We start from the raw sequence: 144179 nt of genomic DNA on the forward strand, positions 1-144179 counted from the left end.
GAATATACAATGGAGAAAACTCAGTCTCTTCAATAAATGGTACTAGGAAAACTGGACAGCTCATCAGCTGGACTTATCCCTCACATCATGCACAAAAATACACAGCTCGAAGCTGATTAAAGACTTAAATATAAGATAGGAAACCATGGAAGAAAATATGGGCAATATGCTCTTTGACATCAGCTAAGCAATATTTTGTAGGATCTATCTCCTTGGGCAAGAGTATCAAAAGCAAAGCAAACAAATAGTACTACTTCAAACTAAAAAGCTTTTGCACAGCAAAATAAACCATCAACAAAATGAAAAGGCAACCTACTGTAAGGGTGAAAGTATTTCCAAATGATATATCTGATGAGAGGGGTAATATCCTCAAAATTTATAAAGAACTTATACAACTAAATATTTAAAAAATCAGATTTTAAAATGATTAGACATTTAGAGGACCTGTTTAGCCATTTTTTCAAAGATGATATATAGATAATCAACAGGCACAAGAAAAGATGCACGTCACTCATCAGGGATATGCAAATCAAAACCATAATGAGCTATCACCTTGCACATGTTAGAAAGGCAAGTATCAAAAAGATGAGAAATGACAAGTATTGGTGAGGATGAGGAATAAAGGGAACTCTTGTGTTCTGTTGGTTGGAATATAAATTGGTGCAGCTGATAAAGAAAACAGTATGGAAGTTTCTCAAAAAACAGAACAATGATTCAACATTCCCACTTCTGGATATTTATGAAAAGAAAATAAAGATATTAATTCAAGAAAATATGTGCACCTCAATGTTCTTTGCAGCCTTATTTACAATAGATAAGAATATGAAACCAAAGTAAGTGGCAATCGATAGATACAGAAAATGTGGGAAAATACATTTATATATACACACTACATTTCATACTTATATTCACAATGGAATATCATTTAACTATAAAAATAATGATATTTTACCATCTGCAACATGGATAGACCTAGGGGTTACTATGCTAAGTGAAGTAAGTCAGAGAAACACAAATAACATATTATTTCAATTATGTGTAGAATCTAAAAAAACAAATGAACAAACATAGCAAAGCAAAAACAGACTCATAGATACAGAGAATGAACAGGTTGTTGCCAGAGGGGAGGAGACATGGGAAGAGGTACAAAATAGGGAAAGAGGATTAAGAAGTACAAACTTACAAAGATAAATAGGTCATGGAGATATAATGTACAGTATAGGAAATATAGTCAATAATACTGTAATAACTTTTTATGGTGACACATGATAATTAGACTTATACTGATCACAATGCCTAAAAGTATCAAATCATTATATGGTTGACCTGAAACTAATATTTTATTTAGTCACTCAGTCGTGTCCAACTCTTTTGCTACCCTATGGACTGTAATGACTGAGCATGAGAGTGGCCTGCAGCCTGCCAGGCTCCTCTGCCCATGGAATTTTCCAGGCAAGAATACTGGAGTGGGTTGCCATTCCCTCCTCCAGGCGATCTTCTTGACCCAGGGACTGAATCCACATCTCTTGTGTCTCCTGCATTGGCAGGCAGATTCTTTACTGCTGAGCCACCTGGAAACTATCTTGCTTTTTACCTGCTGCAGATATAAACAGCCAATAGAAGGAAGATTTCTACTGAAGAAAGTGTTACTGTGTTCCAAAAATATATATTGAACCCAATAATATTCTAATGTTTAAGATAGTCTTCCTAGAATAACTGTGAAGAAACTTCTGCTTATTTCTCCAACCATATGTGTTTCCCTATTTATTTAAAGAATATTTACTTCTCTTGAGCATAAATATTTGATGTTTTTCTGAGGAACAACTTTTTATTAGAGTTTTTGTCATAGGAAATACACAAATGTACATACATACAAGCAAAAAATTGTTTATAGTTTCAGCAGAGGAATTTTCCTGTGGTCCAGTGGACTTTGTGAAACTAATTGCCAACTGTTGGTAACATTGCCAACTGTTGGTAAAAATTTGCAGCCAACTGTTGGTAAAATTTGGAGTCACATGGAAACACAGACACTGGGGAAAGAGCATCATTTTCACAATCACATTGCAGAATGCTTTGGCTCTATCTCTAAAGTTGCCTTTTTCATACTGTTCATGGGGTTTTCATTGCAAGGAGATAAAAACACCTTCTCAAGTGAACAATGCAAAGAAATAGAGGAAAACAATAGAATGGGAAAGACTAGAGATCTCTTCAAGAAAATTAGAGATATCAAAGGGACATTTCATGCAAAGATGGGACAGAAATGATAAGGACCTAACAGAAGCAAAAGATATTAAGAAGAGGTGGCAACAATACACAGAAGAACTATTAAAAGGAAAAAAAAAAAGGTCTTAATGACCCAGATAACCACGGTGGTGTGGTCACTCTCCTAGAGCCAGACATCCTGGAATGTGAGTTAAGTGGTCCTTAGGAAGCATTACTACAGACAAAGCATAATGGACATAATGGAATTATAGCTGAGCTATTTATAATCCTAAAAGATGATGTTGTTAAAATGCTGCACTCAATATATCAGCAAATTTGGAAAACTCAGCAGTGGCCACAGGACTTGAAAAGGTCAGTTTTCATTCCAATACCAAGGAAAAACAATGCCAAAGAATGTTCAAACTACTGGACAGTTGCACTCATTTCACATGCTAGCAAGGTAATGTTGAAAAGCCTCTAAGCTAGGCTTCAACAGCATCTGAACTGAGAACATCCAGACGCACAAGCTGGTTTTAGAAAAGGCAGAGGAAGCGAAGCAAGCTCACTCAGTTGCGTCCGACTCTTTGCGACCCTATGGACTGTAGCCCACCAGGCTCCTCCATGCATGGGATTCTCCAGGCAAGAATACTGGAGTGGGTTGCCATTTCCTTTTCCAGAGGAACTTCCCAACCCAGGGATCAAACCCGGGTCTCCCGCATTGCAACCAGGCACTTTACCCTCTGAGCCACAGGGGGAGCACAAGGTAGAGGAACCAGAGATCAAATTGCCAACATTTGTTGGATCACAGAAAAATCAAGGGAATTTCAGAAAAACATCTACTTCTGCTATGACAAACCTAGAAAAGCTATGACAAACCTAGACAGCATATTAGAAAGCAGAGACATTTTACTGACAAAGCTCCATGTCATCAAAGCTATGGTTTTTCCAGTACTCATGTATGGATGTGAGAGTTGGACCATAAATAAGGCTGAGCACTGATCAGTTAGTTCTGTTCTTGCCAGCATTCCATAATTATTAAAATACCCACTTGAATAAGCAAAAATTAAGTGGACTTCACAAATTATCTTTCAGAATGAATCCACTGGAGCTGGTCTCAATAAATTAGCAAAGGTCCTTTGGGCTCTTATGATGCTCTAGTATAACAAGTCACTGTTTAAGAGATATTTTTGTGCCCTTGGTTCCACAGATTGAAAGCTAACAGTTGTCATTGCGTGGCCCTGGTACATACCATGAGCTGGAGGTCTCCATCTGGGACATTGAGCATGCTTTGCAAACCTCTCAACTACCTGCACAGAAAGGTGACATTATGAAATACAGTTTTATGGTGTAATCACCCAGAAACTCATCAATGCCCACAGGCACCTAGAGAATTTATTGCTGTGGAATTTATAATCTCCCACCTTAAAATATGTCATTTGTTGGATCCAAATTCAGTAGTTCTGTCGTTCATTCCCTAGATGCTATTTTAAAAGGCTATCGATGCCTCTCTGTGAAACAGTGTGGTAAATATAAATTAAAAGCTTTCAAATTGCTACTTTATCACTCAGTTGTTATTGTTTTTCATAACACATACCCTTGGGTTATTTAAATCATTGCACTGTCTTAAGCAAGGTGGCACTCCACTCCAGTACTCTTGCCTGGAAAATCCCATGGATGAAGTAGCCTGGTAGGCTGCAGTCCATGGGGTCGCTAAGAGTTGGACACAACTGAGCAACTTCACTTTCACTTTTCACTTTCATGCATTGGAGAAGGAAACGGCAACCCACTCCAGTGTTCTTGCCTGGAGAATCCCAGGGACGGGGGAGCCTAATGGGCTGCTGTCTATGGGGTTGCACAGAGTCGGACACTACTGAAGTGACTTAGCAGCAGCAACAAGCAAGGTACAAACAAACTTTGCCTTTTTAGATTGTAATATAAAAAGTAATCAAAAATCAAGACAGTTGGAGATCTTATTTTCAATGGATGAACCTCCAGTTCCCATGGACTGCTAAGTGAGACACTAGTCATCACTTGGCCTTTGTTATACCAACCTTCCCATTAGCCCTCCCTCACCATCCGACTGCTTTTGATCTATCACCTTGTCAGAATACTGATATTTCTCTCTTGTTTGGCATCCTGGATAATAGAAAAAGCAAGGGAAGTCAAGTCACTTAACCCTACCAATTTCTCTAGTGAATCTATAAGAGAAAGGATTGTGTCTTCTTCATCCTTGCAATTCCTATTGATGCCTAGAACAGTGCCTGTGGCACATATGAGGAAACAAGAAAGCCTTGTTGAATTGAAGTGCAAATACCCAGGAATGAAATTTCCAATTAAATCTTGTGACTTATGGATCATGATGAATGTTGAGTTAAGGAGCAAGATTGACAAGGTATACATGAGCGAATGAGCTAGATCACACCAATTAATGATTTAAAATAATACCCTATTTCTATAGAATGGACGTTTATGTCACCCTAAAATTCATATGTTGATATCTAATCCAATGGTGTTAGTACGAAAGGCCTTTCATAGGTGATTGGGCCCTTCTATATGAGATTAGTGCCCTTATAATGGAGGGGCCAGAGAGATCCCTCTCCCTTTCCACAATGTGAGGACACAGCAAGAATACAGCTGTCTATGAACCAAGAAGCCAGCGCTCACTGACACTGACTCTGCTATTGCCTTGATGTGAGACTTCTCAGCCTCCAGAACTATGAGAAACACATTTCTGTTGTTTAAGCCATATAGTCTATGGCACTTTTGTTATAGCAGCCCAAATGGACATCTACCACGTAAACTATGTGCTTCCCATTCAAAATAACATGCTAGGTTATTTCTAGATCTCAATTCAAAGGAATGTGAAACCTTCATTGAGAAAATATACCTCTCTTCTGAATCACCAATGGCAAAAAAGAGCACATTCTCAGGAGTGCATATTAGCTTGTCATAGTTACTGGTCCTGTCAACTTTAAAACAGAATGCAGCTTACCTGTAAATATAAACTCTAATTCACAGCCCTAACCTTCCTGAATTGTCACTGTTAAAATGGAAAGCACCCTGGGCCCCTCTGTCACCTTGGTTTAGTTGCCAACTGCAATCAACATTAGTAAATTCCTAGGAGAGGAATAACCAAAGCATTGGGTAGCATAAAAATCTTGGGGGTTTTGTCCACTCCTCTATCTATAGTGATTATTACTTACTTACTTACAATAGGAAAAAAATACCTGTTGAATGTCCTCATGCTAGTCACTCAGTTGTGTCTGACTACGACTGCTTGGACTAAAGCCCATGAAGCTCCTCTGTCCATGGAATTTCCAGGCAAGAATACTGGTGTGGGTTGCCGTTCCCTTCTCCAGGGGGTCTTCCCTACTAAGGGATTGAACCTGTGTCTCCTGAATTGCAGGCAGATTCTTTATCATCTGAGCCACCAGGGAAGTTCCTGAATGTCCTTCAGTTCAGTTCAGTCACTCAGTTGTGTCCCACTCTTTGCGACCCCATGAATCACAGCACACCAGGCCTCCCTGTCCATCACCGACTCCTGGAGTCCACTCAAACTCACATCCATCGAGTCGGTGATGCCATCCAGCCATCTCATCCTCTGTCGTCCCCTTTTCCTCCTGTCCCCAATCCCTCCCAGCATCAGAGTCTTTTCAAATGAGTCAACTCTTCGCATGAGGTGGCCAAAGTACTGGAGTTTCAGCTTTAGCATCATTCCCTCCAAAGAAATCCCAGGGTTGATCTCCTTCAGAATGGACTGGTTGGATCTCCTTGCAGTCCAAGGGACTCTCAAGAGTCTTCTCCAACACCACAGTTCAAAAGCATCAATTCTTCAGTGCTCAGCTTTCTTCACAATCCAACTCTCACATCCATACATGACTACTACCCCTCCTTTAATTCTTGGTGCAGAATGCAAGAGGCCAACAGAATCCAAAATTCTTTTGGGGGCATTGTTTGACCTTGGGTCAACTGTTTTAGTCATTAACAGTGATAACCATACTTACTGTGCAGTCCTATATGCAATAGCCACATGGAAAAGGGGCTTATGACAAAATTGCCCAAGGACCCAAAGAAATAATAGGAACACTAGACTATGGCAGTATCACAAATCTTCCAGTTAATTCTTCAATTTGTTTTCACAGCAAGTGAAAAATTATACCAATACAAATGTTTTGATGTCTTCATAAGACACCATAAGCCATGGGGACAGCAGTAAAAACGCTTTACACCTGCACCATACACACGCTAGATGCAATTTCTTTGCTACAGCTCAGTGCAAGTAATGAGATTTTTCATTAGGCAGAACATATGCTTTTATTAAAGTAGCTCATTTAAAGGGGAATTGATGCACTACCAAATATTTAGAATACATTTTGAGTTCTGCGCCCACATTATTATATAGGCTTCTGTGTCCTTGGAATGTTAATAGTGCCAATTAGGCTTACAAATAAGTGTGAGTCCAATGGCAGAGAACTAACAAACTGCTGGCATTGTTTATCATGGCAAAGATGAATACAATCTAATCAAAACTAAAGGTGGTGTGAATGTTAAAGTTAGGGGCGGATCATCCCTAGAAGCTGAAGAATCCCCTGGATGACAATGTCCCACTCTTTGGGCTTTAGTTGTTATCACAGTGCTGCTATTTGTGTAATCTCTCAGATCTCTGAGACTTCAGATCCTAGGTCAGGAGTCCCAAACCTCGGGGATCTAATGCCTGATGATCTAACGTAGTAATCTATGTATGAACTGTATAAGCAATCTATATATGAGGTGATATAGCAATAATAGAAAAAAAGTGCACGATAAATATAATGCATTTGAATCATCCCAAAACCACCTCCCCCCAACCAGTCCAAGAAAAATTTGTCTTCCCTGAAAACCAATCTCTGGTGCCAAAAAAGGTTGCGGACTGCCATCCTAGGTGATGTTGTTCATCACTGTTAGGAGGGATGCCTTAGGTTCACAGAGTGCTTAACAGTTTTCCAAAGTGCATGCATATCCAGTGAATTATTTCCTTTGAATCTTGAGACAGGGCAACAGTGAGGGTAGGCAATTCTTCTCATTTATAAAAGCCACTCAGTCCGAGGTCAGAGGGCTAGTAAAGCAATTGGAACTTGAGACTATTGCAGGTGAAGCAAATGTAAGGCATGTTCAGAAAAAATGAACATATAACAGGAAAGATTTGAATCATTATAAAAGCAATACATGCATACTGTGAAGGCATCCAAACAAACTATAAGTGTTTAAACTAGAAATCAAAAGCAGGCCCCCATTCTCCCTCCAAGTCTCTTTCCTGTGGGTAACTATTTTGAACAATTTGGTGCCTATTTGAAGTCTTTTTTCCTACACATGTAAAATATATATATGTGTGTGTGTGTGTGTGTGGCTATATGTGGCTGTATATAGAGGTATGTATAGAAAAATGAGATATAAATGAAAAATTGATATTATCTTAATGTGTGATGGACCTCTTTCCATGTCCCTTCCTATAGACCTGCCTAGTCCTTATTTACAGCTGCATCCCATAGAACAGAGGTACCATAAACCACTTCCCTGTAGCCTCACATGAAGTTTTTAGGTTTTGCTCTCATGAACAGTGCTGCAAAACATACCGTTGTTCACATATGTTGGCACATTTGAGTATTCTCATAGGATAGTTTCACAGAATAGGAACTGCTAGGTCAAACCATGTATGTATGTATTTTAGATTTTAATAGTCTCTCAATGCCTTCCAAAGAGGTTGTACCAATTTACAATGTATGAAAGGGCCTGAGGGTTATTTTGAAGAAATAACTGACAGGATGTGAGGACTGGCTGGATTAGGAAGGGAAAGCAGAGTCAAAGATAACTTCAAACTCTTCAGTCTGAGTGATTTAAAGCATGATGTCACCTTTGACAGACATAAAGAAGATTGAAGGGAGCATGGTTTAAGGGGGAAAACAAAAAAAGAAAGTAAAGATAAAAGAACAAAAGGCCAAAGATTGAGTCTCTAGGCTCCCTATGGTAAGAAGGCAGAAAGAAAAGCCATCAAAGGGAACAGAGGCTGTGCCATCAGAAATGTAGGAGGACAAATCTACAAGGAAAGAGTTCTGAGAAGAGGCTAATCCTTGTGACATGGTAGCCAGACGAGAAATAAAAGATAGCTTTGGATCTCGCGATCAGAAAATCACCAGCAACCTTTGAGAATATAGTTGAAGATGGGGCAACTGGGAGAGATGGGAAGTGATTAGAAAAAAAAGAAAAGCAAACCCAAAGATCAGTCATTCCAGAAAGTTGGTAATAAGAAGAAAAGTGGATGCTGCCTGTCTCAGAAACATCATTAGGGATTCCTATATTGGGGGCCTGCCACTCTTGCAGGCAACAAGGGGTCACTGATGACATACTGACAGCCCCAGTGGAGTATGTGCTGAAGCTTTCATTAGCTTACAGGGAGACCTCGACACTGCAGGAAGGAAAGAGGGAAACCACAAGAAAGGGAGCAAATATGAGAGAAGAGTGACACAGTAAAGACAGCCTGGCTCCTTCAAATGTTTGCGCCATTCAGTCTGCCAACAAAATTAAATGAAGGATGTTACTATACACAGTGTATTGCTACACATCCATAACAATGAATGCACAACTCTATATTGTCTGGGAAAGTTGGCTTTTATATCTTTAGGTGAAAAGACACATTATAAAGACGCATGCTTGTATAAACTTGTGCATGTAAAGTTGCATTCATTTCCATATCTAATATTAGCCTGAAAAATGTCCAACAAGCATTAACAGTGACTGTCCCTGGGTGGTAGGATTACAGGTGACTTGAATTTTCTTCCTTTTTCTCTTCTATATTATTTACATTGTAAATATTTAATTCTCATTTACTTCATGAATAAAGGTATTTTTAAGTGCCTTCAGGGACTCCCTGGTGGCCCAGATAGTAAAGACTGCCTGCAAGGCAGGAGACCCAGGTTCAATCCCTGGGTCGGGAAGACAGGGAATACCCACTACGGTATTCTTGCCTGGAGAATCCCATGGACAGAGGAGCTTGGCAGGCTACAGTCCATGGGGTCGCAAAGAGTTTAACATGATTGAATGACTAACACTTCCACTTTCTTTCTGGGCCTCAGGTTTTGGGAAAGAGCCAGCCCCACTGGACTGGACAAACACAGATGGTGGAGGAGAAGAGATGTGGGTATGACCCAACAGGACATTTTTCCAGAAAGATCATCAGGACAAATAAGGCACAGCTAGAAGCAAGATAACAGAACATCTTGACAAGGACAATTTATGAGGTAGAGATCAAGGATAGGATAAAGTGAAACATAGTAACAGGATGGAATGAGACAGGATGTTCTCCTAAAATGGGATGGAGGTCAGGCAGAAACTGAGGTACACTGTAATCAGTTGCTTAAAACAAAAACATGAAGATGTAATAGTTGGCTCTTATGTCAAAATATTATGTTCCTAATCCAAGAGACCCAACCCATATCCTACATTCAGATGTCATGGCTACTTTATACTAATTCTACTGGCAGATTTTCACAAAGTCACTAAACCAGAACCCCAGGTTCACATTTCAATAATTCAGCGATACCAGGCACCCTAAGAAATCCCTGATATGTGCATGTTTCCCAAAGTAGTATTCATTTTTTAGTCTTGTGTGATGAAATGAGCAGTACCTTACGAAAATTGATTCACAAGCTCTAGGAGTAACGCTTTGCAGGTATGGAATGCTGCCACATAAAGGGACTGTCTGGATGGAGAGACAAACAAAATCACCTTTCTCCCCCTACATTCCAGATAAAACTTGTTGAAAAGTGTTGAAAGATCTTGGCAGACCCTTTTGTCCATGTTTGAAAAGGGGACATGGGAGAAACAAGCCACTTGATAATTTGTTGAAGACATGAGGGGTTAAAAGGATTACTCCTTTCCATTAAAAAGGTTCCACTTAAGTATACAGATTTTCTTAATATGTTCCTTCACAAAGAAGCATTTTTTATCCTGCTTTCATCAATATTTAAAAGGTAGCAGTCCTGGAGACAGAATCTCAGCCAGCTGTCAGCACCTGATGCCTACAGTAGACTCGCAAATATGTCAAAAACTGTTAATCATGTGGGCCTTTGATTAACCCACTTTAATTATCTCCACGGTCTACATGGCAAACCCAAGTGGATTTTCATTATGAAGGAAGAATCATCATATAATTGCCAGTGATGCCAAATTAATGAGGATAACTCAAGTCTTACTTAGAAAGCAAAAGCTGTAACAGGTGTTTAGTCAAAGTAATTTCCCAACTTCAGGACTGATCTTCCTTTGGCTTTTGATAAAGCAGAACCGCAGCCCTGAAAATGTGAAGAAAAATATTTTCCACTGAATTGGATGCAGATCACATAATTGCCCCTGAAGTATATGTATCTCTGCTGAAAGGATATATACAAACACCTCCAAGCAAAGTGATGACTTTCAGTTTTGAAGTGCTCTGCCTTAGAAATGATTACTTATTCAACCAAAGGGGTGAGGGAGCAACTCATGAGAAACAGAATTTTTCTTGGGCCTCATTAACACTGAAAAAAATCAAAAGTGCACACATTTCCATCACATATGCCTCTTTTGGAGTTACCCTCCTTCATACATCCCTTCTTCCACTCAGCTTGCCTAGAGCTACAGCATAAAGGAAACTGCATCCAAATATATACTCGTTTCATCCAAGCAGTGATCACTCATCTTGGTTATACATAGAGTTACAGAAGTCAGAAATTTATGGATCATCCTTGACACTTCCCTCTCCTTCATTCCCAATATTTAATCTAATTAAGTGGTGTTAATTTTACTGTATAAGTATCTTTCAAATTCATGTCCACTTACTCTAGTTCCACTAGCAATATCCTAGTCAAAAGTTTAACATGTTTTATCCAGACTTAAATAAGCAACTGCCTACATGACATCTCTTGGATCTTTTAAAGGCAACATCTCTGAAAACTTAACTAATGGTAACAGTACCCAGCTGCACTCTTTCCTGGTCCGCTTGCAGTTTTCCCTCTTGGGAAATGGAACCAGTGACCAGGCAGTTACATAAGATACAAAGAAAATCAGACGTTATCCTTTAATCTCTCCTCTCCTCCCACATCCCACTGAAATTAAATTTACCTTCTCAATACACTTAAATCCTTCCACTTTGCTCCAGTTTCACCACCATCATTGCATCTAAATACTCTAAAAGGCTTAAACTTGTCTACTCACATCACTTCCCAATCTCCAAATAAGTTTTACAATCAACAAAGAAATCTTTTGAATCATGCCATCCCCACCCTCTTGTTTCAGCCTTCACTGGTTACCCTTGGCTCTTAGGAAAAAAAAAAAACAAATTCCTCCACAAAATCTATAAGGCCACACATGTTCTGGCTCCCCAGCTTCTCCAAGTTCATCATGTACATTCTCCTTCTCACTCTCCTTGCACTCAGGTCTAACCAGCTTCTTTATTAACCATAGTATCTTCTGCCACAAGAATTTCATAAATGATTTCCATTGAGAAAAACCCTCATGACATTAACTTTGGAGACACCAACTCATCTTTCTGATTCCAATTCAATCATCAGTTTCACTAGGACCATCACATCATGCAACTCCTGGGAGAGCTATTCATGGCACCATGAGAATGGTACCTCCTACAACTGGCAGGCACACCAGCCTCATAGAAGTCTTGACTTCATCTCTTCCTCATTTACTCAGGGAAAGCTTCCTTGACATCTGTAATGAAGCTGTAAAACCATGTAGCTTTACCACTCAACAGAGTTGCAGTTTTGAAATTCAGTGAATACTTGACTAGGCTTTTCTCTTCCACCCTAGACTATACAACCCATAAAGGCGAGGGTTTTATGTCTTGGTCATCATTCTATGCTCAGCATTTGCATGCCTAGCATACAGAAAGACACTCAAAATATTTGTGTTGATCGAAGATGTGAAGAGAGGTATAAGAGAAGCAAAAAAGAGTTGCCCTTACACATTAAAATTTTTGTCATGTCTTGTTGATTTTATTTTAACCATCTCCATCTGTGTACCCGGTTGGTATAACATTTGGTCTCTACACAGTTGGCCATTTCTCCACAGGCTCCTCAGTACAGGCAGGAGGTAAGCTGTAAGTTTCCAGGTCTCTCTGCAGTACATTACTTGGATGGGTAGAGTTCTCTGGGGTCTCTTAGTTCTACTCTAGCTAATTGTCCTCTTATTTTGATTCACTCTCTTCATCAGTTTGTGGTAACAGAACAACATTTTTAGTCTTGGTTGCACACACACATGCAAGGGCATTTCTACCTACTTGACTGTCTTCTTTACATTGGTACTGTCTCTGTACTTGAACACACAGGGGAGCACCCTCTCCTTCCTTTCTTCAGTGGTGTTGGATGGTTGTTCTGCACTTAGAATCAGTTTTTGCCCACCAGGGGCTGGTTGTTTTGTGTTTATGATTGGTTATTCCATATCTGTGCTAAGCTCCTATGGTGTGCTGGTAACCTCAGCCAAGTTGAAGCCTCCAAGTAGTCTGTCCCAGGGCTCCTGGACTCTCTGTATATCTACTTCCCTGAGGACAAGGAAGAGCCCCGCCCATACCCTTTGTTTGGTCATCAAGGCACTGCTCCAGCCAAGGGTAGCCCTAGGGTGGTTTAGACATCACAAAGTACCTCCCCTGACATCCTTCACTTCCAGGTCAGCATCAGTTTGATCACTGGCACGTTTCTGCTTCTTGTTCCTTCATATGAAACTAGATCAGCAGAGTATTATAAAAGGATATATAACTCAGGAACAGCCAGATTGGAGAAAGGTATGGGACAAGGTATGTGGGAATGAGTGTGGAGCTCGCAGGCCTTCTCAAAGGGTGCTGCTGTCTTCAAATTTCCACGTGTTCACCAACCCAGAAGCTCAACCCTTCTCTTTGCTTTAGAATTATATCTACTACTGTCAAAAAGAATCCCTTAGAAGGAATGGAGTAGCCCTCATAGTCAAGAAAAGAGTCCAAAATGCCGGACTTGGATGCAGTCTCAAAAATGACAATGATTTCAGTTTGTTTCCAAGGCACACCATTCAAAATCACAGTAATCCAAGTCTATGCCCCAACCACTAATGCTGAAGAAGCAGAAGTCTAATGGTTCTATGCAGATCTACAAGACAGTCTAGAACTAACACCAAAAAAAGAGGGGGGTGTCCTTATCATCAGAGGGGATTGGAATGCAAAGGAAGAAATCAAGAGATACCTGGAGTAACAGGCAAGTTTGGCCTTGGAGTACAAAAAGAAGCAGGGCAAAGGCTAACAGTTTGGCCAAGAAAATGCACTGGTCATAGCAAACGCCCTTTTCCAACAACACAAGAGACAGCTCCACACATGGACACCACTAGGTGCTCAATACCGACATCAAATTGATTATATTCTTTTCTGAAGCACCAATACTTTGACACCTGATACCAAGAGGTGAATCATTGGAAAAGACCCTGATTCTGGGAAAGATTGAAGGCAGGAGGAGAAGGGGACAACAGAGGATGAGATGGTTGGATGGCATCAATGACTCAATGAACATGAGTTTGAGCAAACTCCAGGAGATAGTGGAGGGCAGGGAAGCCTGGTGTGTTGTACTTCAAAGGGTCGCAAAGAGTCAGATATGACTTAGTGACTGAAAAGCAGTATTCTTTATACCTGAAGATGGAGAAGCTCTATACAGTCAGCATAAACAAGGCCTGGAGCTTACTGTTACTCAGATGATCAGCTCCTCATTGCAAAATTCAGACTTAAATAAAGTAGGGTAAACCACTAGCCTATTCAGGTATGACCTAAATCCAATCCTTTAATATAATACCTGGTGGCTCAGAGGTTAAAGCGTCTGCCTGGAATGCGGGAGACCCAGGTTTGATCCCTGGGTCGGGAGGATCCCCTGGAGAAGGAAATGGCAACCCACTCCAGTACTCTCGCCTGGAGAATCCCATGGAGGGAGGAGCCTGGTAGGCTACAGTCCATGGGGTCGCAAAGAGTCGGACACGACTGAGTGACTCAGGGAAGGGAATATAATAAAGTGGAAGTGAAAAATAGATTCAAGGAATTAGATCTGATAGACAAAGTGCCTGAAGAACTATGGATGGAGGTTAATAACAGTGTACTGGAAGGGGTGATCAAAACCATCCCAAAGAAAAAGAAGGCAAAATGGTTGTCTGAGGAGGCCTTACCAATGGATGAGAAAAGAAGAGAAGCTAATGGCAAGGGAGAAAGGGAAAGATATACACAACTGAACACAGAGTTCCAGAAAATAGCAAGGAGATAAGAAAATCTTAAGTGAGCAGTACAAAAATAGAAGAAAACAATAGAATGGAAAATACTAGAGATTTCTGCAAGAAAATCAGAGATACCAAGAGAACATTTTATGCAAAGTGAAAGTAAGGTTGCTCAATCGTGTCTGACTCTTTGCGACCCGGTGGACTGTAGCCCACCAGGCTCCTCTGTCCATGGGATTCTCCAGGCAAGAATACTGGAGTGGGTTGCCATTTCCTTCTCCAGGGGATCTTCCTGACCCAGGGATCGAACCCAGGTCTCCCGCATTGCAGGCAGACGCTTTAACCTCTGAGCCACCAGGGATGGGCACGATAAAGGACAGAAATGGTATGAATCTAACAGAAGCAGAAGATATTAAGAAGAGGTGGCAAGAATACACAGAAGAACTATACAAAAAAGGTCTTAATGACCCAGATAACCTAGAGCCAGACATGCTGGAGTGTAAAGTCAAGTGTGCCTTACGAAGCACCACTATGAACAAAGCTAGTAGAGGTGATGGAGTTCCAGCTATTTCAAATCCTAAAAGATGATGTGGTTAAAGTGCTGCACTCAATATGCCAGCAAATTTGGAAAACTCAGCGGTGGCCACAGGACTGGAAAAGGTCAGTTTTCATTCCAATCCCAAAGAAAGGCAATGCCAAAGAATGTCAAAATTACTGCACAGTTACATTCATTTCACATGCTGGCAAGTTAATGCTCAAAATCCTTCAAGCTAGGCTTCAACAGTATGTGAATCAAGAACTTCCCAATGTACAAGCTGGATTTAGAAAAGGTAGAAGAACCAGACATCAAATTGCCAACATCCCTTGGATCATAGAAAAACCAAGGTAATTCCAGAGAAACATCTACTTCTGCTTCATTGACTACACTAACACATTTGACTGTGTGGATCACAACAAACTGCGGAAAATTCTTATAAAGAGATGGGTATACTTGACCACCTTACCTGCCTCCTGAGAAACCTGTATGCAGGTCAAGAAGCAACAGTTAAAACCAGACAGGGAACAGTGGGACTGGTTCCAAATTGGGAAAAGAGTATGTCAAGGCTGTATATTGTCACTCCACTTATTTAACTTATATGCAGAGTACATCATGCAAAACGTCAAGCTGGAAGAAGGTCAAGCTGGAATCAAGATTGCCAGGAGAAATATAAATAACCTACCTCTAATCACTAGCTTCTAATGGATTCATATATTTCACCATGGCACATTCAATTTAACAAATCTATGATGAATCCTTATTCACTTCCCGTAGGCTTTCCTTCAGTTGCTATCCCTAAAGCTTTAGGAGGTTGCCTTCCAATGGAAGTATAAGTGAGTCAGGTATGGTAAGGAATCAACATGTCCCACCTGAAAAGCAGTGAGCATATGGTAAGCACACAATAAATGAAGTAATTATTATTGTCATTACTCTTACATACTGTCACAAATTCAATGGATTTGAAAATCATTGAAATATACCATATCAACAAATATAAGAGTTTTTATCAAAATTCAATAATCACTGATCGTAAACTCTCTCAACAAACTAGAAATAGAAGAGAAATTTCCCCAATCTGATAAATGGCATTTGTGGTGGTGGTGGTGGTGGTTTAGTCACTGAGTCATGCCTGACTCTTTGGTGAACCCATAGACTGTAGCCTGTCAGGCTCCTCTGTCAATGGGATTTCGCAGGCAAGAATACTGGAGTGGGTTACCATTTCCTTTTCCAGGGAAATCTTCCAGACTCAGGAATCAAACTCAGGTCTCCTGCATTGGCAGGAGACTTCTTAACCACTGAGACACCTGGGAAGCAAAACAAAACAAAACACTATACATAGCCTTATACATAATGGTGAAAATTTGCCTGTTATTCTCCTAAGGACCCTCCAAGGAAATCTAATTCTTACCACTCCAATTATACATCATCACAATGGAGATCTTGATCAGTGGGAAAAGTAAAAGAGAAGCAAAATACATTTAGATTGAAAAGTAAGAAATAATGTTGCCCCTATTCATTAATGTCATGATTTTCTATTTAGAAAACTCCAAGGAATCCACAAAAATAGCTTCTAGAATTAATGAGTTTAGATTTCACAAGATAACATGGTCAACATACAAAATTTATATTTGTAAGAAAGTAAAAATTAGACAATTAAAAGATTAAAATACCACATAATAACATAAGAGGAAAACATGAAATACTTAGGTATAAATCCACAAAACATATGGAGTATATACAGGCATATCATAGACCAATCAAGAAGACCTAATATACAAACATGTGAAATGTGTCCAATATTGGTAAAATGTCAGTTCTCCCCAAATTAGTCTATAATTACAATTCCAATCAAAATGTCATTAGGCTTTTATAAAACAGAAATCAAAAAATTGATTCTAAGATTCATATATAAATGAAAGACTTGAAAAACCAAAATAGTCTTAAAGAAGAACAAAGTTGGAAGACTCATGTCATGCTATGTGATTTGACGACTTACTATCAAGATATAGAAATTACTATAATGTTGTATATTGGTGAAAAGATAGACACATGGATGAACAGAACAGAGTTTAAAAGTAGACCCATAAATATATGGTCAGTTGATCTCTACAAATGTACCAAAGCAATCCAAGAGACAAAGGAGAATCTTTTCAAAAAATAGTGTTGGAACACTCACATGGGGGAAAAAAGGAACTTCGATCCATATCACATACTATATTAAAATTTTACTTAAAATAGATCATAGACCTACATATAAAACGTACTATGAAACTACTACCAGAAAACATAGGAAATCTCTGCGTGTTCAAAGATTGTTTAATAGGATCCCAAAAGCACAGACCATTAAAAAATTGATCAGTTAGATTTCATCAAAATTGAAAACCTCTCAGGGCTTCCTTGGTGGCTCAATGATAAAGAATCTGCCTACCAATACAGGAAACGGGAGTTTGATCCCTGGTCTGGGAAGATCCCACTTGCCATTGAGCAGCTACACTCAACTATTGAGCCTGTGCACTAGAGCCGGGGAGCCACAACTACTGAGCCCACACGCAATTACTGAAGCTCATGAGCCACAACTTCTGAAGCCCACGTGCCCTAGAGCCAGAGCTCAGCATCAAGAGAACTCGCTGCAATGAGAAGTCCCTCACCACAACTAGAGACAAGGCCCCAATCACCACAACTAGAGAAAGCCTGCAGCAAGAATGACCCAGCACAGCAAAAAATAAATAAATGAATGAATAAATAAAGTAAATTATTAGAAAAATTTTAAAACGTTTCCTCAAAAGGCATTATTAACAAAAGGAATTGATGCTTTTGAACTATGGTGTTGGAGAAGACTCTTGAAGACGCCCTTGGACTGCAAGGAGATCAAACCAGTCAATCCTAAAGGAAATCAGTCCTGAATACTCATTGGAAGAACTGATGCTGAAGCTCCAATACTTTGGCCACCTCATGCAAAGAACTGACTCATTTGAAAAGACCCTGATGCTGGGAAAGACTGAAGACAGGAGGAGAAGGGGACAACAGAGGATGAGATGGTTGGACGGCATCACCGACTCTATGGATGTGAGTTTGATGGACAATGATATGCTACTATACAATGCTAGAATTACTAAAATCTTAAAAATTGACAATATCAAGTGCTGGTGAGGATGCAGAGCAACTGGGATTGTTATTTGATGGTATGACTACTTTGGGAAACAATTTAGCAGTTTCTTACATAACTAAATACACAGTTACCATATGACTAAGCAATGCCACTCTTAGATATATGACTTAGAGAAATGAAAATTTATGTTGACACAAAAATCGATTCAGGAATGTTCATAGTAGCTTTACAAATAATCACTCTGAACCAGACACAGTCCAAATACTCATCACTTCTAAAATGGATAAATAATCTGTGTTGTATCCATATGGTGGAATCTTAGCAAAGAGAATGAAATTATTCACACATGCAGAAACATGAATGAATTTCAACCACATTATGCTGAAGACACCAAACTTGAAAAATTACAGTTGATGTGATTCCATTTATATGACATTGTGGAAAAGGCACAACTCTAGCTACAGAAAACAGATCAGTACTTCCCAGAGGCAGGAGTTTGCAGGGGATCGATTACAAACAGGCATGCATGAGGGAACCTTCTACATCTTGATTATGGTGGTTACCTGACTGCATATGCCAAAATTCATAGAACTGTACATTAACAAAAATGAATTTTTCTGGATATAAAACATACCTTAATAAACCTGACTATTAGCAAAAAGACAGTTCTGAGATCATCCAGTTTAAGAGTTCTGTCACTCTTAATATTAATGTTGTTTAAGACATTCTTCATGAAACAAGTACTCCAATTTATTTTCTTCTTGGGACCAACCAGAACTAGGTGATTAGCTGAGACCCTCTGGGCATGTATGATGGTTCTGTCTCTTCAGAGTTGCCTCAAGAAACAGCTGAAATGATTTAGGGCAACGAGCAGGGCCAAAGCTGGTCACTTGAATTGATTATTTTTCAATATAGAAATCTCTTTTTTTCTTTACAAAAGGAAATCTAACTTCACTATATGAGAAGGCAAATTTTACTCTGTCTCATGTCACAGACTAAATGACTATAACTGAGATGAAGCAAAAAATAGTGCAAGAGCACAGAACTTGGCATTATACAGGCCAAGGTTTGAATCTAGGTTTCTGTTTCTTATGTGGATTTGGATACAATATTTAATAGTTTACAGTCTCTAGTTGGCCTTCTACAAACTGATGATAGCACCTATCTTACAAGAAGGCTATTGTGAGATTATTGATGAGGAAATAAAGGTCCACTGGAAGTGACTCGCCCAAGATCACAAAACAAATGAGGGGTAAAGTCAGCAGATAATAATCTGTTCCCTTAGGCTTCAAGTTCCTCTTATTAATGTCTGCTCCACTGGGTAAAAGTTGTTCAACTCTGCCAAATGAATGGAAGTAAAAGTGGTGACCAGGTGAAAATAGGCCAAGTCCTGAGGTGTACCTATTTGTTACTTCTCACTTAGATGATGGATTTAAAATCTTTTTATTGTTGTTTTAGCATGTTTTTACAATCCTTGGTTTACTTCAAGTCCACTTTTCAGTGCTTTTTCTCTTTTATTTTGTAAATGAAAGACAAGTTCAATATAGCAAAATGCAGAGATCTTAAGTATATATCTGAAATTTGTAAAAATATATACATTCATGTATTTGTTAACCAAATGAAGATATGGAATGTGTTCATCACGAAAGAAGGTTCCCTTGTGCTTATTTGCAGTCAATCCACATCTTTTGCCCCACCAGAAGCAATCACTATCTTGATTTCTATCAAAATAAATTTTTTTCATTGTTTCCAGAATTCATCAATGAAATCATGCAGTATGTACTCTTTTGCAGCTGCTTCTGCTTGACATAATATTGAGATTCTTCAAGCTGCACTTGTATCAGTAGTTTATTTCTTTCATTTTCTCTATAATCTACTTTTGTGTTAATTTTACAATGACTACAGCGACTTCTCACACATATTACGACCACTTGTTTATGCTTTCTGCAGAAAAATAAAAGTGTTGTTTTCAGTTTGGGTTTATCATTTTAAGAAGGCTGCTGTGGAAATTTTTGCACATGTGTGCATTTTGTGTGTGTGTACATGCTAAGTCGCTTCTGTTGTGTCCTACTCTTTGTGACGTTATGGACTGCAGCCCTCCAGGCTCCTCTGTCCATGGGATTCTCCAGGCAACAATACTGGAGTGTGCTGTCATGCCCTTATCCAGGGAATCTTCCCGACCCAGGAATCGAATCTGTGGTCTCTTATGTCTCCCACATTGGCAGACAGGTTCTTTACCACCAGCACCACCTGCCATATACACTTGTTGATCTTGGGGGTACACCTAGGAGTGGAACTGCTGATTCATAAAGTAGGTGATGCTTAACATTCTTAGACACTGCCAGACAATTTTCAAAAGTGGTTGCACTTTTTTACACTCCCAACAAAAATATATAAGGACTTCAATTGCTCCACATTTTTGCCCCAACTTGATATTGATTAGGGATATTCTGGTTGATATGTATGTACTGAGATCTCATTGTGGTTTTGATCTGCATTTGCCTCAAGGCTAATGATGTTGGGCACCTTTTTTCATATGCTGAATAACCCATTCATTTTGGTTTTTCTGTGAATATCTGTTCAAACTTTTGCTCATCTCAAAAAATTGCGTTTATCTTGTCATTAATTTCTAAGAGTTCTTTGACAAATACACCTATTGTAAATATTTTCATCCCTGCCTAGCTTGCTATTTCATTTTATTAATGATAAATTTTGATGAGGAGTTTTGAAGCTTTAATGAAATTAAAATCTATCTTTTCAAAAAAATAGTGATTGTGAGATTAGAAGTGATGTATGGAAGGTACAAGAACAATACTTTTTTCTAGCTTAATTAAGATATAATTGACAAAGAATATTGTGTAAGTTAAAGGTGTAAAATGTGTTGACTTGATGACCACCATAGCCTTAGCTAACAGTTCCTTCACCTCACATAACTACTGTTTCTTATTCTAAGGTAAGAACATTTAAGATCTACTCAGACACTTTCAAGAATATAGTGTTTTAAACAATAATCACCATGCTGTACATTAGATACCTGTAACTTATTCACAATTGAAAGTTTTCACTGTTTGACCAACATCTCCCCATTATTTCCATTCACTTGCAACAACCATTCTGCTCTGAAACATCCATTTCTATCAGTTTGTTTTTTTTTAGATTCCATGGTAAGTGAGATATATAGTATTTCTCTTTTCTTATCTGACTTATTTCACTCAGCCTAATGCCATCAGGGTCCATCCATGTTACTGCAAATAACAGGGTTTCCCCCTTTCTTATGACTGAATGCTTCATTGTATATGTGTTTATCACCTTTTCATTATCCGTTTATCCACTGACAGATGCATGGGTTGTTTCCATATATATGTAGTTGTTATTTAGTCACTAAGTCATGTACAACTCTTTTTGACCCCCATGGACTGTAGCCCACCAGGCTCTTCAGTTCATGGGATTTCCCAGGCAAGAAAACTGGAGTGGGTTGCCATTTCCTTCTCCAGGGGATCTTCCTGACCCACGGATAGAACCTGCAACTCTCCTGTACTAGCAGGTGGATTCTTTACTGCTGAGCGACCAGGGAAGACCCTTCCACAAGGAACATGGAAATGCAGCTATTTCTTCCAGATCCTGTTTTAATTTGCTTTGATTATATACCAAAGGAGAATTGCTGGGTCATATGGCAGTTCTATTTCTAATTTTTTGAGTCACCTCCACACTGGCTTCCATACTGACTGAACTAATGTGCGTTCCCATCAATGGTACACAAGGGTTCCCTTCTGTTCACATCCTCACCAGCATTTGTTATCCCTCATATTTTTGATAACAGACATTCTAAGAAGTGCTACCAAGTAAAAGAATGCACATAGAAGCCCATGCTATAGCACTAGAATTTGAGAAAAGACTTCATAGTGACAGGAGGCAAGGCTCTCAAATCTGTCTCCCTGGTCAAAGCTTTGGTCACAGTTTTATGAGTTAGGGATGGAGGGTTAGTATGAGGGAGGGACTGGCAGAGCAGGTTTCCACTGGAGGACTTCTATGGTAAGGTATGGTAAAGAGGCTTCAGCACCAGATCTCTCACTAGTGGAACCTTCCAGTATTCAGCTTCTGGTCATGTCCTTTGTTTCCATACTGAGGGAGAAACCGATTCCACGTGTTATTAGAGATTGAAATTTTCTCCTCTGTGCAGGCTTGGGCTGCATGACATGAGATTTCATTCTGTTGTCTCAGAAAAATAACTTAGTATCTTGTTTGAAACAAGACAGGGTCAGTTTGGGATGGTTCTGCAGATATACATAGGTAAGGTGATGTTTATCCATTGCTTTCATTTGCATTTCCCCAATTATTATTGATGTTGAGCATCATTCCATGGAACTAATAGCTATCTTTATGTCTTCTTCAGAAAAATGTCTATTCAGATTTTCTATCTTTTAATCAAAGATATCTATCTTTAATCAAAGATAGATTACCTATCTTTAATTATTGGCTTCTATGTGCATGCTTATTTACTGTTGAGTTGAATGAGTGTTTTTCTATATTTTGGATACTATCAGATATATGTTATCAGATATATGATTTTCAAATATTTTCTCCCATTCCATGGATTGTCTTTTCATTTTGTTGACTTTCTTTTGATGCCAGCAGAATATTAAACACAGAAATGCTCTCCTTATCCTCTATGCCCTCCATCCCCTCCCCAACTTTAATCATTTGTTAATTAATGTCACTTAGAACCTGGGTTTATTCTCCAACAAGTTCAGTCCAACTTCAATCCAACAATAATCCCACTGGAATTAGTGGGTGTCTCTCTGTCCCAGAGTCAATGTGTTCTCTGACTGATCTATCATCTTCACAATTAAATTACCCTAAAAATTCCAACATGAAGAACTTCCAAGGTTCCTAATGTCCCATAGCTCTAGGGGGGACCATTAGGGCACCTAGTGACATCATACTAGTAATATCCAATCAATGAAGTGAGCACAAACTCATATACACAAATACATATACAGCAACAAAAACTCTATATTTGAATATTCAGGAATCAAAAACAACCATCACTGTTAAAGAAGGAGGGCTTGCCACTGTTCCATAGTAGGTGCCAAAACTAGACAACAAAACTCGTATCAGAGTAAGAACATTACTCACAGTACAGCAAACAGTAAGGGGGTCAGCCTAGTAATTCTGCTTCTCTTCCCTTCAATTTACATAGCAACCAATACGTATCACTACCCTTAAGTTAAAATCTAGTCCCAATTTAATCTGGTCTGTTATAGACAAACTTTGGCCCTACTATTCATATTTGTGGCTCTGGATCAGCTCAGTTTAGTTGCAGTCATGTCCGACTGCAGTGTACCAGGCCTCCCTGTCCAACACCAACTCCCGGAGATTACTCAAATCATGTCCATTGCATTGGTGATGCCATCCAACCATCTCATACTCTGTCGTCCCCTTCTCCTCTTGCCCTCAATCTTTCCCAGCATCAGGTCTTTGCCAATAAGTCATTTCATCACATCAGGTGGCCAAAGTATTGCAGTTTCAGCATCAACAACAGTCCTTCCAATAAATATTCAGGACTGATTTCCTTTAGGATGGACTGGTTAGATCTCTTTTCAGGCCAAGAGACTCTCAAGAGTCTTCTCCAACACCACAGTTCAAAAGCATCAGTTCTTCTGCATTCAGCTTTCTTTATAGTCCAACTCTCACATCCATACATTAACTACTGGAAAGACCATAGCCTTGACTAGACGGACCTTTGTTAACAAAGTAATGTCTCTGCTTTTTAATAAGCTGTCCAGGTTGGTCATAATTTCCTTCCAAGCAGTAAGCGTCTTTTAATTTCATGGCTGCAATCACCATCTGCAGTGATTCTGGAGCCCAAAAAAATAAAGTCTGCCACCATTTCCCCATCTATTTGCCATGAAGTGATGGGACTGGATGCAATGATCTTAGTTTTCTGAATGTTAAGCTTTAAGATGACTTTTTCACTCTCCTCTTTCACTTTCATCAAGAGGCTCTTTAGTGACTCTGGATACTTATGGTCAATAAGCCAGAACTGAAACAGGGAAATAGAGAAAAACAATAGAATAGGAAAGACTAGAGATCTCTTCAAGAAAATTAGAGATACCAAGGGAACATTTCATGCAAAGATGGGCTCAATAAAGGACAGAAATGGTATGGACCTAACAGAAGCAGAAGATATTAAGAAGAGGTGGCAAGAATACACACAAGAATTATACAAAAAAGATCTTCAAGACCCAGATAATCACAATGGAGTGATCACTCATCTAGAGCCAGACATCCTGGAATGTGAAGTCAAGTGGGCCTTAGGAAGTATCATTACAAACAAAGCTAGTAGAGGTGATGGAATTCCAGTCGAGCTATTTAAAATCCTAGAAGATGATACTGTGAAAGTGTTGTACTCAATATGTCAGCAAATTTGGAAAACTCAGCAGTGGCCACAGGACTGGAAAAGGTCAGTTTTCATTCCAATCCCAAAGAAAGGCAATGCCAAAAACTGCTCAAACTACCGCACAATTGCACTCATCTCACATGCTAGTAAAGTAATGCTCAAAATTCTCCAAGCCAAGCTTCAGCAATACGTGAACTGTGAACTTCCAGATGTTCAAGCTCGTTTTAGAAAAGGCAGAGGAACCAGAGATCAAATTGCCAACATCTGCTGGATCATCAAAAAAGCAAGAGAGTTCCAGAAAAATATCTATGTCTGCTTTATTGACTAAAGCAGAAAAGCCAAAGCCTTTGACTGTGTGGATCACAATAAACTGGAAAATTCTGAAAGAGATGGGAATACCAGAGCACCTGACCGGTCTCCTGAGAAATCTGTATGCAGGTCAGGAAGCAACAGTTAGAAGTGGACATGGAACAACAAACTAGTTCCAAATAGGGAAAGGAGTACATCAAGGCTGTATATTGTCACCCTGCTTATTTAACTTATATGCAGAGCACATCATTAGAAATGCTGGGCTGGAGGAAGCACAAGCTGGAATCAAGATTGCCAGGAGAAATATCAATAACCTCAGATATTCAGATGACACCACCCTTATGGCAGAAAGTGAAGAAGAACTAAAGAGCCTCTTGATGAAAGTGAAAGAGGAGAGTGAAAATGTTGACTTAAAGCTCAACATTCAGAAAATGAAGATCATGGGTTCTGGTCCCATCACTTCATGGGAAATAGATGGGGAAACAGTAGAAACTAGTGGCTGACTTTATTTTTCTGAGCTCCAAAATCACTGCAGATGGTGACTGCAGCCATGAAATTAAAAGACACTTACACCTTGGAAGGAAAGTTATGACCAACCCAGATAGCATATTGAAAAACAGAGATATTACTTTGCCAACAAAGGTCTGTCTAGTCAAGGCTATAGTTTTTCCAGTTGTCATGTATGGATGTGAGAGTTGGACTGTGAAGAAAGCTGAGTGCCAAAGAATTGATGCTTTTGAACTGTGGTGTTGGAGAAGACTCTTGAGAGTCCCTTGGACTGCAAGGAGATCCAACCAGTCCATTCTGAAGGAGATCAGTCCTGGGTGTTCATTGGAAAGACTGATGCTAAAGCTGAAACTCCAGTACTTTGGCCACCTCATGCAAAGAGTTGACTCAATGGAAAAGACTGGGAGGGATTGGGGGCAGGAGGAAAAGGGGACGACAGAGGATGAGATGGCTGGATAGCATCACTGACTCAATGCACATGAGTTTGAGTGAACTCCGGGAGTTGGTGATGGACAGGGAAGGCCTGGCGTGCTGTGATTCATGGGGTTGCAAAGAGTCGGACATGACTGAGCGACTGAACTGAACTGCACTGAAGCGAAGAGCTGACTCACTTGAAAAGACCTTGATGCTGGGAAAGATTGAAGGAGGGAGGAGAAGGGAGGACAGAGGATGAGATGGTTGGATGGCATCACTGACTCAATGGATATGAGTCTGTTTAAACTCCAGGAGTTGGTGATGGACAGGGAGGCCTGGCGTGCTGCGGTTCATGGGGTCGAAAGGAGTTGGGACATGACTGAGCAACTGAACTAAACTGAAACAGGGAGAGTAAATCAGCAAGATGATAGACTAGGAATCTACATGCCTTCTTTGGGCCACAAAAACTTTAAGTAACCTCTAGTGATTGGCTAAAGGGCTTCCCTGTTAGCTCAGCTGGTAAAGAATCTGCCTGCAATGGGGGAGACTTGGGTTCGATTCCTGAGTCAGGAAGTTCCCCTGGAGAAGGAAATTGCAACCCACTCCATTATTCTTGCCTGGAGAACCCCCACGGACAGAGGAGGCTGGCAGGCTACAGTATGTGGGGTCACAAATAGTTGTACACAACTGGGCAACTAAGCACAGCACAGCACACCACAGAGATTGGCTAAAACAATTTTACAAGAGCTCTGGAAATCAAATAAAAGATCTATAGCATGCAAGTAAATGCAACATCAAAAAAAGCCACATTCAAAACAGTAGGAAATTTCAAGGAGTTTTTACTCATACTTGCTACACACCTCCCTGTTCGGGAGTAGTACAATGTGGGGTAAATGGTAGCCTGATCCTGAATTCCCTTCCTTGGACTAAAGAATAGAGTGTATGTCATTTGCAAAGTTCTAACCTTTCTGACAGCTTCCTGAGGGAATGGTGTCTGTGTCCCCTAATTTAGATGTCCGACAACCAAAAGTGGCACAGGTTGGACCAAAGTAGAAAAAGCTGCAGGAAACAGTATGCACGGCTGTGATAGCTGCAGAGAGACTTCAGAGTCACAGATGTCTAGGGCAAGAGATTATGGACAGAAAAATAGAACAGCTAAATTCCTGAGTAAAAAGCAGGGTGGTAATTCATAGGGAAATTAAGATATTTAAAAACAGCTGTGCGGAAGAGAGAATTATAAAAAGTACAAACAGAGGCCCAGGGAAGACAAATGCTCAGAACAGATTTGAGAAGACGCTTCATCTGTGCTGATGCAAGGCTCAGAACATGTCTTAATAATTAATGAAGGTCTTCCCCTGAACAGAGCCAATGTGTAAAGACTGTGAGACACGGCTGTTTCTACAAATGTCTGATTTTCAACAGAAGATCACGAGTAGTACAAAGAAATGGAAAAACATGTCTCATTCAAAGGAAAAAACCTACAAAAATCATCCTTGAAAAAACAAAGGCATTGGACTTACTAGAAAAAGACTTTAAGTAATTGTCTTAAGCATGCTCAAAAAGCTAAAGGAAATTAGGAAAAGAAGATCTGAAGAAAATCAGAGTATCAACAGAGAGAGAGATATTTCAGAAGTATCAAACATAAATGATGAAACTGAAAGGTACAAGAACCAAATTGGAAAATTCAAAAGAGGAATTCAACAGCAGACTCAAAGAATCAGGAAACCTTTATCCAAGTCATTTAAAGTTGTCAAGAATGACAGGAAAGAATAAAGAAAAGTATAAATAAAAGTTAACAAAGCCTAAGGGACTAGGGAAGGGAGTTCCATTCAGTAGCGCTCTCTCTCTCTCTCTCTCTCTCTCTCTATGACAGAGAGGTTAGTTGAGGAAATATTAGCCAAAATTTTCTGAAATTAAAGGAAAAATTTGGATATACAAACACAAGCAGTTCACCAAACTCCAAGTAAGATAAACCCCTCATATCTACTATAAGACACATTATAATCAAACTGTCAAAAGTCAAAATCTTGAGAGCAATAAGAAAAAAGTGAGTCATCACATACAAAGGAACCTCAATAAGAGTATAAGCAGATTTCTCAGCAGAATTCTTATAGGCCAGAGGCAGTAGGATGGGATATGTGTATATGTGTGTGTGTGTGTGTGTGTGTGTGTGTGTAATGTATGTGTGTGTAAGTGTATGTGTATACATTAATATGTGTGTATATACATACATACACACATACATGTGTGTATGTATATGCGTGTGTTAGTCGCTCAGTCATGTCCAACTCTTGGTGATCCTATGGATCAAAGCCTACTGGGCTCCTTTGTCCATGGAATTTTCCAGGCAAGAGTACTGGAGTGGGTTGCCATTTCCTTCTCTAGGGGATCTTCCCAACCCAGGGATTGAACTGGGGTCTCTTGCATTGCAGGCAGATTCTTTACCATCTGAGACACCAGGGAAGCCTCTGTGTCTACATATACGTAGTGCTAAAAGAGAAATACTATCAACTGATAACTGTAAATCTAACAAAACTGTCCCTCAAAAGGGAGGAAGAAATAAAGACATTCCCAAATCTGCAAAACCTGATGTTCATTACCATTAGGCCAATCTTATAAGAAATACTAAACAGAGGCCTTCAAATTGAAATGAAAGGACTTAGATACAAACTTAAAGCCATATGAAAATATGAAGTTCTCCAGTAAATGCGAATACACAAAGGAATGGCTTTAAAAAAAAATTTCAAAGGGCTTCCCTGGTGGCTCAATGGTAAAGAATCCTCCTGCCAGTGCAGGGTTCAATCCCTGGCACAGAAGATCCCACATGTTATGGAGCAACCAAGTCCCTGAACCACAACTACTGAGCCTCTGTTCTACAGCCCAGGAGCTGCCACTGAAGCCCAGGCACCCTAGAGCCTGCGCTCTGCAACAAGAGAAGCGGCAAAATGAGAAGCTCGTACACTCCAAGCACAGAGTAACACCAAACCGCAACTGGAGAAAAGCCCACGCGGCAACGAAGACCCAGCACAGCCAAAAATAAATAAATAAAAATAAACATTTAAAAAGTGGTTTTGATTCAAGAAGAATTAACAATGATCCTTGCTCAAACACTCCCCAAAATCTAAAGAACAGGAAATACATCCTAACTTATTGAGAAGACAGTGTCATTCTGATACTAAAACCAGAAAATGGTACCAAAAGAAAACTACAGACCAATATTCCTAATGAATATACATGCAGATAATCTTCACCAAAATACTAGCAAAGAAAATTCAGCAGCATATTAAAATGATTATAAGATGACCAGCCAGACTTTATTCCTGGAATGCAGTCATGATTCAACATACAAAAAAATCGAGGTAATACATCATATCAAGCAAAAGGACAAAATTAAATACAGAAAAAGAGTACTTCATAAAATTTCATGTGCTTCCATTATAAAATTACCCCCAAAGCCAAAAGAAATAATACAGATCTTCCTAAACTTATAATGGAGTTACACCCCAATACAGAAATTGTAAGTTGAAAACATCATAAATCAAAATACAATTAACACACCTAACCTACCAAACATCCTATCTTATCCTAGTTTACCTTAAACATACTCAGAACATTTACATTAGCTTATAGTTTTGCAAAATCATCTAACAGAAAGCCTACGGTATAATAAAGTATTGGAGAACTCACACAACTTATTGAATACTGTACTGAAAATGAAAAACGAATGGTTCTATTGTTACAGAATAGGCACAGTTTATCCATTCTTTACCATCATGATGGCATGACTCACTGAGTTCTGTGCCCAGGATTATGAGATTATATAATATCACAAGAGTTGTGTACATATTGCTATCCCAGAAAAGATCAAAATTTAAAATAGTAAATACGTTTTTTATTGAATGCATATTGTTTTCACCCCATTGTGAAGTCAAAAATTCTTAAATTGTACCATTTCAAGTTGGGAACCATCTGTAGAAGGAAAATACTTCAACCATCTATAGAAGGAAAATACTTCAACATAATAATACTTCAAATATGAAAAACCCATACTAACATCATGGTGGTAAAAGACTGAAAACTTTCCTCCTAAGATCAGAAATAAGACAAGGATGCCCAAAATCTATTGAACATAGTACTGGGAAGTCCTAGCCACAGCAATGAGGCAAGTAAAGCAAATAAAAAGTATCCAAATTAGAAAGGAAGAAGCAACATTATCTATTTGTAGATGACATGATCTTATATGTAGAAAATCCTAAAGATTCCACCAAAAAACTATTAGAATAAATGAATACCCTGAAGTTTTGTGAAGGACACAAAATCAAAGTACAAAAATTAGCTACATGCCCATATATTAACAGTGTACTACCAGAAAGAGAAACAACTTGATGTACAACTAAATAAATAAAATAATATACTTAGGAATAAATTTAAACAATAAAGTGAAAGACCTATAAACTGAAAATAAGACACTGATGCAAGAAATTGAAGAAGATACAAATAAATGGAAAGATATCCCGAGTTCATGGTTTAGAAGAATATTGTTAAAATGACCATATACCAAAAGCAATCTTTATATTAAATGCAATCAAAATTCCAATAGTATTTTCAAACAAAGAAAAAAGATCCTAAAATTTGTATGGAATCACAAAAGACACCAAATAGCCAAACCAATCATGAGAAAGAACAAAGCTGAAGGCAATCACACTTCCTGATTTCAAACTAAATTACAAAGCTATAGTATTCAAAGGACTTCCCTGGTGGCTCAGACAGTAAAGCGTCTATCTGCAATGCGGTAGACCTGGGTTCGATCCCTGGGTTGGGAGGATCCCCTGGAGAAGGAAATGGCAATCCACTCCAAGATTATTGCCTGGAGAATCCCATGGACAGAGGAGCCTAGTAGGCTAAAGTCCATGGGGTCGTAAAGAGTCAGACACGACTGAGCAACTTCACTTTCACTTTCTATAGTATTCTACACTATGGTGCACAGACATATAGTCCAGTGGAGCAGAATAAAGAGACCAGAAATAAGCCATGCATATATGGTTTCTTTCTGAAATATAGTTACTATGCTGAGGAACTGGTAGATTGCAAAAGTATCTTCTGTTTTTTCTTTCTTCAGTTGCTAAGTTGTGTCCGACTCTTTGTGACCCCATGAACTGCAGCATTGCTAGGCTTCCCTATCCTTAACTATCTCCTGGAGTTTGCTAAAATTCATATCCAGTGAATCAGTGATGCCATCCAACCATCTCATCCTATTGCACCCTTCTCCTCCTGCCCTCAATGTTTTCCAGCATCAGGGTCTTTTCCAATGAGTCAGGGTTGATTTCCTTTAGGATTGACTGGTTTGATCTCCTTGCTGTCCAAGGGACTCTCGAGATTCTTCTAAATGGTTTGTTTCTGATATATGATCATTATACTAAGGAACTGGTAGATTATAAATTATCTTCTGTTTGTAAGGACCCGATCGAGGACTTGGAGAATTTCAGGTCTGAGTGACTTCACCTTTATATTTTTTAAAAAGGCCGAGTCAGAAACTAAAAGACTATGAACCATGAAAATATTCTTGTCTACTGTGTAAATGTAATAATTACAAAGAAGACAATGTGACTCATATTCAGGTAATAAATATGAATGATGTCCAGAGATTTCTCTGGACCCAAAGTATGTTCTCAAAATGGCTAACCTCCAATCCCAGGAGCTGGCCACCAACACTCAGGCACTTTATATTCTAGGATCTTTCTCCCCACAACACCCCCAATACTAACACCTCCACCAACAAAATACTATTTATCAATTTTTCCCAAGTTTCATAATTTGTGTTTTATAGCTGGGCTTCCTGCTCCATATAAAACTGAAAGTCTACAGACAACCACCACCAGTGTAGACAGTTAAGCCCTGAGGAAGCATACTAACTCAAATGAATAAGATGAGGCTCTTTATTACGAAGGACATGAGCATCTACTCCAAAGCCTCTTAATAAATAGACCTCACTTTTAAAACCTCCCCACACATAACAATGTATACTCATTTTCTCAATAGTATTTTAGCAAACAGATGATGTCATTTCCAGAGAAGCAGTGACATTTGAACAGAGAGGTTTTATTTAATTTATAATTTAATGTTCTTGGCCCTCTAGCACCTAAAGAGATAGAAGTCTAATGGCAAATACTTATACCTTCAAGAGGTTTCCTAATGAATTGATGCTATTTCTACCAACTCCTCAGCTTTTATTTCTTGGCACCACATCTGAAAAAGACCAAAAGATTATGGCCTCAGAAAGGAAATTATAGAGCTTTACATTTTTAAAGTGAGTTACATGAGGGTTTCTCCCATGCCCTTTAGATTCTTCTCCAAGATAAAGGGTCTCATTATTTAGAGTCATATGTTTGCAAGTCATGTCAATGTCAATGGCTCTTGTTTCTTTCTTCTCTTCATATATCCTGCAAGAGACACCCAAAACCAAATGGTTCCCATGAAGGACTATCCCCAGGCAAAATCATAAAGTAGGAAAACTTTGTCTACTCTTTTTCCTCTCTCCCTTAATTAAGGTTCCTTTTTTCTCATCTTAAAAACCCAGAAGAACCCACTTGGTATTGACTGAATTTCAGTTACCCAGGAATGCTATGAAAAAGTTCAAATCATAGCATTCTCCTCTACTCTGCCTCCTAAAAAAGTTCTGGTCCCAAATGTATCTTCTGAAAAACATCCCAAGGGCAAAATATTCTGTGGGGGTTTCAGAGATCTACTACTTGGTAGGGAATGCAATGCTGAAGCACACCTGCCTCCCTGCATGGTGACTATAGCAGTAAAACAACATCTGTGAGTTGATTCCACTAGCCTGGCCAGTAGCAGCCCTGCTATGACTGAATTTAAAGGGGTTCACAATGCCAGGAATTTTAATGAGGTGAAACACCAAATTATCTTCAAAGCAGGGTATTAATGTGAAAATTGTAGTAATAGAAATAAAAAACAACACAGTCTAGTGGTCAAGAGCACAAACTCGGGAGCCAAGAGGACTAGGTTCAACAACCAACTCTGCCACTTACCATAAGTTATCCCAACTCTTTGAACGCATATCTCCTCATCTATAAAATAAAGGTAATACCTTTGTACTTCACAGCTTCCCTGGTGGCTCAGTGGTACAGAATCCGACTGCCAATGCAAGAGTCGATCCCTGGGTTGGGAAGACCCCCCTGGAGAAGGAAATGGCAACCCACTCCAGTGTTCTTGCCTGGGAAATTCCATAGACCAGGGAGCCTGGTGGGCTACAGTCCATGGAGTCACAAAGAGTCAGACACAACTTAGTGACTATACAACAACAACAATATCTACTTCACAGGGCTATTATGAGAATTGAGAAAATAAATGGCAAAAAAGACAATAAAGGGGAATCACATGAGTTTGTGGTAGTTATATCTAGGTCAAGTCACTTAAATTCTTTGTGTCTATTTCTTTATTTATAGATGGAAATAAACAATATTTATGCAGCCAATCATGATCAGCCTTAATCACCAATGAGGAAATCAGTGTGAAAAGGCTTTATAAAGGCAAACCTTATAAACTAAAGGATCACTATCAATAACGTAAATTTATAATCTGAAAAAATGTCAACTATCTAAATAAAGGTCAGGGCCTTATTCCCAACTTCCTAGATTAGGTGTAATCTATCCTAATTAAGTTTCTTGCTATTCCCACTCCGTCTCCCTACTGTCAGTTAGTCCATCATTAGGACAGCAGTTCACTCTAATTTTGGTTTAGGCACAGCCTCTTTATGAATTTAAGTACCTATACCTCTTGATTTGGGCATCTGGATGTTTCACAATGCTCACCTATTTTAAGTCAGCAAAACGTATAGCATCTGATTCTGTTTCTACCTAAGTTTTCAAACTTCATCTCCTTTCTTACCTTCCCTCCTGGTTCCTCTTTTCCTAAAATGCTATTCAGTGGTCTCTATTGGAGAGACTTGGGCTTCCCATTTGAATCCACTGTATGAAGACTAACATGTGATCTGCACATGAGACCTGTGGAACAACATTAAATGCACCAAGATTTGCATTATAGAAGTCCCAGAAGTAGAAGAGAGAGAGAAAGGACCTGAGAAAATATTTGAAGAGATAATAGCTGAAAACATCCCTATCATGGGACAGGAAACAGTCAACAAGGTCCAGGAAGCACAGAGAGTCCTAGGCATAATAAACCCAAGGAGGAACATACCAAGACACATAGTAATCAAACTGACAAAAATTAAAGATAAAATATTAAAAGCAACAAGGGAAAGACGACAGAAAACATTCAAGGGAACTCCCATCAGGTTACCAGCTGATTTCTCAACAGAAACGCTACAAGCCAGAAGGGAATGGCACAATACATTTAAAATGATGAAAGGGAAGAACGTACAACTAAGAATACTCTACCCAGCAAAACTCTCGTTCAGATTTGATGAAGAAATCAAAAGCTTTCCAGACAAGCAAAATTAAAGAGAATTCATCAACATCAAACCAGCTTTACTACAAATGCTAAAGGGACTTCTCTAGGCAGGAAACACAAGAAAAAGAAAAGATCTACAAAAAATATACCCAAGACAATTAAGAAAATGGTAATAGGATCATACTTATCAATAATTACCTTAACTGTAAATGGATTAAATGCACCAACCAAAAGACATAGACTGGCTGGGCAGATGAAAACATGTGCATGCATGAACTTCCACTTACCACATCACTCTGCTTGAGCCCACAAATTGTAATTATTTTATATTTAGGTTAATTATGTTTCCATTGTGGCTTGCAATTGTAATCTTTCCTTTTTTTGTCTGGTTATTGATTGTGAAAACTAACATCTTTTACTACTGTGATTATGTAGCTATCACTCAATACCATCATATCATGATTGGTCAACAGAAAAAGAATAGAATTCTACATCAATAGAATTCTATATCGACAAAACTATCATTTAATAGAAAAACTTGTAATCACTTTTGAAAATCCAGATGCATATCAGAATTATCTTGGTATTTTTTGAAAAATACAAATGCCCAGGTTATGTTTCTAATGAGCAGCCATGTTTAAAAAGAACAGAACTACAGGATGGTCTTTTCAGTTTATCTATTTTGTTTCACCTTTTATATTTCATACTCAGTGCTCCCATTTCATTTAGCTTATGTTTTCCAATTTCTCTATCTCTTTTTTCTTTGATGTTCTTTCTCAAGCCTTTATCAAGCATAGTAGAAAAGCTTTTGTATACATATGTATAAAGAGCACTTATAATATATACATTTAGAAAACTTATGAATTTTTGCCTAACTAAAAAATTCATGACATTTCGATTCCACTTCTTTGACTTAGTATGAATAGAATTCTAGACTTCCAATTAAAAAATAAACAAGCAACAAAGGTTTACTGTATAACACAGGGAACTATGGTCAATCTTATAATAACCTATTATGTAAAATGATCTAAAACTAATATATGTGTATATATATAACTAAATCATTTTGCTGTGCACTTGAAACATTGTAAGTCAACTATACTTCAATAAAGGATGCTGCTGCTGCTAAGTCGCTTCAGTCGTGTCCAACTCTGTGCGACCCTATAAACAGCAGCCCACCAGGCTCCCCCGTCCTGGGATTCTCCAGGCAAGAACACTGGAGTGGGTTGCCATTTCCTTCTCCAATGCATGAAAGTGAAAAGTGAAAGTGAAGTCGCTCAGTTGTGTCTGACTCTTAGAGACCCCATGGACTGCAGCCTACCAGGCTCCTCCACCCATGGGATTTTCCAGGCAAGAGTACTGGAGTGGGTTGCCATTGCCTTCTCCACAATAAAGTATATATATTAATAAAAAAATATAGTGGTCCCTTTCAGGCTGTAGAAGTTTAATATGGATGATATTAACATAACTCTGGTAACTAATGGATAATCAATTACATGTTTGTTAAAGAAATTAATTATCTACTGAGTTTTTAAGGTCATATCTAGAAAAGAATCCCAAAAGGGTGATTTCTGGTTATGCCTTATAAATCACAATACTGCTTTGAATTATTTCAATAATAAACAAGAGATACTGCGATGCTTTGGCTTTACTAATAAACCAAAACTGGATTTAGGTGTTAAAAATAAAAATGATGATGATCGACAGACTGATAGAGGATCCTTTTTTTTTTTTCCCAGAAAATGCAGCCCTATTTTCCTAGAGGGAACTGTAAGTCATGAAAACTCTAACAATTCCTCAGCTAAGCATATCATTTTGTAAACTGTGTACATCTATTTGTAAAAGATTTTGAGAGCCCCCAAGAGTTACCATAGAAAGTTCCAAGTTTTCATTATTTTTTTATTATTTTATTTATTTATTTTTACAATATGTATTGGTTTTGCCATACATTGACATGAATCTACCACAGGTGTACATGAGTTCCCAACCCTGAACCCCCCTCCCACCTCCCTCCCCATATCATCTCTCTGGGTCATCCCAGTGCACCAGCCCCAAGCATCCTGTATCTTGTATCGAACCTAGACTAGTGATTCGTTTCTTACATGATAGTGTACATGTGTCAATGCCATTCTCCCAAATCATCCCACCCTCGCCCTCTCCCACAGAGTCCAAAAGTCTGTTCTTTACATCTGTGTTTCTTTTGCTGTCTCACATACAGGGTTATCATTACCATCTTTCTAAATTCCATATATATGTGTTAGTATACTGTATCGGTGTTTTTCTTTCTGGCTTACTTCACTCTGTATAATCGGCTGCAGTTTCATCATTATTTTTTAAAGTTTAGTGAAAAAAGGAAACAGACACATCTCATTTCAGTTGTTCCATGTCAGATTAACACTCAAGATCCGTTTGTGTCCTTGGGCAGCATGAAAATATGTTGTGATTATTTTGCACAACACCTGGGCAGTGGCAGGGGAAGATGAATCCAGTGCAGGCTTCACACCAGAGACAAGAAATTGCCTTCTAACTCCTTTTATGTTCATTTCTCTGTGATTTTTACACAAGTCCTTACCCTTCATTCCTTGGTGTCTCAGATGGTAAAAAAAAAAAAATCTGCCTGCAATGCGGGACACCTGGGTTCAATCCCTGGGTTGGGAAGATCCCCTGGAAGAAGGCATAGCAACCCACTTCAGTATTCTTGCCTGGAGAATCCCCATGGACAGAGGAGCCTGGCAGGCTACAGCCTGGCATGTGACCCATGGGGTCACAAAGAGTCAGGCACAACTGAGTGACTAAGCACACACTACCCTTCATTCATCTTTTCCTTTGTTTTTGTTCTACTTCTTGCACTGAGCTCTGAACTTCTCCTACAGCAAATCCAATAGAAATTGAAACAGTTAATAGTGTCTGTTTCAACTATGGCTACTTTTTTTTTCTTTCAAAAGATAATCTGTGCATTTTCTTCCATAAATCTGGGTTTATAATGACATCACTGGTTAGATGATTTTACAATTAAAAAAAATGTCTCTAGGAAAAGTTTTAACAAAAGCCAGGACAACACAGACAAAACCGATTTAAAAAAAGAAAAGAGAATATATATAATGATTAGTACCTAGTTTCCAATTAACAAAGTCAATTTTAAAATTATAATACACCTTCACACCTGTGTAAACAGATAGTAAAATTATTAGTATATAATTACCTACTAGTGCTTCTGAGAATGACAGCATTTTAGAGTTTTGAGTGACTCCAACCCTGTTTTATTTCAAATGAGAAAAATAAGACACAGAAATACTTGCCCAAGTCATACAGTTGGTTAGTGACTGAGCAGGACTGAAGAACAGTTCTAATAACTGACTCAAGTTTGCACTGATTTTAGTCATTCAAGCTGACCTAGACTAAAACTTGTAGTTTCATAAACATATGCTCATAGGAATAAACAAGTTTTAAATCTGTACTTGAACTTAAACCCTTTCTTTCAACATGTCTGAAAAGAGTCAGAAATGGTACATTAGTTACGAATCTATGCTATGATTAAGTGATATAATCATGGGAATAAGTAATCATGATGTTTTTGCTGAAGACTGTTTAGATGACACAGTGAGATGATAAAAGATGCTAAATAGGAAAATTTTATATTCTGATATTATTAGGCTGGGAGCTGGACTTTGAGAAAATGCATTTCAGTTGGACTTTTCTGATGACCTAAATTATCACGTGGTTCCAGTAGGAGATTTTCATGTACAAAAAGGGTATGGTGGAGAGGAAGTTATCTAAAAATCTCCACCAGGAAAGACAAAATGATAACTGTTTCCATAACTAATTAAAATTCCCATTCTTAAATGACCATCACCTTCCAACTCCTAAGAATAGCACCAGAGATACTAAATTCTAAAAGTTTTCCTTAAATTGAAAATGCTTTAGGAGAAAGAACTGGGTCTCATAGTTTATGACTATCCCTACACATGGCAATTTATGAAAATTTATTTAGCTGACCAGCAAATTATGAATTCACCAGTGAAAAATAAAACAAGATTGCTTTGCCAACCAACTATGGAAACTTCCATTTTAGATTGTATTAATGGTCAGTGTAACTGAATTTCTACAGAATAAAATTGAGCTACACATCATAAAGACAGCTCTCAAATGCTTCCTGAAAATAGCTTAACAACTCTGTGATTAAACCAACATAGAATTGAATGAATAACACACACAGATCTGCAAATTATGCAAATACATATCTTAGTTTCACTTGGAATAATGCTTTCTCCTAATGAGTTAGTATTAAGAGAGGTTCTGAACAGTCGACAGAGCAATGCCCAAACACAGCTTTGAAACGTACCAAGATGCTTTCTAACTGCCATATAGTTTCTGCTTTCTGACAAGCAACACCCACTCCAATAATTAATTAATACATTAATTCAGACCAAGTGGAAAGGAATGAACAATATGCATTAAGTAGAGGCTTTCAGAAGCTGTTGAGGATAACTTTTTTCCAAAATGCAACAAATGTTTAAAAGATATAAAAATGTAAAAGAGTCCAAATGTATTTGCAATGTAAAAGCAAAATGCCTGGAACCATAAGTTTTTTTTAACCTCAAATGTGAAAATATGCTGAGAGGTAATCAGATCCTTTCTCCTATAAGTTCTCATAGTGGGGAAGAGGCAGATAATACAGTGGAACATCTCCAGGCTTAATAGTTATTTTAGATCAGCCATTATTCCTCTAAAGGGGATGCACTTGCCACAGCTCTAAAGTTCCCAAGTATCAGCCAAAAAATAGTCTCTTCTAAGCAAGCTATCAGATGTGCTTAGGAAGCATGGAGGCTTAGACTTGATCTTGAAAATGCAACAAGGTGCAGATTCTGGAGGGAGACAGCCTCAGCTTTAAATCCTTGAATCTACCACTGTATTAGAAAAGATGGCATAGGTAATGCTGTAGTAAACAAGTAACCCTCAAATCTTAATGGCTTCATGCACAATAGACTTATTTCTCACGGAAGGGACAAATCCCATATGGGTCACTGGGGAGGTTCTACTCCACACAGTCACTTAGACATCCAGGCTAACAGAGGCCCCACCATTTTGTAGCTGTATCCTTCCAGGTCACCAAAGACAGGAGAAAAGATAGCTTAAGAGTTGTACACTTGTCCTCAACTGCTTCACTACAGAAATGACAGGCAGCACTTGTAGCCACAGCTCATGCACCGCAATGAACAGCACGGTCCTGCCTAAATGCAAAAGGCCTGGATAATGTGAGTGAGCCCATGAATCTGATGAGCAGCTAATATCTTGCCCTTGGCCAAGACACTTGACCTCTCTACATGTTAGTTTCCCTTTATATAAAATAAAGTATATTCCTGGGTCGGGAAGATGCCCCGGAGAAGGGAATGGCAACCCACTCCAGCATTCTTGCCTGGAAAATCCCATGGACAGAGGAGCCTGGAAGGCTACAGCCCATGGGGTCACAAGAGTTGGACACGACTTAGCGACTAACTGCTACTACTACTATGATAGTAAGTAGCTTGGAGAGCTCAGTGGTAAAGATTCTGCCTGTCAATGCAGGAGCCACAGGAGAGGTGGGTTCCATCCCTGGGGGAGGAAGAGCCCCTGGAGGAGGAAATGGCAACCCACTCCAGTATTCTTACTTGGGAAATGCCATGGACAGAGGAGCCTGGTGGGCTACTGTCCTTGGGGTAGCAAAGAGTCCGACACAACTGAGCATACACACCTCAGAGAGATGATCTAAGGGATGCAATGAGTTCACACGCAAAAAGCACGCAGTACTGAGCCCAGTGCATAATTCTCATTTCCCTGTCCTCCAGCACAGTGAATTAGTAACCGTGCTGGGTATAAGACACTCTGAAAACAGAGTTTTAAGTGTCAAGAGGATGTCCTACTTACTCTCAGGAACTGGCTAGATTTTTATATGTGCTGAAGTCAGCAAGACCATACTCAGAGGTTCTTGGAGACTAAGCAAGCCACAGTAAGATGGGCAAATGGAATTTTTAGTATAACTGATTTTCAGTTAGAAAGTATGATGACAGAATGAAGAAAAATAACAGTTTTAGGGGTCAGATAAACCTGGATTTGAATCTTGGCTTTCTTGTCTATAGCTGTGGGATCTTTGCCAAATCTATGATAGGGTCTTTCCAAGAAACTTGCCTATATTTCCTCTGAAGGGTGCTAAATCACCATGGGTAGGTAGTTACTGTTTGCCTAGGACACACATACAAAGGGCCTAAGAGGAGGCACGTAGGCAGGGTTTTAGCCTAGTGTCTGGTGTCAAGTGTTTGTTCCTGGGGGCTAGAACTGGAAATGTGGTACCCTACCCAAGGTATCTGGAATTGGAAATACCAGTCGGGAATCAATCCAAAATATTTTAGGTGAGTAGAGCCAAACACTGGGAATGTAAATGCCAAATCTGAGGTCAGAGGTAGGAATGGTTTTGGAATGAAGTGAAGACTTTACAGTTAGAAGCAGAAAGACTGAAGGCAGGACAAGTGTGCAAATGAAAGAAAATTTCATTCAGCACAATTCCGGAGTATGATCATTCTCCTTATCTATAAAAACTGGGGAAAATAATAACTACCTAGCAGGGTGCTCAGGAAGAATCTGGGGAAAAGAATTAATATAAAATATATCTACGGAATCATCAGCTGATTAGAGAAACAGTCATTCCCTTGTTCTCAAAGGTAACTCAAGCTTATTGGCAGACACACAATTCTATAAAAAGCTACCAACTGCTCCCACTGCCAGATGCAAAATGCTGGGAGCCTATAGAATGGCAAAGCCTTCTGGGCCCTAGCAATGGCCAAAACCTTGAGCAGAAAACAATACTATGAGGCTCTCCAACAGCAACCAGGTTTCCCCCTTCCCCTCTAACTCTGGGGAAAGCCTATGTATTCTGTAACTCGCTTCCTCGATCTCATCTGCTTCTCTCATTTTTTTACCTTTCTCCTTCAGTGAGGTGATGTCTCCCAGTGATGCTAATGGTAAATCACTTCTGAGATAGCCAGGTATGGTCCTCCAAGTAAACAGAAGAAAGACGTTCTATTAGAAAAGAAAAAATACTCTGTTCCAAATAACGCAGCTAATCTCCTAAGGAATTATTAACATGAAGTGGCATTAGCTTCCCTGGTGGCTCAGATGGTAAAGAATTCGCCTGCAATGCAAGAGACCTGAGTTCACTCCCTGGGTCGGGAAGATCCCCTAGAAGAGAGCGTGGCAACCCACTCCAGTATTCTTGCCTAGAGAATCCCATGGACAGAGGAGTCTGGCGGGCTACAGTCCATGCAGTCACACAGAGTCGGACAAGATTGAAGCGACTAGGCAGCAGCAGCAGCATAGAGAGAATAAGAGAATGTATTTAAAAGAGTAGACTCTTGCTCACGGAGTTTTTTTCACAGAGCTAGAACAAATAATTTCACAATTTGTATGGAAATACAAAAAACCTTGAATAGCCAAAGCAATCTTGAGAAAGAAGAATGGAACTGGAGGAATCCACCTGCCTGACTTCAGGCTCTACTACAAAGCCACAGTCATCAAGACAGTATGGTACTGGCACAAAGACAGAAATATAGATCAATGGAACAAAATAGGAAGCCCAGAGATAAACCCACACACCTATGGACACCTTATCTTTGACAAAGGAGGCAAGAATATACAGTGGAGAAAAGACAATCTCTTTAACAAGTGGTGCCGGGAAAACTGGTCAACCACTTGCAAAAGAATGAAACTAGAACACTTTCTAATACCATACACAAAAATAAACTCAAAATGGATTAAAGATCTAAACATAAGGCCAGAAACTATAAAACTCTTAGAGGAGAACATAGACAAAACACTCTCTGACATAAACCACAGCAGGATCCTCTATGACCCACCTCCCAGAATATTGCAAATAAAAGCAAAAATAAACAAATGGGACCTAATTAAACTTAAAAGCTTCTGCACAACAAAGGAAACTATAGCAAGGTGAAAAGACAGCCTTCTGAATGAGAGAAAATAATAGCAAATGAAGCAACTGACAAACAACTAATCTCAAAAACATACAAGCAGCTCCTGCAGCTCAATTCCAGAAAAATAAATGAACCAATCAAAAAATGGGCCAAAGAACTAAACAGACATTTCTCCAAAGAAGACATATGGATGGCTAACAAACACATGAAAAGATGCTCAACATCACTCATTATCAGAGAAATGCAAATCAAAACCACAATGAGGTACCACTTCACACCAGTCAGAATGGCGGCTATCCAAAAGTCTACAAGCAGTAAATGCTGGAGAGGGTGTGGAGAGGAGGGAACCCTCTTACACTGTTGGTGGGAATGCAAACTAGTACAGCTACTATGGAGAACAGTGTGGAGATTCCTTAAAAAACTGGAAATAGAACTGCCTTATGACCCAGCAATCCTGCTGCTGGGCATACACACTGAGAAAACCAGAATTGAAAGAGAAATGTGTACCCCAATGTTCATCGCAGCACTGTTTATAATAGCCAGGACATGGAAGCAACCTAGATGTCCATCAGCAGAAGAATGGATAAGAAAGCTGTGGTACATATACACAATGGAGTATTACTCAGCCATTAAAAAGAGTACATTTGAATCAGTTCTAATGAGGTGGATGAAACTGGAGCCGATTATACAGAGTAAAGTAAGCTGGAAAGAAAAACACCAATACAGTATACTAACGCATATATATGGAATTTAGAAAGATGGTAATGATAACCCTGTATGCGAGACAGCAAAAGAGACACAGATGTATAGAACAGCCTTTTGGACTCTGTGGGAGAGGGCGAGGGTGGGATGATTTGGGAGAATGGCATTGAAACATGTATAATATCATATATGAAACGAATCACCAGTCCAGGTTCGATGTATGATACAGGATGCTTGGGGCTGGTGCACTGGGATGACCCAGAGGGATGGTACAGGGAGGCAGGTGGAAGAGGGGTTTAGGATGGGGAACACGTGTACACCTGTGGCAGATCATGTTGATGTATGGGAAAACCAATACAATATTATAAAGTAATTAGCCTCCAATTAAAATAAATTACAAAAATAAAAAACAACAACAACAACAAAAAACTGTGTAAACTAGTAGACAATGGTGCAGCTTCTTCAAAGACAAACTGTCATCCAAAAATAAAAAAATAGAAGAGTAGACTCATCCATCACCTTCACCTTCGTATTAGAATTTTCAAGTTTATATACATGGAAGAACCTCCCATTTCACATATATCTTGGAAGTTTAGAGTTATAAGTACCCACAGAGATCAGTTAACCCAACACTCTATTATAAAGGTAAGGAGGAACTTCGCTGGTAAGTCCAGTGGCTAAGACTTCAATGCAGGGGCCCAGGTTTGATCCTGGGTCAGGGAATTAGATCCCACAAGTAAAGGTCCTGAATGGCACAACTAAGAGCCAACACAACCAAATAAATAAGTAAATACTTTTTAAAAATTAAAGATAAGGAAACCAAACCAAAGAAACCAATGACACTCGGGAAAAGGGCTTGTAGTGTTAATGGTAAGATGTACTTTCCACTACACCTCCTTGCCGCACTGCTCCACATCTACTCTGAGATACAGGAGATGACTTTTTAGAGCTGCAGTAGTTTTGTGAGCTTCCTTTCCAAGCTGGGTAAGAGGCTTTACTATAACTTTGGTGATTTTTTTCATTTCAGAATGATTAAGGTTGAAATTTATTACAGGCAGGCAACAGCAGCAAGTCAGAACAATCATTAATTCTTTTCAGGATCTCATTGAATTTATCTGGCTCCTGTTGGAATTGTATTTAAGTATTCAAGATAGAAAAAGCAAATGAAACATAATGTATTAAGAAACTAGGTTCACACCAACTGTGATTTTTAAAAAGGAACCTTTCCCTGTAGGATCATTTTTTTCTGCTGTGAATGAGTATACTATAAATTCAGAAAATAGATCTAAATAGGCCTATTGGGAAGAAAAATGCAGACATGCATGTGTGTATGTTTGTGATTACATTATTTTATTAATTGATTTGAGGGAAAAAAGCATATTTTGATTTTCCAGTTAAGTATGTGAGCACATAATTATTTCCACCTTACCATAGGGGATCTAAGTGCCTAAGAGAAACATCTTCACAGTTATTTCTAGGTTCCATGATAATAGAGGAATAAAAGACCCAAATGGCACCTAAGACTACCATGGTTAAACTGAAATGAGGTCCTCTTTAAAGCAGTCAGTTAATGCCCCAAATTTCCAAGTGCTAGGAGTAACTTCCCAAACTGTTGATATGTACATTACATAATATAAATTATATTTATATTACTTCATTTGCATAAGTGATTCTATACACAAAATACTAATGAGAAGTTGAATTAGACTTTTTCTAATTGAGAAATTTGCAGCAAGACTTATAGAATAAAGGAGCACAGCATTTTACATACATTTACTAAGGAAAATATGAATCTTTTGACCAGGATGGTCAAGAAGGTTCAATGAAAATCCTAAATATAAAGCACACAGTGGAATCACTAGCTCTTAATAGGAAATAAATGATCATTTCCTCATCTTCAAGTGTAGTTCAAACCAGTCCTAACCTTGGACATTGCAAGGAATAAGTTTCTAAACAATCACTCAATTATTTAGCAAAGGGATTCATTCAAGATAAACTTGTACCTCTCTATGACTGTAACCAGTACTCAGGAATTCACCTCCATTCTTAATTCAATGCTTTCCAGTAACACAGGTGGAAACAGAGCTCTACCTTCACCTCCCCTATTAGGGCTCCACTTTGCTACCCAGGTGCCAATTCTAAACCCTCATTCCACTGGCTTTTCATCTGGCTATTATTTCCCCATGATAAAAACTAGTAATGAATTCTGCTACTTCTCGCCTGGTGGCATTTGCATTTCGTAGAAGACTGGATTACCAAAAAGCCATCTGAGGGCCAAATACATCCTTTTTAAGAGTGGAAACAATATGATTTGTGAGAAATTTTCTGAAACTTCTCTCATCTCCATCCAAAATCAGGACCAGGAGTAGAACCCTAGATGGGCCAGGGAATGGAAGGGACAAACAGTCTACTCTGAAATTCTTGTGTGAGTCAGTGACCGCTCACCACACAAGGCTAGCTCTAACACTGTGTTTGAGGAGTTTGATGTCATAGTGAGTTATATCAGTTTTTTAACTTCCTTCCTTAGCACCTCTTCAAATCCAGCCAGGAAAACTAAACTGGCAAGTGAATTAATATAATGTGATATAGGCAGAAATCAAACCACAGTCCTTCCAAATAGGATTGAGAGTATCAGGAGTGGCTAAAGAGTCCTAGTTCAAAATTCAGGGGAGAGAAAAGGAGAAAACACGACTTAAATGACAACCATGAGAGCTCATATACTATTATTATTATATCATGTATAAAAGAGCTTTGATCTGTCCTATTCCATTGATATTATCAATTATCTCTCAGTCTCACCTACCTACTTGCCAGGAGAGGTCATCTCTTTAACCGAATTGTTTGATATTGTTTATGGAGGCTTTCTTTGAAAACAGTCAAAAATTCTACTTCAAAGCAGGATGAGGGGAAAGAGACCTTGTTGAAGGAAGCCATGGCTCTTTGGTTCTGATTTCATGAAACGTTATATGACCTGAGTAAATCTCCAAGCCTTGTGTTTCAAGGATCATCAGCATCTCTTCTCTCTTTGCTTGCTTTTTAAATGATTTTACATATCTCCAAGCAACACCCTGGAAATAGCATAGTACCCTTGCATCATGTTTCAGTATAAGAAGTCCTCCATCTTTTCTCAAAGAATCAAATCTTATAAACAGGAAGATACTTTAAGTAGGCAAGGGTGAGTTCTTCAGCAGCTTTAGTGCTTTACAAAGGGGTCTCAAAAGTCATTGCTGCTCAGGCAGCCCACCTTAATCAGAGCTGCTTCATGTATATCTATTTTATACATTGAGGTTCTGAGGAGGCTGTTGTTGCCAAAAGGTTGCATAGCTAAAATCAATTTCTTGAAAAACATATTCCCCTTCCATATTACGTGCTCAATTTATATGAGTTGATAAAAAATATATATATCTTTGAATATACAAGGGAATGCTGCTGCTGCTGCTGCTGCTGCTAAGTCGCTTCAGTCGTGTCTGACTCTGTGCGACCCCATAGACGGCAGCCCACCAGGCTCCCCCATCCCTGGGATTCTCCAGGCAAGAACACTGGAGTGGGTTGCCATTTCCTCCTCCAATGCGTGAAAGTGAAAAGTGAAAGTGAAGTCGCTCAGTTGTGTCCGACTCTTCAAAACCCCATGGACTGCAGCTTACCAGGCTCCTCCGTCCATGGGATTTGCCAGGCAAGCGTACTGGAGCAGGGTGCCATTGCATTCTCCGACAATGGAATGCTACTCAGCCATAAAAAGGAATGATATTGGGTCATTTGTAGAGATTTGGATGGATCTAGCGTCTGTCATACAGGATGAAATCATACAGAAAAAAACAAATATCATATATTAACACATGTATGTGGAATTTAGCAAAATGGTACAGATGAACCTATTTGCAGGCAGGATAGAGATGCAGATGTTGTGGACATAGGGGCAGGGGGGACATGCACGATGCATTGAGAGACTGGAATTGATGTGTGTGTACTGTCACATGTAAAACAGTTAGCTAGTGGGAACATACTGTATAGCACAAGCTCAGCTCAGTGCTCTGTGTTGACCTAGAGGGGTGGGAGGCATGTCCAAGAGGGAGGAGATATATGTATACATTTGGCTGATTCACTTCATTGTACAACAGAAACTAATACAACATTGTAAAGCCATCATACTCCAATTACTATAAACATTTTGATGATGCTTTCTATTTTCTTTGCTGCTCTACCATACACTAAAGCATGGCATGAAAGTTGGTATCTCTTATCCCCCACATTAAGCTTTCGTTCCCAGGCCCCTGGTTAACTTTGACAGGCCCCCATCAACAACCTACGGAAACAGTATACACTTTAAGAGAATCTCTAGGTCCTACAATTAAAATTTTCAAAGTTAGGATAATTGTTGGCATCAGAATTGCAGGGAATTTGTGAAAAGTGATAGGTGAATTACTATTTTTGCCACATTTAGTCCCATGTCAGGGTAGAGATGGGCAACACAGCCTTTGTTTGGACTAGTCTGCCTGTTTCAGCCAGGTCTGTGTGAGGTTGTGGTGTCTGATAGATGCAAAAGGAGTTTTACCAGCTCTGGACAACAACAAATGCCTAGGATCTTGGTAGTTGTGGTGGCTTAGTTGCTAAATTGTGTCTGACTCTTACGACCCCAGGGACTATGGCCCACACCAGGCTCCTCTGTCCCTGGGATTCTCCAGGCAAGAATACTGGAGTGGGTTGCCATTTCCTTCTCCAGGAGATCTTCTTGAGCCAGGGGTCCAACTAGGGTCTCCTGCATTGCAGGCAGTCTCTTTACCAACTGAGCCACCAGGGAAGCCCAATTGTTTAGAGAAGTAAGACAAAAATTCTTGCCCCTATGGAACTTATATTCCAGAAAGATTGAGTAGGTACAAGAGAAAATATGTATAAACAGGGATGGAACACTGTAAATACTTGGACTGAAGGGAACATTGAAGACACTGCTGTAAGCAGATAAATATTGTACAAAAGCTTCATAAGAAATTTGAATTAGAGGGTGTATCAGTTTGCATGGGCCACCATAACAAAATACCACAGACTGGGTGGCTTATTTATTTTCTAACAGTTCTGGAGGCCAAAAGTGCCTGATTCACAAGTCCACAAATTCAATTTTTGGTGAGGGCTCTCTTCTTGGCTTGAAGATATATGCATTGTCATTATGTCCTCACCTTTCCTCTATTCACACTCCTAACACTCTCTCATGTTTCCTCCTTTTATAAGGACACCAGTCCCACAGGATTAGGGCTATGACCTAATTATCTCATAAAGTCTCCATACACAAATACCATCATGTCGGGGATTAGGACTTCAAAATATAAATTGGAGGGAAACACAATTCTCTGTCCGTAACAGAACAATGCCTGTTAAGGATGCCTTTTGGCCTCACGTTTTATATTTTCTGTTGTCTACTTTTAACCATGTGATTGGACATGTCATATTTATTGGAATTAGCCAAGTATACCATTTGCTGGCAAAGTCACCCTCCCCACCACTAAAATATCACTTGGCTAAACTGATCTGTGGACAATAAATCTGGAAGCAAGACTCAAAATGTAAGCAGAATTTTAAAATGAAAAAAAGAAACCCCCTCACACAAAACCTCTCTTTCAGAGTCTATTATGATGGTGATCATTTTCTCCTTCATCCTCATCTAAATGCCGAATACCAGAATTATTTGGCTCAAGAAGGGGAGAAAGGAATGAAATAGAAAACAAAAAACACAAAAAACCCAAAATGAATCCTTCCTCCATAAAATCACTGGTGAAATGAATTCAGACAACAATGAAGGAAGACATGGGTTGCCATTCTCTCTCCTCAGGATTCTACAATAAAAAGATTGCCATGAACTTCTCTGGTGGCTCAATGGTTAAGAATCCACCTGCCAATGCAGGGGACATGTGTTCAAACCCTGGTCTGGGAAGATTCCACATGCTGTGGAGCAACTAATTCCAAGCACCACAACTACTGAGCCCACGCTCTAGGGTCCATGAGCTGCAACTACTGAAGCCCACACACCGAGAACCTGTGCTCCACAGCAAGAGAAGCCACCACAATGAGAAGGCCACACACCCTACTCAAGAGTAGCCCCTGCTCACCGCAACTAGAGAAAGCCCACGAGCAGCAACAAAGACCCACCACAGCCAAAAATGAATAAAAGAACCAAGAAAGGATTGCCACATATTAATTCCTCAAATTAGTCAGTTGTCACTTTAAGAAGGTAGAGTCTGGTCTTAGAAATATGAAAATGAACCACAGTAGTAACAAATGCTCATGCAAGGTGAGAAGGAAGGTCTACTAGAGCCTCCCAACCCAGGGAGGGGTTTTGAATCTGGAAGAGCCAGGGGAGTAAAGGCCCAGTTACCAGACCAAACGAGAGCAGCCAAAGGGTTGGTATAGGAACTCCGTAGCAGAAGAGACATGAATCAAGCTAGCATCACCATTTTGCCTAGGAACATTCTGGGTGCTTAATGAAGACTATGAGTAGAGCAACTCAATTTCAAGGCCAAATGGTCAACAGGGTCAGCTCAGGTAGCAAAAGTCATCAACTCCAAAAGTGAATACAATACAGGTGCTCAATACAGGTGTGCTAAATTGAACTGAAACTTGGGCTTACCCTGCCTGCATCCTTGATTTAGATATTTGAAGGCATTTCTCTTTGTTTCCTGTTGGTCGGTTATCTCTTATAACAGTGTATCTATTAATTAGCTTGTCCACATGCCTCACATATCTCAAAAATAAGGACAAATACAGATAAAACCTATACCCAAACTCAGGAGCAATTTCGTTTAACGGCAGTATGCCATTAACCTTGGCACAGCTTCCTTCACTTTGCCTTTGAGGGGTGATGAAGAAAAACAATAAAACCTTGCCTTTCTGTAACACCTTGACATCACCAAGGGTTTTTCATTACTCCTCACGGCTTATTTGTTAAAAACACAATTTCAGAACACAGAGGGGTATCAAAATCAGGGAGCCTTTATTCCACCACCCCTTGTCTGAGAGAGGTAGGGACATGGTAAAAAAAAAAAAGAGAGAGAGAGAGAAAGAAAGAAAGGAAAGAAAGAAAGAACCTGTCATTCACAGCTTCAAGCAGATGGAATTCTTCTGGGACTCGAGGTGACCCAGAACAAAACTAACCCACGAAAGACTCTCTTTATGATCCCTCTTGTTCCTCTATTATAAGCCAACAGACAAAGCCCCACATACCAATTCCCCAGCTGGTCCCGGTGCCAAAGTAATTTCAACACCAAAACCCACTCAGCCCTGGAGAAAAAGAAATAGCACATGTACTGGAGACTGTTTGATTAAAGCTCACAGGCTGCATCTTACAGAGCTTCTGCCCTTTAGAAAGCTCAAAGTCCCTTAGCCAAGTGTGCCTTTGATTACCTGCCCTCTGAAAAGCCTGAGATTGCCTCTTCTGCTTCATCAAAGGCTAGAAAAAAAGGCAGGGAGGAATTTGGACCCCAGTTGTATTAACACACCACTTGAAACACTTGAAGAGAACTTGAGAAGTGACCTTTGCATATTTTAGTGAAATGCACGTACAACTTGCTTGCTGAGACATTTATAAACATCTATATATTAAAATGCAGGATAAAGCTACTCCCTATGTAAGTGATGTGCCACTGGCAGTATGAATAACAAAAGCAGAACTTCAGAATGACAGGGCTGCCTGATCTTAATAATTAATAGTCTCTGTATTTTAGAGCTTATTACAATTCACTGAAAAGTTGAATGGAATCTCCAGAGAATTCCCATGTACCCTCTTAACACCCCTGACCACACACACACAATTACCTATTATTAACATCTTACATTAGCAAGCTACACTTGTTACAACTGATGAGTCAATATTAATACATTATTATTAACTAAAATCCATAGATTGCATTAGAGTTCACTCTCTGTGTTTTACATTCTATAGGTTTTGACAACTGTATAAGGACATATAGTCACCATTATAGTGTCATAAAGTTTCCCTGGTCTAAACATACACTGTGCTCCACTTATTAATCCCTCCCTTTCCTCAAACCCTGGCAAGCACTGATCTTTTTATTGTCTCCATCAGTTCAGCTCAGTTGCTCAGTCGTATCCGACTGTTGGCGACCCCATGAATCACGGCACACCAGGCCTCCTTGTCCATCACCAACTCCCGAAGTTCACTCAAACTCATGTCCATCAAGTCGGTGATGCCATCCACCCATCTCATCCTCTGTCATCCCCTTCTACTCCTGCCCCCAATCCCTCCCAGCATCAGGGTCTTTTCCAATGAGTCAACTCTTTGCATGAGGTGGCCAAAGTATTGGAATTTCAGCTTCAAAATCACTCCTTCCAATGAACACCCAGGACTGATCTCCTTTAGGATGGACTGGTTGGATCTCCTTGCAGTCCAAGGGACTCTCAAGAGTCTTCTCCAACACCACAGTTCAAAAGCATCAATTCTTCGGCACCCCGCTTTCTTCACAGTCCAACTCTCACATCCATACATGACCACTGGAAAAACCATAGCCTTGACTAGATGGACCTTTGTTGGCAAAGTAATATCTCTGCTTTTCAATATGCTATCTAGGTTGGTCGTAACTTTCCTTCCAAGGAGTAAGCGTCTTTTAATTTCATGGCTGCAGTCACCATCTGCAGGGATTTTGGAGCCCAAAAAAATAAAGTCTGACACTGTTTCCACTGTTTCCCCATCCATTTCCCATGAAGTGATGGGACCAAGTGCCATGATCTTCATTTTCTGAATGTTGAGCTTTAAGCCTACTTTTTCACTCTCCTCTTTTACTTTCATCAAGAGGCTTTTTAGTTCCTCTTCACTTTCTGCCATGAAGGATGTGTCATCTGCATATCTGAGATGAGTTTTGCCTTTATTCAGAATGTCATATGGTTGGAATTATACTATATGTAGACTTTCCAGATTGGCTTATTTCACTTAGCAATATGCAATCAAATTCCCCTGTGTCTTTTTATAGCATAGAATTTCATTTTTTAGCACTGAATAATATTGTTTTATGGATGTGCCACAATTTATCCATTAACCTACTGACGGTCATTTTGGTTGCAGCAACTATGAATAAAATTGCTACAAACATCCACATGCAGGTTTTCATGTGGATACAAATTTTCAGCTCATTTGGGTAAATATTGAAGAGTGTGATTAATGGATCTTAAGGCAGGAGTAAGCATAGTTTCATTTAGAAATGCCAAACTGTCAAAGTGACTGTACCATTTTGCATTCCCACCAGCAATGAATCAGAGTTCCTGTTGCTCCACATTCTCACTAGCATCTGGTGTTATCAGGTGTTTTAGGATTTTAGACACTGAAATAATATGGAGTAGTATGTCAGTGTTATTTGAACTTACAATCCCCTGATGACATATAATGTTGGGCATCTTTTCATATGCTTATTTGTCATGTGTATATCTTCTTTGGTGAGGTGTCTTGGCAGATGTTTTCCCCACTTTTTAACTGTGTTGTTTTCTCATTATTAAATTTTAAGATATTTGTGTATTTTTTATATCATTTTTTTAAACTGACATGTGCTTAGCAAAGATTTTCTCTCAATCTGTTTGTGCCTTTTCTTATCATTCTCTTGTGCCTTTAGCAGTACAGAAGTTCTTAATTTAACAAAGTCCAACTGTCCAATTTTTTCTTCAATGTACAGTGCTTTTTGTATATGTATGTAAAAAATCACTGGACACAAGGCCACCTAGATTTTCTCCTATCTTATCTTCAAGGAGTTTTATAGCTCTGCATTTTCCATTTAAGTTGACCATTCATTTTGATTTAGTTTATTTGGAACTTGTAAGGCCCAAGTTTAGTGATTGATTGTTTTCGCATATAGATGTCCTTCTTTCATCTTAGTGAATTACCTTGGATGATACTAAAAAGGAAAGGCAAGTAGGGACATCTGTGTCTTGTGCCTGATCACAGCAGGAAGCATCTAGTCTCTTGCCATTTAAGTATGATGTTAACTGCAGGTTTTTTGTAGATGTTCTTTCCTAAGTTAAGGAAATTTTCTTCTATTTCTAATTTGCTGAGTTTTAAATCGTGAATGGATATTAGATTTCATCAAATGCATTTTCTACATCTATTGATATGATTACACAATTTTTCCTTTTTAGCCTATTGATATGATGGTCGGTGATGGACAGGGAGGCCTGGCATGCTGTGATTCATGGGGTCTCAAAGAGTCGGACACGACTGAGCGAATGAACTGACTGACTGATGATGGATTACATTAACTGTCAGCAACAATTTTCAAACCTAATGTCCCATAATAACGTATGTTGATAAAATCTTAGTATATCTTTAGGATAGAATATTAGGCAGCCATTAATTTGGTTCTCAAAAATACTCAATAAGAGAAAAATGTTACTTATAATAAACACTGGAAGAGTGATGTACAACACCCTGGGTGTGTATATAATATACACACATACAATGCTCTATATTTTTAAACTCACACAGATATGTATCACCCACAGAAACCACAGAAATTTGAACAAGGCACTTAATAGACTTTAAAAAGTATACTTGTTTCAGTTCAGTTCAGTCACTCAGTGGTGTCCGACTCTTTGCGACCCCATGAATCGCAGCACGCCAGGCCTCCCTGTCCATCACCATCTCCCGGAGTTCACTCAGACTCACGTCCATCGAGTCCGTGATGCCATCCAGCCATCTCATCCTCGGTCGTCCCCTTCTCCTCCTGCTCCCAATCCCTCCCAGCCTCAGGGACATCTGTGTCTTTTCCAATGAGTCAACTCTTCGCATCAGGTGGCCAAAGTACTGGAGTTTCAGCTTTAGCATCTTTCCTTCCAAAGAAATCCCAGGGCTGATCTCCTTCAGAATGGGCTGGTTGGATCTCCTTGCAGTCCAAGGCACTCTCAAGAGTCTTCTCCAACACCACAGTTCAAAAGCATCAATTCTTCAGTGTTCAGCCTTCTTCACAGTCCAACTCTCACATCCATACATGACCACAGGAAAAACCATAGCCTTGACTAGATAGATCTTAGTCGGCAAAGTAATGTCTCTGCTTTTGAATATACTATCTAGGTTGGTCATAAATTTTCTTCCAAGGAGTAAGCGTCTTTTAATTTCATGGCTGCAGTCACCATCTGCAGTGATTTTGGAGCCCCAAAAAAATAAAGTCTGACACTGTTTCCACTGTTTCCCCATCTATTTCCCATGAAGTGATGGGACCGGATGCCATGATCTTCGTTTTCTGAATGTTGAGCTTTAAGCCAACTTTTTCGCTCTCCTCTTTCACTTTCATCAAGAGGCTTTTTAGCTCCTCTTCACTTTCTGCCATAAGGGTGGTGTCATCTGCATATCTGAGGTTATTGATATTTCTCCCGGCAATCTTGATTCCAGCTTGTGTTTCTTCCAGTCCAGCATTTCTCATGATGTACTCAGCATAGAAGTTAAATAAGCAGGGTGACAGTATACAGCCTTGACGTACTCCTTTTCCTATTTGGAACCAGTCTATTGTTCCATGTTTACTATATAAAAATTGAAACTAGAAAGCAGAGTATCACTTTGTCTAATCTCAGATGGGAATGTGTGTTGGGTGACTTCTATATTTTGCCACTCCTTAAATCTCTATGAATAATCATGAAAGCACTGTGAGTGTTGATTTTAGGATCATGAATTTCCACAATTAGGGGAGATCTTCAAATATGGAATCTATAAGAATCACTTCATATAAATATAGATACAGGTATACATATATAAGGACAGTTTAAAATTACATTAAAATGGGAAAGGTAATATATATAATATTGCAAGGAAATATATTTATAGTAATGTTTATTGCAAGTGATCTTAATTTGTATTCTTTGTACATTTCAGTTTTTCAAATTTTCTTTTTTACATGATAAGAGGTTTATCATGAAATCAGCTACAATAGTAATAAATTTTCTAAACCTAAAGTTTATTGAAAAATAGTTAATTATGGCACTTCCATGCTATTAAATACTATTCATTCTTTAAAGATTACATTTAAGAAAAGTTTGATAATATAGCATATGCTATATGAAAAAGCATATGCTGAATGAAAAAGATATAAAATAAATAAATATACACACACACACTAGGTTCTAAACTCTATCAAGAAATGGCTATCAAGATATAGGCGAAAAAGTTAGCAATATTTCTCTCTAGGGATGGAATTATGAGCAACTGTTACCCTCCAAATGTCTACAGTTTCTAAACCTTTCAAATGAGTACCACATCTCTCTCTCAAAATAGAAAAAGAATTATTCACTGTCTCTAGTAAGTAAGCAAAATCTCATAGATCTAGGCCCTTTTTCAGAAATATAAGATAACCTCATAAATTTTAAATTCCTTTCCAAGGAAGCTATCTAGATTTGGGTACATTTTAGTTATAATATTCTGTTTTCCCACTATTTCTATAGTGAACAGGAATGCTTTTAAAATAAATAAAAAACCATTAAAAAAGAAAATCATACTGGGAAATGTTACAAAATTGAACTAATCCAGGCAAGGATTTCAAAGTAACATAAATTGAAAGATGAGATTATCAATCTCTTTAACTTCATGGAAGCCAGGAGGATAAAGAGAAGAAAACCATATGTGAGCAGAGGTTGTAATCAGAGTGAGAGAAGCTGATGGCAAACATTTACTTCCTTAAGCTCCAGGGCTGCTGCATATTAACATCATAAGATTCCTTACAAATAAATATTGGTTTTGAAAGTGTGTATACATTTTATTGAAACACACTATTTGGGTCTGATGAAAAGCCTGTCTGTAAGGCTATTAAATCACAAAACACATCAAAGACAACACAACTTCTAAGCAGATGTGCAAGCTTTTGTTACAGCAAAATGTCTTTAAGCTAGGAGCATACTACCTTTTACACTGGATTTTGTTCCTTAAGACTTTCTTGTTAAGAAATTAAATTAAAAAATAGACTTTTTTGGTTATGGCTAGAAACTTTCTTCCAAGTCCCCACACAGACTCAAACACAGAAAAAAGAATATGAGTTGACTCAGAACTTCCTGAGCTTCTAAAATCTGACAGCGAAAAACAAATAACATAGCATGATCCATGAAGCATTCCTTCTGGAGCTAGGTGGACATATGCCATGAAAGTCTCTCAAAACAAATTTTAAGGTGTAAAAAAATTGAAAATCGATTTATCAAGTGAAATAACATCAACATGTTTCCCCAGCTTGTACTGTTGGCATCTGTCACACAATCTGACAATATACCTGTAAAGTAGCTCTCAAGTGTTCAATCTCTTGTTTATAAGAAGTACGATTATAAAGTAATATGACTATTTTAATGTAACACTCTGTATAGCATTTTCCTCATAATGAATGCCTCTGCCCTCAAAGGAATCTTCTTAGGACACAACATCCTTTATTTGCTCAAAATCTGCTTCTAATCCTTTCAGAGACTACATTCTGACATATGAGAAAGCCCATCGAAACATTTTATAATCCCCTCTTTATTTTCAGATTCCAGTAGGATGGCAAGACACTGCTTCAAAAGCTTTCTCCAGTTTCTCAGGCAAATTTACCATCCACCATCCCAGAGGGTAACGACTGACCACTATTAAGAATATTTACATTAGGCAACATACCTAGAGGGGTGGGATAGGGGGCAGGGTGGGAGGGAGGCTCAAGAGGGAGAGGGTATGTGTATACACATAACTGATTCATTTTGTTGTATAGCAGAAACTAACACAACATTGTAAAGCAACTACACTCCAATAAAAAATAAAATTAATAAAATAAAATATGAAAACATAAAATTGATCATATACATCAGTATTTTTCAATATAGGAGAGTTTCCTAAAGTTTAAAGAGTCATTTACTAAATGGCACATGTGGTATAAAATTAACATATTTATGTGTATAGGTTTCTTTTTAAGTTTTATTCATATGTTTATTGAAGCACCTACCATGTGCCAAACACTGTTTATTGATAAATGATAAAACAATATCTATGTCATTATGAAGTTTAGGTCTATTGGAGGAAACAAACAATTAATAAAACATATATACAGATGTTATGATGTCACAAAAAGATAAGCTCAGGGAAGAAAAAGCAAGAAAGGGAATAGGAGTTATCAAGAGAGGGTAGTATTTGAGATCCAATGGTGCATGGCACACATACATCTCAATGAGACCAAAGAGCAAGTCAAGTGAGTGTAGAATGTTTAGAACATTCCTTACAGAGGGAAGAACATGCTGAAATCTCTGAAGCAAAATCATGCTTGGGTTCTTTGAGGAATAGCAAAGAGGCCAGTGTGGTGAAAATGGAGGAAACAAGAGGAATAGTGATAAGAGATGAGCCAATAGAGAGGGCAGGAGCCAAGGGGGCCTTATCTGCCATGAAAAAGGAGGCTGGATTTATTCAAAGTGAGATGGCAAGTCAGTGGACATGTTTGAGTTAAAGAATGACAAGACCTGATGGATGTTACCTGGAGAATAGATCATAGACCAGCTAGGAGGTTATTGATATGCCCCAGGCAATGGGTGGTGTTGATTTGGGCAAGGGTGGCAAGGTTGAAGGCAGTGAAGATTAACTGGATTTGATGGGGGTTTTTTTGAAAGTGAAAATTACTCAGTTGTGTCTGACTCTTTGCAACCCCATGGACTTGTCCATGGAATTCTCCAGGCAAGAATCCTGGAGTGGGTAGCCTTTCCCTTCTCCAGGGGATCTTCCCAACCCAGGGATCAAACTCAGGTCTCCCGCAGGTGGATTCTTTACCAGCTGAGCCACAAGGGAAGCCCAGGAACACAGGAGTAGGTAGCCTATCCCTCCTCCAGGGGATCTTCCTGACCCAGGAATCGAACTGGGGTCTCCCTCATTGCAGGCGGATTCTTTCCCAACTGAGCTATCAAGAACCCTTTTTGAAAGTAGTAATAATATAATTATGTATATGTATATCAATACATACAATGTTAATAATAGGTATCTTTGAATTGAGTGATAAGTGATCTTCAGTTTCTTTTTGTACCTTTCTGTGCTACTTGATGACTTTTTTCCACTGGCTTGAAAGATATTTGAGGATGAGGCAGGATGTATAATCAAAATTCAGTGGCTGAAAGTCAATTAACAAAAACACAGGACTGAATATGGGTAGCCATGGGTAGTTGAAATAGCTGCTGCTAGAATCATATGGGGATACCCTGGTGATGGGGTGTGAACTTTGGGCAGTATGAGAGGCCAGACCAGAGAAAGCCCAGATCTTGTAACTATGCCAATGTCCTGAGCTATGGCAGACCTCTGGGAAAGAACTCAACAGTAACTGTGGAAAATAATCCTGCTAAGAGGGTAAAACATTCTGGGAGCCTGGACACAAACAACAAGCAGAGGTTAAGGTCTGAACCATGGGGAGTATCCAGTGGTAGGCGAGATCTCCTAAAGTGGTTCAGCCTTAGATGAACGTAGCAGTAGGCAGAGGTCCAAGTAGACAGGTGGTGGTACAGGACGATATGGTAGAAACACAAATAATCAGTCTTCACCAAGCCCTTGGGAAGCCAGATAATGCCCTGTCCCTAGCCAAGCCACACATTCCTTGAAGAGCAATGGTTCCTGAGTAGGAGAAAATCTATTATATTATAGGAGAAAATTATATAAATTATAGGAGAAAATGTAATTTCCTTCATTGACAATCATGACCTACCCTAATGGTTCCATAGGATTCATTGACCCTTAGAGGCACAAGGATTCTGTCTCACGAGCAAGTGGAAATGAGTTTCTCAGAGAGATAAAGAAGGGCATTCATTTCAGGTCTTTATAGGCTCACCAAAAATCTTTCCTTCATACATCATAAAGCAACCCAAGCTTACCCTGAAATCTTGATCCTAATTTCCTTTATAACAAAGGTCTTATTCATCTCTGAATCCTCAGTATGTTCAATGTCTAGTTCATGGTAGGTGTTCCATAAATATTTTTTGAAAGAAGGAATAAATGAAGGAATAAACCAGGTTATCACCAGAGTTCTGCCTGGTGACTTTCTGAGGACATTGTATTTATATTATACTCTTATCATGCACTTGTATATAAATTTTATTTCCATTTGCATGGCTTCATCAACCCAAATTTCTTGTTTAAATTCTGACTTAGAAAGTAGCCTAGAGAAATGCCAACTAATTCAACCAAATTGTTTTCTAAGTTCTTCCTACAATTTCCTGCACATTGATACTAACCAGCTTGAGTCAATTCCATGCCCAGCAGTATAACAGGGCCCACCTGAGTCAGATATGTGTGCTGCTAGAAACATACAACTGGTTTACCCTCTGATCTGTACAGTGTAGCATTTCCTACCTGAAACAAGTGAGTGTAGTGGGAACTAATGGACCATTTCTTCAACGCTGGCATTATCAGAAGGTGCAGTGACTGGACAGGACATCAGAGATCTAGGTCAACTCCAGCTCTATCTCTACAAAGCACCCTGAGCGCACACAAATCCCTTCCCATTCTCTGTGCTATCATTTACCAACCTATAACATGTGTAGGTAGAAACAGGAGCCCATTGAAGTCACTTCATGCTTTAAGGTTAAGGTCCATGAGGGCAGGGACTGAGAGCTTGGCAACTTGTGTGCACTCAAAACATTTTGGATGAAGGAACAAAGCATCAAAACACAATGAACTATAGGCAATGTGTCTCTCCACCAAACAGAAAGGGCCTTCGTGAATGAAACACAAGGGGAAGAGTCATTATATGTCGAACACTGAAATGCAAAGCCTTGTAGCTGAAAAGAAATTTCTATGGGGACTCAAGTGCTGTCTAGCAAAATTCAGTGACACATCCACTATACATGAAAAATAGCTTCCTGACCAAAAGGTGTAATGAATTAAGGAGCGGAGTCTTCCCTCAAGCATACGGATGAGCCGCTGCCACATGATTAGGATGACTAGACCTTGTGTAAAATCAGGCACTTCCTTGGTAACATTCAGTTAACACTTTCAGACCTGGGGGCAATATATAGTTCACAAGAGTAATATTTTCTTTAAGCCTATTAAATGCTCCCTCAGGTACTTCTATTCCTGTGGAATAATCCAATCAGTCTTCAGTATTTTAAGACTTTTTTATAGTCTTTGGAATTTTCTATCATCTGACCCATTTATGTCAACTTCCTTTTCCTCCCTCCAAACAACTTACAAGCTACAACAATAAGCATTAGGATGAATCATCATTATCATCAGAATTACTATCACAGCTCCAATTTATACAGTATCTATCATGGGCCATATTCAATTCAGAGCATTTTAGATACAACATTTTATTGCCATTTTCCAGATGAGTAAATGAAGCTCAGGAAAGTTAAATAATTTGTCCAAGGTAGTCGCAGCTCACAAGAGGCAGATGTGGGACATAAATTGCTGCCATTTTGATTGCAAAGTCCGAGCTGTTAACCATTATGTTAACTGTTCAACAACACATCGGTGTAGGGCTGTTTTTCTTTCCATAAGTATTCACTGAGTACGAAGTGCTCAGCACTGTGCCACGTGAGTGGAAATCAAACCCATGAACAAGAAAGAGCCAGTCCCTGCTGGCTGTGTTTACGCTCTAACAGAGAAGACAATGAAACAAGCAAGAACAGTGTGATGGCTGCCATGATGGTGAATGCAGAGGTTGTGAGAGATCACGAAGAAAACATATCTTTTAGAAGGAAACATGGGACTTCCCTGGTGGTCCAGTGGCTAAGACCACGCTCCCAATGCAGGGGGCCCTGGGTTCAATTCCCGGTCGAGGAACTAGATCGCACATGCCAAAACTAAGAGTTTGCATGCCACAACTAAAGATCAAAAATCCCACAGGGTACAACTAAGACCAGGCACAGCCAAATAAATAAATAAATGAGTATTTTAAAAAATGAAATGCAACACCAAAACTCACTCTTTGGTAGATTAAGCCTACCTCAATTGTGTATATGCATCTGTTTCTGCAGACTGAGTTAATGAATTAAACTAGTCACACACACACACACACACACACACACACACACACACACACACACACACACACACACACACACACACACACACACACACACACTGGTGAATTTCCTTAAGCTATGACTGTCATTGGATAATGAATGTTTGCCTGCTTCTCAGGATGATGCTGGACCATACCCTCTTGCTAGATGGTTCTGCAACATACTGCAACATCTTGTATGAAATGGAGGCTTTGGTCACTATTTCTTCTCTTTGAAAAACCTAGTAACTTTAGCTATTTAACACTAGTGAAACGTAAACCTGAATGCACTTATTCTCAAATTATCAGACCAAATTTCATAAATGTTAGCAAAATCATAGCAATCATAAAAAAGACAAGGGTAGTATAGATAGATGATTGTCTTTTATAATATCTGAAGACACCACTTTAATGGTCAAGTCCATTTCCAAATCCGTTTAGAGGTCTGAAATATCCACTTCCGTTCACATACGTGGAGTTATTTAGCTACATGGCCCTTGGACCTGAAGCAGCAAAACCTATCTTGGAATCTTAATAAAAATTATAACAATTATAATAATTTCTACAGTTCTTAAACACCACGTGTGTCAGGCATTGTGCAGTGTGTTTCATAAACATTACCTTCGTTAGTCCTCACACTTAAGATTTATCATCCCATTTTGCAGATGAGAAAATTGAAGCTTAAAGAGATGAGATACCTCACCTAGGAATCTGGATCTGAGCCCAGGAAGTCAGAATATGGAGCAGAGGGTCTTAACCAAATGACATGTTCAAGCACTTAGCACATAGCCTGCACTTGGTAATTAACTGAGGATCATAACCATCAGAGAAGGTAGCATTTTGTACACAGAGAAGACTAGACAGATAACTGAAAACCAGCTTAAGATTCATGAAAGTACAAACGTCAAGCTATTTCTCTCTCCTTTCTCTTTTGGCTCATTCCCCTATAATCCTCACCATACCCCTCCTGGCCCCAAGTCAGCTATTTGTGCTGTTTTCCCAAGACCATCTTTCTCACTGATGCCTCGCTTTCCAAGGCTGTCACTATGGTCCAACCCCACCAGCACTTCTTTAAATAAGGCTGCAAATCCTTAACAAAACACAAAATTCCTCTCAAGAAGAAAATAGAAAATCAGAGGGCAAGTGAAAGGAAATACTGGGACAACTATCTCCTTCCCACCAAATCTTCCTAACAGACTTAGATTTTTTTTTAAGTTTACTTTTTTAATTGAAGGATAGTTGATTTACAATATCAGTTTCTGCCGTACAGCAAAGTGATTGTTATACATATATAATGCGTACCTTTTCTTTTGCATATCTTTAAAAATTTAATTTTATTTGTTTCTTTGTTGGCTATGCTGGGTCTTCATTGCTGAGGTTAGGCTTTCTCTAGTTGAGGCGAGCAGGGACTACTCCCTAGTTGTGGTGCTCAGGCTTCTCATGGTGGTAGCTTCTCTTATTACAGAGCACAGGGCTCTAGGGCACCTAGGCTCAATAGTTGTGGTGAACAGGCTCAGCTGCCCCATGGCATGTGGGATCTCTCTGGACCAGGGATCAAACCCACGTCTTCTGCATTGTCAGGCAGATTCTTAACCACTGGACCAGCAGGGAAGTCCTCATATTCTTTTCCATGACGGTTTACAACAGGATAGTGAATGTAGTTCCCTGTGCTATACAGTAGGATCTTATTGTTTATTCATTCGACGTATAATAGTTTGCAACAGAATAAAATTCTCTACCCTAAGGATGCTATGTGGACGGCTTGTGAGGAATCAAATACATCAGTGTGTATTCAAGACAGTCTGTATTTATTTGTCAGGATAGCAGGGGGAATACATAGCTTTTATCAGATCCAAAAAGGAATCTATGAGATAAAAAGAAAAGTATCTTTATGAAGGAACTTTTGAATCTTTTCTAGAAATCTGAAGAATTCTTGTCATGTGCATAGCATCACCTCACTATCTCTTCTGCTTAGGTCACAACCAACACTCTGGTCCAACTGGATAGGCACTCCCCTTCACCCCACATCCCACAGACAGCCCTTTTTCTGACTCTTGTCTCGCCCACTTCCCTGCCAGAATTCCCTGATAATTCTCGGGGAAAAGCCCTGGCTGCAGTAATCAAAAGGACGTAGGCAAAGGACTGAATCCTCCAGCCCCACGTGGCAGGCCAGCTGCAGTCTGGGCAGGCCTATCACAGTACAAGCTGTGTTCTCTGGCACTTCCCCAACAGGAAAGAACTGGAAACCAGCATTTCTACAATGCCTTAGGACAGCTCTACAATCTAGTAAGTGAAATGGATGCCGTTGACACCCACAGTGACACAACACTTTGAAAGAGGCCTGATCAAAATGCAAAGCTAAAAGCTGTCTCTAAGCTGAGCAGCATCAACCCAATAGGCAGAGCAAAACCCATCCCCTGCAGATTTTGTACAGATGCAAACAAAACAAAAACAAAAAAGAATTCAGAGGTAGGGGCAAAACCTTGAAAAGTACTTCTTTTCAGTGACCTTGACAACAGTGTAGAAATACAGTAACATGTAATAGAGAATGTTAAGTGAAAAAAACTACATAGAATCATTATGATCAGACACATAAAAATGTGTGTACATGTGGAAAAGAGTAAGCAAGGGTTTAAGAGCAGAAACTATTTCTTTTGCTAGGTGTCAGTTTTGTTTTTATTGAATATATTTGATCAACAGTTTGTATATTTGAGATAATACATGCTAATTTCTACATTTCTGTATTGTAATATGGTTGCCACTATAGCAATTACTTAGCACCACTGTCACATTATGTAATTATCCTTTCTTTCTAGTAGTTGGAATAATTAAGTTCTAGTCTCTTAGCAAGTATGAAAATCAGTATAATCACTACAGTGTTTTTCATATTCGCTACACTTAGCTCTCTAAGCCTTCTTTAATACGAGTTGCAAGTTCATACCCTTAAACAACATCTGTCTTGTGTTCCCAGGCCCTGGTAACCATCATGTTATGCTGTTTTTATGAGTTTGGCTTTTCTCAGTCCCACACATAAAACTGTTCTTAACTTTAAGGTCCTGCGATTCAGGATGAATTTTTCCTTTTTCAAATGTATATGTCATTAAAGCAGTGTATTTAAAGGCAGGGTGGGGGAGAGGAGTGGGGGTAGAATACTATCCCTTCCTACAAGGCAAGTGGTAAAAGTGCAGTTTATGGAAAAGTATGGGCAAAGTTGCTTCTAAATCATTAAACTGACCATAGCTACAGACTATCAAAATGACAGCACTTAAAATATTGAAAGCGTGGAAGTAAAAAGAAAAAGTTCACAACGTTCTCAGGAAATGCAATCCGATTAAAAATATTTATGGGACTCGAACTATATGCTTAGCTCTGGAAAATGACAGAGAAATAGATATAAGTGTCAACATTTGTCGGCTCACTGCCTGCCCACTCCAAGACCCATCCTGGTGTGTCACCCTGGCTACTGCCACCCTCCAGACTTCTTTCCAGTGCCACGCTGGTTTTGCCTTCCCATCTCTGCCTCTGGAAAACTGCTGCAACCAGATCATCAACTGCCATTTGCAATATGGCAATTCTTTGGCAAATTCAAGTGGCAACCAGTGGGATGCTTTAAAACTTAGTGACAACCACATCCCCCCACTCATTCTATTAGCCTACCAGCTCAGTGCCAGGCACAGTGGAAATAGAATCTGTTGCTTAGCAGGTGTAGGGTACCAAAGTTCAAAGCTTTCATCCCCTTTATTTCCCACTAGGCTCTATGTATGCAATTCAGGTGCTGACCAGGAATATGCCTGGATTTATTATGGTCAAAATTCTGCATAGGCAAGAGAAATGAACCTCAAACTGCAATATAATCATGGTTTTCCACATGGGCTATATAACAATTTGAGCTTCCAAGGTGGCACAGTGGTAAAGAATCTGCCTGGAAATGCAGGACACGCAAGAGATGTGAGTTTGATCCCTGGGTCGGGAAGATCCCCTGAAGTAGGAAATGGCAACTCATTCCAGTATTCTTGCCTGGAGAATTGTATGGATGGAGGAGCCTGGCAGGGTACAGTGCATAAGATGGCAGAGTCAGACACAACTGAGCACAATATAACAAGTTAACTATTGTACTTAATTATTATAAGAAACTCCAGGGGATATACCAGCTGATACTTTTCAAGCAACATTTCAAGAAATATACATGTTTCATATAGACCTTGATTGATATCACCCTGACATTCAGTTCAGTTCAGTTGCTTAGTCATGTCCAACTCTTTGCAACCCCATGGACTGCAGCATGCCAGGCTTACCTGTCCATCACCCACTCCCAGAGCTTGTTCAAACTCATGTCCATCAAGTCAGTGATACCATCCAACCATCTCATCCTCTGTCGTCCCCTTCTCCTCTCACCTTCAATCTTTCCCAGCATCAGGGTATTTTCCAATGAGTTAGTTCTTTGCATCAGGTGGCCAAAGTATTGGAATTTCAGCTTCAGCATCAGTCCTTCCAATGAATACTCAGAACTGATTTCCTTTAGGATGGACTGGTTGGATCTCCTTGCTGTCCAAGGGACTCTCAAGAGTCTTCTCCAACACCACAGTTCAAAAGCAGCAATTCTTCTGTGCTCAGCTTTCTTTATGGTCCAACTCTCACATCCATACATGACCACTGGAAAAACCATAGCTTTGACTAGACAGACCTTTGTCAGCAATGCAATGTCTTTGCTTTTTAATACGCTGTCTATATTGGTCATAGATTTTCTTCCACCCTGACATTAGTAAAACAATTATTCTATTCTTGAATCTTAGTCATTTGAAATTCACTTTGCATCTAGGACCTTCAGCTACCTCACCTGAAAAAAACAGAGATGTTGCCACCTGACACAAAGGAAGTACAGGGAACCAGATGATGGGTACTCTTCCACCCTGAAGCATAAGACAGAGCATCATGAGGTCTGAAGACAGTTCTCTCACCTGGATGACTGAGGTAACCTTCCAGTGGCATTTCCTGACATCCACATCCATCAGGTTTTCTTCTAAACTGCTCTCTGAATTTAATTTTCTAAAGCAAACCTGTGTCTGTCTCTCTCCTGGTTAAAACCCCTGACGGGTAGCTACAGCCAGCTGCGTTTGGATAGAATTAAATCCAAACCCCTAAGCATGGCAAACCTATCCATCAGGTATGACTTTTAACAGTCTTCATTCTCAGGTCTGTAAAAATGTAAGACTGTGGTTCTACGACACAGCCAAATTGCTATTTTGAGGCCATATTCCATCAGAAAGCAGAAAACTCGATTTAGCCAATTTCAGGCAAGGTTAATTACTTATGGATTTTTCTCAGCCATTTGAGGTTTAAACACAATGCAGGATTTTCTGTCTCTCTGTGCTCCTTCAGTTTGTTCTAAGATTGATCTTCCTCCAAGGGGCTCACATATCTTCATGACATGGGACCCATAAGGATGTGAGCTGTGTGGTCTATAGCCCTCATGTGGGGTATTCAAGCCTATTCTGGTTCTCGACTCACATCCCTCTCTATGCTAGCAACTGCTGACTTCAACATCTTCCCATCTGGCCTCAGGGCATGTGACTCATGCCTCTTTCCACCCTGGTGTCCCCTCACCATGACTGACAGGCCTCTCCAAAGATGCCCACATGCATATACTGCCCCAGGAATATGCTTCCTTACACAGCCAAAAGGACTTTGCAGATGGAAAGTGAAAAAGTTGGGACCATGGGATTCTCCAGGCCAGAATACTGGAGTGGGTAGCCTTTCCCTTCTCCAGGAGATCTTCCCAATCCAGGGTTTGAACCCAGGTCTCCCACATTGCAGGCAGATTCTTTTACCAACTGAGCCACAGGGAAGTCCTTGCAGATGGAAGCTGAAAGTTAAAGATCTTGAGATAAGTGGTTTATCCTGAATTTCCAAGGAGGTCTCAATCAAAACACAGGCACCCTTAAAAGAGTAGAAACTATCCCCAGAGATGGTCGAGAGAAACAGGAAGAAGGTTCCAGAGACAGGATGCTGCCAACCTTGAAGATCAGCAAAAAGGGCCATGAACTGAGGAAGCAGAGCAGCTTCTAGAATCTGGAAAAGGCAAGGAAAGCAGTCCTCTTTCAGAGCCTCCTAAAAGGAACACAGTCCTGCTAACACCTAGATTTTGGCCCAGTGAACTCGGAGCTGCAAGATCCTGAACTGGGGTGGCTTTGAGCCATCACAGAGTTTGTGGTCACTTACAACAGAAACCATAGAAAGAATTACTTACTGTTCCCATGTTACTGACTCGCTCTGGGGCTTCAAAGAGACCATCTTCATCCTGATCCAGCCCTCAGAGTACTGGGGTCTGGCAGACAAGTTCACTCAAGGTCAGGGTTCCAAGGTGACCCACCTCATTCCCACAAATTCATCAATACCTTTCCTCTTGCTGTTGCCTCTGTCTAGACCCCCAGAACCCCAGCCCTACATAGTCACCTAGCTTTCCCCCAGTTACCCTTCAAGGATGCCACTCTGTCTCTGATGTCCCTTCCTTACTCTACTCCAGGCAGAATTAACTGTTCCTTCCTCTCACTTCCATTGTCCTTCATACATGCTTTTCTTCCTGAAATTATAAAGTGACAAATCTCCAGGGACAAGTACTATCTCTCACCCATGTCTTTTTAACCAAGCATCTAGTGGCATGTTTGATTCATATACACAGTCAACCACCTTGTCTAAGTGAGCCTCAGCCTACTGTATTTTCACAGTCACTGTGTATTTCTTTCATAGCATTTATGACATAATTTTGGATTTATTTCTCTATATACTGTCTGTCTTTCCCACTAAACTAAGTTCGATAAGGACATGGCAGCCGTGTTTACCATGATATGTGGGGCATCTGCCACAGTGTGGGCTCTCAAGAAGTATTTAGGGAAGAAATAAATAACTGAATGGGAATTTACTTCAGTTAATTCACATCTGGGAGGATGGGATGCACCGGCAAGGTTAACCAAAAGCATAGCGGTTGGGAAGTGCAGACAGAGCTTCAGTAAAGGGGCCCACAGGTCCTGTTGGCTGCCCTCTCTTGAACCCACAGGACCCAATCCTACTGTTGCTAATAGGAACAGCCAGGCCTCCTCTCACTGAAGCAGCTGATCACTCCTGAGAGAGTGAATAAATGGAGTCCTGGCAGATAGCTCTGAAAGGTTGCCAATCTCCAATACAACTTGTCAGTGTGTATTGGAGGCATTTACTTGAGAATAATTAGTAGCCCTTCTGTGCCTCAAAAGTGACCAAATCTATAGCATCTCTATTGAGATCAATGACTTTATTTTCAGAAACTCATCAGAGGACATTTCTCCATCTCAGGGGTACAATCCGGATGCTGAGCAATGCATGTCAGGTGATCACCAATGAAATAAGAGGACGGTCTGGTAACTAATGGGTTGCCACAGAAAAAGTGTTCACATCTACTAATGAGGAAATTCTAGTCAGAAATATGCTGCCTTTGAAGCTGTTTCATAATACAAACACACCTAAGGGGAGGAAGTGTTTTAGGCAGATAACTATTTTGAGTTTGTTTTCCTCACCAAAGGCCAGCCAAACAAGGCGGCAAGATGCAGAACAACATAGTGTGATGGAAGGAACATCATTAGCACATATCCTCAAAGACCTCTCTCCCACTGTCAGTACCAGCTGCAAGCTCACCATTTCACCACTGTTCCTCTGGCTAACAGTGTGTACCACCATCTCCCATTAAAATTCAAAAATGGGGGAAAGGAAGCACTAATCCCTAACTGTGAATAAGGTGCTATTATCCCAGAGTTGAAACAGGCTTTACATGTAAGAAGGAAATATGCGTGCTTTTGTACACGGCAGGGATGGGGAACAGCCAAAGAAGGGAGGTAAGTGTGTGTGTGTGTGGCTGGGACAGGAACAGTGGGGGTGGGGCATCGCTGCAGGTTAATTTGTTTCATCTCAACCAGATTCATGTCAATGTATTGCAAAAGCCACCACAATATTACAAAGTAATTAGCATCCAATTAAAATAAATAAATTAATTAAAAACAGATTTAACAAAAAAAAAAAAAAAAACAGTCAGGCTTGAACACTTCCTCTCATGTATATGTGTGTGACACTGTCAATGTCTTCTCCAGGAGAAAGGCAAATCTCTTCCTGAAATGTGTCTCCCATGCTTGACAGGGCTTAGGCCAAGGTCAGTTGTAAAAACGATCATGTTTTCTTTGGCTTCCCCAGCAGCATTTCCTATACAGTGCTATTTGCCCTCTCCTTCCTTGAATTCGTAAAGGATTTAAAGGCTCTAAAGTCAGAGCCTTTACTTGGTTTTATATCTGATTATGGAATTAAATAATTTGATGCCTATGAAAGAAATGTGAGGCTTCAGGGAATGGGTGTGAGGGTGATTTGGGATGGCAAGAAGGATTTAAATAGAGGGAAAGCTTGCCCTAAATCCCAGATATTAGGCAATTACCTTAATCTAGTGTGGACTTCCCTGGTGGCTCAGATGGTAAAGTGTCTGCCTATAATGAGGGAGACCCAGGTTCAATCCCTGGGTCGGGAAAATCTCCTGGAGAAGGCAATGGCACCCCACTTCAGTATTCTTGCCTGGAAAATCCCATGGACAGAAGAGCCTGATAGGCTACAGTCCGTGGGGGGCCGCAGAGTTGGACACGACTGAGTAACTTCACTTTTCACTTAATCTAGTGTGCAATCTTAGTATCACTAATGATGGGACAATATCCTAATTAATGTGATGCAACTCAGAGTACCTAACATTGCGTGTGGTATAATCTTATCAAAAATGTCTTATTTCAATCTAAGCAAGCCTTTACATCCAATTTTTAGTGTAAGAAATAAAGGAGATAGAGAAATCAGCCAAAGAGCACCTCAAGGAAGTCTAGAAAACAACTGGCCTGCTCTCTGAGAATTTTTTGTAATGGAAAAAGGAACTGTTCTAGATCAAAAGACACTGATTGTAACAATCAGATGCAACACATGGCCCTAGACTGAATCCTGATTTGGCCACAGGTGGTAAAGAGCATTTAGGGAACCACTAAAGATATCTGAATATGCACTGAGTATAAAATAATATTAAAGAAATATTAAAATTGAACTGTGCTGATGTTATTTTACTCTGAAGGAAAAAATGTTTTTTAGAGATGCATGCAAAAATATTTATGGTGTCATAGTTTCTGTAATATACTTCATCATAAAACAAAATCATGAAATTATACCATACTAATTATTCTGCCTGTACTCAAAGACAATAAAAAAGGTCAATTTAATCAGATATTTCCAATATAGACAAGGGATAATGATTTCCGCTTTGCTATGCAAACAATCCTTAGCACAAGCAGAAAATACACTGAGGGCTTCCCTGGTGGCTCAACGGAAAAGAATCCAATCTGCCGACAATTCAGGAGACTGGAGTTCCATTCCGGGGTAGGGAAGGTCCCCTGGAGAAGGAAATGGCAACCCTTTCCAGTATTCTTCCCTGCAATCCCACGGACAGAGAAACCTGGTGGGCCACAAACGACTCAGCGACTAAACAACATTAATAAAATACACTGAAGGAAGTAAGGGTAGAATAATGGTTTTGAATCAGTTTGCAAGAGATGTTCTACCATTTTATTTCTCTTCAGATATTCTATATTGTGAAAATGAGGACATTCTGCTTATCTAACAGTAGTTTAACTAGACAGCAGTGTGTTCAGTTATACTGACAATCAACAGAACTAAAAGGGTAGAATCTTACAACTCAGGGTCCATGAACAATTATTTAAAGGAAGTTTCTTCTGAAAACAAAAAGCAAAAAGATGGTCAATGCTACTAAAGCACAAAAGGCCAATCAGAAATAAACTTATAATAAGACTGAGGCTGAATGGCATATGTTAAGGTTATAGGCTCCAGAGCTATCAGCATGTGTTTGAATCCCAGTTCTACCACCTGTGAACCTATAAAATTATTTACGTGTATTTGGTCCCTTGGGTCATTGCCTAGATTAAATGAGATAATGAGTATCAAATGTTTAGTGCAGTGCCTGGTACATTGTCAGCACTCAATAGAGGAAAGCCATTTTTTTTTCTTATCTCTAAGTCAACGGCTTTGGTCACTGATTCACTGAAGTGTTTGGAGGAGTCTGTGATGTCCATAAAATTGAATGCACAAGTTTGTGGATTCTCATTTTCTGGAAAGAAAGTACTAAGTTGATATCAAGTTCTAAGAGGTCTACAACTGCCTCAAGACATAAAAATCGCTGCCCAAGAAGCATTTTCTTAATTCCAGATACAGTATGTGACAATTGGTTATGGAGACTGCCACAAATTTTATGTATCCTGTCCAAATTTAGGTACCTTGTCCAGCAACACTGGCTTTTCCTGAGCATCTGCAGCCAAGAGAAAACAAAGAGACCAATGAAAGACCACAGAGAGGCCTGTTCTTGGGAGCAGGGCCAGCATGACTGTATGCAAAGGGCAATGACATCTTTTTTCCTGTCTAATCCTTGTTGTCTCTGAAGAGGGTGGACCCAATTCATGCCTTGTTATAGCATTCTTAAAGGTCAGCTTATGTAATGGAGGTAGTATGGCCTAGCAACAGCATTAGATACCCACCTTAGGTCAGGAAGACAGCATATTACTTCACTGGAATTCACGCATTACCCAGAGCATGGGCTTCCTGAACATTTTGCTAAAATTTTTAAGTCGCTTGGCAATGTTTTTCAAGTACCACAATTTTAATCTGGCCCTGCGTCTATAGTGCTGCTGCTAAAATCTCCTCCAGGCAAATCCCTGCAGAGGCAGAAAATTTGTCAGAAGGAAGACATGTCTATAATCAATGATTAATCCTATTAACCCTGATTAACACTTCCATACGCCAGCCTATCCGCTCCAAATGCTATGTCATGATTCCACATGTCCCTACACATCCCTCACAAGATTACAGGCTATTTCAAAATCTCCTTTCAGAGGAACTTTAAGAATCTGACACATAGGTCACATCCATCTTAAAGATATTACATTTCTCACCTCAACCAGAGCTTTTTCATCTATGATGTGATTCTACTTTCTATTTGCAATGGCCCAGTTTCATATAATTTCATGTGGACACACACATAGAAATTTGGTGGTCAGATGATGCGTCCACATGGGAACTGAGCAAAACATCAAAAACAATCCATCCCTGGGTACACACGGGGCGTGACTTTTAACAAGTCACCCGTACACTGGACAAGTACTTTTTGTGTACCTACCAAGTTTCAATAGAAAGAAAGGGGCTTCCCTCATAGCTCAGTTGGTAAAGAATCCACCTGCAATGCAGGAGACCCTGGTTTGATTCTTGGGTCGGGAAGATCTGCTGGAGAAGGGATAGGCTACTCACTCCAGTATGCTTGGTCTTCCCTTGTGGCTCAGCTGGAAAAGAATCCACCTGCAAGTGAGAGACCTGGGTTTGATCCCTGGGTTGGGAAGATCCTCTGGAGAAGGAAAAGGCTACCCACTCCAGTATTCTGGCCTGGAGAATTCCATGGACTGTATAGTCCATGAGGTCGTAAAGAGTCAGACACGACTGAGCGACTTTCACTTTCAACAAGTTTCAATAGCTGTAGTAAGTTCAGGGCATGCATACTAGAGATGCCTTTCCTACCCTCAAGATGAGATAGACATGTGAACAGAGAATTTCAATACAGTATAATAAAGAAGACTTACAATAATTTTTATAGGATACTATGGAAGAAAAGTTATGAGCAACCTAGATAGCATATTCAAAAGCAGAAACATGACTTTGCTGACTAAGGTCCGTCTAGTCAAGGCTATGGTTTTTCCAGTAGTCACGTATGGATGTGAGAGTTGGACTGTGAAGAAGGCTGAGTGCCGAAGAATTGATGCTTTTGAACTGTGGTGTTGGAGAAGACTCTTGAAAGTCCCTTGGACTGCAAGGAGATCAACCCTGGGATTTCTTTGGAAGGAATGATGCTAAAGCTGAAACTCCAGTACTTTGGCCACCTCATGCGAAGAGTTGACTCATTGGAGAAGACTTTGATGCTGGGAGGGATTGGGGGCAGGAGGAGAAGGGGACAACAGAGGATGAGATGGCTGGATGGCATCACTGACTCGATGGACGCAACTCTGAGTGAACTCCGGGAGTTGGTGATGGACAGGGAGGCCTGGCATGCTGCGATTCATGGGGTCGCAAAGAGTCGGACATGACTGAGCGACTGAACTGAACTGAACTGATGGAAATAGTCAGGAAAGGATTCTCAAAAGAGAGGCCATCTAAACTACAACTACATGGGGCTTACCAGGTGGCACTGCTGATAACCCACCTGCCAATGCAGGAGACATACAAGACAAGGGTTCAATCCCTGGCTTGGGAAGATCCCCTGGAGTAGGGCATGGCAATCCATCCCAGTATTCTTGTCTGGAGAATCCCATGGATAGAGGAGTCTGGCGGGCTACAGTCCAAAGGGTTGCACAGAGTCAGACACAACTGAAGCGCCTTAGCATGCATGCACAGGTACGTGTGTGTATGATTTAATGTTGCAAACGAATAGAGCATGTGTAAAGGCTCAGAGGTAAGAGAGATAGCAGGACACATTCATGGAACAGCAAGTTCCATGGCTTCCCTGTGGAGGATAAGAGGGAAAATGCAAGTGCTGTGGTTAAAGATAGCAGTCAGACCTTGAAGGGCCTTGGAAGCCATACTATCCAGAAGGCATGAGGAGCCACTGAAGAGTTGTAAGCCCTGTATCAAACTAAAATGCTTCTGCACAGTGAAGGAAACCATCATCAAAATGAAAAGGCAACCTACCAAATCAAAGAAGATATTTGTAAATCACATACAAAGAAGACTGATTGATTCTAGGTCCCCATTGGATACCAAAATCCACAGGTTCAAGTCTCTTATAGAAAATGGTATAGTATTTGCATAAAATCCATGCACATCATCCTTAATACTTTAAATTGTCTCTAGATTACTTATAATTCTTTATACTATGTAAATAGTTGTAAATACAATGTATTAATATATGCTATGTAGGTATTTTAAGTTTTGCTTCTGGGAATTTTCTGGAATTTTTTATAAATATTTTGTATCCATAGTTGACTGAATCCACAGATGCATAACCCATGGATATGGAAGGACTGAATGTATACAATAAAGGATTGATATTCAAAATATATGGAGAGTTCATATAACTCAACAGCAAAACACCCAGTTAAAAATTGGGGACAGGCTCTGAATAGACATTTTTCCGAAGTAGACAAACAGATGGCCAAGAGGCTTATGAAAAGATGTCCAACATCACCAACACTTAGGGAAACTCAAATCCAAACCACAAGGAGATGTCACCTTTTGCTGTAAGGAAAGAGAAATAACAAATGCTGGAGAGGATATGGAGAAAAGGGAACTCTCTTACACTGCTGGTAGGAATGTAAACTGGTACTGCCACTATAAAAAATAGTATGGAGATTCCTCCAAAATGTAAGAACAGAGCTACAATAGGACCCAGCTATTTCACTTCTGAGTATTTACCCAAAGAAAACAAAAGTACCAATTTGAAAACATATGCACTTCTATGTTCATTGTAGCATTATTTCCAATAGCCAAGACATGGAAACAACCATAGCATCCATTGATGGATGAATAGATAAAGAAGATGGGGTGTATATATATACACAAAATGGGATATTAGTTAGCCACAGGAAAGAATGAAAGCTTCTCATTTGTGACAACACTGATGGATTTTGAAGGTATTGTGTTAACTGAAGTAACTCAGATAACAAAAGAAAAAAATCTATGTTATTTTACTCATGTGGAGTCTTAAAGAAACAAAAATGAACAAACAAAATAAAATGTACCACGTCTTCTTTATCCATTCACCAATTGATATATGGACAGCTTCCTTGTCCAGACTATTGTAAATAGTCCTGCAATGAACATGGATCAGCTTAAGTGTACATATATCCCCTCCCTCTGCCACCCCCACACCAAACCCACCCCTCTAGGTCATCACAGAGCACTGACCTGAGCTCACAGAGCACTGACCTGAGGGGTGTGTGTGTGTGTGTGTGTGTGTGTGTAACTTCCCACAAGCTATCTATTTTACACATGATCATGTATAGGTCAAAGCTGCTTGCTCAGTTCATCCCAACCTTCTCCTTCCCCTCTGTGTCGACAAGTCCCATCTCTACATCTGCAATAGGTTCATCAGTATCATTTTCCTAGATTCCATATATGTGTTAACATATAATATTTGTTTTTCTAACTTACTTCACGCTGTATGACAGACTCTTGGTTCATCCACATCACCATTGTCAAATAGATATACTCCAACTTTTAAAAAATAAATAAATATAAATTAATTAAAAGTTAATGAACCGATACAGAGAAAAGATTACTGGTTACCAGAGGGGAAGGGGACTGGGGGAAATGGTGAAGGGGGTCAATCTATATGGTGATGGATGGTAACTAAACTTGTGGTGGTGATCACTTTGTAGTGTATACAGATGTCAAATTATAACATTGTACATCTGAAACTTATGTGATAGAAAGTAAATTTTTAAAATAGTTGTACATCATAGCAACATAAGAACTGAGTTTCAGGAAGATCACACTGGGAACAGTGTAGAAAAGGAAACCAGTTTGAAGGCCACTGCAGTGATCTAGCTGAGAGGGGATGGTGGTCCAAACTAAACTCTCTGATGTTGCAGTGGATGCTCTGCTAAGTCATCCAGAACCGCCTTCTGGAGCAAGGCACTCATTTCCCCAGTTGCCAAGAGTGTTGGCTGCTGATAGCTCACAGGTGAATCCCTCTCCAGAAACTGCCCTCAGCCAAAGGATGCTGTGGCTCAATGTTATGGCTCCTTTCCATCCAACCACCTGGCAACGCAGGTGTTCAAAGCCCCATCCCAACCCCTCCCTTGCCTCAACTGGAAATCACTGTGTAGGAAGCATGTGAGTAACTTCCTGTAACTGCATTAAAATTCAGCAAATCCTTCTGCTCAATCCTCCTTCAGTCACTTCCTTGCAGGTTTTTTTTTTTTTTCCTGAGAGTGCTCCCCAAGAAATTTCCTGCACACAAACCTCTTTTCAGTCTGTCTCCAAGGGACCAGATCTAAGACAGAACGAACCTCAACAGTCTCATCCAGAAAATGAGAGGGTGGATCAGCTCCTTGCTAAAAACACATCCATTGTGTCCTGGCTCCATGGACTTTGGAATTCTTTGACAATTCTTGCAGCTGTTTGAAAACACCAGGAAATGGATATGACAGACACTTCATTTTAGCAACCCCAGCAGGACTCATCACAGAAATTAGAAATGTTTCACAAACAGACCACCCACCAATCTTACACCCAGTTGGGGTTGACACTGTCTACTTTTACTGATATAAAATTCTTTATGGTGTCCATGTCAAAGCATGCTTATTAAAAAACAAAAAACCTCTTCTCCCTGTGGACCAGCAAGAAACAGTGCTGTTTATCTTTTGCTGATACCAGAACTAAAAGCAGTTAAGTCCACACTTTTGGAAATGTACTGCAAAACTGAATGTATGATTAATATATCAAGTTGGATATCACCCCTATGACTCTCTCCTCCCCTTTTCAAAAAAGTTCCTCGGCAAAATAAAATTGAGATGCAGAATGCTTTGGTGAGCTATTATAGCTACACCTCCCTACGATCAAAGGCAATCCATTCCTAAACTCTAAATCATGCAATTCTGACCATCTCAGCACAGTGGTTTCATGCGGACTTTCCATGATTTATGGGGGCCATTTTCCTGTAAAGAACTTTTTGAAAGCATGTGTTTACAAAGTGAAGTTCCAATCATAGAATCTGAGAGCTATAAAGAACCTTCTAACATGGAGACCTGGAGTGTTTAACCTGGGTCTGTGGTTGGGCTTTGGAGGTGGTCTATGAAACCCTCAAAGTGTTAGTTGCTCAATCATGTTTGACTCTTTGTGACCCCATGGACTGTAGCCTGCCATGCTCCTCTGTCCATGGGATTCTCCAGGCAAGAATACTGGAATGAGTAGCCATTCCCTTCTCTAGGGAATCTTCCTGACTCAGGGATCAAATCTAGGTGTCCTGCACTGCAGGCAGATTCTTTACTGTCTAAGCCACCAAGGAAGCCCATGAAACTCTCAAGTTGTATACAAAGTTTATGGCAAGATGCCAGAGCTGTTGTTAGCCTATAGACTCTATAAGCTTATAAACTGATGGACAGGAGGTTCATGGTCCCTGAAAAATTAAGAACCATTGTCTACATCAATTGTCTTGCTTCATACTTAATGAAACTGAGGTTCAGAGAAATTAGATCAATTAGCCAAGGTTGACCAGTTTATTAGTAGTTCAACTGGCACTAGAACCTAGTTTTGCTTCCTTTTAGTCCCATGAGCTTTCCACTACTCCTGGTGTCTCAAACCAAGGCATTGTCCCTCCTATATTCGAACTTTCTATCACCAGACCAAAATGTTTCTACTGCCAAGAAAACACTTCCTCAGAGGAAACCAAAACCTTCAGTCAGGTTCAGTAATTTTTCCAATACCTCTTACTTATCTAGCATTTTAGAGTTTGCAAAACACTTTCACATATATGATTACATTTGATCTGAGCCTTGAAATCCCTTCATGATGTAACACTAGGAACTAAAACTATAGGTTCTGGAACTGGTCTCCCTGAGTTGGAATCCTACTTCTACTATTACTATCTGAGTCATCCTGAGCAAGTTATAGCCTAGTTTTTTGTGCCTCATTGCCTCATCTGTAAAATGAGGATGCATTTAATTTACCTAGTTCATACAATATCATTATCCCTATTTAATAACTACCAATGAGGGGATTGAGGAATGATATTATAGGACATTCTCAAAAGTGCCCTGTAATTGGTGAATCTAGGACTCAAAACCCAGTGCCTTAAACTCCAAGTCAAAAATATTTCAAGGTAGAATATGAAGATCTCTGAGTATAAATATAACAACCATGAAGCAATCAACTTACCAATGATTAAAACAGCTGTTCATTTATTTCTGCCTATTGATAATCTACACAGCATCACTGGGTACCCAACTATGAAATTCTAAATCTGTTCTGAGAATCCCCTCTATTTCCTGTTTTTAAATGCATGGAAAATCAAAATCAAGTCACATCAGAGTATGTTATGTCTAAGCATCTTTTTAAGCCACATGAGACATGTCCCTTGAAATTTTTTCAATTAAGATGACATACTGGGCATAGTCTATTATTTAGAGAAAATTATTTTTTAATGAAATGAAACACAATATTAAATACCCTGGCCAGTAAGAAGGCATGTGACCTTAGAAATGCTTTTCATAAGGTCAGACTCACCCAGATTGTATCCTCAAATAATCATGAAGGCCTGTATTCATGGTGTGTTCAAAAATGAGCAAGGCCTCAGACAATAGCCAGCCAAGAGCTTGAGCAAACACCTCTGGGCTAAAAACACAAGGAGGCCTCATTCACCTTCCTTTAAATTGTGCAGTGGCTATTTCAGTGGCACTAATGAGGAGCTCCAAATGCACTTGAGCTGAAGGTGCCTTTAAATGAGTTTTTCAATTACCATAAAACACATTATACACTTTTCTACCCAAGTCCCTTTATGTGTTGCTGGCTGAGTGGACTGGATTGTGTGAAAAGCGTCCCTTTTTTGGCATCCTTCATAGCAGTAGGCATGCTCTTTGGTGATGGATAAGTAGGCAAGTTTGAATGTGTGCTCATTCTCTTCATCTTTCCATGTCTAATTTTTTTTTTTTTACCACCTACTCTTGGGCCCCATCTCAAATGACAAGAGGGTAGCATTATGAATGTGAGAAGACATTTTAACCTTAATTTTCGGCCCCTGAAACCATCATTTTCTTCACTGTCATGGAAACCTGTGATATCTATTAGCCGCTTTCAGTCGTGGCTTTGTGCTTTCCTATAACAGAGTATTCCCAGTGAAGTTATTTTTAGCAGACAAGAGTCTAGTCCCAACTCTTTTATTAAAGTTCAGAGCAACATAGGCCAATGTCATAAAGCTGATAACAAGACTATGCTTGTACTGCTGACACCTGGACAACAGGATGCTAAAGGTGGGGCCAGATTCTGAACCTAAGGTTGTACTAAGACCACAGACACAGAAAACAGACTTAGGATTACCAACGAGGGGTGGGGGTGGAATTAGGAGGTTGGTATTAACATACACACTACTATATATAGATAACCAACAAGGAGCTACTGTATAGCACAAAGAACTCTATTCAATGTTCTGTAATAACCTATATGGGAAAAAAATCTGAAAAAGAATGGATATATGTATAACTGAGTCACTTTGCTGTACACCTGAAACACAACATTGTAAATAAAATATACTCCAATAAAATTTTTTAAAAATAGTAGGTTTTTCCCACGTCTACCCTCAGAATCAAGCCACATACTACGTTAAGTCATGGTTTACAGAAAAATTCAAGTTTCAAAACTTCACATGTAGTCTTACTTTTAAGATTATAAACGATTTGGAGGTGATGGAGTCCTAGGCCATAGTTGAATGCTGCATATGACTGTCCCTTCCCCATCTATGTCTTCCTCCCTTATCCCCTTAAATGGCTTTGCCAAAATCCTGCCGTATCTCCCCTCAACTCCACATCCTCAGACATAGGCTGGACAGTCATAATTCTTCAAAGAATTGCATTAGAAATCTGGTTTAAGCCATGCCCATCACAGCTTTTGATAAAACCTTACAATGATGCTTCTACAATCACAGGCAAAATTGTTGTCATTGCCATCTCATGGAAGATTCATTTAAAATAGACCATTGCTAGTTTTGTAGGGGGTGGTCTCCTTTGAAAGACAGGTTAGAACGAAATTGAGGCAAGAAAGCTAATAGCAGCCCATTTTCAGGTGTTGTCACATTTAAGTTCAATTGTCATCTCAGGTTCTAATTTTCTTGGTATAAAATATAATTTCATCAAATATGCAAACCTGCCTAGTGAGGGATTGGATTGGTATGAACTATAGGTTGATTGGTCACATGCCAGTCAATTAGTATTTCAAACAGGTATCAGAGAAGCTGAGGAAAATGTATTTTTCTTTTACATTTACTCGTGTCGATTGAGTTGCTTCAGAGACTATAGGAAGCTAATTTCCCCAGCCAAGGTAGAGAGAAGGGATGAGAATGAATTTGACTGGAACTGGGGATACGTTTTTCACTGTAAACTGCAATTTTCCTCACGCAGCAGTTGTGACTTCTACAACAATCGATACTGGAAAGATTTCTAAAATGTTTTCCTCTTCCGTTATTGACACATAGCAGCCATGTCCTTGCCTCACAAATATAAAAACTACTTAGAAAGTTGTATGGAGGCACAAATGGCCCAGGGGGATGACCTCATGTAAGAGGATACTGGGGGGACTTCCCTGGTGGTCCAGTTGCTAAGACTCCACACTCCCAATGTAGAGGGCCTGGGATCAATTCCTGATCAGGGAACTAGATCCCACACGCTGCAACTATGATTTCACATGCCACAACTGAGACCTGGTGCAGCCAAATAAATAAATGCTTTTATTTTTTTTAAAGAGGATACTACGAATGCCAACATGTTCATTATGTTGGTGAAAAAGTATTAAAAGAGAAGAAAAATGTAGGCAGTACAGATGACTTGCTGACTGCTTCCTCCCTACCCTGAACTTTGAACTGGCTCACAGGCCTTTGAATGGCCTTGGACCATTTGCAGCAACGTGGATGGACCTAGAGAGTATCATAATAAGTGAAGTAAGTCAGACAAAGACAAATATCATATCACTTATACGTGGAATCTAAAAAATGATACAAATGAACTTATTTATAAAACATACAGATGTATTTATAAAACTTATTTATAAAAATACACATAGAAAATAAACTTATGGTAACAAGAGAATAAATATATAACTAAATCACTTTGGTATACACCTGAAACTAACATCATAAGTCAACTATACTCCAATATAAATAATAAAAATTAAAAGTAATAAATAGCATGGAAAACAGCCTCAGCCTCACTCAGATATCTCACATACTTGGATGCAACTTCCACTTTAGGGAAAAAAAAGAACATTGATCTTGCTGAGAATCTCTGAACTAGACTTCAAAGTACAGATGTGAGAGTTGGACCACAAAGAAGGCTGAGCTCAGAAGAAATGATGCTTTCAAACTGTGGTGGTGGAAAAGACTCTTGAGAATCCCTTGGACTGCAAAGAGATCAGACCAGTCAATCTTAAAGGAAATCAACCCTGAATACTCATTGGAAGGACTGATGTTGAAGCTCCAACACTTAGGCCACCTGATGTGGAGAGCTTCACATTGGAAAAGACCCTGATGCTAGGAAAGATTGAAGGCAGAAGGGGATGACAGAGGATGAGATGGTGGGATAGAATCACCGACTCAATGGATATGAGTTAGAGAAAACTCTGGGAGATAGTGAAGGACAGGGAAGCCTGGCGTGCTCTAGTCCAAGGGGTTGCAAAGAGTCAGACACAACTGAGCGACTGAACAACAACAACAAAGACTTTAAAATACCTCCCAGCCTCGTGAACACCCATTTGTTCTGGCATCCCTAAACCCTAGGACACACCAGGCCCTTCCAGTACCTCTGGACCTCCAAAACCCAAACTTGGAACCTCTGGTACCATCTTTTCAGACAACAGAAAAGAAAATCTTTCAGAAAAAGAAGCTTGTGCCTGAGACCCTCAATGTCATCATCTGACCACTGCTATCACTTAAATCAAAAATAAATGTTAGAAATCAAAAGGAGGTGTCTAGATATTGTTTTGTGTAGAAGTATCCAGAATGTGTGTCATGTACTCAGACCTCCCAGTTACTCACATCTGAAGGCAGGCAAACAACAAGAGACATGCACTTCGACAGGCATCAGTTGTCACCTGGTAGCAGCTCCCTAGAGTTCAATCCTGTTGCCTGGGAGCAGTAAACTCAACTCTCAGTGTTTACGTTTGCCACTTCTGACCCTTTAATTTGACCTTGAACAGTCATAAGCTGTTGTCACTGGAATATTCTCAAAGTACAAGATACAGGAGAGGATACAGAGATAGGAGTACAGTCTGGGCCCCCTCTAGCTCTCCATTCTGGAATGCAGCTTGACAAAATCAAGTCCAGGGACTCCCTGATAGTCCAGTGGCTAAGACTCTGCACTCCCAATGAAGAGGGCCCAAGTTTTATCCCTGGTCAGGGAACTAGATTCCACATGCCACAGTTATTATAAAAAAGATGACTCATGCATCAAAGATCGAAGATCTGACATGCCACAACTAAGACACAGCGCAGCCTAAATAATAACAAATTTTTTTAAAAAAGAAAAAGATTGTTCAAAAAAAAAGTCTAACATTTACTCACAAAGAAGCCCCTTTGTTGCCTTGAATAATGTGAAACTTGTCCCTGTGGTTGGCTGCCAATCCCAACCTCTTTGCCAAGTCTATAGATGAGAAGGGGAGAGACAGAACTCTGAAGTATGGTGGTATGAGGAGCAGATCATTCCACAGGGTAGCTGAGAAGCAGGGACATCAATAGCCCAAAGGCTGTAGCTCAGAATTGGAAATAAGAAAACTTTAATAGAAATAGGAGCCACAACACCAACTTGTCCTGCAGCCCCTGGCAAATCAGTAATATTTTCCCTGTGCCTGAGTTTACTAGCACTGCTTCTCCCCCAGGAGCCTCTCTCACTTGCTACACATCTCATTTATAATGTCTTATTTGAGAAGCTTTCACCTTGGTCGTTGGTGATGCCTGAAATGCTATCGCTCCAGAATACCTACAGATCAAGACGCATTGCTGCCTTCTTCCCACTGCTGGGTCTCACGCAGCTCCATGCCTCAGTGCAAGGATATTAAAGAAATGACAGTCTTTCCAGCAGCTCTGCTTAATAGACTATTCCCTCACATCTCTGTCTTATTAAGAAAACAAGCTTTCCCAATGTTTCATGGAATCTACAACGAAGAAAGGGCTAAAGATATACAAACTTGCAGAGAAGGCAAACATAAGGAAAACTGTTCAAAATTATATTCTAAATTTTACCTATCAACTTGGCTGTTTTAAAGATACCAATCTTACTCAAAGAATAAAACAAAAACCCAGAAAATCAAGCTTTGTGTTAGTAAAAAGTGATACCAATGCTACCTGTAGGGAAAAAAATAGTTCTTCATTTTCCCCTCTACCTTCTAACTCCTAGCCACATACAGGAACTGCTCTAGAACAAAACTGTAGCTGAATGTTTTCCAGTCTGATCCAGTGTCTTTTCCAAGTCTTACTCCAAAAGGTCCATGGACCAATGCAATGCCATCACATGTTTTTAAGCCCATACCTCATTCCCTTCTAAGATTAATTTTCCAGTCATGCAAATCACCTGAAGCACTTGCTAAAAATAAAGATTCCCAAGTCAGCCCCCTGGAGATTCTAATTTTGGATGTTTAACAGACATCCCAACAAATTCTTTGATCAGGCAAAATGGGCAACCCTATCCTCAGGTCTTCTAAATACTTGCTACTCAAAATATATTCAGCAATGGCATCAACTAAATTTGCTAGCTATACAGATTCTCAAGTCTTGTCTAGCCCCAGAATCTTTTTAAAAAACCTCTAGGTGATCATTAATATACACTAAAAATTTGAGAAGCACTGTTTTCAATAGTTGAGTCATGTGGTAACCTAAATTGCCTCTACTAATACTACTGTGAATTAGTTTCATTAATAACTCCAATTCATTTATTCATTCAGCTAATATTTGGGTATCTACTAAGTGTGTGAGGGCTTCCCTGATAGCTCAGCTGGTAAAGAATCTGCCTGCACTGCAGGAGACCTTGGTTTGATTCCTGGGTCAGAAAGATCCACTGGAGAATGGATAGGCTACCCACTCCAGTACTCTTGGGCTTCCCTGGTGGCTCAGCTGGTAAAGAATCAGCCTACAATGCAGGAGGCCTGGGTTCAATCCCTGGGTTGGGAAGATCTCCTGGAGAAGGGAACAGCTACCCATTCCAGTATTCTGACCTGGAGAATTCCATGGACTATGTAGCCCATGGGGTGGCAAAGAGTCAGACACGACTGAGTGATTTTCACTTCACTTCACTAAGTGTGTGAACTCCATGCTGGGTACCAATATTTGCATTTCATAGAGAAGGCCTTCAGCTAAAGGAATCCATCCTTAACAGGCAAGTATCAGGTACTAGGACAGGTGCATGAACAGGTATTTTGAGAGCATGAGCAGGATATTTGAGGGTAGGAAATGGCAACTCACTTCAGCATCCTTGCCTGGAAAATCCCATGGATGGAGAAGCCTGGTGGGCTGCACCCCATGGGGTCACAAAGAGTCAGGCATGATTGAGCGACTAACACTACTACACAAGTAAGGTAGAGCAAGTGAAGTTGTTCAGTTGCATTCAACTCTTTGCAACCCCATGGACTGTAGCCTACCAGGCTCCTCCGTCCATGGAATTTTCTAGGCAAGAGTACTGGAGTGGGTTGAAACCATATCCAAATCATACCATGTAGTTGGCCACCTATTCTATCTATGTATAAAGCTGGTTTTGACTATGTAATCCAATCTCTGATCACAGTAAATTCTACCCCTAATGACCCAACTGTCTCACTAACCATACCATAGGTCGCTCAGTCGTGTCTGACTCTTTGTGACCCCAGGAACTGTAGCCTGTCAGGCTCCTCTGTCCATGGGATTTTCCAGGCAAGAGTGCTGGAGTGGATTGCCATTTCCTTCTCCAGGGGATCTTCCCAACCCAGGAATCGAACCCAGGTCTCCTGCATTGCAGGCAGACGCTTTACCATCTGAGCCACCAGGGAAGCCCCATAATCCACCCCTCAAATAAGTCAAGGGTGTGGTCTTGAGCACAGGTGTGTCTAGCATTGATGAAGAGCCTTCCATCCACTCAAACATGCTACCTTGGAGAAAAGAACAATCCTAGGTCAATGACTGAAGCCTGAACATTGGCAGAAACAGAAAATGAGATGTAAAAAGGCAGGGACCACTCCAGATACGTCAGAGGCATTTGTCCCTCAGAAGAGTGCCGAGCTTGAAATTAGGTAACAATGGCGATACAATTTTGGTTCAAATGTATCTAGAAACAACTCAGCCCTGGGCTACTGGCTATTTTGAGACCAGTGCAGCTCACAGTTGCAGGAGTGTTTCACTGCTTTCTTAGATCACAAGGGACTCAGGCTCTCCCCCAAAGCCAATCCACTGACATTTCTCTTGGGTAGTAGGGCATATGAAGACAAACATGTAACGGGTCCTGTTGATGAAATCATTGCCAGCTAAAGACTACAGGCAACAAAGAGTCTAATCTAAACACCCTGTTGGATAATCATAGTCAAACACTGGACTTCTGCTTCATGATTTCAAGTTAAGAGGAAAAACAAAGACTTGAGTCATCCTGGATTGAAATATTTGTAGCCAAACTAATATCTCAAAGCTGAGAAAACCAAGTGATCCTATGAGGCTCCATGAATAAATTATGAGATGTTGGTAGGGGTGTTCATCAGATTTATACCAAAGTATCCAAAATGTGATTGAAAAATTTCTAGGACGAGAAGACAAAACCTCCAGCTTAAGTTAGTTTAAGATTTTTAGAAGCAACCCTAGTGGCTCAGAAGGTAAAGAATTTGCCTGCAATGCAGGAGATGCGGGTTCAATCCCTGAGTCAGGATGATCCCCTGGAGAAGCAAATGACAACCCACTTCAGTATTCTTGCCTGGAGAATTCCATGGACAGAGGAGCCTGCTGGGCTACAGTCCATGGGATCACAAAGAGTCAGACATGGCTGAGCAACCAACACTTGCTTTAAACTTTCATGATATACGTTTGCTTTGTTATAGGCAAAAATCAATTTTTTTTTAATGTTTAAGGATGCAGTCCTTTTCATCTGGTTTCACAGTCTTTTCAGTCCACATGGAACAGAAAAATAAAGACTTAATGGCTACCATATTGCTTCATACTCTTTCACCTTTCACTGTCATTACATCCATGGTTCAGGAAGTTTCATTCTTAAAGGCAGTGTCTAAGAAATAAATACTGGTGTGCTTATGATGTTTGCCATCTCATTGTAGGTTTGTGTTTGCAGTGCTGACAGCCTGGAAGCTTTCCCTTTTTCCCAAGATAAGAGGAGAACGCATCAGATGTGCTGCATCAATTGGACAGGAATGGCTATGTTATCCTGCATCAGTTGGAGCAGCCTCCTGCTCCAAGCAGAAAAGGATTAGGTCAGGATCTGGTCCTGCTTGAAGAATGGCCAAAGCAGCAACTTGGGACAGTACAGCTGCATGCCAGCCTCTAGCCCTGGCCACTCCCTGGGAGTCCAGTTTTTCTGTGCTATGGCCTAAAAAGTATAAAAGGCTACCTGACTCAGGTAGGTCCGGTCCATATCTCAAAGACTCCTAATCTCTGTGGCAATATGTCTGCCTCTGCTCTCCCTACTATTCCCCTGACATTGACTTCTGTTCTCTCTGACTTCTGCATCCTAAGTCTTCCATCATTCAGGACCATGAACTCAGATCAATCCTGGTCTCCATTACACCACATCTGCCTTCTAAATGCTAGGAATGAGCCCTATGCTGTTGATGGTATTGATGAACTTCCCACAATTCAGAGGGTCAAATACATAACAAGTTCTTCTGAATAAATCATTCCCAGCTAAAGACAACAGGTAACAAAGATTTTAATCTAGACACACCATTATACCTAACAACTAAGGGGAATATCAGTGTACATTTGTCTGCATTATACATGGAGAGACATTTAAGCTTTATTACAAACATAACTCTACAAATAAAACTATTGAAAAACAATCAAAATAACTTTAACACAACATAAGAAATGTGATACATAATCTATACTAAGATTTTAACATGGGTTGTAATGAGGTAAGCCTGATGAACCGATAGCCATTGTGTTTAGTCTAATTCTAGACATTCACCTCACACTAAGTAAAAAATTAAAAAACAAATAACTCTAGAACTTACCCTTAATATTTGTTTGAGTCAGAAATTTGTAGGAAGATTATAGATGCATTCCATATATGGTTCCAGCACTTTCAAGCTTTGGAACAGTTTATCATGAAAAGCTCTTTCAAATGGCTTTCATTCAATTGTTAACACTCCCCCCTCCCCCCACAACTAGCAGGTCAGACCTAGTTGATAAGTTTACAACCTTTCTAAAAATGTCCTATTTTCCTTTGTAAGTTTCTAGCCTGTAAAAATTCTCATTACTTGTTAGGAAGAAGAAGAGAGAGATGAGGAGAAAAGAAGATTATGGTCATATTCCGCACATGTTCACAGCATGCTTCCCGTGACTTTTAGTTGGCATTAGCACATGGTCCGTTTCTTTAGAAACTGATGTAACAGCCTCTTCTAAACGCACTTAATTTTTTTAAGGGGCCATGTTCTTTTTCCTCTGAGCAAATTTTAAAATATTTTAAAACAGTATACTGTGGCTTTTCAATAGCAGGAAATCTATTAAGTGGCTTTCCTACAACTACATTTATAGATATTTACAACAAGATGTACTTTCAAAGATGTGTTTATATGTGCATATACATGTAAACACAAAAGCATACACATGTGGAAGAAATCATAACCCAAACCATTCTTTTTGATTCTTTGATTAGACTTAAGATGAAACTTACAGATAAAAAGAGAAATGTTATAACATGTTTATTCCCATGGGGTTATACATAGAACTGGAATAAAACCATTCCTAGTGAGTAAATCCAAGGGTCTTTAGCTCTACACAGTACCTGAATCTATTGGACGACTAACTTCTCCTGAAACAATCCTTTCTTCCTTGAAATTTCTGTCCTGTGTTTTTGTGATACTACAATGTCTTCAGTATCTTATTTCTTGGACACTTTACTATTTACTTTTGTAGATTGTGCTTTCTTTTTCTACCCCAGTCAAGGCTAAACCTTACACCCATTCTACTATTCTTACTTTAATTTAGTGACATGATTTCAATCATTGCCATATTGTCAACAATTCCTGAGCTATTCATCCAACCCTGACCTTTCTCCACAGCTTTAGTCCCACATACCTAGCCAAAACTCTCAATAAGTAAGGCCTTCTACCATCTCCAACAAAATATAGCTGAAATCAAACTCATATCTTTTCCCACAAATTAGCATCTTTACTAGCCTTCTTCCCTGTCTATCAGTGGTACCATCATTCTCCCAGGCTCAAAACATTGGTATATTATTTCTTGCTGTGTTCTCTTCTTCTTCAGTCAGGAGCTATAACTCATGAAGCATTCAACAAATATTTACTGAGTGCCAAACATTTGAAGCCACTAGGCTATCCATTAGATAAGTTGTTGGGTTGTTTCCATTTTTTCCTCATTTATATTTGATGCAAAAATCTTCAGTTTCCAATAATATGTGCTGTGCTCAGTTGCTCAGTCAAGTCCACCTATTTACGACCCCATGGACTACAGCCTACCAGACCCCTCTGTCCATGGGATTCTCCAGGCAAGAATACTGGAGTGGGTTGCCCTGAAGATTTCCAGCTCTAGGGGATCTTCCTGACCCAGAGATGGAACCCTCATCTCCTGCATTGGCAGGCGGATTCTTAATCAATGAGACAAATGGGAGCCCTCCCAATAATGTAATGGACCACCAAAACCTTCTTGCTGTAAAATACCTAGAAATGCAGAATTTTATTTAAAACTCAGACTTTTTAAATGTTTAGTTGACTCTCATAAAAGTAAAAGAAATCACCAGAAACCAAAAAGTGAAGAGGAACCTGAAAACCAGGGCAATGAGCATATGACCTAATATTATTTAAGAGAACAGCCTTGAGATATCTGTGGGTCTCTAACTAGAATCTTGAATTTTAATGGTCACATATGTAGAGAAGAGATGGTCATAGCTCATACAAATCTAGGAGCTAGAAGTAAGACTTCAGGATGAACCTGAATCCATTAAAAGACTAAGCTTTCATTAAAGGGGTAGACAAGATAAAAACCTGCATAGAAGCACAGAATGACTGAAAGCAATAGTTTGTGAAAAAAAATACAAGCTGATATTAAAGTAGAAATAGATGGAACTTCCCTAGCTTGATAAAGGATGTCTACCAAAAACCAACAGTAAACACCACATTTAATACAACATAAGAAACATTCTTTCTAAAGTTAGAAATAAGACATGGATGTCCTCTCTGCTTCTGTTCAGTATTTTGCAGGAGAATACCGGTAATGCAATATGACAAGAAAATTTAAAAATCTAAAAGTTGGAAAAGCAGTAGAAACTATATTTGCATGATAGGACTTTCTACATCAAGAGAAGCTATCATAATAAATAAGCATTCCATAAAACTGATATGGAAAGGCAAAGTAGAAAAGTAAAAATAATTTTTAAAAAGCAGAACAATGTTGGGAAGCCTCACAGATAATACTCACTCTAAATCTATAGAAACCAAGACAACATCATATACAAAAAGACACACATATTAAGGAAAAGTATTGAAAGTACACAAACAGTTCTATGCTGGGACAACTGAGTATTCACACACAAAATTATAAAGTTGGACCTCTACCTCCTATCATACTGAAAAAATTAATTCAAAATGGTCAAGTATAAAAGAAAACAAGAGTAAACAAACCTTCACGAGCAATTTTTCTTAAAGATGTGACAGATACTGCACAAATGATAAAAGAAAAGAATAGACAAACTGAATTTCATCAATATTTTATTATTTTTTTTAGCCACACCACATAACATGTGGAATCTTAGTTCCCAGACCAGAGATTGAACCCATGTCACCCTGCAGGGGAAGTGCAAAGTCTTCACCACTGGACTGCCAAGAAAATCCCTCATGACCCTGTATGCAAGACAGCAAAAAAGACACAGATATGTATAGCGGACTTTTGGACTCAGAGGGAGAGGGAGAGGGTGGGATGATTTGGGAGAATGGCATTGAAACATGTATACTATCATGGAAGAATCGAATCACCAGTCTATGTCTGATGCAGGATACAGCATGCTTGGGGCTGGTGCACGGGGATGACCCAGAGTGATGTTGTGGGGAGGGAGGTGGGAGGGGGGGTTCATGTTTGGGATCACATGTACACCCATGGTGGATTCAAAAAAAAAGAAAATCCCTCATCAAAATTTTTATTTATTTATTTATTTTTATTTATTTTTTTTATAGTTTTTTATTTTTTTAATTTTAAAATCTTTAATTCTTACATGTGTTCCCAAACATGAACCCCCTCCAAAATTTGTTTTTCTTTTTCTTTTTTTTTTAATTTTTATTTTTACTTTATTTTACTTTACAATACTATATTAGTTTTGCCATACATTGACATGAATCCACCACGGGTGTACATGAGTTCCCAAGCCTGAACCCCTCTCCCACCTCCCACCCCATATCATCTCTCTGGGTCATCCCCGTGCACCAGCCCCAAGCTTCCTGTATACTGTATCGAACATAGACTGGCAAAGAAGTGATGTCTCAACAGACTGAGAACATTTGCAAGCCATATCTCCAGTAAATGACTTGCATCCAGAATATATAAAGAACTCTTGTAATACAAATTACCCAATTAAAAATGGATAAAGGGTTTGAATAGATATATAAAAGACCAAGAAGCCCTTGGAAAGATGTTCACCATGATTAGTCATTAGGGAAATGCAAATCAAAATTTCAATGAGACATCACTTCATAAGCAGCAAAATGGCATCAATAAAAAACCACAGTAAGAAGTACCGGCAAAGATGTGGAAAGATTGAAATCCTTTTACACTGCTGGTGGGAATGTAAAATGGTATAGCCACTTTGGAATACAGTTTGGAAATTCCTCAAAAAGTGAAAACAGAGTTACCAGCCATTCTAATCTTAGGTATATATACAAAAATGAAAATATACATGTGTATATATATATACACCTGTGTATGAATGCTCATAACAGCATTATTTATAATAGCCAAACCACAGAAACAACCCTAATGTCAATCAACTGATGAATAATGTGAGACATGTACATAAAGCAGAATACTAATATATATACTAAAAAGAATGAAGTTATGAAACATGCTACTACATGGATGATCCTTAACATTACACTACATGAAAAAAAATCAATACCAGAAGACTACAAATTGGATAATTACAATTTTGAGAAATATCTCAAACAGACAAATTCATAAAGAGAGTAGGTAGATTAGTAATTGCCTAGGACGGGGACAAGGGGGGCACCAATGAAGGTGATGTACTACCAATGGGCAACAGTCTTCCTTTGGGGGTAATGATAATTCCAAAATTATATTTTGGTGATGGTTTCAAGCCTCTATAAATATAGCAAAAATTACTGAAGCAAAAATCATTTAAAATGTATATTCTGTGTTATATAAGTTACATCTCTTTAATAAAAAATAATTTAAAAATAATGCCATACATAGTTGACTGTTTGTGGACAACAACACAGAGCCAATTAAATAGGTAACAGTCTTGCCAACAAATGATGTTCAAAATTTTGTACATCCATTTCCCAAAAAAGGGAACTCAAAGCCATACCTTGTACTCTATACCAAAATTAACTCAAAATTAATCATGGGCCTAAATGTAAAACAAAGCCATAAAAGTTGTAGAAGAAAACATAGAAAAAAGCTTCAATATCTGGTGTTGAGCAAAGAGCCCGAGGACATGACATCAAGAGGATAATCCATAGAAGAAAAAATTGCTAAACTGAACTCCATCAAATTTGCAATTTTTCCTCTGTGTAAAATAATGATTAAAGAATAATAAGAAAAGCTGCAGACTAGAATAAAATATTTGCAAACCACATATCTGACAAGGATTTGTATCCAGAACACCCAAAGAACTCTCAAAACTCAATAAGAAAATAACTTCATGTTTCTAAAATAGGCACAATATTTTAACAGACACTTTATGAAAGCAGATATACAAATGGCAAATAACTATATAAAAAGATGTTTTTCACCACTGGTCATTAAGGAAATGCAAATTTAAAACACATGACATATTTCTAGATATCTATTAGAAGGACCAAAGAACAAAACAAAGAAAAATAAGAATTAGGATAATACCAAATGCTAACAAGGACATGGAGCAACTGGGATTATTACATATTATACATCACTGATGCAAATGGAGCTTCCCTGGTGGCTCAGACAGTAAAGAATCTGCCTGCAGTACAGGAGACCCAGGTTTGATCCCTGGGTCGGGAAGATCCCCTGGAGAAGAAAATGGCAACCCACTCCAGGGTTCTTGCCTGGAAAATCCCATGGACAGGGGAACCTGACAGGCTACAGTCCATGGGGTCTCAAAGTGTTTGACACAACAGGGCAACTAACACTTTCCACTTTTCAATGTAAATAGTGGAATGCAAAGTATAGTCACTTCAGTAAACAGTTTAACAATTTCTTATGACGTTAAACACATTTATCCTGGGTCATAGATATTTATCCAAGAGAAATGACAACAAATTCCTGAAAATACTGTATGTGAATATTTACAGCAACTTTCTTCATCACCACCAAAACCTGGAAACAATTCAAATGCTTTTCATCTGGTGAATGAATTAATTATAGTCCATCTGTACAATGGAATCCTACTCAGCAATAAAAAGTAATGAACTATTAATATATGCAACAACATATGTAAATCTCAGATATATATTGCTAAGTGAAAGAACTCAGATTTCCAAAGGATAAATACAGTGCAATTCCAGTTATATGATATTTTGTGAATGGCGATACTACAGAGACAAAAACAGGTGAGTGATTTCCAGAGAATGGACAGGAAGCGGTGTTAAAGAAAGGGGCAACATGATGAAATTTGGGGGCATAATAAAACTGATCTATATCCTGGATGCAGTGGTGGTTCCACAACTATATTCATTTCTATCACTTCACAGAACTCTACACCAAACGAAAGTGAATTGAGGAATTCCCTGGCGATTACCTGGTTAGAACTCTGTGCCTCCATAGCAGGGGTCACAGGTTCAATCTAGTCCGTCCTGCATCCCCACAAGGCAAAAAAAGAAAAAAAGCCAATTATTTCTACATAGATTTTTAAATAGGATTCACTAGGATTGCAAGGTAAGAGTTACAAAGATACAAAAGACAAAAATATCAATCACATTTTCAAACATTACCAAGCAACAATCGTAAATTTTTAAAGATTATTTGCAATACTAATAAAAAACTATAAGGTACCTAGACATAAAATGGGCTTTCCCTGGTGGCTCAGACTAAGTAAAGAATCCATCTGCAAGGCAGGAGACCTGGGTTCAATCCCTGGATTGGGAAGATCCCCTGGAGGAGTGCATGGCAACTCATTCCAGTATTCTTGCCTGGAGAATCCTCATGGACAGAGGAGCCTGGCGAGCTACAGTCCATGGGGTCACAAAGAGTCGGACACGACTGAGCAACTAAGCACAGCACAGCACACACATAAAATATACATCATACCTTTCTGGAGGAAATTATAAAATTTAATAGACAGTATATAATGCTTTCATAAAACATGACCTTAAATTCAACGCAAGCCTGATCAAAATCCCAAAATGAGTTTTCATGAACCTTTCTAAGCTGATTCTAATATTCATATTATGGCCAATAAAATTTTAAACGAAAACAACTGGAGAGACTTACCCTAACAAATACAAAACTTGTTTTAAAAGCTTTAGTAATTAAAACACTGTGGTATTGGCACAGTGGCAGACCAAGGGATTAATGAAGTACAAAAAAAAAATCCACTTGATGCATAAGAAAAGTACCACTACAAATAAATCGAATATAGTGGACTACTCAGTAACTGGTTTTGGGAGAATTGGTTCACTATATGGAAAACAATTTTTTTCAATAAGATCCCCTCCTGACAACATTCACTAAAATTAACTCTCATTAGATTACAATATTCAAGGTTAAAAGAAAAACTAAAAACTTGGCAAGGAATATTCTGTAGAACATTTTTATGATCACAGGTAAAGAGGCTTTACCTTTAAACAGGACACAAAGCACAAATCATAAAGGAAATGACTGTAAATGTAACTACTTTTAAAAAGTACAGGGAGGGAGGAGGGAGGGGGGTTCAGGATGGGGAACACATGTATACCTGTGGCGGATACATGTTGATGTATGGCAGAACAAATACAATACTGTAAAGTAATTAACCTCCAATTAAAATAAATAAATTTATATTTTAAAAAAAAGTTCAGTACCATATGAAGCAACATATACAAACATATACAAACTGAAAAGACAAGTTACAGAATGGTGAAATTGCTTTGCAACTTGTATTATATATCCTAAGAAGCACTGAGCACCAGAACTTTACAATAGGGTAGCCACTAACCCTGGTAGCTCAATGTGTAAAATATCTACCTACAGTGAAGGAGACCCAGGTTCGGTCCCTGTATTGGGAAGGTCCCCTTGGAGAAGGAAATGGCAACCCACTCCAGTATTCTTGCCTGGAGAATCCCATGGACAAAGGAGTCTGGTGGGCTACAGTCCATGGAGGGTCACGAGAGTCGGACACAATTTAGCGACTATGACTATCACCACCAGCCACTAAACACATGTAACAATTGTGCATTTGAAATGTGGCTGGTCCAAGTTGTTGTAAGTGTGAAATACTTAATAGATGCAAAAAATAATTTTAATTATCTCATTTACAATGTGTCTAAGGACTAAATGTGTTTTATTATTTTTTTTTACTTGTTTTAAATGATAATATTTGAGATGTATTGGATTAAATGTTGAAATTAATTTCATCTGCTTCTTTTTACTTTCTTTAATGTGGCTACTAGATAATTTTAAATTACATGATGGGGGGCATGTTATATTTCTATTGACAACATGGATCTAAAACAATGCAAAATGTATATAAACTCAAATGGCCAACAAAACATCTGAAAAGATACTTAACTTCCTAATGAACAGAGAAACATAAATGCAAACAATTGAATATGCATCAGATTGCCAGTTTAAAAATCAGACCTTACTGAGTTTTTGTGAGGATGTATAACAACCAGTAATCTGACACATAGGCGTGTGTATGTATCAGGTTGAGGGGACTAAAACTTAGTGTAACCACTTTGAAAAATGATATGGTAAAATCTCATAAAGTTGAAGTGAGTATTCCCTACCATCCAGCAATATCTCCAATGTATTGAATATATATACAATAGAAACTCACATATGAGTGGAAGAAGAAAATGTTCATTTCAACATTGTTTAGAATTCTGAAAAATGAAATGACACCCATCAAGAAAAGAACAGTTAAATATACTGAGGCATAGTCAGACAATGGAATATTATTCTTTAGGGACTAAAGCAGTCATTCTCAAAATATGGTCCCTGAAATGTGTCAGCGATGTGAATTCCTGGTCCCAATCCAAACACACTACAGCTGAAACTTTGGGAAACCAAGGGCAACTAACTCGTGGTTTAAAGGATATGTACATTATGATGACATTCATCTCAAGTTTAAAAACTGGAAAATAACATTATACTGCTCGTGAAAGTGTTATGGCCATAAAAATATAAAAATGTGCATGGAGATGGCTGGCGCTGAATTCATGGCAACACAGAACAGGAAAAGAGGGAAATGAGATATGGGAAAGAAGGGCTTAAAACTAGAAAGTTCACAGATTTGTGATGTTTCATTTATTTAAAGAATATTTAAGATACTAGGCTTCCCTGGGGGCTCAAATAGAAAAGAATCTGCCTGCAGTGCAAAAGACCCAGGTTTGACCCCTGGGTTGGGAAGATCCCCTGGAGAAGGGAATGGCAACCCACTCCAGTATTCTTGCCTAAAAATTCCAATGGACAGAGGAGCCTGGTGGGCCACAGTCCATGGAGTCACAAAGAGTCAGACAGGACTGAGGAACTTTCACTTTCTTTCACTTTAAGAAGATAGGATAAACATCTCTGCACACATCTTGACCTCATTGTCTGATTCCTTAGAATAAAATTGGAGAAGTGGAAATGAACTATTTCTTTAACTTATAACTGTCACCACCCTAGTCCTCATCCCCTAGGATGAGGAGTATTGCAATTGCTCATTCCTGATAACTCTACTCCAATACATAGCGAAGTGATTCATCACACACTGAAATCTCCAGCTTCCAAAAATGCTGCTCTGTACACATTGCCTCCCTATTTGGACAATTGCAATGGTACTTCAAAGTCGCCACCTGATACTCAGGTTCCTACAAGATAACATTCCTATGTACTTCCTCAACTAGACAGCTCCAGCTGCACATACTGTCCTATATAAAAATCTCTCCTTTGGTTTTAAAGTCACAACAAACTGTGGAAAATTCTTCAAGAGGTGGGAATACCAGACCACCTGACCTGGGTCCTGAGAAATCTGTATGCAGGTCAGGAAACAACAGTTAGAACTGGACATGGAACAACAGACTGGTTCCAAATTGGGAAAGGAGTATATTATCACCCTGATTATTTAACTTATATGCAGAATACATCATGAGAAATGCTGGGCTGGATGAAGCACAAGCTGGAATCAAGATTGCCAGGATAAATATCAATAACCTCAGATATGCAGATGACACCACCTTTATGGCAGAAAGTGAAGAAGAACTAAAGAATCTCTTGATGAAAGGGAAGGAGAGTAAAAAAGTTGGCTTAAAACTCAACATTCAGGAAACTAAGATCATGATATCTGGTCCCATCACTTCATGGCAAAAAGAGGGGGAAACAGTGGGAACAGTGACATAATTTTTACGGGGGCTCCAAAATCACTGCAGATTGCAGCCATGAAATTAAAAGATGCTTACTCTTTGGAAAAAAGTTATGACCAATCTAGACAGCATATTAAAAAGCAGAGACATTATTTGCCAACAAAGGTCCATCTAGTCAAAGCTATGGCTTTTCCAGTAGTCATGGATGGATGCCAGAGCTGGACGATAAAGAAAGCTGAGCACTGAAGAATTGATGCTTTTGAACTGTGGTGTTGGAGAAGACTCGAGAGTCCTTGAACTGCAAGGAGATCCAATCAGTCCATCCTAAAGGAGATTAGTCCTGGGTGTTCATTGGAAGGACTGATGTTAAAGCTGCAACTCCAATACTTTGGCCACCTCATGCAAAGAGTTGACTCATTGGAAAAGACTCTGATGCTGGGAGGGATTGGGGGCAGGAGGAAAAGGGGATGACAGAGGATGAGATGGCTGGATGGCATCACCGACTTGATGGACGTGAGTTTGAGTGAACTGTGGGAGTTGGTGATGGACAGGGAAGCCTGGCATGCTGCGATTCATGGATGTGATTCATTCACAAAGAGTCGGACACGACTGAGCGACCGAACTGAACTGAGTGTAATGTGTCACTCACATGGTACTCAGCCATGCCATATTGCATCATTTATTTTTATGTGCCTATACCTGCTCATAGATTCAGCTAGACCCCTTTATTATTCTTCTAGTTAAAATCTGTCTTGCTCCAGAAAGGATTTAAGGTGGTCCAACTAGATGCTAAATATCCCATGGCTTCAGAGTATGTTTCTCTAGCACCAAGATTAGTACCCCACAAATGACCTAAATTCCAACCTCCATGAGAATAAGCACCATGACTGTTCTGTTTGTAACTGTATCTAGATCCCAGAGAATTCTGCAGTACTTAATAGGCACCCAATAACCGTTTGTTGAAGAAATGAATGGGCTCTATAATTGTATTATAATGCTGATTGCTGTTTCCAGGTATAAAATATTATTTGAGATCTGGGAGAAGGAATAAGGAAGAACACATACACATCAGAAGTTCCACAGCCCACACCATTAGCTCCCCAAAGATTGTCATATCGGTTGCATACTGTCCTCATTAATATGCTGTGCACCCCTTATTTCAAAGCAAGATTGATTGCTAACATTGACTGAATGCTCGATTTGAGTAGGTGTCTTGCTAAGCCCATGTTGCTTGCATGATTTAACCTTCGTGACAGTTCCATGGGGCAGGTATAGGATTCTTGCAAATTACAGATGAGGAAACTGAGAGGTTATATAACCTGACCTACAAGCCACAGTGAATTACACCAAGAAGCATGACATCAAAGCTTATGCTCTTAATTGCATTCTGACCACATGGAAAAGATAATGATGGCTTCAAAGAGGAAAATTTGAATACAGTTACTATCTGGTTCTAAGTCAATCAATTTACTGAATTCAAATACTTGTTTGCAAGTTGCTTGGCATTTATAGAAGGAAAGCAAATATTGACTGCACTACTGCTGCTGCTAAGTCACTTCAATTGTGTCCGACTCTGTGTGACCCCATAGATGGCAGCCCACCAGGCTCCCCCATCCCTGGGATTCTCCAGGCAAGAACACTGGAGTGGGTTGCCATTTCCTTCTCCAATGCATGAAAGTGAAAAGTGAAAGTGAAGTCACTCAGCCGTGTCCGACTGTTGGCGACCCCATGGACTGCAGCCCACCAGGCTCCTCCATCAATGTGATTTTCCGGGCAAGAGTACTGGAGTGGGTGCCATTGCCTTCTCTGGACTGCACTACTACTATGCCTCAAATAAGGTTCTCAAGCTCCTTGATTTGTTTCCAACCCCAACATCAGCTGTGAGAGTGAAGCATCATCATTTTCCCCGTTTTGCAGGTGAGAAAATTGAAACCCACAGAGATGACGCACCTTGTTCAGGGTCACAGAGCTATCCAAGGGCAGAGCTTGGTTTTAATTCCAAGTCTGGATGCTTTACCCTGTAACGTAGCCAGTCATCTGAGACATATTTAGAGCTTATAAAGACTTCTGTATACCATATAATATAAAGTCTCGTAACAGTGACTATTGCAGTATATTATTTAATATCCCAGCAACCTAAGCAAGGTGAAGGCAGTTCTATACCATATAACATCTAGAGACAGTAACTCATATGTTTAGGCATCTAGTCAATGTTCGCTATAATTCATTTTCAATACCATAAAATACCAAGTTTAGACGCACTGAGAAAAAGGTGGCACCATGAAGACCATATTTCTATTAACTGTATATTTTCTAGAGACCAAAGTGGTATTTATAGTCTGAAACAGCTGATAGATTTCTTGAAATATTGACTTTTAGTGAAATCTTTGTGGTTCACTGACTTCTCTTACTATACTTATTAAGGTATCCAGAGAACTATAATTATAGCCACTATATCTTGTTTATGCAATATTCAATTACTAACATGGCATGCCATTTATCTCAATAATTATCTTAATCATTATTCTATTAAATCTAAATGAGTGTCCCTAAATCAATTTATATGCTTAAAATTTCTCCCCACATTGCACCCTCCTGCTGGTGTCCAGCATCTGTATATGGAAGTAGCTCCCTTGGAGGCTATAGCAAGCCAGTGTGTAGGAAATCTATGAATAATGAGAGTGGAGAACCAAGTCTGGGAATTTTGCCCTTCCTTATGGTAGATAATTGGGCTTCCCAGGTGGAGCTAGTTCTAAAGAACCCACCTGCCAATGCAGGAGACATGAGAGATGCAGGTTTGATCCCTGGCTTGGGAAGATCCCCTGGAGGAGGGCATGGTTACCCACTCCAGTATTCTTGCCTGGAGAACCCCATGGACAGAGGAGCCTGGCGGGCTACGGTCCATAGGGTCGCAAAGAGTTGAACACAACTGAAATGACTTAACAGAGCACATCCCATGCAAGATGATTGGCAAAATGCTTCACATATCAAAAATCACTACATCTATTCAAGTAGTCACCCCTCTCTCAAACCCAATCTCCCAAGAGATATTTACACAGAACATACTTTGTACTGGCCAGGATAGGAGAGCACTAAAGAAACTGCTACTGCTGCCACTCATGGAAACATAGGGAGAAAAATAGTTCATCCTTCCTGTCTCCTCCTGATCAGCTGACTTGTTCCATCCTGTTTATTCTCATCTGGGTCTCTCCACCACACTCAGGTTTTCAGTGCCCAATGCCATCCAGGCTTGTGGGAAGAAATGGGTTCAAGGGTATTTTAGCTGCTCTTTCTTACTCGGGACTAATGGTGCTTCAGTCCCAAATATCGATGGGGAAAGAAAATTGTACGATGGAAACTGGACATTTCATCCCTACACAAATCAGCTTCTGTCTCATATTCTCTTCAGGCATTCTCAACTCAAAAGAATTCTGACATGACACACACTGATGAATCTAAATGATGATCCATTTACCCCCGATTGCCATGTCATGATCCAACATGACTGGTAGGGGTGATGCGCAGGAATTCAGGCAGTTTACTAAGGCTGGTGAAGACACAAGAGCTCCCACACCATCACCCCTTCCCGCTCATTTCCCCAAGAAACTTGAGGGTAGAGAGAGAAGTTCATATTAGCACACACATTCATCATTTTCCCTTGGTTCAGTTTCTAAAGTAATTCTTTCAAGTCCTCATGGATGGGCCATTCCTGCTACCTCAGAATCTGTGAACTTGAAAGTTAGAACTCAAGGGTAACCTGGCGATGCATGGGGAGCTAAGGAACAGAGGGAGTGCCTTGGGGTAAAGGCTCTTACCTTTCTTAATAGGGTCACAACAGCTGGGGCAATATGTGGGAGGGCAGCTAGAATGCCTGAAGGAAGAAAAAAGCTGCTGCCTATCAAGCCCACCCCGAGAAAACAGGTGTGGGCTATCATCACATGCGTGCTACAGGCATACAGGGTGCTTTTTTGGCTATGTGCCTTACAGTCATTAGGGAACTGGAGGAAGATATATATTAAGTACCAGTAATAGTCATTTCTTTAATGCTAGCAGTAATGGCCAGACCATGAAATTGTTCAGCTCTTTCAAGTATCATAAAAAGGGTATTAAATTTACAGCCAAGTACAAATTAGAAAAGACTTTAAGGAGACTGGCTCAGAACCCACCCGAGCTGGAAACAATCTTTCACAGCATCCTCATAATGTGTACCTGTAACCAAGAGATCACTCATCTTCCTGAGTCTCAGTCTCCACATCTCTACAAACTATCATTAGACTAGGCCACTGTTGCTCAAACTGTGTTGCATGAAACACCTTTATCAAAACCACTCAGGTCGGAGCTTGTTGAAATTAAGATCCACAAGTCCCTTGCAGGACCTACAAAAGCAAAAACTGATGTAATGCGCCTGGAATCTGCATTTTAAACCCACCTCTGCTCCATCTGATGCCACGTGGTTCTGATATATACCTGCTGAGTTGGAAGATGTTTCACTTACTGCGTGAGTATGTTCACATTGTCACCTTTTTCTAGACAGCACTCTCCCTCCAACTTTATCTGTAGATGTCCTGCCTGTGTGTCTTAGCTCCCCTCAAGTGTAGCTCCCTCTCTGCAACCCTCCTTTAGCCATGTTTCTGCTTTTTAATATGGTGTCTAGGATTGTCATAGCTTGCTCCTTGGAAGAAAAGCTATGACAATCCTAGACAGCATACTAAAAAGCAGAGATATCACATTGCTGACAAAGGTCCATATATTCAAAGCTATGATTTTTTCCAGTAGTCATGTACAGATGTGAGAGTTGGACCATAAACAAGGATGAGCACCAAAGATTTGATGCTTTTGAACTGTGTGTTGGAAAAGACTCTTGAGAGTCCCTTGGACTGCAAGGAGATCAAACCAGTCAATCCTAAAGGAAATCAGTCCTGACTATTCATTGGAAGGACTGATGCTGAAGCTCCAATACTTTGGTCACCTGGTGCAAAGAACTGAATCACTGGAAAAGACCCTGATGCTGGGAAAGATTGAGGGCAGGAGGAGAAGGGGACGACAGAGGATGAGATGGTTAGATAGCATCACCAACTCAATGGACAGGAATCTGAGCAAACTGGGAGACAGTGGAGGACAGAGGAGCCTGGCGTGCTACAGTTCATGGGGTCACGTAGAGTCAGATACAACTTAGTGACTGCACAACAACAACCAAATACTACAGACTGGGTGGCTTACCAACAACAGAAACTCATTTTTCACAGTTCTGAAGGATGGAAGTCTGAGATCAGGGTACCAGCACAGTCGGGCAAGGGCACTTTCCTGAGACTTCTTATTGCATCCTCACATGGTAGAAGGGGTGATGGACTTCTGTGAGGTCTCTTTTATAAAGGAACTAGTATCACTCATGAGGGCTCCACCCTCATGACTTAAGCACCTCCCAAAGACCCTATATCTTTTAATACCATCACCTTGGGGGTTAGGATTTCAACACAAGAATTTGGGGGAGACTCCAACATTCACCACAGCACCTACATGGAGTCTCTGATTGGTTAAAAGAGTGAATTACAACCCTTTTCATGAGAAATGCTGGGCTGGAAGAAGCACAAGCTGGAATCAAGATTTCCAGGAGAAATGTCAATAACCTCAGATATGCAGATGACACCATCCTTATGGAAGAAAGTGAAGAAGAACTAAAAAGCCTCTTGATGAAAGTGAAAGTGGAGAGTGAAAAAGTTGGCTTAAAGCTCAACATTCAGAAAACGAAGATCATGGCATCCGGTCCCATCACTTCATGGGAAATAGATGGGGAAACAGTGGAAACAGTGTCAGACTTTATTTTGGGGGGCTCCAAAATCACTGCAGATGGTGACTGCAGCCATGAAATTAAAAGATGCCTACTCCTTGGAAGAAAAGTTATGACCAACCTAGATAGCATATTCAAAAGCAGAGACATTCCTTTCCTAAAAAAGGTCCGTCTAATCAAGGCTATGGTTTGTCCAGTGGTCATGTATGGATGTGAGAGTTGCACTGTGAAGAAAGCTGAGTGCTGAAGAATTGATGCTTTTGAGTGTGGTGTTGGAGAAGACTCCTGAGAGTCCCTTGGACTGCAAGGAGATCCAACCAGTCCATCCTAAAGGAGATCAGCCCTGGGTGTTCTTTGGGAGGAATGATGCTAAAGCTGAAACTCCAGTACTTTGGCCACCTCATGCAAAGAGTTGACTCATTGGAAAAGACTCTGATGCTGGGAGGGATTGAGGGCAGGAGGAAAAGGGGATGACAAACGATGAGATGGCTAGATGGCATCACCAAGTTGTGGACATGAGTTTGAGTCAACTGTGGGAGCTGGTGATGGACAGGAAGGCCTGGCGTGCTGCAATTCATGGGGTCGCAAACAGTCGGACACAACTGAGCAACTGAACTGAACTGAACAAACTATAATTGGGAAGGAATTTTAGCATCTGCTTGAAGACGGGAAAATATGAATCCAAAGGAGATCAAAGGCTGCCAAATAGACAGAAGCACACATGCAGTAAGAAAGGGAGGTAATACCAAATAAGAGCTCTTCTCTTGTCTAGTGGCAAATAATAGCTACAGGACTGGAAAAGGTCAGTTTTCATTCCAATCCCAAAGAAAGAAAATGCCAAAGAATGCTCAAACTACCACACAACTGCGCTCATCTCTCACACTAGCAAAGTAATGCTCAAAATTCTCCAAGCCAGGCTTCAACAGTAAGTGAATCGTGAACTTCAGATGTTCAAGCTGGATTTAGAAAAGGTAGAGGAAGCAGAGATCAAATTGCCAATATCCATTGGATCATTAAAAAAGCAAAAGAATTCCAGAAAAACATCTACTTCTGCTTTATTGACTACACCAAAGCCTTTGACTGTGTGGATCACAACAAACTGTGGAAAATTCTGAAAGAGATGGGAATACCAGACCACCTGACCTGCCTCCTGAGAAACCTGTATGCAGGCCAGGAAGCAACAATTAGAACTGGACATGGGACAACAGACTGGTTCCAAATAGGAAAAGGAGTAGGTCAAGGCTGTATATTGTCACCCTGCTTATTTAACTTCTATGCTGAGTACATCATGAGAAATGTTGGGCTGGATGAAGCACAAGCTGGAATCAAGATTGCTGGGAGAAAGATAAATAACCTCAGATATGCAGATGACACCACCCTTATGGCAGAAAGTGAAGAGAACTAAAAAGCCTCTTGATGAAAGTGAAGGAGGAGAGTGAAAAAGTTGGCTTAAAACTCAACATTCAGAAAACTAAGATCATTGCATCCGGTCCCATCACTTCATGACAAATAGATGATGAAACAGTGGAAACAGTGACAGACTTTATTTTGGGGGGCTCCAAAATCACTGCAAATGGTGACTGCAACCATGAAATTAACAGATGCTTGCTCCTTGGAAGAAAAGTTATGACCAACCTAGACAGCATATTAAAAACCAGAGACATTACTTTGCCAAAAAAGGTCTAGTCAAAGCTATGGTTTTTCCAGTAGTTGTGGATGGATGTGAGAGTTGGACTATAAAGAAAGCTGAACACTAAAGAATTAATGCTTTTGAACTGTGGTGTTGGAGAAGACTCTTGAGAGTCCCTTGGACTGCAAGGAGATCCAACCAGTCCATCCTAAAGGAAATCAGTCCTGAATATTCATTGGCAGGACTGATTCTGAAGCTGAAACTCCAATACTTTGGCCACCTGATGCAAAGAACTGACTTCTTTGAAAAGACCCTGATGCTGGGAAAGATTGAAGGTGGGAGGAGAAGGGGATGACAGAGGATGAGATGGCTGGATGGCATCACCAACTCAATGGACATGAGTTTGAGTAAACTCTGAGAGTTGGTGATGGACAGGGAGGCCTGTCATGCTGCAGTCCATGGGATCACAAAGAGCTGGACACAGCTGAGGGACTGAACTGAACTGAATGGATTTTGTGCTGTTGCAAGGCAGGAGATGAAGATGGGGCATCGTGAGAGATATGCGGCTTGGGTTACATTTAAAATTTTTAAAACTTCAGTAGGTGAAAGACACAAATCAGTTTTTCTCAGAGTACATTTCAAACATGTGCATCAGAAACATGTGAGGAGCTTATTAGAAATTCATCTTTCTATGAATCAGGATCTCTCTCACCCGGGGGCAGCATTTGGGGCTGCCACCACAACCAGATCAGCTCCACCCCGAGTCTCAGCACTTCTTTCTTCTAGTTTCTCATTGTACTGATTTCGAAGGGCTTTTTGAGAACTGCAAGAAGCTCAAGACATGAAAATTCTTGACCAAGTGATGCCTGAGACCCAGGGAGAATTTTCATCTCTCTACTTGGTTAGAGACAGACTTGGGTAAATCCAATCATCAGGAACCACTATGTCCTGGTTTATTTTCAGATCCTTTCCTGCTTAACTGTTAATATCTTCACACACACAGAAAGAAATCCAAACAAAGTGTCTCAGTCAAGGACATTCTGCCTTTGTTAATCCTGCAAAAGCAGCAGAGGGCTATTGCTTATTTTTCCAGAGACCCTCAACTATTTTCTTAGTAACCTCCCACGTACAATAAAATTGTCAAGTCCAGGCTCCTGTATGGACTTTGCTAATTTATGCCAACAGACTCACCATCTGTACCCATAGGTTTGCATGCAAACTATCTCCCTAACTCCAGTGTATTATTAGTTACCATGCCAGGTGTCTAATACATCCAATGCCTCCCAGAGCCTGTTTACCAGAACATAAACACACTGGATCTGTATCAACATGCAAAGTGAGGCAGACAACATATGAAATTATCTGGGCAATGCAAATAGATCTACCTCACTGATGCACACAGACGGCTGCCTAACGTGAAGCATATTTTTAGGTGTCCAGTGCACCTTCTAGAGAGAGATGCTATGCAAGAGGATAGTCCATTAGGATTCTTTCCACTTAAAGATGTAATTCATTCTATGTGCTATTACTATGTAATTTGCAGGCAGTTCCACACCATGCAGGGAATTCCACTCCCAGTGATCAGGACAATCCCAAAAGCCAGAATCAAGATCTCTTCGCCATCTCACTCCATCCATCTATCCATTCAATAAATATTTATTCTACTGTTACCCAAGTTCTGCTCTAGTTGCTGTGATTCAGTAATGAGCCAGACAGTTGCAAGGGGTTGCGTCCTGGGGCTTCTATTCTAGTGGGGAAAATTGACAATAAGCATGAAGTCAAAGAACACAATCTCATGTAGCAATAAATGCTACAAAGAAAATAAAACACAGAAACCAGGAGATGGGAAAACCACATTGGGTCACTGAGAAAGGCCTCTGTGAGCAGGTAACTCATGCACTGAAGTCTGAGTGACAAGAAGGAGCCACCAACTGTCGTATCTGAAGACATACAGGGAAAGTGAATACCAAATGCAAAGACTCTGAAGCAGGAAGGAGCGAATCAGGCTGAGAAATAACAAGGAGGCTAATATGGCTTTAAGGAGCAAGAGTGGCTGGAGACGAGGTCAGTCAAGGAGGCAAAGCCAGAATGTATAGGATTCAGTATGCCATGGACAGGAATCTAGAGCATATTCTAACTGGGAAGACAAGGACCCTGTATAGACTGATATCATACCTTAAGAAATATTAGTCTTGACTTTGTAACAGACTCTAGGTATATCCACTTCTCTACAGACGACCCTATTTCCTTTCTTTTAGCGGCTGAATAATATTCCATTGAGTATATGTACCACATTTTCTTTACCAGAAAAATACATGTCATATATTAACACATATGTGTTACAAATAGCTGTGAAAAGAAGAGAAGCAAAAAGCAAAGGAGAAGAGGAAAGATATAAGCATCTGGATACAGAGTTCCAAAGAATAGCAAGGAGAGATAAGAAAGCCTTCCTCAGCAATCAATGCAAAGAAATAGAGGAAAACAACAGAATGGGAAAGACTAGAGATCTCTTCAAGAAAATTAGAGATACCAAGGGAACATTTCATGCAAAGATCAGCTCGACAAAGGACAGAAATGGTATGGACCTAACAGAAGCAGAAGATATTAAGAAGAGGTGGCAAGAATACACAGAAGAACTGCACAAAAAAGGGCTTCATGACCCAGATAATCATGATGGTGTGATCACTCACCTAGAGCCAGACATCCTGGAATGTCAAGTCAAGTGGGCCTTAGAAAGCATCACTACGAACAAAGCTAGTGGAGGTGATGGAATTCCAGCGGAGCTATTTCAAATCCTGAAAGATGATGCTGTGAAAGTGTTGCACTCAATATGCCAGCAAATTTGGAAAACTCAGCAGTGGCCACAGGACTGGAAAAGGTCAGTTTCCATTCCAATCCCAAAGAAAGGCAATGCCAAGGAATGCTCAAACTACCACACAGTTGCATTCATCTCACATGCTAGTAAAGTAATGCTCAAAATTCTCCAAGTCAGACTTCAGCAATATGCGGACCGTGAACTCCCAGATGTTCAAGCTGGTTTTAGAAAAGGCAGAGGAACCAGAGATCAAATTGGCAACATCTGCTGGATCATGGAAAAAGCAAGAGAGTTCCAGAAAAACATCTATTTCTGCTTTATTGACTATGCCAAAGCCTTTGACTGTGTGGATCACAACAAACTGTGGAAAATTCTGAAAGAGATGGGAATGCCAGACCACCTGACCTGCCTCTTGAGAAATCTGTATGCAGGTCAGGAAGCAACAGTTAGAACCGGACATGGAACAACAGACTGGTTCCAAATAGGAAAAGGAGTAGGTCAAGGCTGTATATTGTCACCCTGCTTATTTAACTTCTATGCAGAGTACATCATGAGAAACGCTGGTCTGGAAGAAGCACAAGCTGGAATCAAGATTGCAGGGAGAAAGATCAATAACCTCAGATATGCAGTTGACACCACCCTTATGGCAGAAAGTGAAGAGGAGCTAAAAAGCCTCTTGATGAAAGTGAAAGAGGAGGGTGAAAAATTTGGCTTAAAGCTCAACATTCAGAAAACTAAAATCATGGCATCTAGTCCCATCACTTCATCGGAAATAGATGGGGAAACAGTGGAAACAGTGGCAGACTGTTTTGGGGGGCTCCAAAATCACTGCAGGTGGTGACTGCAGCCATGAAATTAAAAGACGCCTACTCCTTGGAAGGAAAGTTATGACCAAGCTAGATAGCATATTCAAAAGCAGAGACATTACTGTGCCAACAAAGGTCCATCTAGTCAAGGCTACGGTTTTTCCAGTGGTCATGTATGGATGTGAGAGTTGGCTGAGCGCCGAAGAATTGATGCTTTTGAACTGTGGTGTTGGAGAAGACTCTTGAGAGTCCCTTGGACTGCAAGGAGATCCAACCAGTCCATCCTAAAGGAGACCAGTCGTGGGTGTTCTTTGGAAGGACTGATGCTAACATTGAAATTCCAATACTTTGGCCACCTCATTGGAAAAGACCCTGATGCTGGGAGGGATTGGGAGCAGGAGGAGAAAGGGACGACAGAGGATGAGATGGCTGGATGGCATCACCGACTCAATGGACATGAGTTTGAGTGAACTCTGGGAGTTGGTGATGGACAGGGAAGCCTGGCGTGCTGCGATTCACGGGGTCACAGAGTCGAACACGACTGAGTGACTGAACTGAACTGAACACATATATGTGGAATCTAGAACAATGGTACAAATGAACCTATTTCCCAGGCAAGAATAGAGACACAGACGTAGAGAACAGACACAGGGTGGGAAGTCTGGGGACAAATTGAGCGAGCAGCAATGAAATACATACATGACCATATGTAAAATCGATACTAGTTGGACGTTGCTGTGTAACTCAGGGAGCTCAGCTCAGTGTTCTCTGACCACCTTGAGCAGTGAGATGGGCGTTGGGGGTGGGAGGGAGGAACACAAGGGAACAGATGTATGTATATAGCTGATTCACCTCACTGTACAGCAGAAATTAACACAACATTGTAAAGCAATTACATTACAATTTTAAAATATATATATTTGCTTTCTTATTGGTAGTAAGAGTTACTCTGTATGGAGCCCCTGCCATGGGCTGGGATGCTTTAGAAACATGACTTGAAATCTTCCAGCAAAACTGTTAAAGTGTAACTGTTCCCAGAGGAGGCAACAGAAACTTTGAGTTCACAGAAGTTCACACATCTAATAAGGGGTGAAGTCTGGAGGCAAACCCACATTTGTCCAATGCCAAAGTCAAAAGCTATTCACAACTATACCAAAGAAGATATTGTGTATACCAAAAGTCTACCCAAGTAGGAATAGCCAGATAAGTTCCCATAATGAAAACCTTACTCTAGGCCAGGAATTGAACTCAGTTCTTCCTCTCCATTACCCTGGGAGATGGCTCTTATGATACTGTCATGTCATTTAGTAGATGGGGCCACTGTCACTGAGAGGCTGAGGGCCCATGGGAGCAGGTGAGAAATTCACAGCCAGATCCACGTCACTCCAAAGCACATACAGACGGTATTTCCCCACAATGCCAAATATCACTCGTTTTGTTCTTAGGATTATCTTAATTCAAATGTCAACCTAGTTTAGAAACATGTCCTACTCCTTTATGTACAGTCAAGTAGAACTCTGGAGGCACAACAGATGTCCAATAATCAGAACTGAGATGGGGCAGAAGGCAAGGTAACATTTGTCAGCTAGCTCTCTTCTCTGGCTCTTTGCAGGCAGAGGACACTGCCCATCTGTACAAGGATAGGAAGCTGCAAGACTTTTTTATATGTCTGTGCTTGGGGGGCAAAGACTTTTCTGTCTCAGCTCTAAACAAAAAAGAGATTATCGTGTGGGTCTGTAACATCTGAAACTGTACATGGATGCTAAGATACCAGCATCTGATGGGGATGTGAACAACCTCTAGAATCCACCCCTCCCCACGTGCGCCTGGAGTGCAGAAAACCCTCTCTATTAGGGACAGGGAAGAGAAGAACAGCTACTCTGAGGCTGTGGAATAAGTCAGAGGTTTACGGTGGCTAGTACTTAAACACTGGAAAGCACTTGACAATGAAATATTATTCAACCATAAAAAGGAAGTTCTTAACAGAAGATATAGCATGAATGAACCTTGAAAACATCATGCTAACTGAAATGTCAGACACAAAATGCCACAGATTATATGATCACATTTAAATGAACTATCAAGAATAGGCAACGCCATAGAGACAGAATGATTCATGGTGGCCTAGGGTTGGAGGTGTTGAGGGGAATAGGGAGTGACTGATAATGAGTGAGGGTTTCTCGGAGGAGAAGGCATGATAGAAATACTCTGAAATTAGTTGTAATGGTAGCATGACATTTTGAATATGGCTCAGTTGGTAAAGAATCCACCTGTAATGCAAGAGACTCTGGTTTGATTCCTGGGTCAGGAAGATCGCCTAGAGAAGGGATAGGCTACTCATTCCAGTACTCTGGCCTGGAGAATTCCATGGACTGTATAGTCCATGGGTCACAAACAGTCAGACACAACTGAGTGACATTCACTTCACTTCACTGAATTTTATACTTAAAAAGGTGCAATTTAAGAGTTGTTATAAAAGTATACATTTGGACTTCCCTGGTGGTCCAGTGGTTAAGAATCTACCTGCCAATGCAGGGGACATGAGTTCAATCCCTGGTCTGGGAAGATCCCACATGCCATGGGCAACTAAGCCCGTGTGCCACAACCACAGCTACTGAAGACACCAAGGTGAAAGGTTCACGCACTGTGACTAGAGATTAGCCCCTAGTTGCTGCAACTAGAAAAATCCTGCGTGCAGTAAGGAAGACCCAGAGCAGCCCAAAATAAAATTAACTAAGTAAGAATGTATACATTAGAGGGAATTTCCTAGAGGTCCAGAGGTTAGGACTCAGTGCGCTCACTGCTGAGGGTCTGGGTTCGAGCCCTGATTGGGGAACTAAAATTCCGCAAGCTGTGTGCTGTGGCCAAAAAAATGTATACATTTGGATAGATAATACTTAACTTTATATATGTCTATAAGTATATTCAACATTCAGAAAAGTCTCAGAAGCTGTCTAAACCAAGGCAATTATGGCTAGTAGGACCCAGGTCACAGACAAACTTCCCTCTAGTGATTTCTTTTCCTCTTTATGCTTCGCTTTTGCTTTAGCATCCTAACAAAGGATCTTCTTTCAATGCCAAGAATGTAGGCGATGCAGAAACTCAAACCAGAAGAAAGAGGACCTCCCTCTTGAATCTGGTGGTAAACCCCGGCACTGGCCATTCATTTTCCAGCATCAGAATTCAGATAGGAGCAAGAATATAGGACTAAACTGAAGAGTTTTAGAACCCCTCAGTTCTTCTGCTAGAAATAACATACAGTAACATATAAAAAATAACATACAAGGCACGACTCCTAGTAATAATGCTGAAACAGCAGCCAATAGTTGAGTGCTCACTACATGCCAGGTGCTATGGTAACTGTTTATGCATCTTATCTCATTCATCCCTCCTGCTACCCTGTGAGACAGGTACTCCTACCCAACCCAACTGACAGAGGAGAAACATGAGACACTGAAAGGTTAAACAACTTACCTCATGTCAGGAAATTGGTAACTGGTGGGACCAGAGAGTAGTCTGACTATTCCACTACCTGATCTGTGACATTTTTAGCCAACTACACTGTATACTACTTCCCAGTAGCCATGGGAAGGATAATTGGAGTGGTATCAGCTAAAATGCATTAAGCACCTGCTTTACAGCAAGGGCTCTGCCTATGAGGTAGGTGATATTGTTCATCTGTCATTTTGGTTTGGGGGGGAGGGGCACTATGCTGGGTCTTCATTGCAATGTGCAGGCTTCTCACTTTGTGATGGCTTCTCTTGTTGTGGAACATGGGCTCTAGGCACATGGGATTCAGTAGTTGTGGTGCACGGATTTAGTTGCCCCACAGCATCCGCCCCACAGCATCCCCCCAGACCAAGGATCAAACCCATGTCCCCCATATTAACAGGTGAACTCTCAACCACTGGACAACCAGAGAAGCACTCATCTATCATTTTGTAGGTGAGGAAATGGAAGCACAGAGAGGATTGGTAACTTACCCAGGGTGTCAGGTGACCAACCACCCTAGAAAATAATAGTAAAAGAAAAGTGTTAGTGGCTCAGTTGTGTCCAATTCTTTGAGACCCCATGGACTGTAGCCCTCCAGGCTCCTGTCCATGGGATTTCCCCAGGCAAGAATACTGGATTGGGTAGCCATTTCCTTCTCCTGGGGATCTTCAGAATCTTTACTGTCTGAGCCACCAGGGATGCCCAGAAAGTAACAGAGGATGGAATCAAATCCAGGCACTGAGCTCGGCCACCTCCCTTTATGACATTCTAGCCTTAGCCTCACACGTGGGCAGATTCAGCACCTGCCTGAACCCCAAGAGCCGATTGCATTCATAGTCCAGCTGCCCCAACCCTGTAAAAGCCACTACTGCGGGTGCCTGGCAGTCAGCCCCATTCCCTTCCACACGCCCGCAGATGTCTCCTGCACCACTCGAGTCCTTCTGGCCTGAGAGCGGAAAGACAGGGATTTTTCTCCCAAACATAAATCATGCAGCAGTAAGTACTTTGGCCAGAGTTGTACAAAGGCAGTTCTTGCTTCTTCTCTTTTCATGTATTTTGCACGACAGAGAGCCACTGGGGCAGGCAAATCCCCACTGTCTGGAAGCTGCGGCAGGGTTTTTTCAGGGCTCCTTGTCTAATTAAGAAAAGGGTGGAGTTTTCAGGGTCTGAAATATCCCTTTGGTTTGAAATAGATACATTTTATTAGTTGGAAAAAAGAAAAAGCTTTCTAAAATGAGGTACTAAATAAAAGTGCTGATTGAATTTTATCACACTATTTAGAAAATAAGAGTGAATCTGATAATAGATTTTTAAATGATACTACCCTTCACACACAATAAATTTCTTTGATTTTTTTTCCCCTCATATATATTCAGACCTGTATTACCTACTTTAAAGTAAATACATCCTTAATGTGACTGTTACACTATCTCTTGGCAGATGTAAATCTAAAATATGTTCTGACATTAGGACAGAGGCCGTGCCAAAGCCAGGATTCTAAAAAGAATGAGGAAAAGGGCAAAGTCAACAAAAGCAAATCAAGATTTAGGGACCTAGAAGGTCAAGGTGGAAGGAACAACTAGATCTCTATAGCCTGGATTCTAGGAGAGCTGATGAGGGAATATCCAAGTAATCATATCAACTTGAGCCTGATACTGGGATAGAGTTTCATTGCCACAGATGTCTTTTATTTACACACACACACACACACACACACACACACACACACACACACACACACACATGTCAGCCAGGAAATGGTCTCAATATATTAGTGGAACTGGACTTGAAAGGGTCAGAAAAGTGGCGGCTGCTGGCAATGGAAGAATGAGAAGTCAATAGCTCTAGCTGGGTCCTGATCAATGTCAAAAAGTCCTTTATTAAGGCAGCATTGTTCTTGATTATGAATATGCATGGACTAGGCTGGTAGGCAGTCAATCCTGTGAATGGCTCTTTCAATGGGGACCCAATGTCATTCTGGAGCCACTGAGCCAGGGATGGCACACAGGAATGCTGCTGTCAACAGCACCTGCTCTAGACTCTTCTCTCTTGACACTACATACTTCAGATGGTGGCCTTCAAAAGGCCAGACTGCATTCAGCACGTCTTATACAATGCAGAATGCTTTCTAAAGTCCCCAATTGAAGGGAAAATGTTACTTTTGTGCCCCTTTAGCAGAATCTTGTATTATTTAAAGGAATGGACAGAACACTTGGTGCCACACTGGTGGCCTTGAAAAATCCTTTCAGGAGAACTGGCCAGCCCAGTGCAACTCAGTTATGAGTGTTGCACTTCTGAAGGACAACTCTATTTGTATTGTGGTCTTGCTACATCACGTTGTAATATTCCCTGCAGGAAATGCATTGGAAACGTTACTGACATTATGCTGGAAGGATGGGGGATGGGGAGTGACTGCTTAATGGGAATACTAGGATGCAGTTTCCTTTCAGAGTGATGAAAATGGTTTAAAACTGAATAGAGGTGCTAGCTGTGCAACACTGTGTATGTACTGAATATCACCGAAGTATACACTACCAAAAGGTTGTGTTATGTGAATTTTACCTCAATATTTTTTCAAAAAAAGGTATCACATCAAATAAACCCTTACTTGTTACCTGCTTTGTGCCAGGTATGGTGTTTGATTCAGGCTGTACAGATCATCACAGTTCATGTTTGTTAAGGCCTTACAAGATTCCAGGAAGCATTCTAAGCACTGCACATTTATCAACTAATTTCTTCCTCACAGCAACCCTCTGAGAAAGGTATTATTGTTCCCAATTTATAGATGAGGAAACTGAGGCACAGGGAGGCCAAGGAATTACCCAAGACAGCATAATTAGTAAGCAATAGAGCCAGAGACCATGCATTTCAGATTTGGGCCACATGGCCTCAGATGCAGACAATGACCTCAAGAATATCATAGTCAACTGATGGTGACTGCCTACAGGGAAAGCTCCTAAGGAAGGGTGGAGATCAGAGGAAGTAGCCAGAAAGGGCTGGCATGTGAGATAAATCATAAATGAATGATCAGAACTAAGCACAAGTGTTTCAGACAGAGGCGGAGCTCCTGATATGATAAGCACTTGGTTATTATTGGTGTGTGAAGAAGCGGAGGGTGGCAGGCTTCTCAGGTGAAAAAGAGGGCAGCTCACAGTTTTCTACTGTATCTTGTAGGCAGAGGAGAGCTATGGATGCATTTTAATCAGGCATGACACAGAGTTGTGTTTGATAAATATCATTCTCATGGCTCCCTGGTAGTTGGAACGTAGAGGGACAAAACTGTAGGTGGGGTTGGAGGAGACCTGTGAGGAAGCCATTTGACTAATCCAGGAAATAAACAACCCCAGGCCAAACTACAGAAATGGTCCCTGGCAACGAGAAGAATGGATGAAGTGAATAAATATTTAGGAATTCAAATCAGCAAGACTCAATCTCACAGTCTCAGAAACTCAGAGCTGCCAGAAAGATCAAAAGCAAACCATTGCCCTTGATAAGTGTCACTTATCCATTGTTCTTTAAGCAGTGTTAAACATCATCATTTCTAAGCAGAATTCAGGAATAGCTAGTCTGTTCTTCATTTTCAAAAGCTATCCTATTGAAATTCTAAATGCAAACAGTCTTTATAAAGCAGTGTTCAGGAATCTCAAGTTTTTCTAGGGAAGAAATATCCAGGCTCAGTGCATAAACAGAAGTCATGCCTTCCCTAGGACTTGAAAAGGGAATGGTTTGAAATGGATCTGAGAAATTTACGGTGCAGCATGCGGTTGTCTGGATTGCTTTGTCATCCTAACTGCATGCGGTTTCAAGATAATAGGAATTAAAACATCATGTCAGGAGGGTTAGACTTCATTGGGAAATGGTCTTGGCATCATACAGTAGATACTAAAAGTGGGGGGGTCCATTTTTGTTAGATTAACAAGTGGTGAATTGTTAATCAGTTGCCCCCCGCTCAAAAAAAAAAAAGGGCAATGCTTGCTATCTCAGATCCCCTTTCCTTGACAAACCTCCATGGCTTTCACACTCATACCCCTTCATCCTCCCAATGTGCTTGAGTATTTGGAGGCCATGGAAAGAGGTTTATTATAGTCTCCAAGTTTCAATGGATCTACAGTGTCACCCTGGACTTGAAATGTATGCAAATGAAGTGACCAGAAAGTGATAGAAGATTCAGTTCATTTCAGTTCAGTCGCTCAGTCGTGTCCGACTCTCTGCGACCACATGAACTGCAGCACACCAGGCCTCCCTGTCCATCACCATCTCCCGGAGTTCACTCAATCTCATGTCCATCGAGTCCGTGATGCCATCCAGCCATCTCATCCTCTGTCGTCCCCTTCTCCTCCTGCCCCTAATCCCTCCCAGCATCAGGGCCTTTTCCAATGAGTCAACTCTTTGCATGAGGTGGCCAAAGTACTGGAGTTTCAGCTTTAGCATCAGTCCTTCCAATGAACACCCAGGACTAATCTCCTTTAGGATAGACTGGTTGGCTCTCCTTGCAGTCCATGGGACTCTCAAGAGTCTTCTTCAACACCACAGTTCAAAAGCATCAATTCTTTGGTGCTCAGCTTTCTTCACAGTTCAACTCTCACATCCATACATGACCACTGGAAAAACCACAGCCTTGATTAGACGGACCTTTGTTGGCAAAGTAATGTCTCTGTTTTTCAATATGCTATGTATTGGTCATAACTTTCCTTCCAAGGAGTAAGCATCTTTTAATTTCATGGCTGCAATCACCATCTGCAGGGATTTTGGAGCCCCCAAAAATAAAGTCTGACACTGTTTCCACTGTCTCCCCATCTATTTGCCATGAAGTGATTGGACCAGATGCCATGATCTTCGTGTTCTGAATGTTGAGCTTTAGGCCAACTTTTTCACTCTCCTCTTTCACTTTCATCAGGAGGCTTTTTAGTTCCTCTTCCCTTTCTGCCATAAGGGTGGTGTCATTTGCATATCTGAGGTTAGTGATATTTCTCCCAGCAATCTTGATTCCAGCCTGTGCTTCTTCCAGCCCAGCGTTTCTCATGATGTACTCTGCATATAAGTTAAATATACATGGCTAAGAGTCATCACAAGGATTATGGAGAATCAAATCAGTGAGAGAAGGGTCCTCATGGAGTTGGAGGGACCACTGAGGCTCACTGCAGAGGTGCCATATAAACCAGAAGTAAAGGGTAAGGAGATCACAAAAATGACACAAGGAAGGGTATATGGAGAAGCAGCAGCAAGAATTCCAGAGGCAAAAGGCTGGCCAGCTGACTCAAGGCAAGGATACAGAGCACCTTTGGATGAGTAAGATGGGGACCAGATTAGGGGTGGTCTGAAAATCAGGTAAGCCTACTGGGTCCAGGTTTACTGACTGGTGCAGGACCATCTCTCTCACATACTTTCTACCTTGATGCAACACCTATGTAAAAAATACTTTTCTGAGAGTAAACATACTTTTATGGAAGGGCAATGAGACCCAGAGAAGTAGCCAAATGTTTCCCGAGCTCCCTTCACTCCACAAGATAGCCTTGGGCTGTTCCACAGTCTTAATTTTAGATTCAGCAGGAGCTGGTTGCAATCAGCAGTCCATGGTTTTGTGTAAATCTGAAAACGCCAGCTCAGTTTTGATCAATACCCCATTAGCCCAATGGTTTCCCTGGGCAAGGACAAGAGCAGCAGGTTGTCTGAAGTCTAAGGAAGGTCACACATTCATGGTTCAAATTAGAGAAGGGGGTGGGGAGCAGTCAGCCTGTATATTCGGGTGCATTATTCATATGGTGTGACACGACGCCCTGAGAAGAGTCTAGCATTTCTCACTTGTCAGGGCTTCATTCTGGAATATTCATTCTGGAATAGAATTGATGATCGAAGTCTCTGACCTCATTCAGGCTGCAGAAACCTCTGTAGTCCCAAGGCAGGCTGCCTCTGACAGGGATGGCAGAAGGGCACAGCAGAGGACAGGTCACCTCAGATCTCTGAGAAACACTCACTCACCCTGCTCCCCGGCACTGCCTTGCTGCAACTTCACACTCGTGGATCCCGCAGCACGGCCGCCTACCTAGAGCTTTGGTATTTGAGAAAATAATGCCAGGAGAGGATGCTCCCAGAGAAGACTAAGGGACCCCTAAGTGAAACACCATTTAAGACAAAAGATGGCATCCCTGGAAGAGAAACCTTACTTATACCTCCTTCCAATGCCTGGCTTCTGGAGTTAAAGTTAAAATAGCAGTGAATGCTTATTTGGGCATGTATTGTGTTTGGGGGACTTTAAGAGAATCAGGGCTGCCTTAGAGCTCTATTTCATTATTACAGCTGATGACATCACTATTTTAAAGAAACCTTCCCCTGTATTTACTCTCCTTTAAAACACATAAGGTCTTCCCCTCCCCCTAACTGATTTGGTAAGAGTTGTTTGCAATATCTAAGAGATACAGCTATATAATCAGTGAAATTGCCAACACTCTTTGCTTTGCTGATTCAGCAGATGTGCTTAAGATCTATAAAAATATAATGATCTTCTGTAAATAGTCAGGGCTGGCAGTTCCAAAAGAAATAAAAATGAAGGTATAATCATTAATCATTTTCATATGCAGTACTTGGCGGGGGTTGGAAATGAGTTGATAAATTACCACAGGCAAAATGCTATGCTAAGAAACTAAATACCTGTTACCTTGTTATATTTGAAAGAAATGTTTGCATTACCAGTGTCCCAGGGATCCTCCCTAATAAGAGGAGAATACCACATGAGGTGGCCCCCAAGCGATTCACAGCTGGGACAACCAACAATTCTTTTTATGAGGAAAATAAGAAGGCGTTTGACTGAGGGCATGAATTTCTTTGGTGTCTAATGCTAGATCCACCAAATAAACAAAAAGTTTGTCTAGTTTAGCAGTGTCAACCAGCTCTATTAAAAAATATATCAAAATTTGGATTTTTTAAAATCCCTGGTAACTGTTTATGAATGATTTTTCTCTGTCCTTGGTACATGTAGCCCCAAAAGAGAGGATTAACTAAATACATGAGCCCCCATTTTCACCAACCTCTAATGATACAGTCTTCAGCATTTCCTCATGGTGAACATCATCATCTCTAATCATCTTTCCTATTAAAGACGTATGAATGGAGAATTAAACTGCCAACGCTGACGGATATGAATGCCTGAACAGAGGTCACTTGCATACGTTAGTAGAAAAATCCCATCTTTTGCAGATTTTCATGCGAGCAAGAAAGAGAGATTGATTTTGTTTTCTCTTCCCAACCAAGTCACACAGGCAGAGACCCATGAGACTGAAAGTCAGTCACCAGCAACTTTGGTTGTAAAAGCACAGCTAATTGCACTTAGAGATGGGTGCCTCAGTGAGGCTGTGGTCTCAGAGCTGTCGCTACCTGAAAATATTATACTTCAGGATGGCCTTCCTCTTTTGATTGTAAATCAGAGGAGAGTGTTGTAGTGCACATGTGAATTATGCACCAAATGAAATAATACCTACTTGAATTTTTGGCAATATCATCTTTCCAAATATCAGACTACACTGTAGAAAACAATGTTCATTTGGATCACAGTGTGCTATGTTAATTATGCAAAAAATGGAAACAAGCACAATCAAAAACAGTATCAGAGTTAAGGTTTATGCATAATGTAAATTAGCTTCATTTTTTTCAGATAAACAACACAAACCATAAAAAGGACATTTTAAAGAGGAGAAATGTGTTATTCAGCTTTAAGAGAAGTTACCCCAACACTGAAGATCCTATTAGTGAATCTCTGTGTGTTCCAGACGGTGGAGAACACCTAAGGAACTGGTTACTGGCAGGATTTGTCTCTCTCCTTCTCATTCCTCTCTCTTATCCTCCTGGTCACCTCTGTCTACTTCCTCCCTCTCCTCTTCCCCGTATAACTCCGTAAATACCTCTGAGCGGTCCAGACTATAGAGCGCACATAAGCAAGTGACTACTGGCTAGCTTGCTCTCTCCTCTTTTGATCTCACCGCATCTCATTCCAGTTACCTCTAACTACCCCCTCCATCTTCTCTTCTCCTTGTAACTCAGTGAACCTCTCTGAGTGTCCCTCAATGTGGAGAAACTTTTCATCTTTAACCTAGATGTTTTAAGATCCTATTAGTCTCTGACCCTAGAAGGTAGCCAGTGGACACAGTTTGCATGCTCGCTTTGCTGTTGCTCACACCTTGTCTTGCTGTAAGAGATAATGCAGGGAAGCTGCAAATGAACGAGCAGAGTGGGATTCAGAGATTCTGTCACATCCTCAAGGAAAACGGTTTTCTTCACTTCATCAGGAAAAAAGTCTCCATGAAATAAAGCAGGGAAGAAAATTAGGGAAATCCTTTGGAGGAAAAAAATAATGTAAATACTATGCTTTTACTCTCTCCTTATCAATGCAAATGTCTTTTCATTGTAAAGATATCTACTGTCTTTGGATGATGAAATCGGGAAAAAATTGATACCTCCTTGTTGGCAATGTACCCCATAAATTTTAAAGGCTATATCCTGGGACTTCCCTGGTGGTCCAGTAGTTAAAACTTCACCTTCCAATGCAAGGAATGCAGCTTCAGTCCCGAAGGTCAGATAGCTAAGATCCTACATACCTCTGGGCCTGCCCCCCCCCCCAAAAAAAAACCATAAAACCAAAGCAAGACTGTAACAAATTCAATGAAGACTTTTTAAATGTTCTACATGAAAAATCTTTAAAAAAAAGAAATAAAGCCTATATCCTGCCTAGATCACATATAGAAAAGAAGAATCTATCCTTTGCTTCACTGTTTCTTCCCTATAAGATGTGAGTTAAAATTTTTAGTTTAAAAACCGGGTCAGAAAATTGTATACCCCACTCCCAAACCAAACCTCGTTGAGATTTTTATTTGTTGCATTTGCTTGGTTTTTGCAGACCTTTCCAAACAGACTGCCTTTGACTGCTTCACAGGTAAACTTCTATTGTCAGGGCATTTATGGCTGAATAACTACTGCCTGGATACAAGCAGATTCCAGGTAACATTAACGCTTACATACCATAAAGTCAATTCAATCTTGTTGGTCTTCCTGACTGCTTTATCTAACAGGAGACATTAACTTGGACACTGAACAGGACTCTACTGCCAGGTTGAGTACTACATCTTATTCATTTTAAAATGGGTTCTTTTGTGAGAAACAGCACTTTCCTCAACTGCGTGTATGTTCTACACAGATTTTTTTAATGAAGTCTACAAAATCAGACATATCTGTTGAAGGGGCACAAACAAAAGGATAACCACATGTAAAAAATGAATTTAGACCCTCCCTTCATACCACATACAAAATGCAATATAAAATGGATCAAAGATCTATATACAAGAGCCAAAACTATAACATTCTTAGATAAAAATATAGAATTAAATATTCATAACCTTGGATTGGGAACATTTCCTTAGATGTAACACCAATAGTAAAAGAAAATAGATAAATTTGATTTTTTTTCAGTGCATATGACAACATCATGAAAAGACAACCAAGAGAATGGGAGAAAATATTTGAAAATCATATACCTGATAAGTGACTTATATTAGAATACATAAAGAACTCTTACAGTTCAACTGAAAAATGGGTAAACTAGCTGAATATTTTTCCAAAGATATAAAAACAGCCAATAAGCACATGAAAAAATGCTCCACATGATTAGTCATCAAGGAAATGGAAATCAAAACCACTATTAGATAACACCTGACACCCACCAAAACACCTAAACTATAAAAGACAGACAACAGTAAGTAAGTATTGGTAAGAATATGGAGAAGTTGGGACTCACATACATTGCTGATGGAAATGTAAAATGGTACAGGATCTGTAGAAAACTGTCTGGCAGTCTCTCCAAATATCAAACATAGTTATCATGCTGCTGCTGCTGCTAAATCACTTTAGTTGTGTCCGACTCTGTGCGACCCCATAGATGGCAGCCCACCAGGCTCCCCCGTCTCTGGGATTCTCCAGGCAAGAACACCAGAGTGGGTTGCCATTTCCTTCTCCAGCGCATGAAAGTGAAAAGAGAAAGGGAAGCCGCTCAGTCGTGTCTGACTCTTCGCGACCCCATGGACTGCAGCCCACCAGGCTCCTCCGCCCATGGAATTTTCCAGGCAAGAGCACTGGAGTGGGGTGCCATTGCCTTCTCCATATGACCCAACAATTCCATCCCTAGGTATACACCCAAGAGAAATATGTCCACGCAAAAACGTGTTACAGGAATGTTCACAGCAGTACCATTCGCAATAGCCAAGAAGTGGAAGCAACCCAAATATCCAAAACTGACAGATAAAGAAAATGTACAATAGAAGACTGATGAAAACATTCTGGAATTAGATGATACTGATGTGTGCATCAGAGCAGGGATGGATAGTAAGAGAAAAAGGTGAGGGAGAAGAAAGGAAAGAGATGAAAGTCATTGTCTATCTTCCTCCTATCTTTTACTACCTTTCAAAGTGAGTTATTTCTTTATGATAAACATGCCCTTCCTCAATTGTGGGAGAATTATTATACTTTCCTTTCCTCTACAGACAGCACAATCTTAATGTTCTATGCAAAATGAAATATAAGATGGAATAATAAACAGTGCCTCTAAAATCACTGCATTTAAATGGCAGCCTTTCCATTTCACCAGCAATCATACTGTAACTTCCGGGTCTCCACTGCTCCATAATCTATCAATATATTACCTTCTCAATGGAGCCCTTCCATAAAGACAGAGAACAAACATTTACTCATGGTCCTTTCCTAGAGATTCCCGACAAGCATTCACTGCTGGAAATGAAGAAAATACCTTGCAGGTGGAAGCAGCAAAAGAAAGGATGCCCTCTCCATTCCTTCACAAATTGTAAAAGAAGGTTATTTTCTCTTCACCCATCCAGATATATGTACTCTCCACCCTTCTCTATCTTCACCTTTCCCAAGAGGCTGACCTTCATGGATTACATTCAACTAGCCCCCTTGCCCTCTGACTTCCAGTTGAGTATGGCCAATAGGAAGCCCCACAGGAGATGTGGGGTAGCAGCGGCCCTGTTCCTCTGTCATGGGGCATAACTCCTGTCAGGTGGCCCTCTCCTACAGTTAGAGCCTGTGCTGACTTCTGGCAGTGATGCACTTCCACAAGCCTGTTCACAACCCATAGTGGCAGTGGCTCCATGTGGATGCTTCGCCATCCCTTATTTGTTTCCATTAACCCTGCCCACACAACTGTAAGACGGTGTTTCTACCCAATTCCCTTCAATCACCCTCTTTTGAATGTCTGACCTGCTGCCTGTTGGGATCCTGAAGGATGCTGGCAGGAGCTTTTCTTTCTGTGGGTCGAGAATCGTCAGTCAAGTCAGAGTGATCTCAATAAAGGGAGGGAGAAGAGCTTCATACACACTTCTCAAAATAAATTTTTCCAGCAATTCCATCATATTTGGCTATCACAGGTGAAACCTATAAGTTGCCTGGAGTGATGCAGCCCAGGTCAATTAGGCCATCTAAGTAGTAGGTTCCCTGTCATCTTACAGAAAGACCAAATGCTGCCCTTTTTAAAAGACTGCTTAAATGCTCCTGCAGAATGAAAGCCCTCCTCAATCTGAAAATGGCTGTTCATAACAGCCAAATGCCCACTCTACTTGTAGCTAATCACTGCTATTAGGGAATAGTTATACAACTGCTAAGACAGGGACTTTGCTGCTATCTTTGCATAATTCATTGCATGAATCTGGCACACACTTGCTTCATGCACAAAAATATAGGCTCTTGTGCCACCCATCTCGAAACTCCTATCATTCCAGTATCTATTCCAGAATCAAGTTTGCAATGTGGATTTTAGGAATCTATTTACTGAGTGATTTTATCAGTGTACCTTAACATCATTAGTCCAGGCATTTGAATGTTCTGTTCATTAGACTTCCACCTGCCTTGTGCTTGTTTATAAAATCTTCCACAGAAGTTATCAGTAACCACTATTCTTAACAGGAAATTGCATAATTTACCATCACATTTTAGAAACTTTTCTCACCTCTGAAAAAATGTAATCAGGCCTTCATTTTTCAACCTAGTTGTCCTTGCACTTAAGGCTATAAAAAGAGCAGAAACGTGAACATGAAGTTGATATTTCAGCCTTATGTCCCTAAAAAGACATACTACAGGAAAGTTTTGCTGGTGTGACACTTCCACTCATCTGTCTCCCAAGTAAGCCCTAAACTTACACCCTTCCATTTAATCCCATTTCTCTTATTATATCAGAACATAACCTATTTCATGGGTTTCCCTGAGGACTCAGTGGTAAAGAATCTGCCTACAATGCAGGAGATGCGGTTTGATCCCTGGGTCAGGAAGATTCCGTGCAGAAGGAAATAACCACTCCAGCATTCTTGCCTGGAGAATCCCATGGACAGAGAAGCCTGGCAGACTACAGTCCATGTGGTTGCAGGAGTAGGACATGGCTTAGTGACTAAACCACCATCACCATCATAACCTATTTCACTAGACTTTCAGTGAATTTAAAAGGCAATTTTAGTGGGCAGGCCCTTTGAGTCAGCCATGAACACCATGTAGCCTGGAGCCTGTCTTCAACGCCTCCAAAATTCTCATCGGTCACCCCTCCATCTACCCTGCAAGTGCCTAATGTGTTCACCTGCTTAGGTATCTTCTATTGCTCACAAGGATGAGAGGTCCAATAAACCAGTAGGTGTCAGAGGTCACAAGGGTCATCTTCCAGGAGGACCATTTCATCGTAAAAGAGGACCACAAGAAAAGCACCATATTGAACTGAAAGAACTATGAATGGCAGAACTTCAAGCATCTACAGGAGAATATTTCTGCAGAAAGTAGCTTTCAGGGTTGCTTTGGTTCTGGTTTTTAGCATTCTTAAAAATATCTTTATCACAAGTGTTCTACAATGCTTCTCTTGTCTAACACTCTTCTCAAGGCAGCAGGTAAGTAGGGTTCTTAGAAACATATATTACAAGTGTTCTTTTTTTATCAGAAATATAGAACATTGTATAAATTTAAGGTGTATGATGTTGATTTGCTACAATGATATACTGTAATTGCAATTTTAGCAATGATTAGCACCTCTATCACCCCACATAATCACTTCTTTTTAATGATTGGAATAATTAAGCTCTAGCCTCTTAACAGGGAGAAGGTGATGGCACCCCACTCCAGTACTCTTGCCTGGCAAATCCCATGGACAGAGGAACCTGGTAGGCTGCATTTCATGGGGTTGTGAAGAATCAGACATGACTGAGTAACTTCCCTTTCACTTTTCACTTTCATGCATTGGAGAAGGGAATAGCAACCCACTCCAGTGTTCTTGTCTGGAGAATCCCAGGGATGAAGGAGCCTGGTGGGCTGCTGTCTATAGGGTCACACAGAGTTGGACACGACTGAAGTGACTTAGCAGCAGCAGCAGTAGCCTCTTAACAAGTTTGATTATAATACAGTATTGTTGCCTATATTTATTATATTGTGTGTTCTTGAAATCACATAACACATAGGTGGAAATTACTTGCAGGGGAGCCGGGGTTTGATCGTCAGGGAACTAAGATCCCATATGACACACGGTGGGGAAAAGAAAAAAAGCAGCAGCAGAATCATAGAGGAAAGGGAAGAGAGGCATAGAGGATGATAATACACTTAATCATTCCTGAATACCCTTTCAATTCAATTAATTTCAAAGGCAAACAGAAAAATTATTTTCCCCTATCAAAAAGTTTTTAACTATCAGTTCTTGCACTGCACATAATCATTCATGGAAGCCATCATCTCAAAGTTACAATTCTGGGTTCATGAATATGAGAGCAGAAACACTGTATTTAAAAAAGAATATGAACTATTAATGCAGACCAGAAAACAAATCTTACTGTTCTCTTCAACAAAAACTACTAGTATTGGAGAACAAACATAGATGCCTTTTTATTGGATTGATGCTGAAACTCCAATACTTTGGCCACCTGATGCGAAGAGCCAACTCATTGAAAAAGACCCTGATGCTGGGAAAGACTGAATGCAGGAAGAGAAGGGGATAACAGAGGATGCAGTGATTGGATGGAATCACTGACTTGATGGACATGAGTTTGAGCAAGCTCCAGGAGACTGTGAAAGAGAGGGAAGCCTGGTGCACTGCATGAGCAAAGACTCAGATAGGACTGAGCAACTGAACAACAACAATTCGTGTCCAGAAACATAATAATAGAGGGAAAAAATGCACAACATGCCACTCATACAGAAAGTAATAGTATACAACACATTCTGCTCTGAGCCGTAGCTAGTACAAGAAAACTCATTCTGTTATAATGTGTAACTTTTCCCTCTCCTTTAGCAACTGTTTTTCTTACTGTAGAGCCTGGAATCTACCACAACCTTTTTTTTTTTAACTTAAAAATGTGTTTATCATTCTTCTTTGGAAAATAATGGCTAAACAATATGCCATGTCATTAATAGGACTCCTTGTTGACTCAGCATCAACAAAGGTTAGGTGAAACATGTATTTTTACTTTACCTACCATAGTCATCTTTCAAAGCAGGCTGGTGGCACACAATGAGAGAAATTCAGCCATACCAGTCATCTTATTACATGTAAATGATTGAAATGTTCCAGTTGAAAAGCAAAAATTGTCAGACTGGGACAACCATAAAAAAATGTCAACTCCATGCTGTTCACATGTAAAACATAGGAATCTCAAATAGGGTGAAATAAAAAGATGGAAAAAACATAAATTCTACACAAAATTAAGAGGTTATAGCTATATGAATATGAGGCAAAACAGACAATGAAGCAAAAGAGAGAAAGATGACAAGCCGCTCCAGTTTCCCTTGTTGGAGAGATGCTACCTGCAGTTCTGCTTACTTTTCTAGGATAAGACTCTTCTTTTTGGCCTAAAATACTTTTTTAAACTAGTCATTGATGAATGTAAGGGGATTTTTACAAAATATTTTGTACAGGATTCACTTGTTTATAACAGGAGTTGATCTAAATGCCTAACCTCCCATAATATTCTGAATAGAAGTCTGTGTATTCAGTTTTTCATACAGTTAAATTTATTTAATGTGAAGGACTGTTTAGTCTGAAATCATGTCTTTAATGTTTTTTCTTAGTTCATGTTATACTATCCTTTCTGTAAAGAAAGAACAAGGATAAGTAAGAGTTGTTTCTTTCAAAGCTAGTGATCCATGCTTGTTCCCCTCCACTCTCGTTTTTAAAATAAAATTTCACAGGTCACATAAATCCCAAAGTCTGCAAACCACTGCCTTAAAAGATGATCAGTTCTAGAGGACTGGGTTTGAATGGCAGGATACCACTGAATATAGGAATGAAAAGTGAGCAACCTGTGGGTGTTACAGACAGTTGAGTCCATCTCCACTTGCATTCAGTGAGCTTTTGTGCCCCCCAAACCTGAAGCCAGTATGAGATAATTAAATACATGTGTTTCTGATATGTTAGTTAACTCACTGCTCATCAAGCTGGTTCTGCCAGAAGTTGGAACAGCCAAGCAAATTCTGTCTTCTGTTTATTTGAAAATGGAAGTTACAGTACTTTCCTGAACTGAGAACTCAGATTTTACAAATATTAAGCAAGAAATAAACCTCCAGTTCTCTCATTTAAAGACAAGTAGATTAGATTTTATTTATTGATGTTCTCTGCTTAGGCGTGTGTTATTCTTTATTAATGAAAGGAAGCAAACATACAAACAACAAGATGACCCCAAATGGGCTTTTCCCCTTTATGCTAAATACATTTCCGATCCCAAATGATGTATTACCAGAAACTTTTCTGTTGATGAATACTCAAGCTCAGTCAAAAAAAAGAAAATAATAGAGGATTATGGATGAGTTTGAATTAATGTCAGGTATGATGAGATTTTCCACAGTAAACAGACTAATGAAAACTTGATTGGTTTCAGTCAAAAATCTGAGGGAACAAAACAACTTTTATAGTACCACAATTAAAAACAAGGCATCTACTGGGGACCAACTATGGATGAATTCCAGAAGAAATCCTTGAGCTAAATATTTAAGAGGAAGATGTTTATTTGGGCCCACTTACAGCAAATAGTTCAGATGGTGTAGTCTGGCTAACAATCTGCCTGCATTTCTTTTTCATTTTGAATATTTTCTGAGCAAAAAGTAGTAACTGGAGTTTCTCCCTGCCTCCCTCCCCCTATCTGTGCATGTCTGTTTCTTGTCTTTATTTTATATTTTCCTCTTTTAAAAAAATTCTTCCACTGGAACTATTACCAAGGTGGTAAAGAAAAAAAAAGGTATTTCTTTCACTTGACTTTTATTGATTCTTGAGTCAACAAGCAGCCCATTTGATAACATCTCATATTGTCCAACTGTTATTGTCCAAAGAAGAATGGTAAAGGCCTTTTTAACTTAAAAACTAAATGGGCTAGGACTTCTCTGGTGGTCCATTAGTAGAGATTCTGAGCTTCACTGCGGAAGGGGGTGGGGTGTTCAATCTCTGGTGGGGGAAGTTCCACAGGCTGCATGGTGTGGCCAAAAAAAAAAAATGGGGTATACTCTAAACACTAGAATTAAAAATACATAAACAACACTAAGGGAAAGTCAAGTATTATTACAGGAATATACATTTTTTGGAAGGAAACCTTTGTATCAGCTATGGCTGACAGTTCATTAATTTTTTCCTCAAACCAGCAGTGGCCTTAAGGAAATCCAGGCCAAAAGTCAACGTTTTACTCTTTTGGAAACTTGACAAACTGATTCTAAAATGTATAAGGAAGTGCATAAGAGCAAAAAATAGCCAAGACACACTTAATGAAAAAGAACAAGCTGAGAAAATTTCCCTACCAGATATCAAGACCTTTCATAAAGCTATAGTAATTAAGATCTGGGTAAATACAGTGCAAGGGTAGCCAGAAATCAATGGAGTACAATTACAAGCCCACAAACACCTCTACATACAGGGGCACATGACATACGATTATCGCAGATCAGTGAGGGAGTGGGTGGGCTTTTTAAAACTAGTGCTAGAACAAAGAGTTATTATCCATTTGAGAAAAAGAATAACCTGACTTATTACTCAAACCACACACAAAAAAAATAAGCTCCCAGTGGATTAAATATTTAAATGTGAAGGCACAAATCATTGAATAATTATGATGCAACAAAAAGAACTGTTCAAATAAAGGGTTTCTCAAAACATGAGGTACAAGTCACATAAGATTGATAATTTCCATTTTAATGTTGTCAAACTTAAGAATTTCCATGCACCAAGACCTTTATAAAGCAAATGTAAAACTGAGCCACAATGTGCAAGAGGATATTTATGACACATAATAGTATGTATGTATACATGCATGTACATGTTTATACATATTCTTAAAAATATGAAACCATCTACCCTACAGAAAAAAAAAATGGGTAAAAGGCTTGAATAGGCCTTTAGAAAAAAGGGGAGAAACAAAATCTCATTAGTAATCAGGATAATGTGAAGTAAAATCCTATTCATACAGCCACCAAATTGGCAAAAAATTGAAGTCTGACAAAAATACCAACTACTAACGAGTATGTGATATTTCAGAGATTCTTAGATAACTTAGAAAACTCAAGATCCTTTAAAAAACAGATTGGCATTATGAAGTTCAACATGCACCTATTCTTTAACCCAGCAATTCTGCTCCTAGGTAAATACCATCACATGTATGCAGCAAGAGATAAGAAAAGTAACATTTATAATGGTATTCGTTTGTAATGTACAAACAGCTAGAAAAAAATCAGTATCTATAAATAATAATTGTTTTTCTATTGCTCAATAGGAATACACCAAACAACAACATGCATTGACAAGGAAAAAAACCAATGCAGTGTTGAGTCCAAGATTGTGTGATAAAAGTAACAAAGAAGACATACAGATGGCCAACGGATACATGAAAAGATGCTCAACATCTTTTAGATGTTAGAGAAATGAAATTAATTAGAGAAACAAAAATAAAAACTACAGTAAGGAATCACCTCACACCAGTCAGAATAGCCATCAGAAAGTCTACAAATAACAAATGCTGGAGATGGTGTAGGGAAAAGAAAATCTTCCTATTCTATTGATAAGAATGTAAATTGGTACAACCACTGTGAAAAACAGCATGGAGGTTTCTTAAAAAACTAAAAATAGAGCTACCATGTGATCCTGCAATCCCATTTCTGGGAAGATAGCTGGAAAAGATGAAAACTCTAATTCAAAAAGATATATGTACCCCAATATTCATAGCAGCACTATCTACAATAACCGTGACATGGAAGCTAAGTATCTATCAACATGGATAAAGATTTGGTACACATGTACAATGGAACATTAGTCAGCCATAAAAAAAGAAATAATGTCATTGGCCAGGACATGGATGGACCCGGGTATTATTATACTAAGTGAAGTAAGCCAAAGACAAATATCATCTGATATCACATAAATGTAGAATCCAAAAAATAGCACAAATGAACTTATTTACAAAACATAAACAGACGCAGATATAGAAAACAAACATGGTTACTAAAGGGGAAAGAGGGGAAAGGAAAGGATGATTTAGGAGTATGGGATTGACAGATACATACTATATGTAAATAGATAAGGACTTACTGTATAACACAGGGAACTATATTCAATATCTCTGTAATAACCTATAATGGGAAAGAATCTGAGTTATACAAAAACATATATTCATATGTGTATAGCAATCATTTTGCTGTATACCTGAAACTAACACAATATTGTAAATCAACTATGCTGCTGCTGCTAAGCCGCTTCAGTCGTGTCCGACTCTGTGCGGCCCCAGAGACGGCAGCACACAAGGCTCCCCCGTCCCTGGGATTCTCCAGGCAAGTACACTGGAGTGGGCTGCCATTTCCTTCTCCAATGCATGAAAGTGAAAAGTGACTATAGTTCAATAAAAAAAATCACAAGTCAAAGAAAACTATGTGGAGTATGATTCCATTCATACAAGGCTTAACAAATAGCCAAACAATATCCTTATTTAGGAAAACATAACCAGGTGCTATAATGATAAAGGAAAGCAAGGAATGATTATCACAAGCCAGTATAGTGGTTTGCTCTGAACAGAGGGTAGAGATAAAGGTTCTATTGGGGAGGGGACCATCAGGGGAGTCTTCAAGGTACTGGTAATAGTCTACTTCTTTATCTAGGATAATACTTTATTTCTTATCATTATTATTATTATTGGCCACACCACACACCTTGTGAAATCCTAGTTTCCCAACCAGGGATCAAACCCAGGTCTCAGCAGTGAAAGCACCAATTTCCATCCTCTGGATCATCAGGAGGATCAACTGCCTCCACTCTCAATATTTTTATGTTTAAATAATGTATGTTTTATTATATACACATACATTTCAAAGTCAAAACATGAATGAATGACTACACTCAGACTGTATTATATCTATGTGGATAAATCTCACCCTCCTCCATCAAAAAAAAAAAAATTCACTAGGTGTTGGTTTCATTTCTAAGTATTTGTAGAGCCTAGAGAAGACTTGATCACAGATAGCACCAATCATCCTTTGGGGAATTACTGTTTTGTTATTCCTTAATGTCAATCTGCATACAGGAAAAGGATTAGGCCGAATGCTTCACAAACTGACTCTCCCGAGGAGGGACTCAGACAACCTCATTATGAACAAGTCCACTTTCATTTAGAGGCTGAGCAAGAATGAACAAGGGTGACGTTAATCCCTGTCAGTTGCACTATCTCCTCCCAAGCCCCTAATCTTATCCGGGAAACTTGAGATATCTCTGTAAAAACAAACTGCCAACACAAACCCTAGTACAGCCCCTTAAAATTGCATCAAACACTTCACTTCTCACTTGCTTCGTTTCCCTAGTAACAGCCTACCTTGGCTTCCCAACTACTTGGCTGCCTATTCATCATCTGTCAGTTCTAGTTTATGATTCAAAACATTTCCAGGTGGGCTGCTAGCTCCACGAAGGGATTTGGACTTAATTTCTGCTTTGGCCAGTAATCCAACTCCTTCCTTTCACTGGCTTGGCCATTTTCATCCAAACCTTGTAGCATCAGCTGGCATGTGCCTTGCTTCTTTCCAGAATCTTGCCAACCCAACCCCCAGGCATAAGTCCATGACCTTCTGCTGTTACATCCATCTTAAATTCACCTTCATCTGCAATTATCCCTTTCTTCTTGGCTCTGGTGTAGGCAGCAACTATAATAATTCCCTACACCACCACCAGTTTGACACCTCTGAAGATCCTCTTGCTGACCTCACCTTTAAATGATCTTTATGAGTGAGATTTCTCAGGAGTTCAAACTACCCCTTTGTCCTAGAGCATAAGATATATCTAGGTCACATTCTCCTGCATATCACTGTAAAGTTGAAGTGGGGCAAAGGCTGGGAGAACAGAGACCCAGAAGGCACATACTTGGGAAAAGTCCACATGAATGGGCCTGGTCATCAAGGTATCAAGCTGCAGGCCAAATGGGTACGTCGGCAGCAGGGAACACAACGCAACCCAATGATGAAGAGCAGCCACCAAATCGCAGGATTGGGCAGGCTCAACTTGGGAAGCAGATCACCTAAGAAGTTCAAAAAACCTCCTCCACTCTCTCATTTGCTCTGCCTGGTTAACTTCTACCCTCATCTTTTCAGATCTCAGATTAAGCACCATCTCCCTCTATAAAGTCCCTGCCCTTCTGGACTAACTGACTCTAGTGTGAGCTCCAATACATAACATCCTCCACTCCCTCTATAATAACATTGTTGTCGTTCAGTAACTAAGTCATGTCCAACTCTTCGCAACTCCATGAACTGCAGCATGCCAGGCTTCCCTGTCCTCCACTATCTCCCAAAGTTTGCTCAAATTCATATCCATTGAGTCAGTAATGCTATCTAACTATCTCATTTTGTCGCCCCCTTCTCCTGACCTCAATCTTTCCCAGCATCAGGGTCTTTTCCAATGAGTTGTCTCTTCACAACAATGGGCCAAATATTGGAGATTCAGCATCAGTTCTTCCAATGAATATTTAGAACTGATTTCCTTTAGAATTGACTGATTTGATCTCCTTGCAGTCCAAAGGATTCTCAAGAGTCTTCTCCAGCACCACAGTTCAAAAGCATCAACTCTTCGGTGCTCAACCTTCTTTCTGGTCTAACTCTCACATCTGTACATGTTAACATGATTAGTTTTTCTCTTGCCCTTGTTAGAAAGATAAGCTCCCATCAGGAGTGAGCATCTGGCACAGTACCCGACCCATGCAAAATACAGTAGGAAAAAATAATAAGCCTTCTTGAATAAATGAATCCTTTAAAAGGCTGAAATGGAGAGCTGGGACAGAAGGCCAAGGAACCACAGTCCTAGAGAAACTGGGAAAACACGAGCCAGAATAGAAACTAAAGTTTAAGGGAGGGTTTACTCACAAGCAGAGTTTCTGGCACAAAGACAGGCAATGGTTCGCAACCAGGTATTGGTACGGAGTCTCCACACTGCTGATCTAAGTTTGCTCAAATGCATTAAAAAATATATTATTCCCAAATCCTAGGGTAGGGCTGACTCTTTAGAAAATGGCTGTGTCTTCAACCATAGGAACACGGGTCCAAAGTGGTCCCTAGGAAATCTGAGCAGATATTAAACTTTTCCAGGGTTATCGGTGCAAACCAAAGACCCCAGGCTGCTCAGAAAAATGAGCTCACATGATACTACACTGTCATGGATGATTCGGATCCCTTTTAATGGCACCCAAAGAATAAATTGGGGCTTCCCTGGTGGCTCAGATGGTGAAGAATCTGCCTGCAATGCAGAAGACCCAGGTTTGATCACTGGATCGGGAAGATCCCCTGGAGAAGGAAATGGCAACCCACTCCAGTATTCTTGCCTGGAGAATCTCATGGACAGAAAAGCCTGGTGGGTTACAGTCCATGGGGTTGCAAAGAGTCGGACACGACTGAGATGGCTGGATGGCATCACCAACTCGATGGACATGAGTTTGAGTGAATTCCAGGGGTTGGTGATGGACAGGGAGGCCTGGCGTGCTGCAATTCATGGGGTCACAAAGAGTCAGACACGACTGAGTGACTGAACTGAACTGAGCAACTAAAAGTTTCACTTTCACTTTCAAAGAATAAATTGTGAAGTAACTAACTGACCACATCTTCACTCAATTTCTGGCTTTCTCCTAACTTCGGAGCAGACAAGCATTGACAGCAATATTTCTTCCCCTCAAGGTAAGCCAGCCTCTCCTTGTGCACCCTTCCGAGGCAGTTTGAAAGAATCCTCCGGAAATCTTATCATATCTATCCCCAGTGGCAGAAATTAAGGGAGCCTAGAAACAACTGCAATTTTTCTTTAAATGCTCCACACAGCAGACTAGGTTGAGAATAACATTGCTGTTTATTTGCTGCATATTAGAAATCTATAATCTTTTCCTGATGAGAAACTGCAGTTCTCTTTGGTCTTAAGGAAGCACTGTTTTCCCACTAGGAATCCAGGAAATGTTCACAATGGGCAACAATCCAGGAAATGTGGAGAAGCAGGAGAGCAAACAAGGCTCCAATGTCAACTGGCCGATGGACCCACTGCTTGGGGTTTTCTGCTCAGTAGTTGTAAAAGTATGAACAAACATTAAAGTTGATTTCAAATAAGTCCCCTTTTACCATCATGGAGCATCTCTGGAAAGAGACTCAAAAATACTGCCAATAGTAGTTGCCACTAAGGACAGAATCAAGAAGGCCAGGGAATGTGAGTTTGAAGGAGAATCAATTTTCACTGCATACCTGTTTGTGCTTTTTGAAATCTGTGTTATAGGTAACACTTTTTAAAATCAGCAAAATTTAATTTTAAATAAAGTAAGCATCCTGCCTGTGGCTTGGCTCCCTTTTGCAGTCAAGTTCATTTTTCCTGGGGTGACTCTGATGGCACGCTAGTGGGAAGAGACTCCCTGGCACTTTGTATGTGGGTGAAGATTTCAAAGAAGGGCCTACTGCCAAGTCCAGATCCCTGTGCAATTATTACAGACACAGTGCAGACTACAGTAAAGCTGGAGAAGATGGCACAACAGCTGTTGCTTTCAGACAAAGTGGGTGTGGATGTGACTTCATCCTTTCAACTGGCTGATGTCACTGCTCTCCCAGTGTGTGCATCTTAACCTGAGTTCACTAGAAAGAACACTGACCAGATGAGCCTACATCACTGAAAACGTCAGTTATTAGAAACGCTGGTTGAAAAAGATAGTGCAAATGCCACAGTGATCAACTGTAAGACTCTAGGTTTCAGGAGGGCAGGAGCCACATTGGTCTTATTCACCACATCCCCAGTCCCTAGCATAGTTCCTAGCAGTCACAAGGCATTCAATGAGAACCTACTGAAAGAATTAAGGATATATGATAGGCAGAAAAGTACGCCCCCTTTCCATTTACCAGAGAAGTTAACTTACTTGCCTAAAGACACACAGCTTAATATTGCCAGATCTCAGACTAGAACAAGGTCTCCTGACTCCTCACCCATTGATCTTTCCATTATACAAAGCTATGGATAAATCAGCAGCAAGAGAACAATAAGGGCTCAAACCATTATCTCAAAAATGGTTAATCAGAAATTTCATACAGTTTTACCTAGAAAATGGATTTTGAGATACAACTGAAAACAAAAAGGATTCAAATATAGAATTTCATTTGAAAACAATGCATATATATGTATAGCTGAAACACTTTGCTGTACAGTAGAAATTAACACAACATTGTAAATCAACTACACTTCAATAAATCTTAAAATACACAATCTCATTTAGGTCTTTCAAACATTAGACAAGTTACTCTAAAAGAATGTCTCTTCTAAATACACTGCTGAATTAAAGTATTTCCAGCTAACGGCCATCCTAAAAGATGTAAGGTGATCTCTCATTGTGGTTTTAATTTGCATTTCCTAATGATTAGTGATGCTGAGCAACTTTCATATACGTGTTGCCCATTTGTATATTTTCTTTGGAAAAATGTCTGTTCAGGTCCTTTGCCCAATTTTTACCTGGATTGTTCACTTTTTTTACTTTTGAGTTGTACAAGTTTCTTATATTGTTTGGATATTAACCCCTTATCAGATACATGGGTTGCAAATATTTTCTCTTAACATATAGGTAGCCTTACCACTTTGTCAATGGTTTCCTTTGCTGTGCAGAGCTTTTTTATGGTCCTTGTTTATTTTTCCTTCTGTTGCTTTCCCTTTTGTGTCATATTAAAAAAATCATTTTCAAGGCCAAGGTCACAGTCTTTCCCCTTATGCTTCCTTCTAGAAGGTTTACAGCCTCAGGTGTAACATTCATGTCATTAAGCCACTTTGAGTTGGTTTCTGTCTATGCTGTGAGGTTTAAGTGTCCACTTTCACTGTTTTGCATGTGGTTATCCAGTTTTCACAACATCATTAATTGAACAGACTATCCTTTCCCCATTGTGTATTCCTGGTGCCCTTGTAGAGAATTAGCTGAACATATATGTGTGGGTTTACTTCTGGGCTCTCAATTCTGTTCCATTGGTCCATGTGTCTATTTTTATGCCGGTACCATATTGTTTCTTATAGGTCCATGATAAAGTTTTGAGATTGAGAAGTGTGATGCCTCCAGCTATGTTCTTCTTAGGATTTTTTTGGTTATTTAGAATTTTTGTGATTACAGAAATTTTAGAATTATTATTTTTATTGCTGTGACAAATGCCATGATAGAAAAAAAGGCAATTCTTGTACATGGTTGATGGGAATTTAATGTGGAACAACCATTATGGAAAACAGCAAAGAGATTTCTTGAAAAATTAAAATTAGAATTACCATATGATCCAATATATAGCCAATATATATCTCCTGGGTATATATCCAAAGAAAATGACACCAGTATCTTGAAGAAAGATCTACACACCCATATTCATTGCAGCATTATTCTCAATAGCTAAGACATGAAAAAGAACCCAAATATCTGTTAATGGAGGAGTAGATAAAGCAATTATGAGATAAATGTTAGCCTTTAAAAAGGAGATCCTGTCAACTGCAACAATATGGATAAACCTAGAAGACCTTATGCTGAGTGAAATAAACCAGACACAAAGAAAAAGAACCACTGCATGATCTCAATTATATGTAAAATCTGGTAAAAGTTTAATTATAGAAGCAGAGAGTACAACAGTGGTTATCAGAGGTGAGGGATATCAGGAGATGTGATCAAAGGGTACAAAGTTATAGTTATGCTAGGCTTCAGTAGTAAATGAATCGAGAACCTCCAGATGTACAGGTTTTGAAGAGGCAGAGGAACCAGAGATCAAATTGCCAACATTCGTTGGAGCATGGAGAAAGCAAAGGAGTTCCAGAAAAACATCTAGTTCTACTTCCTTGACTATGGTAAAGCTTTTGACCATATGGAACACAATAAATCATGGAAAATCCTTAACAAGATGGGAATACTAGACTACCTTACCTGTCTCCTGAGAAATCTATATGCGGGTCAAGAAGCAACAGTTAAAACTGGATGTGGAACAATGGACTGGTTCAAAACTGGGAAAGGAGTATGTCAAAGCTACATATTGTTACCTTGCTTATTTAACTTAGATGCAGAGTGCGTGTGTGCATGTGCTCAGTCACTTCAGTCATGTCCAACTCTATGTGACCCTATGGACCATAGCCTCCCAGGCTCCTCTGTCCATGGGATTTTCCAAGTAAGAATACTTGATGAAGGCGAAGGAGGAAAGTGAAAAAGTTGGCTTAAAAACTCAACTTTCAAAATCCTAAGGTCATGGCATCTGGTCCCATCACTTCATGGCAAATAAAAGGGGAGAAAGTGTAAACAGATTTTATTTTCTTGGGCTCCAAAATCACTGTGTACCATGATGGCAGCCATGAAATTAAAAGATGCTTGCTCCTTGGGAAAAAAAAAAGCTATGACAAACCTAGACAGCTATTAAAAAGCAGAGACATTATTTTGCTGACAAAGGTCCATACAGCCAAAACTATGGTTTTTCAAGTAGTCATGTATGGATATGAGAGTTGGACCATAAAGAAGGCTGAGTGCCAAAGAATGGATGCTTTCAAACTGTGGTACTAGAGAAAACTCTTGAGACTCCTTTGGACAGAAAGGAGATCAAACCAGTCAATCCTAAAGGAAATCAACCCTGAATATTCATTGGAAGGACTAATGCTGAAGTTCCAATACTTTGGCCATCTGATACGAAGAGCTGGCTGACTGGAAAAGACTCTGATTCTGGGAAAGATCTGGGAGGAGAAAGGGGCAGCTGAGGATGTGATGGTTAGATAGCATCACCAACTCGGACATAAATCTGAGCAAACTCCAGCAGATACTGGAGGTCAGAGGAGCCTGGTGTGCTGGAGTCCATGGGGTCACAAGATTTGGACATGACTTCCACTCCAGTACTCTTGCCTGGAAAATCCCATGGACAGAGGAGCCTGGTAGGCTGCAGTCCATGGGGTGGCTAAGAGTCGGACATGACTGAGCGACTTCACTTTCACTTTTCACTTTCATGCATTGGAGAAGGAAATGGCAACCCACTCCAGTGTTCTTGCTTGGAGAATCCCAGGGACGGCGGAGCCTGGTGGGCTGCCGTCTATGGGGTCGCACAGAGCCGGACACGACTGAAGTGACTTAGCAGTAGCAGTTAGCGACTAAACCACTATCACGACAACCACCACCGTTAGAGATCTAACATACAACACAATGACTAGAGTTAATAATACTGTATTGAATATTAGAAGTTTCCTAAGAGCACCACCACAAAAACACACAAACAAGTGGTATCTTATGTGACAAGATATAGTAATTAACTTGATTATAGTAATCATTTCACTATGTAAATATATATCATGTTATATGCCTTAAATATAAAAAATGATTTTAAAAATGAAAAATTTTTAAATAAATGTATAATCAATCCTCACTATTGTAATATAAAATTTTCAAAAGCAAATAAAATTGTCATAATAGAAATCTTTTGTTATTAAAAAAATACTTCCGCTAACATGAAATGGAATAATTAGTTTACTGTAAACCAACATGAAACAGAAAAATATGTCTTTGGAAATGTTACTTTATATTGGAAGCTACAAAGAAATGACTGAAAGAGAAGCTCAGTTCCTTGGACTTCCAAAATGAGGCCCCAGAGACTAGTCCTTGGACCAAGGAAGAGCCATCCACAAAACTGCACCTTCCTTACAGTAAGACTACCCAAACCCTATTCCTCCCTCCCTCCTCGTTCAGTTGCTCAGTCGTGTCCGACTCTGCGACTCCAAGGACTGCAGCACGCCAGGCTTCCCTGTCCTTCACCATCTCCCAGAGTTTGTTCAAACTGGAGTCCATTGGGTCGGTGATGCCATCCAACCATTTTCTCCACCGTTACTCCCCCTTTTCCTCCTGCCTCCTTCCACAAGCAGAGCTAAAATGCTCCTAGATGCCCTCTCACTCTTTTCTTTCCAAACTAAAGCCTATTATCACCTGGCTAATATAAATAATACATCTTTCTCATGCTAAATTCATGCTAAAATTTAAACACATAATAAATTTGGTGATAGGAATCCTTTCACCATGCATATATATGTATCAAAATCATGTTGTACACTTTAAATAGTATTTGTCAATTACACCTCAATGAAGTCCCATAAACTAGAATTTAATTTTTTTTAATTGGAAATGAAGAAACACAAAAAGAGCTTGTCAACAATTTCAGGCTTTCAGTTAATTTACTGTATATCAAATCACTCAAAGCCAATTCTTTAAAATTCATTTCACCAAATAATCAATCCATCAAAACCTGTTAGTTCCAGTTAGAACTCAGAGTTACCCCTCTGTCTGGCTGCCCTCCTGGCTGCCCAACAGAACATGTTTGAGTGTATGTGTGTTTTGTGTTGGAGGAGGGGTGCTAAGGTCACTATTAGCAGGTCTTGAACAGGACACTTAAATCTCTGCCATAAGGCACAGACTCTATTAACCCTCACCCATCACCCAACTGCAGATGCAGCCAAACCACCTCTGCAAATCTCACCAGACCTGAAATTTCAGGGGGAAAAAAGCCTCTGAAAAAAACAACTACCAAAATTATTAAGCCCTTCCTGTGGGGATATTCTTCAGTTCAGTTGCTAAGTAGTGTCCAACTCTTTGCAACCCCATTGACTGCAGCATGCCAGGTTTCCCTGTCTTTCACCAACTCCCAGAGCTTGCTCAAACTCATGTCCATCGAGTCATCGATGCCATCCGACCCTCTGTCTGTAGATATTCTTAGTGGTCACCAATTCCTATTCTCCTTTCCATAAAGTAGACCTAGCCATTCTGCAGTTAGGAAGATGTGATGCATTCCAGCTAATGAAATGTGAAGGAAAATTACATGTATCAGTTCCAACCTGACACCATCAGAAATCCTTACTGATTTTCCAGTCCCATCTCTTTCCCTGGCCTATGTTCCAAACAGAGCAACTACAAGATACCAGAGTCTTCATTGGTTTCCATTTTCCATCAGCTTGGTTTCCCAAGTATCTGAGCCTTCTCAACAATCCCAGCTTGTACTGGTATCCATCATACCTGGGAAATAAACCTTTGTAATTTTAGGACACTGAGCTTTTGAGGTTCATCAGTTAACTGCAGTATAGCCTAGTCTTTTTCAGTCAATAAAAAAACTAAGTAGTTAATTGAAACATGTCTTTGGGAATCAATAATTATACAATTTCAGAGGAAGGAAGAACGTGTTACTATCTTAAAGGGACAGAATCTCCCCATTGCTCCCAGCACACATTTCTCCCTCAACCCATACTGGCTGCAAGATGACTGCTGTGAGACATAATAAAACTTCAAAAAAACAATCAGTTAAGTGGCAACTTGGTCAATTAATCACTGAGCAAGATAGTTTTCAGTGAATTGATGTTCAGCAACTTGACTTTTAGTTACTTGGTTGAATCCTGGAATAGGAGGCCCCTGCTGTAGGCTGATGAAAGACATTCCTGTTCTCAGGGGAAATCCTCAAAGCATAAAACAAAAGACGCCCCTATCCTGTCTATCCAAGGTTAATCCTGTGTCCATCACTCCAAATTTCCTCTTTCTTGAACATACAATCTTGCCTTTGTCCAGAAGTCCAGTAACTTCAAGAGGTTCCAGAAGAACCTTTGGACAGAATTTCTGAAAAAACAAGCCCAACTTCTGGAAGACTCTTTGCCAGCTAAGTTCAGAAGCAGGGGATCTTACTCTTCTGTCCTCTCCAAACAAGTTTAGACTAATCTCCCATCTGTCTCTGGACAAATGACTTCTGGAATAGTATGACTCAGAATGGTTTTGGAGAAAGAAATGGCAACCCACTTCAGTATTCTTGCCTGGAGAATCCCATGGATGGAGGAGCCTGGTGGGCTGCAGTCCATGGGATCGCGAAGGCGGACAAGACTGAGCAATTTCACTTTCACTTTTCACTCTCATGCATTGGAGAAGGAAATGGCAACCCACTCCAGTATTCTTGCCTGGAGAATCCCAGGGACAGAATAGCCTGGTGGGCTGCCGTCTCTGGGGTCGCACAGAGTCGGACACGACTGAAACGACTTAGCAGCAGCAGCAGCAGCAGCAGCAGCAGCAGCAGCAGCAGCAGCAGCAGCAGCAGCAGCAGCACTTAGCAACAAGTGAAATGTTAGGTAAAGAGACTTTACAACTCTCTACTGCCAAGTGGAAAGATGGTTGTTTAGTGTTTTCCTTTTCTGATCCCTACTTTCCTCTTCTATCTTTTAAAATGAAGGTTCTTTGAGTCATCCAGAAGCAAGATTTCATGACTAATGAAGTTTTTCTTGCTGCTGCTGCTAAGTCGCTTCAGTCGTGTCCAACTCTGTGCAATCCCATAGATGGCAGCCCACTAGGCTTCTCCGTCCCTGGGATTCTCCAGGCAAGAATACTGGAGTGGGTTGCCATTTCCTTCTCCAATGTATGAAAGTGAAAAGTGAAAGTGAAGTCGCTCAGTCATGTCCGACTCTTAGCGACCCCATGGACTGCAGCCTACCAGGCTCCTCTGTCCATGGGATTTTCCAGGCAAGAGTACTGGAGTGGGTTGCCATTGCCTTCTCCAACGAAGTTTTTCTTAGCAGCACCCAAATAAATTTTCCTTCACAAACATGCGTACTGTTCCTGCCTCACTCACTCCACACACATACACATACACACAAACACATTATTCTGTAATTGTTCCAATGGGATCATAACAGACATAAATGACCTGAATAACATAAAGTACCTTAATCTCGAATCTCTAAGATATCATATTCCAGCAGGCCTTCAATCTATGAAATCTGATGTTGAGAGGTCTCAGATGGGTCCTTATCCCCACACTGTTTGTTTTAAGAAAAACATTACAGGTTCATTATCAACAGCCCTCCAGTCAGCCTAGTTCTCTCACAATAGCCCCAGGAACCAGTTTGGGGATTTATGATAACTGCCCTCATGGGCTTCTACCAATATAAGATTGTTGGTATTAATATTATCCATGTGTTCACTCAACAGGCACTTATTAAGTGGCTAATATGTACTAGAGAGCAGTGAGGAGGACACAAGACAAAACAAAGCACATTATGAAATAATCCAGGAATTTTATGGCTCCCTCATTTTTTATGACTTCCTCATTGACTTGGCACACTTAGGCCATCTTCGCAGAAATAACTTACATATGCTATTTCTTCACAGCAAGTAACATAGTCTGTAGTTACTTTCCATGGTACACAAGAGTTCTGTAGTTTGCCTGTTGTAAAATAAATAAATAAATAAATAACAGCCCTAAATGGTGTCCCCTTTAAGAAGTGGGCAGATCCTGTGCTCACCATCTACACAGCCATCCTTGGCCCTGGAATACCAGTAGTCTCCTCTAACTGATGGTTGGGGGCTAGAGAACTAATATAAAAAGGTAAAAGAACCTCAAAGCCTGGACAATAAGGATGGCATGCCTGAAGAATGGGAAGAATGAGTCAGTAAATCAAATCCTTACTCTGATCTATAAGATGTAGTGTGTGATCTGGCCCCAACCAACCTCTCTACCTAGCATTATCCCATTCTCCTTTCCACTCATGAAAAAGCTGCTACTCTCCTTTATCCTCTGAGTCTTCACCCAAACCACTCCTCTATAGGAACACATCTCACCCCTATTCACACAGATCCCAGGGAAGCCTTCTATAACTCAGCCATGTGCTCTCATCCCACATTTGGTCCCTGTATCCTATATTCTCATAAAAATGTTAAATTTCTTTTCAGCACCTGCCACATCTTTGTACCCTCCCTCAGTGCCAAATAAAGTGCCTGTCAAACTGTAAGCACTCAAATATTTGTTGAATGAGTCGGTGAATGAGCAAATGGATGGATGAATGAATGAATGATGGCTCCAGCTCTCTGGGATCCATCCCCAAATAAGAGGAACAGGTACAAGTGAATAAAAGCTTTCAAGTAATAAGATCTGAGAGTATTAAATATATATATATATAATGTATTTGTGTGTTTATGTGTATTTGTGAGAAAGAAGACTGTGGGCCTTTCATCCAGAAAGTGTTTGTAGTCAACTATTGACTATCAGTATATAAATATGTATAAATTGCATGGGTATATAGATATAGAGGTGGGGGAGGAGGAGGCAGGGGGGAGAGTGTGTGTATGCTGCTGCTGCTAAGTCGCATCAGTCGTGTCTGACTCTGTGTGACCCCATAGACAGCAGCCCACTAGGCTCCTCTGTCCCTGGGATTCTCCAGGAAAGAACACTGGAGTGGGTTTCCATTTCCTTCTCCAATGCATGAAAGTAAAAAGTGAAAGTGAAGTCGCTCAGTCGTGCCCAACTCTTAGCGACCCCATGGACTGCAGCCTACCAGGCTCCTCTGTCCATGGGATTTTCCAGGCAAGAGTACTGGAGTGGGGTGCCATTGCCTTCTCCAAGTGTGTGTATATATGTATGTATTTGGGAGGAAAACTGTAAGCCTTTGTTCCAGAAAGTTTTTCTAGTCAACAGTTCTCATAACTGAAAGACACGCGTGCATGCTCAGTCACTAAGTTGTGTCCAACTCTGTGACTCTATGGACTCTAGGGCCCACCAGGCCCCTCTATCCATGGACTTCTCCAGGCAAGAATACTGGAATGGGTTGCCATGCCCTCCTCCAGGGGATCTTCCCAAGCCAGGAATTGAACCCACATCTCTTACATCATCTGCATTGGCAGGTGGATTCTTTGCCACTGAGCCACCAGGGAAGCACCCAAAATACAGGTCCCATGAAACCATAAAGAGAATGGAGTCCAGGGGGAAAAAACCATATGGCAAGTGTTATATGTGCCTGTGAGGCTCTGGCTCAGTGTGATTTTTCTGTGTGCCTCAGGAGTTCCTGTCAGGCTTTGTTCTCAAGTTTCCCAACATGTTTGACCAGAGCTGCTCTTGCCTCAGTGAGGACTATCTGCTCTTTGTCCCCTTCCTGTTCCCTAGTAGGACATACAGGACAATGTATGTCTTCCTTAGACAAATAAGAAAACTTGGTCAGGAGGCAGAAAGTACAGTGGTGGGAGTGGTAATTGGTTACTCTTGGGAGTCTAATTGAATCTCAGAGAAATAATTTGCATAATATTAAATGATTTGCATATAGATGGGACTAAGAAATTCCAGGGGACCCTTCTTTACTTTTCTTCCCTCCCACCTCTACTGTTTCCAGTCCAAGGTCACATAGTCAAGTTGAGGCCAGTTAGAGAGTCCCTCCCAAGTAGCCCTCACCAGCTGGGGAAAAAAGATACCAAGACAAGAGGTTTAACAATGTCCCTTTTGTCACCTTAATGATATATAATTTTAACTGAAATATTTACTACTTCTAAGAGTCAGATTATGAAATATCGTTGGCACTTGCTCACCACCGCAAATACTATTCATGATATTTTTGACTGGGCTGCCACTGAGCAAGAATGAAGTTGTTTGTAAAGCTATTCTGAAAGAGTCTGTAAGCTGTATGGTGGCAGCACCTCTCCCAGTTAATTTTTTGGTTACAGCAACCCTTTGGTTGCTCCAAAAAATATAAACATATATTTTCTCTTATAGCTCTCAGCACAGGTCTGCGATTGACAGGCCTGGCCCTGGGATACAATCAAGTTCTTCTGATAGGCTCTAAAACTCATATCAGCAATGGAAGAGAATTAGTTACCATACCCTAACAAAAGAAAGTTCTAGAAATCACAAGGAATTTCCCAATGCTAGAAGTAGGAAGCAGAGGATCCAGGTCACAGGAATGG

The sequence above is a fragment of the Budorcas taxicolor genome, chromosome X (assembly GCF_023091745.1).
Source record: "Budorcas taxicolor isolate Tak-1 chromosome X, Takin1.1, whole genome shotgun sequence".
Classification (NCBI taxonomy): domain Eukaryota; kingdom Metazoa; phylum Chordata; class Mammalia; order Artiodactyla; family Bovidae; genus Budorcas; species Budorcas taxicolor.